This window comes from Gorilla gorilla, chromosome 1, assembly GCF_029281585.2.
Source record: "Gorilla gorilla gorilla isolate KB3781 chromosome 1, NHGRI_mGorGor1-v2.1_pri, whole genome shotgun sequence".
NCBI classification, from domain to species: domain Eukaryota; kingdom Metazoa; phylum Chordata; class Mammalia; order Primates; family Hominidae; genus Gorilla; species Gorilla gorilla.
The window spans coordinates 73877040-74021218 of NC_073224.2; the positions used below are offsets into that span (position 1 = coordinate 73877040).

The following is a 144179-nucleotide window of genomic DNA, read 5'->3' on the forward strand; positions in this document are numbered from 1 at the left end:
TAGCTAGGACTTCCAGTTATGTTGAATAACAATGGTGAAAGTGGCATCCTTGTCTTGTTCTAGATCTTAGAGGAAAGTCCTTTCCCTTTCAGTATGATACTAGCTGTGGGTCTGTCATATATGGATTTTATTGTATTGAGGTATGTCCTTCTATACCCAGTTTTTTGAGGGTTTTATTGAAATCATGAAGGGATGGTTGTTTTTTTTTTTATTATACTTTAAGTTCTAGGGTACATTTGCACAACGTGCAGGTTTGTTACATATGTATACATGTGCCATGTTGGTGTGCTGAACCCACTAACTAGTCATTTACATTAGGTATATCTCCTAATGCTATCCCTCCCCCCTCCCCTCACCCCACGGGACGGTTGAATTTTAACAAATGCTTTTTCAGCATTAATGGAAATTATCATGTTTTTTGTCCTTCATCTCGTTGATATGATTTATCACATTGGTTGATTTGCGTATGTTGGACCATTCTTCAGCTGAAGGAAGGAGTCTTTCTAGAAGCCACAAGCTGTGCTTTCTGGTTTTGGGGGAGGGGTGATGTAAACACTCCATTGGCTGCCCCAGCTGGTGTCTTACTAGGTTGTGTGTACCTGAAGTGAACTGGCTCAGAGCCCAGCACAGCACCAGGACTTGTCCAGGAATTGCAGTCCTTGTGGCCTAGACTGCCTTTCATTTAGGACCCCAGAGCACTTTGGTCTGCAGTGGCAGGGCTTGCCAGAAGTCAGGTTCCAACCACTGGGAAGGACAATTCATCTCTGGCTATAAATATCTAGGTGTCTAGGTATCAATATACCTAGCTATCTCTGGCTAGGTATAAATGTTTCCTCCATGGGCGTGGGCTAAATTCTTCTTTGCACTGTGATAGAGTAGCATTGAGTTCCAACGCAGTCTCACAATCTGTTCCCCCACTGCCAGGCACACAGATTCTGTCTGCGCCATGTGGCCGCTGCCAGGGCATAGAGAAGGGGTGATGTAGGCCAGTCAAGACTGTCTTTCCTACCTTCCTCCGTGCCTCTTTCCTCAATATACCTCTTTCCAGGTACTGTGATCGCTCACCTGATTTTTGGTTCTTACAAAGGTTTTTGTGTGGATAGTTTTCAGTCTGGTGTTCTTGCAGGGAGATGATCACTGGAGGCTTTTACTCAGCCATCTTGCTCCACCTCTCCTCAACATCTTTTCTTAGAAGCTAAATTATCACTAAAATAGTCTCAGAAATTCAGGTAACCTCAGTTAACTTTGAGATTCAATATTAAATTTTCCCCACATGGTCCAGAAATATTTTATACTACATGTAATAAAACAGTTGGCAAATATGAAAGTTACACAAATACAACTTTAAAAAACTTCCCTTTTTGTCTTCTGGACAGTAATTCAAGTCTAAGTCTTTCTGGTAAATACAGTAGAATTCAGGAGCCGTTTTCCCAGTCAAAACCAAAATTCACATCAGTTCCAAATTAGAATTTCCATTTTTGGTTTTCTTTACTATCCTCCTGTCCCAATTCTGTTTCCAGATTCAGAAAGAGGGAAATTGGTATTCAAATACATGCTTGGCTAAAGTTAATGTCTTCTTTTTTGTTGTCTGGGCTGACCCCTAAGTTGGCACAACTATTCATATTCTGATCTGTTCCTATGGCATCGGTGACATTCAGGGGTCTGGAGTGTAGCTTCACAGCACAGAAGATCCCACCAAATTGTAGCTGCTTACTTGAGGACACTGTACCTACACATTCTGTTAACACAGGGAGGTCTGCAGCATGGCTTCCTGAAATTGGCACATCAGCTTTTTCTTCCAGTTAACTTTCAAGCTGTCAACCACGGACCAAACACGTGCACATCAGGCCACTCTTTCCTGTCTGAACTTCTAGAAGGGCTGACTCAATTGTCACTGCCAACTCTTTTTTTTTTTATTTTTATTTTTATTTTTTATTTTTTATTGATCATTCTTGGGTGTTTCTTGCAGAGGGGGATTTGGCAGGGTCACAGGACAATAGTGGAGGGAAGGTCAGCAGATAAACAAGTGAAGAAAGTTCTCTGGTTTTCCTAGGCAGAGGACCTTGCGGCCCTCCGCAGTGTTTGTGTCCCTGGGTACTTGAGATTAGGGAGTGGTGATGACTCTTAATGAGCATGCTGCCTTCAAGCATCTGGTTAACAAAGCACATCTTGCACCGCCCTTAATCCATTCAACCCTGAGTGGATACAGCACATGTTTCAGAGAGCACAGGGTTGGGGGTAAGGTCACAGATCAACAGGATCCCAAGGCAGAAGAATTTTTCTTAGTACAGAACAAAATGAAGTCTCCCATGTCTACCTCTTTCTACACAGACACGGCAACCATCCGATTTCTCAATCTTTTCCCCACCTTTCCCCCCTTTCCATTCCACAAAACCGCCATTGTCTTCATGGCCCGTTCTCAATGAGCTGTTGGGTACACCTCCCAGACGGGGTGGTGGCCGGGCAGAGGGGCTCCTCACTTCCCAGTAGGGGCGGCCGGGCAGAGGCGCCCCTCACCTCCCGGACGGGGTGGCTGGCCGGGCGGGGGGCTGACCCCCCCACCTCCCTCCCGGACGGGGCGGCTGGCCGGGCGGGGGGCTGACCCCCCACCTCCCTCCCGGACGGAGCGGCTGGCCGGGCAGAGGGGCTCCTCACTTCCCAGTAGGGGCGGCCGGGCAGAGGTGCCCCTCACCTCCCGGACGGGGCGGCTGGCTGGGCGGGGTGCTGACCCCCCCACCTCCCTCCCGGACGGGGCGGCTGGCCGGGCGGGGGGCTGACCCCCCCACCTCCCTCCCGGACGGGGCAGCTGGCTGGCCGGGCAGAGGGGCTCCTCACTTCCCAGTAGGGGCGGCCGGGCAGAGGCGCCCCTCACTTCCCCGACGGGGCGGCTGGCCGGGCGGGGGGCTGACACCCCCACCTCCCTCCCAGACGGGGTGGCTGGCCGGGCGGTGGGCTGACCCCCCCACCTCCCTCCTGGACGGGGCGGCTGGCCGGGCAGAGGGGCTCCTCACTTCCCAGTAGGGGCGGCCGGGCAGAGGCGCCCCTCACCTCCCGGACGGGGCGGCTGGCCGGGCAGGGGGCTGACCCCCCCACCTCCCTCCCGGACGGGGCGGCTGGCCGGGCAGAGGGGCTCCTCACTTCCCAGTAGGGGCGGCCGGGCAGAGGCGCCCCTCACCTCCCGGACGGGGCGGCTGGCCGGGCAGGGGGCTGACCCCCCCACCTCCCTCCCGGACGGGGCGGCTGGCCGGGCAGAGGGGCTCCTCACTTCCCAGTAGGGGCGGCCGGGCAGAGGCGCCCCTCACCTCCCGGACGGGGCGGCTGGCCGGGCGGGGGGCTGACCCCCCCACCTCCCTCCCGGACGGGGCGGCTGGCCGGGCGGGGGCTGACCCCCCCCACCTCCCTCCCGGACGGGGCGGCTGGCCGGGCGGGGGGCTGACCCCTCCACCTCCCTCCCGGACGGAGCGGCTGGCCGGGCAGAGGGGCTCCTCACTTCCCAGTAGGGGCGGCCAGGCAGAGGCGCCCCTCACCTCCCGGACAGGGCGGCTGGCCGGGCAGTGGGCTGACCCCCCCACCTCCCTCCCAGACGGGGCGGCTGGCTGGGCAGAGGGGTTCCTCACTTCCCAGTAGGGGCGGCCGGGCAGAGGCGCCCCTCACCTCCCGGACGGGGCGGCTGGCCGGGCAGAGGGGCTCCTCACTTCCCAGTAGGAGCGGCCGGGCAGAGGCGCCCCTCACCTCCCGGACGGGGCGGCTGGCCGGGCGGGGGGCTGACCCCCCCACCTCCCTCCCGGACGAGGTGGCTGCCGGGCGGAGACGCTCCTCACTTCCCAGACGGGGCGGCTGCTGGGCGGAGGGGCTCCTCACTTCTCAGACGGGGCAGCTGCTGGGCGGAGGGGCTGCTCACTTCTCAGACGGGGCGGTTGCCAGGCAGAGGGTCTCCTCACTTCTCAGACGGGGCGGCCGGGCAGAGACGCTCCTCACATCCCGGACGGGGCGGCAGGGCAGAGGTGCTCCCCACATCTCAGACGATGGGCGGCCGGGCAGAGACGCTCCTCACTTCCCAGATGTGATGGCGGCCGGGAAGAGGCGCTCCTCACTTCCTAGATGGGATGGCGGCCGGGCAGAGACGCTCCTCACTTTCCAGACTGGGCAGCCAGGCAGAGGGGCTCCTCACATCCCAGACGATGGGCGGCCAGGCGGAGACGCTCCTTGCTTCCCAGACGGGGGGGCGGCCGGGCAGATGCTGCAATCTCGGCACTTTGGGAGGCCAAGGCAGGCGGCTGGGAGGTGGTTGTAGCGAGCCGAGATCACGCCACTGCACTCCAGCCTGGGCGCCATTGAGCACTGAGTTAACGAGACTCCGTCTGCAATCTCGGCACCTCGGGAGGCCGAGGCTGGCAGATCACTCGCGGTTAGGAGCTGGAGACCAGCCCGGCCGACACAGCAAAACCCCGTCTCCACCAAAAAAATACGAAAACCAGTCAGGCGTGGCGGCGCGCGCCTGCAATCGCAGGCACTCAGCAGGCTGAGGCAGGAGAATCAGGCAGGGAGGTTGCAGTGAGCTGAGATGGCAGCAGTACCATCCAGCTTCGGCTCGGCATCAGAGCGAGACCGTGGAAAGAGAGGGAGAGGGAGAGGGAGAGGGAGAAGGAGAGGGAGAAGGAGAGGGAGCAGCATTTTTTCTTTAGGCAGGGATGTCCTATACGTTGCAAGGTGTTAAAACTTCTCGTCACTGCCAACTCTTATTACCCCAAACCCCGGCATATATGTGCTGAGAAGGGGTGGTAAGCAGAAACCTTTCTACATTATTTTTTCCTCGAATTCTCTCCCATTTCCTGAATGGGAACAGTGTGTATTCAAGCTCTCATTTTGGAAGAACTTTCAGTCATTGCACACTTGCTGTGACATTCTTTAACTATTGTCTTTGTTCTAAGCAAAATGTAGAGATAGCTAAGAAAGGAAATGAAGGCGGGCTGTGGTGGCTCATGCCTGTAATCCCAGCACTTTGGGAGGCCGAGGCAGGTGAATTGCCTGAGGTCAAGAGTTCAAGATCAGCCTGGGCAGGTGAAAACCCGTTTCTACAAAAAATACAAAAATTAGCTGGGTGTGGTGGTGGCAGGGGCCTGTGGTCCCAGCTATCCACTGCTTAGGAGACTGAGGTGGGAAGATTGTTTGAACCTGGGAGGTAGAGGTTGCAAGTGAGCTGAGATTGTGCCACTACACTCCAGCCTGGGTGACCCTGCCTCAGAAAAGAAATTAAACAGTGGTTGATGTCTCAAGGTATTAATGTCACAAAATACTCTGTAGCCTTCTGCTCTTTCAAGTCTCATCTAAGAAAAGGAATGATTTCTGGACCTTATAATGGATTCTTTGGTAACTGGATTCCCACTTACAGCTATGACAAGTACAAATGGCACTGAACTTTTCCTTTCATGTAAGCAACTAGTGAAACAGCTGCTTCCAGACATTAGGTAACAGGCAATGCAGAACTGTGATCCCCAATAAGGAAAACAAATGAGACAAGTCCATGGCTATGTGAAAGCACTTTCTGGGTCATGGCAGAGGGAGAAAGTACCAAGCAGAGCACTGCAGTTAAGAGACAAACTGGAGTTTAGGGAGGACAGCTGGAATATGTGGGGCACAAGACAGCGGGGAGCTACACATGGAGCTCCTCAGGTCTTCACCTGAACATGGTAACGTCAGAACTGTGCCTTAGTGCTTCTTTCAACCTTCAGAGAATGCACTTTGACAATTTTTGGCCATTTATCAATTTACATTTCTAATTGAATTTGTTGGAGGGATGAGTACCATTCAAATGAACCATTACTGATTTTATACCTTTTATGGGAGTTTTCACAACTTGCAAAGGGAGAGAAAGCTCATGATCCATCGATGGTGCTAGTTCAGTTTGGCTAGCTACAGCTGTACAGCAGAAATGAAGGTAGAGCCTCAGTGAGTGGCTAAGAAGGGAGTTTAGCCTCTACCCTGACGGCAGTTAAGAACCATTAGTTTAAGTCAGGAGAGGGGGTATGAAACTAGATTTGTTTGGGAATGTTTACTGTAGCTGTAGTGGAGATCAGATTGAGGCAGGCCTGTAGGCAGGATCAGTTAAAAGTTGCTGTGGCACTGTATGTCCAAACTAAGACTGAATAGAACAGAGGCAACTTATCTATAAAAGTATATTGAAAGATATTTTGAGCTGACTAGAGGTGGTGGCTTAAGCAATTAAGCAGCTGAAACTCCAAAGAGCAGAGCAGACAACATAGTACTGTCAGGACATAGGGTAGGCTGGGAGGGGAAGGTCAGTTTGAAAGGCACTGAGATTTTTTTCTGTGGGATATTTAAGCAGAGACGCATGTTCAGTGTGCAGTTGTTTACATGGCTCAGAAAGGAAATCTCGGTTGGAGACAGACTTGTGAGTCTGCAAATAGGTGCCATCAGCTTAACAATAATTGCTGAAGGTGATCTAAAACATGTATGCAGGATAAAGGACTTTGAAAAGGAAACCAAGACAAAAATATGCCCAAGATCATCCACATGGTTGAGAACAGAATTAAGACAAACCCAGTTCTGTGTAATCCAGTACCTTTGCCCACTCCACTGTATCTTGCTCAAATGAGAAATGTGAAAATTCACTGGAAACTGTAATGTGCTATAAATGTATGAATATCTCTATTAAAACAAAGTAGCTTAACAAAAACATTTTGCAACACAGTAAGGTAGGTAAATGTGTCACATCAGTGAAGCTTCATTTACCTTTTATTCAAGAGTTCTATGGATTGATTATATTGCTTTTAATTGTCATCATGGAAACTAACTTAGAAAAGAAAATGCTGGCCTTGGTCTTATTCAAAGACAGAATATGGGAGGAAGCCAAATGTTCAACCCTAGGTCAAAAGTTTTATTCAGGTTTATGTGGCTTGTGCACTTGCCAGTATTTACTTCAAAAGGTAACAATTCAATTCCAAGATGATTTATTCTATTACAAGTAGTATCAGTATACTTTTGAAACAGGGTACAACTTCTCTGACATTTAAAATGAACAGATGTAACTGGCATTGTAAAATTTTCTAACATATGAGGTCAACAAACAAACTACATGGCAAGTATTTGGTGTAATACTTTATTTTCTATTGTATTAAACGAAAGCCAGGAAAATACCAAGTTATTTAAAGGCAAATCTTTACTCCTTAAAGAAAAAATACAAACTGTGGTATTTTTAAGAGATCGTTATATTTTACATAATATAAACAAAATCACTAATGCATCTATATGCTTGGTTTCCTTAAACTACAATGAACCACAGAATGGGTGAAAATGCATTTACTTTTTGGTGGCAAATAAACATACTGGAAAAAACACGTAACACATAGCATGCCTTTTTTTCCTTACTGTCTACACACAGGAACTGACATAACCAAGTTTTAATAGCCGCCACCTCCTCTTCCCTGTCCAAAGTAGCCAGTTCCATAGGCCCCCCTACCACCTCCTCGCTGGAATCCCCCAGATCCTCTGTAGCCTCCACTAGGCCCTCTGTAGTCTCCTCCAGAGTTGCCTCTAAAGCCACCTCGGGAAACTCCTCTATAGCCTCCACCAACACCTGCACCATATCCTGCCCGAAAGGAGTTGGCGCTGCCACCATAGCCTCCGCTACCATAGCCTCCACTGCTATAGCCACCGCCATAGCCTCCACCACTGTAACTAGAACCTCCCCTTCTATATCCGCTTCCATTGTCGTATCGGGCCATCTTGGGAGGACGTGGACCATCTCCATACCTAGGAAAAGCACAAAACCATCACTTTAGCAAAGCATTCTTATTATTTCCCAACGACTCACCAAATGTACACATTTAGTTATATTTGAAAATTTAATACATAAAGGGAATGAAGCCAAATGCACAAATAGAAATTGAAATAAAATTGATCTGCTATTCTAAAACAGTCATCAATTGTATCCATCTGTTTTTCTGAAGTTCTTTCTGGTTCAATCTCAAAGGTTTTGAATTTTGGCAGTATGTCATTAGAACTTTAAGACAGTCCTCTTACTCAGTTCAATAACATAAGTGTTCCAAGAAGGCAAGCATTAGGAGAGGGTTCCTGGAGCTGCCAATAAACTATTTGGTCTTTATCACCAGATGTTTTCCTGCAATAATTCTGAAATATGATTTTGAAAAATATCCTTGGTAATACCTACATCTGTTTCATGCGGCAAATAAGGAAAATAAAGCTAATAAAAAATTGCAGAAATCAAGATGGACTGTCAACAACTTCAATTAAACATATCCCCAATCTGCTTATTACTCCTGTGCAGCTTTTCTTCGAGAATAACACTACCAATTCAGCAGCTAAGTCAGAAATATGGCTGTGTGGCTGGGTGCAGTGGTTCAGGTTTGTAATCCCAGCACTTTGGGAGGCTGAGGTGGGTGGATCACCTGACGTCAGGAGTTAGAGACTAGCCTGGGCAACATGGCAAAACCCTGTTTCTACTAAAAATACAAAAATTAGCTGGGCGTGGCAGTGTGTGCCTGTAATCCCAGCTGCTCGGGGGGCTGAGGCAGGAGGATCGCTTGAACCCAGAAGGCAGAGGTTGCAGTGAGCCAAGATGGCGCCACTGCACTCCAGCCTGGGCAACAGAGCAAAACCGCCTCTCAAAAAAAAAAAATAAATAAATAAAATAAAAATAAAATAAAATAAAAAATAAATGACTGTAATCTGTCTTCCTTCTTTCACTACACTATTCCATTTTAGTCCATCACCAATTCCTATTGATTCTACCACAAATCTGTCTAATCCAGTCACATCTCCCCATTGCAATTCTATCCACTACTGTAATTTCAGCCACCACATATTCATACATCCTAAACTCTCTTGCATATATCCCTTTCTTTCTAGTTTCCGGACTGTTATCCTTCATAGAAACAGATTATATACACAGAGGCTCCTTGCTTACCAGCCCTCCTACCAAAAATAATCTCTCTTCTCCTAAACACCCATGAATACTTCATTTGTTATCTGCCTATGACGGTTATTGAATTATTCTACGCATTTAACCACCTAGGAGGGCCACAGAATAGCATAGTAAGAGCACTGTTTCAGGAGCCATGTCTGGGTTTGAACCTGGTTCTATCAGTTATTAGCTGTATGACCTTGGGTCTTATCTGTGCCTGGTTTCCTTGTTTATATTAAAGAGGATGAGGATAACAATCTACCCATCTTACAGATAGATCAAATGCCAATACATCATTTTTGATGAGGAATTAGAGGTCATTTTTGGATAACTGGAAGAATTTTAGTACATTAGTATATTACAGTATTACTAAAACACTTAAGGTTTTGGGGTGTGATTGTGGTATTGTGGCCATGTTCTTAAAAGACATGAAGTGTATTGACGTAAAATGTGGTAATGCCTGCTACTTCATCACAAATATTAAGCAAATACAAAATGCTGAAAATTAGTGAACCTAAATAAAGACTATATGGCTATACATTGTATCACTCTTCTGCCTTTTTGGTAAGTATCAAGTATTTGTAAATAAAAATTAGTGGGCAAAGAAAAAATTTTAAAACCTGAAGCAAATAAAAATTTTAAGAATTAAGATAAATTTCTCATTTCTTTAAGATATCCATGCTCTAGTTGTTTAAGATAAACAAAAACACATATACATTTGATAAAGAAGCAATTTAACATCTCATCAATATTTTTCTTTAGAGATGCCAAAACAGTACCATGGAAAAAGGGCTATCTGGGCTGTGTCACTTCCCTGTCATGTGACCCACTCTGAACTATGTATGTGTATGTGTAAGATCCTCTTCTAACACTACCAACATGCACTGAGGCAGTAGACCGATTACTAACAAAAAAGTAAATGACATTCTTTGTTCTGAGTATGTTAGAACTCAGAACATCAAACTCAGAACATCAAACTCACTATCTATAGCTCTATCTATATCTAGAATTTTACTTAAGTAATAGGGCTTCTATCACTAACTTTACGAATTCTAGGCCTACATAAGATCTCTCCCCTCTACTTGGTTCAGTAAGAAGTTAATATGGTACTCACCGTGTACTGCCAATCATAAGGTTGATACCAGCAGCTGAGGGTCTAGAGATCTGACGGATCATGTTCAGCATACGTTCATTTACGGGGTCCAACTGGCTGATGATAGCAGGTTGTTTGGTTACTTCGACAACCAAAGCCTCCATGGCTGCCCGGAGACCAGTGATACAGGCAGCAGCTTCATGAGATATTTGCAGTTTAATCCTAAAGTGGTGAAATACATTAAAAATAAGAGAGGGAGTATATGTAGAAAAAGACCATTATCTCTCAACTTCACACATGGCACATTATAGAATAAATTTAACTTCTTAAGCATTAATATTAAAAAAAAAACTACTTATAATGGCCCCAAACTTAGGCAAACACAGATACGAAGAGTAGTTATAATCAGCACTAGCTTCTTAAAATTCACTGCTAGCTATAAGCAGGAGTCTTAAGCCAAAAAGTCTATCAAGCCAAATAAAATATAATAAAAATATATGCAATATATAATAAACAAAAAACAAAGTCCAGCAATATGGATCATTCAGACTTTTTTTTTGAGACAGAGTCTTGCTCTGTTGCCCTGGCTGGAGTGCAGTGGCGTGATAGCTCATTGCAACCTCCAACTCCCAGGTTCAAGTGATTCTCCTGCCTCAGCCTCCAGAATAGCTGGGACTACAGGTGTGCACTACCACACGGGGCTAATTTTTTTGGATTTTTCGTAGAGACAGGTTTCACCATGTTGTCCAGGCTGATCTTGAACTTCCTGAGCCCAAGTGATGTGCCGCACCCAGCCAGATCATCCAGACTTTAAAATAATGAATTTAAGAGACCCAGAATGCTGGCATTTTCTAGGTTTTCAAGAATATGATGGCTGAGCCTACTGGCTGTCCATTAAGCTCTATTCCATTTTTGCCCAGTGCTTACCACTAGTTTTGAATCAATATACAGAGTATGTGAAAGGGTACTCAAGCTTCACTTAATCTGATTCCATAGTGGTGGTGTGCCTAGTGGTAGACATGGCTCAAATTCCTAATGCATTTGCTTCTACTGGTATCAATTTAAGATTAAGTATATAGTATATAATTAAGTTAGATATAATTAGTATATAATTAAGTTAGATATAATTAGTATATAATTAAGTTAGATATAATTAGTATATAATTAAGTTAGATTAGCAGCTGAATTCCATCATATTGTAATTCTAAGAATTCAGTTTGGAGTTCACATCTGAAAATCCATACCAGTCATCTACAAGCACAATCTGCCCATCAGATTGGACTTTCTTGGAGGCAAAGAGAAGCAACTGCAGGGGGGTGACTAAAGTCATGCCTTTAGCAGAGATGGCTCGAGTTCGAATCTGCAAATGGAGAAAGAGACAATACAAAATGGTTGACATTCCAACTTCCAAATACCGCTATATACTGTGCTTTGAAAATCAAAATTCATGTTCCTAATGATTGTAAAGACAATTTCAACTTTCAATGTAAACTTTTCTAGTCTTTACTTACCTTTTCACCAAATACAAAGAAGGGAGATGGGTACTTCATGTCTTGGCTACTAAAAGGACAATTAACAGATGATTTGTGGATAAGTGCATTACGCCCTTCAGTGGTGAGAATCTTCCTCTTTTCCTTATGATAGCATACATTGGGGTACACACCAAAGGCCAGGAGGGAGATAACAACATCCAAATTATTATCTGGTCCAGTGTTAGTAAACACTTGTGTCAACAAACAATCTGTTAAGAGGAGCACAGTGAAAACAAAAATCAGTTAACTGGCTGATCTTCACATTACATGCAAACTATTTAAGATAATTCAGAGAACTGACTCTTCCTCACTCTTTTCACATAACCTGTCTGTAAAACTTTCTCTTCTCAGAATCCTTACACCCAGATTAAGTTCAAGGAGTAATGTTACTGAGTTTCCACAATAAGAAAACGAAAACGTCTCTATTCTCTTATAGACTCAACCATAAATAAGCTTGGGGTGATTACTTTTTTTTTTTTTTTGAGACGAGTCTCGCTCTGTCGCCCAGGCTGGAGTGCAGTGGCGCCATCTCTGCTCACTGCAAGCTCTGCCTCCCGGGTTCATGCCACTCTCCTGCCTCAGCCTCCCGAGTAGCTGGGACTACAGGTGCCTGCCACCACGCCCGGCTAATTTTCTGTAGTTTTAGTAGAGACGGGTTTCACCGTGTTAGCCAGGATGGTCTCGATCTCCTGACCTCGTGATCCACCTGACTCGGCCTCCCAAAGCGCTGGGATTACAGGTGTGAGCCACTGCGCCCGGCCGGGGTGATTACTTTTTAAAGTCCCCCAATCAACTATCTACTCTGAGAATAAGAGCTTGACTGATAGGACCACAAAGTATTTATCTGCTACTCTTAAATAGCTGTTAGTTGTAGAGAAGATGGAGATAATCTAAGAGGACACCTACTGGAATGAAGGCTGATGTTTTTACCCAGTCTACACTTTGAGTACTTAGTTACTGACTGGAAAGCATGACAGTCAACCGCTGAAAGCACAGACATATTTTGTTCTAGACAAACGAGTTCTAGTCTTATAGCCTCCTAATTGGATGAATTAAAGACAATTTATACCTTGGTGCCTGTTTCATTACCTGTAAAATGCATCTCAAGATTCTAGCACATGAAGTTTTCCCTTTCTTATAATTTTGAGGAAAAACTAAAATTTTGGCTGGCTTATGACAGAAGAGAACCACTCACTACTTTTTTTAGTTATTCCAATCACAGCCTTTAAAAATTTACCATCTTGCCCAACTACCTTCTGTCTCTCAACAGTCTTATTTCTGGTTATGCATTCCAGTTCTCAATGTTTTAGGAAATAATTCTATATTTTAACCTAGTTGGAAAAGAAAAGTACTACAGCTCATCAAGAAACCTGGGTTGGTTTTTTTCTATGTTAGATGTCATAAAGGCCTTTAATCATCTGTACACCGAAAATATAAATTAAAGTCATTTAAAATTTAATGTGGTAGAATTTACTTCAAGTCTAAATACTAATAAATTACTTTGCAAACCACTATAAGGTTATCAGCAAAGTACTCATTCTGGGAACTAGACCAGTGTTCACGAGAACTAAGAAATAGTCGGGAATATATAAAAATCATAGGGTCTAAAATTTGAAACTAAAATACATTTTGCTGTCAATTTGCATGTACTATGTAAATGTCACTTTAAAGATATCTTAAGAATTGAAGAAGTCTTACCTTCTGGAAACCCAGAATTAATCAAAATCTCTTTGAGCTGAACTTTGGCTTCCCAGGTCATTCTTAGTGTAGCCATATTAAGTCTTTTGTGCTCACAAAAACGTATCTCTGCTTCTTCTCCACCCATTCTAAAATAAATTGGCATGAGAAATCATTCTCTAAGACCAGAGAACTAAATACAAATGAGAAACTACAGACAGCTCACCCAAATCTTACTCATACCTAGCATCATCCCAGGCTTGGAATACTGATAAAAGGGCTACGTGATCAGAAAATCTGTTTCCAGCAAAATTTCGATGGATATAGCCCAGCCGCTTTCCTTCATTGATGAAAGGCTCTGGAAAGCAGGTAGCAGCAGCAATGGTACAGATAGCATCTCCCACGCTGAAATACACAAAGACAGTTAAATCCAGACTAGATCACAATGTTGTTGCCAGCAGCTCAGGTAGGACTGTCGACTGTGGGTTGCAGTCTTTATGGCTATGATTCTACTTTTATTTGCAATGAAATTGGCTTAACAAAGAACTTTATAGCTGCTCTCTTCAGAATCAGAAAGAAAAAAATGCTCTGATGCTCTAATGGCCACATATTTATCATAAATTATGACCAAGTATATTTTTCCTTTTATATTCTCTCTTCCCCATCATACCAAATCTCTTAATCTTCAACATTTTCTGATAAAATAAACCTCTTTTCCTGACACTGCTCTTTCAAGACCAACTATTAATAACAAGGGACCCTCCCACCCTGGCCTCCCAAAGTGCTAGGATTCAAGGTGTGAGCCACATTGCCTGGCCTGCTTGCTTTTAACTTTTGAGAAATCAGTGCCCTTTTCCCCATGTTGGGCCCAGATATCCATCTACTGGAACTGTTCATTTTTTTAGTGTTACACTGCTCTCAATATCTAGGTATGTTACTTCCCTGAAGAACATTTAGGATTTTTTTTCGTCTATCTGAGCCAATACTGCTTTTACAGGGAGGAGAAGATTCTGAAATTATTCTGCCACTTAACGAAGAGAAATAAAACAAAGCACTTACTAGAAAATACACCCCATTATCATCATTTTGCCAAAACGAGGCTCAATGGGGAGTTTAGCCAGGATTCGTCCCAAAGGAGTCAACTCATCATTGGCATCTAATGCATCAAGCTCTGTGGGGAGATAGTTCTTTGTGAGCAGAAACAAATGAACACTAATTTTAGGCAGATAAAACATTACTCTAAATTAAGGTTAAGACAGTTTAGAGTTCCTCTTTTGTCAAGCCAATTGCTAATACCATGTCTATAGCCAACAATTCTCTGTACTCAAAAATAGAACAAAATCAAAATCTGGAGCACCCAACATAAAGAAGGTACTACAACTAAATCCTGTAGGTTATAAAAACAAATACAATTCATATGAAGTCTATAAATACAGTATTAACTATAATAGCAGCGTAAGTTTCTACATGCCATAAGAAGTCTGACACCCAGCTGTTAATGTTTTAAAAAAAATAAAATCTAGAGAAAATTCTGAAGTTACATAGTAGATAAATGCTAGATTCAAAATTCAAATTCAGATCTAGCTCCAATGCCCTTAATCTTCACTGTACCTCTAACAAGTTTAGCAAGAAAACATAAATGTTCCAGGCTGGACACAGTGGCTCCTGCCTGTAATCCCAGCACTTTGGGAGGATGAGGTGAGTGGATCACTTGAGGTCGGGAGTTTCAGAAGAGCCTGGCCAACATGGTGAAACCCTGTCTTAGTAAAATATAAAAATTAGCCGGGTGTGGTGGTGTATGCCTGTAGTCTCAGCTACTCGGGAGGCTGAGGCAGAAGAATGGCTTGAACCTGGGAGGTGGAGGTTGCAGTGAGCTGAGATCACGCCACTGCACTCCAGCCTGGGCAATGGAGCGAGATTCCGTCACAAAAAACCAAAAAAGTTCTAAGAGATTCATATGAAATACTGTGGGTATCATGAGTAAGTTATGTTCTGATCTTTAGTACATAGTTAAGAGATGCCTTTTAAAGTTTTCTTTTCTTTTTTAAAGTAAGACTCACATTGTCCCTTTCTTCCTTCTCATTGCTCATTAGAACAGTGACTATACTAACTATCTAAGGTAAGACTGGAGGCCTTACTATTATTATCACAGCCCTGTTGACTACATCTTCATCTTGATTCATTTGTAAGTGTTATCTGCCAGAACAAGACAGATGGTACGATTAATATCTGTGTCAAGTAGGTTTGTATTTGTAAGTACCTCTAAGAGTGTGTTCTGCTTCAATCACAGCATCCAAAGGGGGAGGTTCAATTGCTTTGGCCAGAAATTGGCCAATTCCTCCTAGACGCAGAAGTTTTATGCTAAGAGCAATTTCATGCAATGGTGTTCGGAACATCTCTGGTGTCATGTGGGTTTCAAGTCTAAGAGAAAATAAGCATAAAATAACCATCCTCCTTGTGTATACACAGATGTTAATAAACTTTTTGCAGCAAGGTAATCAGGGATACAGAGCTGCCTTTTCCTCATCCTTTTATTTTACAATTACCATCGGACCTTTTATCATTCACTATACACACTGTTGACAAAATTTAATCTGGTTGCATAGTGGTTTCTGACTTATCCTCACAGCTTGATAGCCTTTTAGGCTAAGAAGAAAAATGAAAAAATTATCCAAAATCGCGAATGTTATTAGCTCCACCCATGGTCTCTTCAGGCCTTGCCTGTTGACAAACATGGATTAAAAACGACAACAAGACTTTTTGTAGGATGATAACTCATACTAACATTTCTCTACAACCTCCCCACCTTCCTAGTTCATATAATTTTAGTGCCACTAGAAAGGCTCTTATAGATGTAACTTTAAAATCCAAAACTTTTTGACTTCTGACATGACACTTAAAGGAAATGCTCATTAGAGCGTTTTGGATTTCATATTTTCAGATTAGGGATGCCCAACTGGTAAATACAATGCAAATATTACCAAGAAAAAAAATCCAAAACCACTTCTGGTCCCAAGCATTTCAGTTTTAAAAGAGATATCTGACCTGTATAAATTAACAACAGCAAACACTTATTGGGAAATCATGATGTGCCAGACACTGTTCAAAGTATTTTACATTATTAAATCATTAAATACTTATACCAACCCTATGGGTTAGGCATTATTTATCATATTCTTTTTACAACTGAGGAAACAAGAGAGGTTAAGTAACTTAATATTTTATAGAATGAGGGAAATGCAGGCCTAAGGAGTAACCACTTAGTGTTATACAATGTATTAGGCACAAATAATATTAAAATCTAGGTCTCTGTATTTCTAAATCTGGCTTATTCTCTGTAAATGATTTGTGATGAAGATTCTTACGAAACATTTACACCTGATTCCAACATGGCTGGCAAGACTTAGATCAGCTTATATTGGCAGGTTTACATAACTGCACACATCTGTCCCTACAGAGAACAGAACAAAAATCCGTTACTAAAGGTCAAGAATGGGTCTTACCTCTCAAAACGAGCTCGGCTGCACAGGTGAAAGCAGAATCCAGGCCGTACTCGGCCAGCTCGCCCTTTCCGTTGCTCAAGGTTTGTTTTTGATGCCCATACGGTAGCATAGTTGGTCATATTGTTGTGAGCAGTGAAGAGTTTCACTTTCTGCCTACATAGGAAAAAGTGGTTAATTCTAAGACTCATGTGTATTATCAATAACTATTATATATCCACTAAGTAGTGAATGCTTTCCACTATGTAGTTAAAGCCATACCTACTTGTGATGTCTATTCATGAATGGCACAAGTAAGAATCAGCAATCTGACTGCAAACTCCTAGTTGTCAACCTACTAAAAGGCAATGTAACATCCATCTGCCACTTATCAGCTGAACTGCCTTGGCCAAACTTTGCATGCCATTATCCACCTTATAGTTTTTTTGGTAAACATTAAATAAATTAACAAATGCAAAGCATTTAAATGGAATATGGCACATACATAAAAGAAAGTAATTATTTAAGTCATCTCTATTCCAAAGTTTAGTGTAACTTTTAGGATATCTATATCTAGTGATGCCTGTGTGGTCCATTTGAACCCCCAAGTAACCTCAGATTCCTTCAATGTTACATACAGAGACGGCTGCCACTAAATGACTGGGACTGGCACAGAATGCTATTCATCATTTCCTAAAATGGACGTTGGCAGCAAATTGTTTTCATTGTCAGGACAGACTAAGGAATTATAAAGAGAAGTCACGGGGTACAAGTTGGCCAGATATAACCAAGTTTCAACTTTTTTGTCCTTTCCATTTATCAATTACCATGTAATCCCTGTATCTACACAGAATGTCTCCTGGTATATTTTTCCAGGCTCATCTCATACCAAAATGAAGACCTTTAATCCTTAAAGGAGTGTCCTTCAAGGTAGGATATTTGTCATGTGCTAAACACTGGTCATCTTTATTCATCAAACAGCATGCTATAGTATGGCAGTGATCAATGGAAACACCCAATGGGAAATAAGTGAGACACCAGCAGCCAAGAGCAATGAGAGGTAATCATCAGTTACAGTTTCAAGCTTTGTCACTTTCTACCGTAACTGATTTGCAGTAATCAACAAACAATTACTCTTAATTATCAATTACCTATAATGCTATATAGATGCACAATAATTTTGGAGATTTAAGAACACAGGAGTTTAAAAATAAGGTGTTTTTGATTCTGTTAACTGGTAAGAAGTTTCCAGTTAGTAACACTGGAGCAGACAAATAGGTTTCCCAGTAACTTACTTGCAGGAGTCAATGACATAAACAACATCGTTTATGGTAATGCTTGTTTCAGCAATATTTGTGGACAAAATAACCTGTAAAGAAAGAAAAATTACACTCCAGAAAATATTCTTATTAGTTACTTGAAAGGACTGATTTGCTTATGTATGTAACAAACGACAAGAAAATTACAGAAGTCCTAAAAAGATCACCCAATAACTAATTAATGAACAATCTACTAAGGTCAGAAAGAGAAGACTCCTTTTTTCTTCCTCAATTTAGATGGGTTACAATTTTTTGGGTAGCTCTTTGAAAGCCTGTAACATTTGTTTAGTATCTATGTCACTTCCAATCCCATCACTGTAATGTTTAATATTTACCTTGGTTACTCCAACTGGTACTGGATCAAACACTTTGCGCTGTTCCTCTCGAGGAATCTGAGAATGCAGGGGTAGAATCTGATACCGATGGCTTCCTATATAACAATAAAGAACAATCAGGGACTAAAAACAGGAGCTGGTTTCAAACAGCTCTCCATTATACATATTTTTATTCGAAAGTAGAAACAACACAAAATTTTGTTTTCACATACTGGCTAAGGCACTAGCAAAAACATTCATTTTCACTCTCAAATATGTGAGAATTCAAAGACTCATACCAAAATGTGGATTCATTTCCAAATGCTTCTGCATAGTATAAATCAGATTCCAGCCAGGCAAAAAAACCAACACAGCTCCAGGAACATTAAGGGTTTCAATGTACTTAAGTAGAGCCTCGATAAGTTCAAAAGGAGTTTCCTTTTCATTCAACTGAGACATGCTCAACCTTGTTTCTGGACCATATTCATCACCACAGATCAAGTTGCAATTTGCCTGTAAAAAACAAGGAGACATATTTTTGGATTGTCTCAGTTACTCATGAGGTAAGTCTTCTAGATTTCTTCTAGTGACTCTAATTACTTGTAATGTCATTATTTATTCTAGTTGACTAGTCACACACTATAGAATACAGAAGAAATTTAATTTCCAAAAATGTAGAGCTTACATCAATATACTGAACTTTTCCACTAATTAGTATTTCTCACAGGATAGGACTAAAATTCAAACACAAACTTAAATTTGACTCAAAACTCTCATGGAGCCTTCTACTGAGTATATTTCTTTCTATTATTGAAATAATGTATTTTCCAAAAAGTTTACATTTGAATCAATGATAAAACAAGTTGAGAAACAGTTGTTGCAATTGGTCTTTTTCTAAATTTTCTAATCTGCTGTTCATTTACATCTTCAGATCTTTTGATTAAAAAGATATAATCTTAGGTTTTCTAGCAAATTCTGCATTGCTGGCTGTCTCAGTCTGTATTTCCAGATAATCCATTTTTATACTATTGTCGTCCAACTCTCAAGCACTACAAAGTCTTTTCTTTCCTGTTTCTCCTAGGAAATCCCTCATTGCTCCCTGATTTAATACTCTGTTCACCTGATAATGTCATCGCCAGTCTCCTGTAGCTAAAGCTATAGCTGCTGTTTCTTAAACTTTATTGTATATACAGATCACCTGAGGATCTTGTTAAACTGTAGATTCTGACTCAGTAGATCTAGGGTGGGGCACAGCATTCTGCCTTTCTACCAGTTTCCCAGATGCTGCAGCCTACTGAAAAACTTTGAGTAGCAAAACCTTGTACAACAGCATTGTCCCTAACCGTGTCTGGCCTTTAAACATCGCATTCTTTCTTCTTTTTCCTTTGATCTTTACGCCAGAGATAATTTAACTTGTGACAGAAAACAGCTTGTCACTGAACCTGGAATTTTTTTGCAGTAAAATACATCAATTAATCCAAAGTCAGACATTACAGTCAGTTTTTAAGAAAAGTTTGCTGTAATGCTAATACATTGCATGTTACATTAACTCATTTTTTTCTCTGCATTGACAATTTGCCCATAATGGAAATTCTTCATGAAATTCACTTACATCATCATCCTCACCACCATCATCATCCTTATCCTTCTTCTTCTTGTCTTTTGGTGGAGGAACAAAGTGGGTCATCTGAATGCAGTCTTCCAGAAAATATTCTGCCAGGGACAATCCAGTCAGGTTAAGTACTATCAACTTTCACAATGGAGCAGACCCAAATTCATTTGCTAATTCATAGTTCAAAACTACTTTAATACCCCTCTAGTCTGATTCTTCACAAATGCCAAAAAGTTCCAGTAGCAATAACCTTATTTTCCTAATCAAACTCAGTGTTTCCCTCTCTTAGACCTTGAAGGAGGGTGAGGTGTCTTTTATACATGTTCCCAGAGCCAGTTGGGGTATCCTCTGTGTATAACATTCAATCAAACATTTATCTATACACTTCCATTGTGTGGGAGTTATACATGGAAAGAAGTAACTTCAATACAATATACCACAGTCCATCCTTCCTCTATCAGTATGCACACACAAAATGGCTTCTGGTTAATCTGAAGAAGGATCTCAATGCAAGGACTGGAAGATCTGTTGATCAATTATGCCCGAGATTCTCAGATGGCCCCAGAATGTCTTTATAATCAAAACACCCTCTATATCCAAAAACTCCCGAAGTGCCAGTCTCATCACATCATATTAAGGGCATATCCTATCAATATGACTTACTCCTCATGATGTTAAAACTTGATCACCTGTGGTAGTGCCTGCCAAATTTCTCCACTGTAAAGTTACTCATTTTCCCTTCTTCCCACACTGTAGTCTTCAGAAGTTATTAAACACAGCCCACTCAGGGGTTAGGTAGTTTAGGCCCACTTGTTTGAAAAATGGGGAGACTATTTACATAAATTATTTGAAATTCTTTTGTAAGAGGCACTTGTCACTATTCTTTTTATTAAACCACTTATTTACATATCAGTATAGACACACAAATATTTTATATTTTGGTAATCTAATACCATGTTATTTTTTTTCCTCAAACTGTTCCAGCTTTGGCCATTGGGAACTCTTTCAGGTTGGCTCCTGTGTCCCTTTATCCCCATCGTTATGGGCTTCTTTTAGGCACCTCCTTACTTTAAGGGACAAGATGTTCCAGGCTCATTTTTGTATATTGTTTCATCCTAGAAGCAGCCATTTCTCCAGGAATATCTGGCTCCTTTAGTTGGAGAATGGCATTAAAAACAAAATCTGAATGTGGGGCATATCCCTATCTACTGGGTGTCACTGCTTCTACTCCCACTCAGCACAGAGCTAGAAAAAAATGTGTATGTATACTAACACATGTATCCACACCTATCTATAATTATTTCTATACCTATCCATTTGTATCTCCATTTAGCTAAACACAAGTTCATACTGATCTCGAGTATAATCCAGTACCATATGGTTTGTTCTAGCAATCCCACTTATCCTTAACTTCTCTTTCTAGTAGTAAGAAACTGAGCTCCCACCACTTGCCATCCATTTACTTGTATGTCATTTCCAGTACACATGTACAGCAGTTTCAGAATTAACCTGTACCCCAGTGAATTATACTGGCTTAGCATGCTGGCATAGCCATAACATCACTTTGTATCTATCTACACTGTTTCTCTCTTATTTTCATGCCCTCAATTAGAATGTGCCATAATTCTTTTTTTCCCCCCACAGCTACCAGATGACTATCCTAGAAAACTGTGGTAGCAACTCCTAAAGACAGTAAAGAAGGCTGGGCGCAGTGGCTCTAGACTGTAATCCCAGCACTTTGGGAGGCTGAGGCAGGCTGACTGCTTGAGTCCATGAGTTTGAGAGCAGCCTGGGCAACAGGGTGAGACCTTGTCTCTACAAAATATACAAAAATTAGCCAGGCGCAGTGTTGTGCGCCTGTAGTCCCAGGTACTCAGGAAGCTGAGATGGGAGGACTGGTTGAGCCTGGGAGCCAGAAGTTGCAGTGAGCCAAGACTGCACCACTACACTCCAGTCTGGGTGACAGAGTGAGACCTTGTCTTAGAAAAACAAAAAGATACTAAAGAACTCTCACTTATCAGAAATACATAACCTTGATACACTTCCCTTAATCTTAATTCAAAATCTAGTTGCTCAGGCTCTAAAAAGGATTCTTAATTTGATCCTGGCTGCTTAAACTTTTAATAGTAATTCCCATAATTACCTATACACCACAGTGATTTCCCTTTGACTATACTTTATAATTTTTAAAAGTTTGGCTTTATAAGTAAAGGCCTGGAAACTTACTGGATATGCAAACTACTCAAGTAGTAAATGAAACCTGGTCTCACTTCTCAGACTGTACTCACTACTGTATAAAATAACAGACGAGAAACTCCTCAAAAATGCTATGACACATTTGATACTATAATTTGTCCTGTATTTTAAGTATTCTTTAAATTGTAACTCCAATCTCCAGGATTAAGAAAATACAAACCCTACTGCACAAAAGATGTTCCTATACCACCCCCACAATATTACCTTGAACTGGGTAAGTCCTCCCATAAACTTCAATGATGGGGCAATTGAAGAAATATTCACAAAACATGCTGGTATCAATAGTAGCGGACATAAGAACAATGCGAACTTCAGGATAAGCCTGAACAACATCACGCAGTACTACCAAAAGGAAGTCAGTCTATTAAAAAACAAACACAAAATTTTTGAAATTACATTAAGTTTATATAACAAGCTATGCCCAAAAGAGTTATACAGCCGCAAAACATCAATTAAATTCAGTTTCTTAGATGACTCACAGAAATGCCAAGATAAAGGACCACAATGGATCTTTTATCAATTTTTAAGATAACAATAACAATTTTTAAGAACAGTTGTAGCCTAATAGTTGTGGAGATTAGAAATGAGTGCTACTGGCCAGGTCCAGTGGCTCACTCCTGTAATCCCAGTATTTTTGGAGGTCAAGGCGGGCAGATAATCTGAGGTTGGGAGTTCGAGACCAGCCTGACCAACATGGAGAAATCCTGTCTCTACTAAAAATACAAAATTAGCCCAGTGTGGTGGCACATGCCTGTAATCCCAGGTACTCAGGAGACCGAGGCAGGATAATCACTTGAACCCAGGAGGGAAAGGCTGCAGTGAGCCGAGCCACGTTGGCCAGGCTGGTCTCAAACTCCTGGCCTCAAGTGATCCACCCGCCTCGGCCGACTATATTTTTAAATTTTACTTACTTTATGGGAATGCATATTTTATGCTGTCTTGGGATTTCCTTTTACACATATAACAGCATTGCTAAGATTCATCCACACATTACTATACTCATCCTTTCTGATGACAGTTTACTGTCCCAGTGTATGAATATTATCAGTTAATTCACTTACTCTTACACATATCTGGCTTCTTTTCAAGATTTACTAATGTGAACATTTGCTACTATGAGCATTCTTGTTCAAGTCTAAACAGGAGTGCTAAACATATCCAAGTTTCTGTAGGTTAAGCGTGGGTATGGAATTGCCAAGCTATAGGGTAACTGCTGAACTTCGGGAGATTATGCTTAACTATTTTTCTAAGTGGTCCCATTATTTATATATCCCCATGAGCAGTGGATAAGTGATCCTGCTGATCCACATACTCTCCAACATTTTTAGTGTCACTTTTTATTAAATAAACGGATATAAAGCAGTGTCTTGTTGTGATCTAGATCTATACTTTCCTATTAGTCCCAATGAGATTGAGTATCTCCATGTTTATTAGCCAAATGTTTCCTCTTCTATAAAATGCCTGTATTTTTGATCATTTTTCTACTAAGTTGTTTACTTATCTTACTGATTTGTAGAAGTTGCTTATATATTCCTATACTAACATACTGGAATCTTCAAGCTTGTGGTTTTCCTTAAAGTAAGGAAATAACCTTTTGATTAAACAAATAACCTTTATTTTAATATAGAATAATATATTGATCTTTTATTTCAAGGCTAGTGCATTTCATGTTTTCAGCAATCCTTTCAGAAGGTCTAAGACTATGCTGCCCAATACAGTAGCATTAATCTGAATTGAGATGTACTCTGTATGTAAAACACACACCAAATTTTGAACACACCATAAGAAAAATAATGCAAAATATCTCAAATGTAACTTTTAAAATTAACTGCGTGTTGTAAATATTTTAGATATTCTGGGTTAAATATGTTTAATTTCACCTTCTCGCCTTTTTAAATGTGTTATTAGAAAAATTTAAATTATCTATGTGGCTTACATATTTCTTTTGGACAGCACTGTCTAGAAGATGCTTATTAATATTTTTATATTTTCTACTTCAGTGTTTGAAAAACTCATGTGTCAACATATTTTAAGTTCTCAATCTATATGGAGTTGATTTTTGTACTTAGTTATGAGGTAGGGAACTGATTTCAACTACTTTGAAATAACCATTAGTTTCCAGTTCCATTTACTTAATTGCTCATTCCCTTTCTCACTAATCTGACATGCCACCACTGTCTCCTAACAATGTTGCATGTAACATATAACATACAGTGTGCTTTTGTGCCCTGTCTTATCCCATCTGTCAACTCATGTACCTCACTGTCTCGATTATTTTAGCTTCAAATCAAGTCTTGTTATCTGTAAACCAAGACTCTCTATTCTGCTCTTCTTTAGAAATACTGGCTATTTGGGGCCATAAATCTATCTTTTTAAGTATTTATAATCACCTCATCAAGTTATATGGAAAACCTTGCTGGGATTTTAATTAGAATTGCATTCAAACTGTGGACCAACTTGAAAATAATTGATATGCTATTAAATCCTTCTATATATAAACGTGGTCTTTTCTTTTTCAGTGTTTTGTGATAAAACTTATTTTTCTTGGAGAGATCTTGCATGTTTTTGTTTATTCTTAGGTACTGAATACTCTGACTACTGCAATGGTATCTTTTTTGTTTTTCTAGTTATTTGTGTAAGTATAAAAAATGCAACTGCCTTCGGTATATTACCTTTTATCCAGCCATACTGTTAAATTCTATTATTTGTAGTAATTGGTCTGTAAGTGCACTTGGATTTTCTATGTAAGGTGACAGAACTAGGTAAGATTTATCTTGAAAGAGAACAAGAAAAGTTTCTGCAGGCTGGGCACAGTGGCTCATGCCTGTAAATCCCAGCACTTTGGGAGGCTGAGGCAGGCGGATCACCTGAGGTCAGGAGTTTGAGACCAGTTTGGCCAACATGGTGAAACCCTGTCTTTACTAAAAATACAAAAATTACCCAGGTGTGGTGGCAGGCGCCTACAATCCCAGCTACTCGTAGGAGAATCGCCTGAACTCGGGGGCGGAGGTTGCAGTGAGCTGAGATGCAGAAACTTCACTCTAGCCTGGGCGGAAGAGGGAAACTCCAAGACAAGACAAGACTGGACTGGACAAGACCAAACCAAACTGGACCAGACCAAACTGGACGACACTGGTCAGGACCAGATAAGACTGGTCAGGACTGGGCAAGACTGGACCAAACCAGACAAGACCTGTCAGGACCAGACAAGACCAGACCAAACCGCAGCAAACCGGATAAGACTGGTCAGGACTGGCCCAAACCAGATAGGACAAGATCTATCCGGACCAGATTAGGCCAGACAGGACTGGACAAGACTGGGCTGAACCAGATAAGACTGGTCAGGACCGGACCAGACTGGGCCGAACCGGATAAGACCGGTCAGGACTGGAGAAGACTGGACCAAACAATACCAGACAAGGTTTCACTGTGAATAGTACACAGACCTCAAGAGACCCATCCACCTCAGCCTCCCAAAGTGCTAGGATTACAGGCGTGAGCCACTGTGCCTGGCCCAGACTTACATCTTAAGTTGCTTAAGCTGACCAAAACTTACTGTTTTAGAAAAATACCAACGATAATCCATGACATTATTCCAGTGTTTGGAATAATTTAAACCCTAAGAACATTGCTACATTAACAAGCAAAGATAATATCAAAACATTTGTCAATTAAGTTAATTAGGAAAAACCTATAAAGTTTCCAAGAGATTATAAAGGACAAAAGAGCAAAAATTTTGCCCTACTGAAAAGTTACATGATTTATAGTCATGATAAACCATCCAAACCAGTCTTATTTGCTTTAGCTTAGTTCTGACAAAACTGAAGATGTTTAACAAAAACAGATATAAAAGTAAGAGGAGAAAATCTTTAAGAAATGCTTTGAGGCCAGGAAGGTGGATCACCTGAAGTTAGGAGTTTGAGACCAGCCTGGCCAACATGGTGAAATCCTATCTCTACTAAAAATACAAAAAATCAGCCAGGACTGGTGGCAGGCACCTGTAGTCCCAGCTACTTGGGAGGCTGAGGCAAGGCAAGGAGAATGGCTTAAACCCGGGAGGCAGAAGTTGCAGTGCGCCGAGATCGCGCCATTGCACTCTAGCCTAGGTAACAAGGGCAAGACTCCTCAAAAAAAAAAAAAAAAAAAAAAAGGAATTAAAATAAGTGTTAGATTATCATGAGATCTAAAATCCAAATCCTTTTATTAACCTTATTTTAAATTTTATTAAATAGCAAGTACATCAAATAATGTCACATTTCAAGCATAAGAGTTAAATTTTTTTTGACTGTTATGCTTGAAATTTGGAAATTCCCAATCCCTGGACACTACTAATTTTTGTCACCACAGATCAGATTTGCTTTTTTCTAAAATTTCATATGCATAAATTTATATGGTAGGTATGTCTCCTCTAGCTTATTTCTTTTAGAATAATGTTTTAAAATTTATCCATACTGATGGATGAATCAGTACTTTCTTTTTGTTGCTGAGTACTATTCAATTTTATGACTTATGATATTATGAAATATATATTTTGGTCTTTGACCCCCTTTCCTGGCATACAACTCCTAAAATACTTAGAAACTCTGAAGTGATGTCTTGTGTTTGCTAATGATTGACTGAACTTATGGCTGGTAACCCCTGGGTAACTTCAGGATGGGGGATGGGAGAAGAAAAAAGAAAAAGAAATAAAAAATAGAAATGCTTTGAGTTATGGTTGACAGTTTAAATAAGCATGCTGCCCATGCACTGAAACCTTTGAAAGTCACTATACTACTTAGCTTGGATATCATTTCATATCATTTAATTGCATAGCAAGTTGATTTTACACAGTTTTTTTGTCAAGGACCAAAAGAGGGAGGAGTTGGAAATAAATTCTAGTTTCTTCCTAATTTTTGGCATGATTCTCGTTAACATCTGAAAAGATGAGAGCTGAAAACATCTAAAAGGACTCTTAATTATAAACATTATAGGCTGGGCACAATGGCTCATGCCTGTAATCCCAGCATTTTGGGAGGCTAAGGCAGGTGGATCACCTGAGGTCAGGAGTTCGACACCAGCCTGACCATCATGATGAAACCCCGTCTTTACTGAAAATACAAAAATCAGTCGGGCATGGTGGTGGGCACCTGCAGTCCCAGCTACTCAGGAGGCTGAGGCAGGAGAATTGCTTGAACGTGGGAGGCGAAGGTTGCTGTGAGCTGAGATCGTGCCACTGCACTCCAGCCTGGGTGACAGAGCAAGACTCTGTCTCAAAAAAACAAAACAAAAAACGATTATAAAATCTATCATAAACTTCCAAATCAAAGAAAAACGAATCATAAAAATTCCATCAGCTATTTAGTCATAAACCATTAGTTCAATTGCTGAATTATGCCAGCTAATACTGATTACTGCAGTTATACTTTACAACATAGGCCTTCACCTCCAAAAGGCTTTCTGTAAAGTTTAAGAAAAAAAAAGATTGAATAATCTCGCTAAAAAAAGATTTTCAACATCTTAGTGACTGAAGTTCATGGTTTTGATAATGATAAAAATGGGGGAAGGGAAAACAAAGACATTCTACTGATTTCTCTTAGAAATAGCAGAATTAAGTACCTTACTGTACCTCTCAAGTTACTTACATTAATATCTCTTTCATGTATTTCATCTACAATTACATGACTGATTCCTCGAATGCCTGCTTCTAATTTTCTTAGGAGCACACCTTGAAAAGAAAAACAATCAATAAACTATAGAAAAGTTCAAAGTAGTAAATCTATGGACAATTATCTATATTTCAACTAAGAGACCCCACCATCATTTTAGAAAATAATCGCATGTACATTTAAACTATTAAAAAGTGATAGTGTACTATGAAATATAGTTTTTTTCACTGGTTTTATGATTTCATTTTCTCTAAGCTACAAGATCTAATGGGTATATCATACTTTCCATGAAGGAAAAAACTGCCAAAAGTTTTATTTAAACAAGAAATCTGAGACTGGCTCATTATTTCTTTCCAGTCATTCTGTTCTGCTATCAAGTTTTCTTCACAACCACAATATAAACCCCAAATGAAAAATCAAAATACATTACTGACCTACAGTACAAAACATTATACTGGCATGAGGACGAGGAAGTATAGACTCAAATCGAACGCTGTAGCCACAGCTTTTTCCAGGCTCTTCTCCTCTTTCAAATGCAACTCGCTCTGCCACAGAAACTGCACTGATTCTTCTGGGCTGAGACAGAAAAAAAGAAAAGTGACTTAACAACTACAAAGTTAGATACACTTGTTTATTAGCATTTTTGGATTATTGTAGTAAATCTGTCCTACTGCCAGTTGAATAATAAATGTACAAAAACAATAAATGTACAAAAAATACTATTTGATTCTACGGCAGACACTTCAAAAATGTTTTTCATTTTGCATATAAAATGATTCTATAATTTGTCATTGCCGCCAACTCCTAAAATAGTATTCAAAGTGATTTTCCAGTAGGAAACAGGGCACAGCATACGTAGGGGGGTTTGTTTTTGTAACTGATCGCCACACTAAAAACAGTTTTAAAAAATTATTTAACTGAGACCTATGGGAATCAGGAAGGTGAACAATTGCCTTCTTTGCCATATGTACTGTGACCACCTTCTGCTCACTTATTAACTCAGTAATCAAACATACAATGCACTTTTGCATCAGGTGCCAGAGAAAGGAAACTGAAATCACTGTTTTTGATGAGCTCACATAGCAGGAAAAACTGTGTGTATTGCTATTTCCAACAATCAATCTGCGAAACTCTAAGGGGAATGCTATAGATTAATGTTTAAGTGTTGGATCTTTTTATGAAAACTCTTCTGAAGTGTTCCATGTCTTCTAAGTACAAAAACGATCTTTACTTGGTGGATACTATGAGGACATGCCTAATGTATAGCTACAGAGGTACACGAAGATTTATATACTGCATGCTTTTAAGGTGCCTTGGATTTGATTCTGTCTATAAGTTCCTGATGACAGGCTAGATTTCAGTTCCTTGCTTGTGTATATACTATCACCTGGCTCATATTTATCCTGCCCATAAAGATAAAAAATTGAAAGCTACTTTGTTAAACACACTGTGTAGAATTTTGGTAGCTCTTACTGATTACTATCTTCTTTTTACTAAACAATCCTTTTAATAATCTTATTTAGCAATGGATAAGGATTTTTCCACCTATGTCACCATTTTCTTGAATTTCTCTGTATTTCATAGAAATTACCAAAGTTCTGAAGGTTCAACTCCTGTAAGTCAGATCAGCTGTTTAAATATCAACACATTATATATACACACACTTTCATCCAGAGATTTAATTAGTGAGAATAAAATGAGATACAGACACAGTGCTCTGCACCTCAGTTACCCTGAAAAATAGCGTTACATGAAAGTATGAGCTCTGTATCTGTCCATCAAGAGACTTCTACATACTTGAGTCAAGGAATGTGAAAATGTTATTTCACTAAAGGTGCAAAACATAACCAACAAGTTTTCTGCGTCCTTTCAAAAAGTTGCTTGTATTCTACAACCTATCGTCCCCCTTTTCTACTACTGTCTTCCCTATAGTTTTCCTTTTTTTCTTTTCTAACACTTCTACTAACAGCTGGCTTCTAGAAAGACTTAAAATATTAGGATATTTGACTCTTCTGAGGTGTGTTCACATGCTACTGGTACTCAAGAAATTGCTTTGTTACCTTAGGGTTATTTTCAAGTCTACGATCCTTGTGGTTTCCAGATTACTCCTAAACTGAATATGCGCAGGAGATGGTCAGTTTCCCAAGCAGTTATCTATTTTAGTTCTTAACTACCCACAAAACACAAACGTCTTAAATCCCAAGGAAGACATGACAGAGGTTTTAAATACTAATACAGGAGGTGCTAAGAAACCATGATCAGAAGCACTTTTTTGCTGAATTTCTCTAAGTACGACTAGAACATTAATATCATGACAACTATTTCAACAGCAAAGAAATAAATGACCCCGCAATCTCTTTCCCATATTTTATACGCTTCTCTGATTTACCAACTTCCAGTTTCCTCAACAGCCCTTGACTTAAACAAAAAACATTTAAAATACAAGTGTTTTTCATCCCTAGTTGATTTGACTAGAAATCTGTCATTTTTCTTGAGGGGAGTGTGGCAAAATGCATAAAAGTTAAAATAGGCATACCCTCTGACCCAACAATTCTATGTCTAGGAATTTAATCCAATTAATCAAAGGCGTATACAAGTATGTTCATCCCAGCACACATATCTTTAAGCCCGGTGTGGTAGCTAGCCAGTGAATTCCAACATTTTGGGAGGCCAAGGCAGGAGGAATGCTGGAGGCAACGAGTTCAAGACCAGCCTGGGCAACACAGTGAGACACCATCTCTACAAAAATAAACATCAGTTAGGTCAGGTGATAGAGGCCTCTAGTCCCAGCTACTCAGGAGTCTGAGGCTGGCGGGTTGCTCGGCCCAGGAGTTTGAAGCTGCAGTGAGCAATGATGGTGTGTCCCTGTAATCCCAACAGAGTAAGACCCTGTCTCTCAAGAAACAAGAAATTCCTCTCAGGTTCAAGCAATCCTCCCACCTCAGCCTCCAAAGTACCTGGGACTACCTTGGGGTGCCATCACACTTAATTAATTTTTGTATTTTTTTGTAGAGATGGAGTTTCGCCATGTTGCCCAGGCTGGTCTTTAACTCCTGCACTCAAATAATCCACCTGTCTTGAACTCTCAAAGTGCTGTAATTACAGGCGTGAGCCACCAAGCCTGGCCCGGATTTTGGATTTTTAAAAAATTATTCTATTCTTAAAATTTCCCCAAGGTGTATGTATTACTCTTGTAGTACACCAAAAGCAGTTAAAAAAAAAAAAATCTTCTAATTCTTAATTCTTAGCTCATTAGAAATATTCACAGGACAGGCATTTTGTGTGGGATAACAATGCCTAACGTGAGCGTATCAATGACTATTTAAACCTTTCTCAGACTGCACACCACTGTACAGCGTATGAAGATGCTCTACTTATCCCTTAAATAATCTTAACACTTTTCCCTTGATCTTCTGTGCTTCAATAATTATTTTATATATTCTGCCACAGTGAATAAATACAAGGCAAGGCTCATAGGTAAAACAAGTTCTATCTATACCTGCACGGCCAATTCTATTATAAGGAATATATACATATTCTATATTCCTCAAATATAAATAAGAATCAAGAACACAGAGACATCTAGAAATCATATTTGTGTAATATAACAGTAAAAACCATTGCAGCAAATATGCCTTATTTATGCTTCAGAATACTAGTAAAATCTTTTCCTGCTGCATTCTAGTAGATTAAAAACACAAGTTCAAAAAGGTTATTTTGCCTAAGGACACATAAATGACTTAAGACTTCAAATTTCCTTTACTCCCAATATAATCCTTTCTCCAATTATTTTACTTTTTAATATTTTAACTATGTTACACTTGGATTACTAAATATGTTAAAACAATAACCGACAAAAGTGAGACTAGTTAGAAAGTACCAGTGATGAAAGCAAAGGATAATATTTTTCCAACAGAAAGTTGGAAGAATAGTTCCAACTGTCCTCCAGATATGTGCTTTTAATTTTCACTGCATACATCTGCTTATCTCATTTTCTCTTTAGAATTTTACTCCTCTTGCCTGGAGTCCAGCCATAGTAGTACGTAATTTCAAGTGCTAACCTCTTCCCCACACTTCTGTCTGCTTTAACTGAAGTAGCTCTAATAATATGTACTAAGCAGTCTCTGAAATTACTACGTACCAGGTACTGGGTAACTAACACTTTCTATACCATAAGACGTTGGAGATCTCTCCCAAACTGTTATTTTGTAGTATTCTAGAATCCATACCTTTGATGTACACCTCTTGCCATTTACCCAGAACTACAGCAATTTCTTCCATCTTTCAAAACTGAAGTTCTAAAAGGTCCCAACTTTGCTTTTTCACATCTGAGCGTTAAATACACAGTAACGTGACTAAGCTGCCACAAAATGTCAAGATTCCTAATGCACTAGATACTACAAAATGTATCAGGCTCCACTATCTCTTATCTTCTAAGGTTCTGAATTTATTTTATATAAAGAACCGCTCTTATCCTGAAATGATGGTACTATGGGGTAAATACAGGATTGATAAAATTACATTAATATGCTTGATTTACATCCTACAATTACAATTCATCTCTTTCAAATAACTTTAAAGGTAGAAGACAACTATTTCCTACTTAAAATTTTCTGCATACAGCCCACAGGTTTTAAGTGGCTTGAGTATGGATAGACCGAAGGATAAAATTCAGTGAGTTTGGTTGAGAATTTACACTAAGGCTGATGTCATGGTTTGAGCTACTCATTCTGTTATACTCCAGTCCATAACTCTAAACTTGTGCTCTGTGAACTGAGATAATACACTTAAAATCAGGAACATAAAAAAACTTTCTAATACTTAACTGATGACTTCATGTGGTTTCCTATAGATGGCTACAAGTGCAAGATAATGGAAAAATGATTCAACAGTGGTATTACTACAAAAATAACTAATGCTATCTCAGACTGTGCCAAAAGAAGTACAGTATATTAAAAACAAAAATAACAAAAAACTGTATTATATAATAACCAATCAGCATGCTCAGGCCTACTTTTCATATTACAGGTAGGTGCTGATGAATTTGAGTGTGTTTAAATCTTAGACTTACTGTACCTTCATGGCTGAACTATAAATGTTTAGTTGAGACTTTCAAACTAAGTACATACTAGGAGACACAATATAGGTTTTTAAAATTTTGAAGACTTGTTACAGGTAAGAGGTATGAGACTGATTTTGGGACAAACGCTAGGACAAAAACATGCAAGCCACAGAATGTAGATGCAATATGAGTTATAAGTAATTCACCCCAAATCAGAAGACACAGGTTTGCTAATACATTTCCATGCCACTGAACATTTTAAAAGACAGTGAGACAAAGCACTTCTCACTTGGGCAGGAATTTTTACTCTATTTATGACATGCAGACAACTTGAGATTCCTGTCTTCACAGCTTGCTTGTTAAATTCTGCACTTCTTTCTGCTATATGCCACAACTGCTTTTGAGATTAGAAATGGATAGTGGTAGAAGGGAGAGGAAGGGAAGAGAAGAGCAGAGCAGAGCTGAGCTCAAGGCTTCTCTTCTGTAAAACTGCACTCTTGAACAATGTTCTTCCTGAAAGATGAGGTAAGAATTAAGAGAATATTTTATTGGAGTATGATGACATCTGGGGCTGCAGCCTTCACTGTAAGTCAAAAAATCCATAGCCAGTTTTAGGGGTGAGTCGGAAAATCAAAGAAAATTTTGTGAACAAGCTAGGAATCCTTTCCCAGAAAAATGTCAATTTATCATATTTTTTCAAGCCTAAGGTATCATCAGCCTTAGGATGCAACATGATTCCTTCACAGCAATTTTTTTTTCAGGAGAAAACTCAATTCTTACATAAAATATACAATTATACTAATTATACAATTATACAAATCTACTAATTATAAAAATGTATCTCAATTTCAGAAATGTTAAAAAGTTTCAGATATATGCTTTATACATGCAAATATAAATGAACATGCACACATTTCAAAGTTTGTAACTCTCCTCTGAAAACTGATTACGTTTCCCAGGTTAAGCAACATTAACCCATCGGGGAAAAAAATAATTTCTAAGTCAAGATGTAAGCCTACCTCAGAGGTAGTACCTGGCTATTTGCAATGCTCTCCCACAAAGTGCCAGAAGCACAGGGTAGAGCCAACGGAACTGTTTAACCTGAGAGCACTTAGAAGAGCTAATCAGTTCTTCCCTAAGTACTGGGACAAACATGCAGGTGCTGCTCATTGCTGGTAAGGTAATACAGTGTTAGTTAAAAGGAAGAATCCTAAAAGGCAGATTGCTTGGTTTTTTAATCCTAGTTCTACCACTTTCTGTGTTAACCTTGGGCATTTTACCTTCTTTGTGCGTTAATTTACTGAAAGGGAAATACTATGTGAAATAGTACTTACATCTTAGGGTCATTATGAACTTCGATTGAGTTTTTTCTAAAAAGCTACTGCTTAGAATAGAACATGGCATACAGTGAAAGTTAACCATTACCTGTCTGACTGGTTTTTATTCAATACCAAGGTGGTTAGACAGAGATGACCAAGATTTGGATGAACTTTAGGACAAAGAATTCTTAATCTCGACAGTCTGATTCTAGGCCCAGACTCTTTAGCCCAGATAAAAAGAATCCCTCACATGATCCAGTTTAGCTTACTAGTGTAGCATACTAGAGATTAGAAAAAGGCTACGTTCTTTTTATGTTTTTTTTTAAATTTAATTTCAAGGGCACAATGCTCTCTCAATCTTAAATAATTACAAAAATTAGTTAATCAAAGAAAGAATCAGAAAGTCTGCTCTCTAGTCATGGTTGGTTTACCACTTACCTGAGTTACTACGATGTTACACTCTGCTGCTCGGTCATTCTGGATAAAGTCATCTAGAATGAACTGGGGAACCTGTGTGGTTTTCCCACATCCAGTAGCCCCTCTAATAATGACAACCGAATTTTGACTGATTGCTTCCAGAATCTCACTTTCAAATTTCTTCACAGGCAGTAACTCTCTCTCCTGCAAGATCTGCATTAGAAAAGTCACACTTCAGTCAAATGTCTACCAACACATTAGAAGCAACTGTCTTGATCCTTTAAAAAACTTCCATCTCTACAGACTGGGCGCGGTGGCTCACGCCTGTAATCCCAGCACTTTGGGAGGCTGAGGATCATGAGGTCAGGAGTTTGAGACCAGCCTAGCCAACATGGTGAAACCCCATCTCTACTAAAAATACAAAAATTAGCCAGGTGTGGTGGGGCGTGCCTGTAATCCCACCTACTCGGGACGCTGAGGCAGGAGAATTGCTTGAACCAAGGAGGCGGAGGGTGCAGTGAGCCGAGACTGAGCTACTGTACTCCAGCCTGGGCAACTAAGCGAGACTTTGTCTCGAGAAAAAAACAAACAAAAAAACCAAACTTCCATCTCTATAAAAACTTACTCATTTCCATTGGCTTAGTGATGAAAATGTTTTTTTCAAAAAAGAATGTGTATATTTATATCTCTAATAGAACTACTTCTTTTCACTACACTTCTGAAGAATGTATCTTTTGATGTTGTCCAAAAACTAAATTTTCTCATTGTCCCTGAACGTCGCACATGCATTCTTTTTAACATTTTAATTTTTTATTTGGAAAACACTAAAACAAACAAAAAAACCAACAACAAAAGGAGTCACTGCCTTAAATCTCTCCACTTTTATTAAATTACATTAAGAAGTGAAATTCTCTCACAGGCCCTCAACTCATAGAAACTAACTTCAGGGGTAACTAGGATTAGCAGTTTGGTACGTATCTTTTGATATGCCCTCCTTAAAAGGGCAAAATGTACTGCTCATTGACTTTTTACCCATACCTAGAACATTCTGAAGCTCTGAGCACTACTTGTCTAAATAATTCAGACTTACTCCTTGCAAATCATGATCCTGTTCCAACTGGTACATCAATTCATTCTTGAGGTCCATGCTTATTTGCTCTGGAGTAGCCTGTAAAACAAAAAGCCAACATAGTCAAACAAAAGCACATAATTCAGCTTCAAAATAAATCCATTTTTTACCTAGACATACTAATCAAATATAGTCTCAAGAGTAAAACACAAGACTCTGATCTCAAAAACAATATTGCACTCACAAAAGCCAGAGGCCCCTCATCAATGTTGCTACTAGTCCAAGGATTCCAGTTGGATTGTGGAGGTGACCAAGGAACCACACCCACTTGGTTTTGTCGCTGAGATGGTTCAAACTGAGCCAGTTTGCCAATGTTGAGTGCAACTGGCACAGAAGGATCTTCAGGCTATTAAAAAATAAGAAAAACAAACAAAAAAATATGATTTGCTTGTCTACGGAGAGTTCTACGTAAATGTGAACTAAATAGCTTTATGCTTACCGGGGGCAAAATCTCAAGATTTAGCTCTTGAATGATGTTTTGCAGCTGATGCTCTAAATCTTGAGAGAGGTTTACTTTGTAAGGCTCCACCTATGGAAAAAGGATCACACATTAACAACACTACTCAAATCTACTATAATGGGGCTAAGACTATACAGTCAACACTAGGTCTACAATATTCCTAAACCAATAGTCAGTTCCCTTTTGTGAGAGAATTACTTCAATGATTATTTACTCACTGCCTATTATGAACATCACGCCAGACACAGAGATGATTAGCAGGGCCATTTTCATTTCCTGAGGTAAGATTCTTAAAATTAAACTTCTTTAGCCAAACACTAAACAAGAGCTAAATTGAATCTCACACTATCTCAGAAGTCTATTAAATCTAAAGACTCACTGTCTCTCCTTCCTTCTTCTTTGTAAGTCCGGAGTAAGCTTCAACCACTCCAAGATGGTACAGTTGTCTGACAAGTGACAGGGCACAGGACTGTGCTGCCAATTTCTTATTCGATCCATGTTCTCGTGCAAAAATCCCTATAATGTAAGGTCAGGATTATCAGACAGAAAGAAATCATCTGAGTAAAGAAACATCTTATCACAAGAAACTATGGGCTTACGAACACAAGAAGCCCTAAAATACAGGGTATGCCATGGCTTCTAGTTCCTTTTTATTCTATTAATATCTGCTAAACAAAAGAAATTGCCAAACAGCTTATCAACTAAAAATAACCAACAGTTTTGATTACTGGCTGATACTAGGATTCATACAAATCAATATTATGAAAGCAAATAACCTATTTCAACAAAGTTGTCACTGTTAATATCAGACATTAAAATGGGGAAGAAAACACAGTTTGAAAAGACAAAGAGTAAAAAATAAACCAGTAAAAGTAATTGGTTCCAGAGTGGTTACCTAGACCAGGATTTGGGAAACTTTTTCTATAAAGGGTCAATTAATAAATATTTTAGGCTTTACAGGCCATATAGTATCTTGTCACAACTACTCAACTCTGCCTTTAATGTGTGAAAGCAGTCACTGACAACAGAGTTTGATAAACCACAGGCCTGGGAATGGCTTTACGTTTTTCAAGAGTTGTAAAAATAAAATGAGAATAACAATGTGTGACCTGTAAAGTCTAAAATATGAGTGTAGCTATGTTACAATAAAACAGTTCTTATAAAAACAGGCAGTACGTTGGATCTGGCCAGAGGGCTATAGTTTGCTGACCTCAGCATTAAACTAAAGCTAAGTTACTCATATCCTTATAGAAAATATTAACAGAAAGTTTCCTCTCCTCCAGTATCATTCATCTTTAGGAGAGATGAATATAAAGCAAAGGGGTACAAAGGTATCTTTCTGCCTAACTAGCCAAATTAACCTCGATAAGGTAAGTGAGCTGACAGAAGTTAGCCTGCCTTTATCCTCTCTCCCTTAGTATTATCCATCCACTCAAAATAACTCATTGTATATATAAAAATGAAAAAATGTTTAAGATCGGGCACAGTGGCTCACGCCTGTAATCCCAGCACTTTGGGAGGCTGAGCCAGGCAGATCACTAGGTCAGGAGATAGAGACCATTTGCCTAACATGGTGAAACCCTGTCTCCACTAAAAACAAAAAATAATCAGCCGGGCGTGGTGGCAGGCACCTGTAGTTCCAGCTACTGGGGAGGCTGAGGCAGCAGAATGGCGTGAACCTGGGAGGCGGAGCTTGCAGTGAGCCGAGATCACGCCACTGCACTCCAGCCTGGGCGACAGAGCAAGACTCCGTCTCAAAAAACAAAAAAGGCTTAAAATTATTTGACACTGGCGGACTCCTAATCATCCCACTGTGTCTTACCTTTGAAAGATTACACTAACATGGTCTGTCTTCACATGCAAACTGGGAGACTTTGCCTCTAATTTATATAATTACTAATATTCTAAAATATACCCTAGATGCTATCTTACATTATGTGCTCTTTCAAATAATACAGCTTCTGTATACGTGACTCAAGACTTAAAATGTGAAGATTCCTTCTCTATACAAAGACTTGGAATATTGGGGAAACAGTAACACTTACTTCTGCCCAGCTGCTTGATATAAATGGTCATTTCTGCAATAAAGCTCCTGTAACAACATACACAAGCAAGGTTAGAAATTTCACTGTTAGAAACCAGCAAATCCAGGTCTCCCAAGTCAGGCAGGCTTTCCAACTGCTTAGGCAAATCACAGAAAAAAAAAATTACCAACATTTATTTCTGCCCAACCCTAGAACAAATGAAGTATATAAACTTCAAATAATATACAACATGGCATAAGACAACTATAATCAAAGTTGATGAGCCAATTGTTCATGAAAGGAAAACGTTAAGGTATTAGATTTTACATTTACTTACTCTTATTCCAAAGGCTGGAGTCTCAAGAGCTAGAACACATTCAATGAAAAGGAATTTTCCACTTAGCTTGGAGCCAAGAAATAAAGTAGGCCCCAAATGTTTTACATTATGGTTATAATTATTTTAAGATTCCTTTGCATAGGCCACCTATTAATGACTGCGATCTATTAAGCTAATATACGCAAACTCACACATGCACATACACTTTGTGCATATCAATGGCTCCTAAGGCAGAGTTCTCACATCTGCCTGCAGTTGGAAGCAGCCCTGGATGACAAAAAACTTAGCCTATTTTTATCACATTTATTTAAGTCAGGTCCTGGAGAACAAAACACATGTTGTAACATTATATTTAAAACTGCTAGCAGAGTCTAAAAAATGAATTTAGGTTTTAGCAAGGGAAAAACTGCCCTCTGATAACTATGCATTCTGGTCCTTTCACTGCTCAGATACATTCTAACCTAGACTTGGTGGTGTGGATAAAAGGCTGGGTGAGGCTTAAGAAAAAAATAAATGTTAGACTCCTTCCTATACCTCGTGTGAACTGACCTTCAGGCACAGCGGCTTCAGGGGTCAAAGGCCACTGGCTTTCAGGGGAACAACATCCACCCTTTCATTAATGACATCGATGCCAGTATGTTTCTCAGCCAGGCTTAAAGTCAGCACTCAATCTCATTCTCCTCCACCTAGGGGGAACAGCGACACCAGAAATCAGTTTACAATAGTTTCCCATGTGATTGCTTAGTTCAGCCTAAGCAGCAGCACATGTGTGTATGAACACAGACCTCTGGTGTTGCTGTCTGTTATGCCTTTAAATAAAAGGACATACAAAGAGCAATGCTGTCCTGGCTCCCCCAACTGTCTGTGCCTCCCACATTGTCTTTTCCTGAATTCTTCACTGCTTTGTATCAGAAATCTATGATAAGATACTGATAACAAAAAATGTCTGCAACGATGAGCTTCAGGCACACTTCGGTATCTCATTGTTCTTAAAGTCACCAAGTGCTACCAAGCCCAATGCGTTCAGAAAGACAAAATATGAAAGAAAACAAATCATCAACAAATGTATCACTCCTTTGCAACCTGACGGTTTTAAAAAGGCTGACACCAGAAATATCTGAGAATTCAGGATTGAACAAAACAGTGGGAGGAAGGGGGAACCATGCTCTAAATATCATTTTGATCAGTGACAAAATTTTGTATTAATATTAATTATTTCAGGGTCGCTAGATGCATCCAATGGAGAACACTTTGATTTTTGAGAAAAATATTTTTAATGTATTTGGATAATTTATTTCATAAGTACGGACAGCAAACGGAATCATTCAAAAAGGTTTCCATTACAACCTCCCCTCCGTTCTAATAAAAATACATCGCTCCCCAGAAAAGTCTAATCCATATGAGCCTTCCTGGGAGTAATAATTACTACACCCTGGAATGCTCTCAGGAAGAACAGCAAGCAGGCTGAGAAACATACTGTTAAAATGACCTCCCTTTATATTGTTTTATACATTTAACAGGAAAAAAGTACACCCCACATACAAAGACCAAGGCTGTTCCTTTTCGACCTTACGATAAGCCCTTAAATTTCACTAGGACTCCTAGGAAAGCTGGCAGTTTTCAAGGCTTAAGTGAAATGTGGATGTAGATGCAATACAATCTAATTCTGGGACTCAAAACTTAAGTATCCAACCTGACCCATTAAAGAAATAGTAACTGCCTCTAACATACCAAGCTGAAAAAAAAATCACCACCTTTGGCTGGCTTTTAAATCAACTAGGGACAAACCAGCAATTGTGGTCATGACTTTTGCCTTTCAGATTCAAATGAGCATCTTAAATGTCTAGCATGTCAAAAAGATTTACGCTGAACTTCTCACACAGCTAAAATTAACTCATGTGAAAACCATGGAAACTGCACAAATCAATAATTATTCTTGTGCAAATTAACGTTATCTTTTAACAATTCACTTCTAATCCACACAATTAACCAGACAACGTACAAAAATAGATTATATTCAACAGTGAATATCCAAAACCACTTTAACTTACTACAGAAGGAAAAGAATGAAACAAGCAAACCTGTTGTGATCAGGACCCACTTGGGTGTACTTATATTCTCCTTGGATCTTTTCTTTCTGAAAATATTGGTTTAGACGAGCTTTAGCATTTTCCAAGGTCCAGTTTCCATGAAGCCCAGCATTTAAATCCACTTCTTCTGATTCTAGAGTCTGTAGAATCAATGATAATTAAATTTGGCTGTGTTAAGTTTAGGTATACAAACTTAAGGCACAGAAATTTTTAATACTGTCTTTGTACTATCCTTTATAATGCAAAAGCTGTTTCTGATAGTTTATAATCCTAGTCAAAAACTGAACCAAAATTACTTTTTATTGCATCTAAAGGCCCTATTATATAAACAAGCTATTAGTTAATACATTGCATTTAAATTCTTCCTAAAAAAAAAATGACAACTTCTTTGTGCTTGTTTTAACACTCTGAATACATGAAGTGGAAAAATAAGCTATACTACTAAAGACTTTTTTTACTCTAAGTGCTCATAAAATAAGGTCCCCTGAGATAATTACATTTCCTATAAAGCTGAAGAGGAGATCTTTTTATTACTACCAAGAAAAAAATACTGTTATTTTCCTCCATAGGCAATGTGAATAACAAGAGTAAATGGGTAGTTTAGCTTTATGATGACTTGTGCTAATAAGTAGTCTCAAATAACCTCTTAAAAGATGCACCCAATTATTAACTTGTGAATATCCTAATCCTAAGCCTTGCTGTTAACTAAGTCCCAAATCACATTCTCAGAGATGTAACCTAGGGTACTGGCCTTACCGCTTGCACTTCTTGTTCTTCCTTTCTTGAGTAGTAATCCTTCAAGTTGGCTCCTCGGTCCCAGGTGGGCCCAGGAACACCATAGCCAGAGGCCCCTACCTCAGAATTATTTTCTGTTAAAAGAAAAAAAATTCTCTTAATGAGTCATAACTGTAGAAAAATCCTAAATACATTAAAGAATTATCCTAATTTATGGCCGGGCATGGAGGCTCGCATCTGTAATCCCAGCACTTCCGGACGCTGAGGTGGGTATCACTTGTGGTCAGGAGTTTGAGACCAGCCTGGTCAACATAGTGAAACCCCGTCTCTACTAAAAATGCAAAAATTAGCCGGGCATGGTGGCGTATGCCTGTAATCCCAGCTACTAGAGAGGCTGAGGTGAGAGAATCACTTGAACCTGGCAGGTGGAGGTTGCAGTGAGCCAAGATTGCACCACTGCACTCCAGTCTGGGTGACAGAGCAAGACTCTGCCTCAAAAAAAAAAAAAAAAAAAGAACTATCCTAATTTATATTTTGGCCCTCCATGTTTAGAAATTCATGGTTTCAATTTGGAAAGAAGCCTGAAAAGTCCATGGCTTACTTGAAAAGTGTTACATCACTGAAGTATAGGTTCCAACTATAAATTCTGAGGCTAATATGCAGGGGGGAAGCTATCTTAGTGTTGAATTACAGGAAGTGGCTGATAATTTAGCCTATATTATCAATACAGCTTTGTTTTAAACTTGTTACATATGTAACAACAGATTAAATGATAAAACCATTTCTTTGATAAATATGACTCTGAAGAGATAGCTACCTGCTAGGACTAGTGATGGAAATAAGGTAACTATTGATGAAAACGCCAAATAAGTAAAAATAGCAGCTAGCACTGACTATTAACTCTAAGTTTATTACATGCATTTAAAAAAGTTTATCCCTCAAAGCAATCATATGAAGTAGATACTACTGCTATTCAATAAACAGTAGATATGAGACTTAAGCAATATGACCCAAATCCTAATCTACCGTATGGTAGACATCCCAATAAAAGCTGTGACTATACAGTAAGTCCTCAATTAATGTCGCTGCTAGGTTCTTGGAAACAAAGACTATAAGCAATGTTGTAAGATAATAACATTGAAGGAAACCAAGTTATTCAAGGACCTACTGTAAGTCATTCTGCAATGGCCTGGATCCACAGGGTAAACAAACAAGTCAACAATATATTTAGTAAGAATAAGGAACAAGAAAAGGCAATTCATAAGATTCTTTCACCAAATATTCTAGCCTGTGGAAAACCTATTTATTCAGAGAAAAATTTAGTAAAAGCCAATGACAGCAAACAACTATGCTGTACCACATGTTCTAAGAAAAAAATAAATGATCTGGTAATATGTGCAAATTTATGAAGGCCTTGGGTTGTCTCTTAACATCAAGAGTTTACTGCAGTTCTTTCTAGCCAAAACAAGAAACAGAGATGGTGATCAAGATTGTGTATATCTTATTCTCCACCACGTGCATGGATTCAAGTCCCTTACCTGCTTTGAGAGCCAGATGTGGAGGAAGAGGTCCTCCCATGGTTGTTGGTAAATCTCCTTCAGCATTTGCTGTAGTGTCAGGAGTATCAGTAAGTGGGGGCGGAGATGCTACCTGCAAAAGAAAAAGTCAAGGCAGTTGTCAGTGCTTTTGCCTTCACGGGGACTAGTAAATTCTTTTAATACTTAAAAGGACCCATGTGTCATACCTCCTTTCTTTGTAATATTACCATCTTTGTTTAGAGGTTAAGTCTCCAGAGCAGTGCATCTCAAAATGTCTGCAATGAAGAACTGGTTGTTTCCCCTAATCCACTGGGAACAACCTGTCACAATACTGTATTTCTAAATGTTTACTCATTTCTCTACTTACCTCCTCACAAACTGTAACATTTTGAGTAACACTGCTCTGGGGCTCATTTTTAGTACAGTGTTTACTACCTTAACACCTTTTAAAGCAGTCAAGAACGTATTTTTCTACTCTATTTCTTAAGTATTTTATTGGTCATTAGTGTTTAATTTTTTCAAAAGCCTTTATTAAGATGATCACGGAGTAGATATTTTTCTCTTATAAGATCATTAATACTACATATTAAGAAAGTTTAATTACAGGGTTTTGCCTCAGATGTGCTGTTACATAAAATATATTGGTTTTCTAAACTAAGGAAAATTCTGAATTCTTAAACCCATCTAACCACATGGGTTTTAGGATGAAGAACTGAGATCTATACAACCTTTTCCTTAACTAGATGGGATGAACTATTTCTGTTTGCAAAGAACATTTAAAAATTTGACTTATTTTTACTTTCTAATTCAGCAATTTCTGATTTTATCGCTATTAATTTCTCCTGTTTCATTCTGAGATGAAAGCTAATTCATTCAAAAACCTGTTTTTTGTGCAATAGTATAACCAATATTATTTTGAATAAATGATTGTTCCTCTGACCACTCCAGAGTTTTGCCAGACACTGTTATCTAAATAGTCTATGATCATAATTTAAAATTTTCACTTAGATCTAAATTCAAATTTCCAATGGTCTATTAGGGTTTTTTGGGCGCTTTGTTACTTTTTCACATTACCACTTTGCTTCTGCCAATATATATAGCAACATGTCTAATGTTGTGTTATTAGTACATTGTGAATTTTTTTCTTTTCTGCTTTCCTCTAGAGAGCTTATACCTTGAAGGATAGTGTTCCTCCAAGGTTGGGGTTATGGAAACAAAGTAGAACCTATTCAAGGGTCAGCCCTAATAACCAAGGCACAGGAAAAATTCAGTGGGCAGTCCTGGCACCACAATGCTAACTTGTCCTCCTCTTTCTACCACCTTGCCACTCCAGGACCTCAAATTCCTCTCCACCTCACTCTCTATCTACACCAACCTAAAAGAAAATTCCTAACCTATGAGAATTGAGGTGTCTGATGTAACTTCTATTTTCCAGTGATGGGGAGGATTTCCTTTTTTAACATTTCAAAATCAATTAAAATAGGTGAGGTATAAGAGTATTGAAAGTGTCACAGTGCATAATCTTGGCTCTGCCTGAGGAAGAGTCAGCAATATGAGAAAATACTTTTTCAAGTAGGTTATAAAATAGTATACACAATATATATTTTATCACATTAAAATATACATGTAACTATCTAAACAAAAATACACAGATTTTAGCAACATTGGCAATGCTATAGTCCATTTATTTCTTTTTCTATTCTCACAATCTGTTCCCATTTAAAAACTTTTTTTTTTTTTTTGAGACAGGGTCTCACTGCATCACCCAGGCTGGAGTGCAATGACAGATCACTGCAGCCCCAACCTGTTGGGCTCAAGTGATGATCCTCCCACTTCAGCCTCTTGAGTAGATGGGACTACGGGCAGCCACCACCATTCCCACCTAATATTTCTATTTTATTTTTGTAGACATGGGGTCTATGTTGCTGAGGCTGGTCTTGAACTTCTGGACTCAAGAGATCCTCCTGCCTCTATCTCCCGAAGTGTTGGTATTACAGGTGTGAGCCACCACGCCATTTTTCTTTTTTTTGAGACAGGGTCTGGCTCTGTCACCAAGGCTGGATGATTTAGCCTAGGTAATAGTCAAGTACTGATGCATTCATTATAAAAAGACACAAGTATCTGACAGAATACTCAAGCTTGGAGTAGTATTATGTATGAATACTTAATACTTAAGGATATGGTTCCACACTCTACCAAGAGGAAGATTAAAAAAAATTAAGGAGCAGTCAGAGACAGAAAGATAATTAGAGAATCCAGTGCCAGAGAAGTCAGAAAAATTTTGATGGGTTGGAGGATGTGATCAATAAAGCTGAACGCTGATGAAATTAAAAAAAAGGGGGGGCGGGGGTACGTGTGTACACTTTACAATGAACCAGTTTTTTTGATATGGCAAAAAACACAAGTAAAAATAAAGTTATAATGGGCAAACTGAGAAAAAATATTTGTGACACATCACAGATAAGGAGTTAATATTGCTAATATATTAACAAACACAGAGGAAAAGACCAAGAATCCAATAAAAAAAAGGGAAGATATATGTAGAGGCAGTACACAGAAATATATATGTAAATGATCCTTAAAGCCAAAAGAGGTATGACTTCACTAATAATTTTAAAAAGCAAAGAATACTAAGGTATCTAAAACTAGTGGTGAGGTTACAGACCAACGTTTCTCAACATTAGCACCACTGACATTTCAACCAGGTAATTATTTGTTGCAGAAAGCTGTTCTGAATACCATAGTTTTTAACATCCTTGGCTTCTACCCACTAGACGCCATCAACACACCTCCTTCAAGTTCAAACATCTCCAGACATTACCAAATCAGGAAAATGTAAACATTAATCGGATATCTCATTATATTGACACTATTCTTAAATTTTTCTTTTAGGTTTGATTATAATACTTTTTTTTTAAAAAAGAATTATGTTTTAGTTAAAAATTGAAATATTAACAGATGAATAAGATGTCTGGGATGCTCCAAAATAATCTAAGAAAGGGGAGTAGTTAGAAATGAGTAAAATTGAAAGTGCTGCAGCCAGATGACGGAAACATGGAGTTTCACTATATTATTCTTTTATACACATCTACGATTGCCCACAGCAAAAAAATTTTAAAATATCCTCTACATGCTCACTTTTGGCAAATGCAATTTATGGCATGAAAGGGTAAGTTCCAGATGAAATAAGTGATTATGAAAAAGGATTTCCCTAGAATGAGGAGGTAAGATAAAGATGGTAGCTGGTAACAGTTTGGTTACGTATCCCTGCCCCAAATGTCATGTCAAATTTTAATCCTCAATGTTGGAGGTAGGGCCTGGTGAGAAGTAACTGGATCATGAGGTGGGTTTCTCATGCATGGTTTAGTACCACTTTCCTTGGTACTGCTATCCTAGCAACAGCGAGTGAGTTCTCATGAGATCTGGTCATTTGAAAGTGTGTGGCATCTTCCCCTTTACTTTCTCTTGCTCCTGCTATGTAGGCCATCCCTGCTTCCCCTTCACCTTCTGCCATCATTCTAAGTTTCCTGAGGCCTCTTCAGAAGTCAAGCAGATTCCAGTACCACACTTCCTGTAAAGCCTGCAGAACTATGAGCCAATTAAATCTCTTTTCTTTATAAATTATGCAGTCTCAGGTATTTTATAGCAATGCAAGAATGGACTAATAATACAGTGGGGTTAAAAGTAGAAATGGGTTGTTATAATTTTTTTTTTCCGAATTCATCCATTCATTTATTCAGTCAACCAAAAAACATTTAAGTATCTGCTATAGACCAGGAACCATTCTAAATGTTGGGGACACAGCAACGAACTAAAAACAAAAAAATCCCTGCCCTCACGAACTTACATTCTAATACAATGAAACAAAAATAAATTACGTTGGAACAAGGTTTCTCATCTTGGTGACATTTTAGGCTGGTTAATTCTTTGTTGTAGGAGGTTGTCAAGTGCATTGTAGGTCATTAGCAGCATCCCTGGCCTTCACCTTCTAGATGTCAGTGGCTGCCTCGAGTTACAACAACAAAAATATCTCCATACATCCCCAAACGTCCCTTGGGGGGACAAAATGGTCTCCAGTTGAGAAACACTGAGTTAAAAAGTAAGTGTTACGGAGAAAAATAAAGCACTGAAGGAGTTTAGGAAGTAACCTGAGGGTGACAATGTTTATAATGTTAAATAGGACAGCTGGGGAAGAGTCCTTCAGATATAGAAGTTTTGAGGCAGAAAGATGAGGGCTTATTTGAAGACCTATGAAGAAGTACAGCTACTGTAGCTGGAACAGAGGAAATAAGGAAGAAAGCAGGAAATCCACGGAGCATTTAATAGAAAACACCTGAGCCATGTTAAAACAATAATAAAAAAATCACCTAGGGGATTACTTCTGGTTGTAGCCAAGTACGTTCCTGTAAGACTGACCCTCCTGCAGGTAAAATAAACTTTAGGGGGAAAAAATACAAACACACACACAACACACCAGAACTATATGCAGGCAATAAAAAATGAATGAAAAAAGCAGGTAGATTCTTGAGAGAAGTTAAAATGGGGAAGCACGGAGTATCAAGGGTCTAATTCCAGTTTACTGTAGCTTTTAGCCTGAGAGAAGCCATCCCAGGCAGCTAAACCTCCAATGAAACCATCTTTTTGGCCTGAAGAATCAGAATTAGAGTTCAGGGAGAGCAAAGCTGCTAGAAAGTGAGGGAATGCTGGAAAGGAAACAGCCAGAGAGGAGGAGCCCCGAATTCTGTATATTGAAATCTCTGGCTAACCCTTGAAAACCACTCATGTACAGGGCAGATTCCAAGCTGCCCAGCAAAGGAGACCTGAAGGACTCTTCCATGGCTGTCCTAAATGATCAGAAAACTGAGGTGAGATCTGAGTTAACATCCAAAAGACAGCATTTGCAGTTTGAGTCCAGTCAAATTAAATGCCTGATTAAAAACAAAACAAAAAAACCAAATCAATGCTCTTTGGAGGAGTATAACATTATTCAGAGTCTCCACAGCATAATATTCCAATGCCCAGAATGCAATAAAAAATTATTTGATACACAAAGAGGAAAATGTGATCCAACCTCAAGAAAATATACCTATCAAGAGAATCCAACCCTGAGATGACTCAGATGTTAGTAGTAGTAGGCAAGGATTTTAAAGCAGCAATTAGAATTAAGCTTCATGACATAAAAGAAATCCATATTTATATTACAAACATACACTTATAACGAATGAAAAGAAATGCCACCAGAGAAAACATATACAGAAAAGAATAAGCTGGAGATTTTAAAAGTGAAAAAGGTAGTGTCTGAAATACACTGGGTGGGCTTAGCAAAATGGAAGGGACGGAAAAAACTATCAAAGAATCTGAAGATAATCAATAAAAATTATTCAATTTGAGGAACAGTGGAAAAAACGATAGGAAAAAAAAAAAGAAAGAGAGCCTCAGGGACCTGTGGATATCAAGTCTTAAATATAAACACCAAGAGGAAAGAACAAAAAATAAAACAAAAAAATATCTTAAATAATAGCTAAGTCTCTCAAAGTTGGTGAAATACATAAATCTATGGATTCAAGAATCTCAGCAAACCTTGAACAAGTTAGAACACACACATACAAAAAAACCCATGCCCGGTCACAACACAAAATACTAAAAACCAAAAATAACAGGAAAAGATCTTAAAAACAGAGACTACCACATTACATATGGGAGAGAGTGATTTGATTATAGCTGACTTCTTACAGAAAACAGGAAGTAGACAGTGTCATATTATCTTTAAAGCCTATCTGGTCTCTGGCTGGACTCAGTGGCTCACGCCTGTAATCCCAGCACTTTGGGAGGCCAAGGCGGGCAGATAACCTGAGGTTGGGAGTTGGAGACCAGCCTGACCAACATGTAGAAACCCCGTCTCTACTAAAAATACAAAATTAGCCGGGCATGGTGGCACATGCCAGTAATCCCAGATACTCCTGCCTGAGGCAGGAGAATCGCTTGAACCCGGAGGCAAAGGTGGCGGTGAGCCGAGATCATGCCACTGCACTCCAGCCTGGGCAATAAGAGCGAAACTCCATCTCAAAAAAAAAAAAAAAAAAAAAAAAAAAGTACATCTGGTCTTCAATCCCATTTCCCTGGCATAGAACTCCTAAATCCTTATAATCTCCTAAGTGGAGACTTTCTGTATGCTAACGAGTTGACTGCTGGCTGGCAGGCCCTAGGTAGCTTCAGTGTGGGGGGATGGTCACCAGAACCACTAAGGAAAGATTAGAGGGCTGAAACTTTCGGTCCCACCTCCCAGCCTCTGGGGAGGTGAGAAGGGCTGAAGGTCAAGTCACCAAAGGCCAACGATTTAATCAATACTGAATAATGAAGTTTCCATAAAAACCAAAGGACAGGGTTTGGAGAGCTTCCAAATGGCCGAACAGGTGGAGGTTCCTGAAGAATGGTGTTTGAGGCAGGGCATGGGAGCTCCCTGCCGCCTCCGCCATATCTTGCCCTACTTATTTCGCCAACTGTATTTTGTAGTATTCTTTATAATAAACTGGTAAATGTAGGTTTTCCTGAGTTTTGTGAGCCACACTAGCAAATTAACTGACCCCAAAGAGGCAGTCATGAAAACCATAACTTGAAGCTAGTTAGTCAGAAGTTCTAGAGGCCCAAACTTGCAAGTGGTGTCTGAAGGGGCTGGGGAGTCTTGTGGGACTGAGTCCTCACCCTGTGGGGTCTGACGCTATCTCCAGGTAGTGTCAGAGTTGAACTGGAGGATACCCTGCTAGTGTCTGCTGCAGAACTGATTGCTTGCTTGGGGTGTGTGGAAAAAGCCCCCCACCTCCACCCCACATTTAGTCACAGAAATCTTCTTTGTTGATTGTTGTGGTATGAGAGAAGAGGAAAACTGTTTTTTTTTTCCACTTACATACCAAGAGGGAAAAAAAAATCTGGTACCCCAGAATTCTACATCCAGTGAAAATATTCTTAAAGAAGGTAAAATAAAAATATTTTCAGAAAGAGAATAAGATAATTTGTCACTAGCAGATCTACAAGACCATAGAGAAGGGCCTAAAAGATAAAGAATAGAGGGAGACGTCAAACATGTAAAAGATATTTGCAAAACTGTTTTCTCAACCAGAAGGCATTTTTAAGATGATCTTGCCCAATCCCTTCATTTTACAGATAGGCAAACCAATGAAATTAAAGACTGTAAGATACTATAATTACCCAGCAGTTAATCTACCGGAAAGTAAGTCTATCGAGTTCTTAGTCAAAGGAATGGAAGGAAATAAGATTTCTTTCATAACGAGTCAGAATACTGTCATAAACAAGGCAGAATACAAAAATTCAGTAACAGGACCCTGTTAAAACTGGCATAGACAGGCTGGGCACAGTGGCTCACGCCTGTAATCCCAGCACTTTGGGAGGCTGAAGGGGGCGGATCACTTGAGGTCAGGAGTTCAAGACAAGCCTGGCCAACATGGTGAAAATCTGTCTCTACTAAAAACACAAAAATTAGCTGGGCGTGGGCCAGGCGCGGTAGCTCCCGCCTATAATCCCAGCACTTTGGGAGGTCGAGGTCAGGAGTTCGAGACCAGCCTGGCAAAAATGGTAAAATCCCGTCTCTATTAAAAATACAAAATTTAGCTGGGCATGTTGGCAGGTGCCTGTAATCCCAGCTACTTAGGAGACTGAGGCAGGAGAACTGCTTGAACCCAAGAGCCTGAGGTTGCAGTAAGCACTGCACTCCACCCTAGGTAACAGAGCAAGACTCCGTCATAAAAAACAAAACAAACAAAAAAAACCTTATTTCTTAAAAACTACTAGAGCCCAGTGTAGCGGCACACACCCACAGTCCCAGCTACTGGGGAAGAGCTGAAGTGGGAGGATGGCTTGAGGCCAAGAGTTTGATGGAGGCCCAAAAAGAAAAAAGGCAGAAAAACAAAACAAAAATCCCCAAAAACAACCTACTAGACAGAGGTATTTGTTGCATACTTACATAATATAATTAAGATAATCATGATATAAAAAACACAAAAATACTCCATTGCATAAAATACTATTTTGTTATATAAGGACATGTCAGCCAGGTGCAGTGGCCCATGCCTGTGATCCCAGCACTTTGGAAGACGGAAGTGGGTGGATGGATCACTTGAGGTCAGGAGTTCAAGACCAGCCTGGCCAAATGGTGAAACCCCATCTCTACTAAAAACACAAAAAATAGCTGGGCATCATGGAGCGTGCCTGTAATCCCAGCTACTCGGAGGCTGAGGCAGGAGAATCGCTTGAACCCAGGAGGCGGAGGCTGCAGTGAGCCGAGATCACTCCAGCCTGGGCGACAGTGCAAGACTCTGCCTCAAAACACAAACAACTTGCCAGAAGTGGTGGCACGCACCTGTAGTCCAGCTACTAAGGGGGTTAAGGATGAAGGACTGCTTGAGCCCAAGAGTTTGAGGCTGCAGTGAGCTATGGTTGTGTCACTGCATTCTAGCTTGGGTAACAGAGCAAGACCTCATTGCTTATGGGGCGGGGGGAGTGTCAATGGGAGCAAACATGTCTAAAATATTACTGATTTTTCTATTTTATTTAAAGTATTATCATTGGTAATGAATGGAACATAACAGACTCTGAAATTTCTGGTGTATAAATACATGAAATAAAACCATAAGACAAAGATTAATGGAATTTCTCAAGCCCCTAAGACAGGTATATAATAAGGATGCAATCCACATCTTCAGAAATTTTGTCCAGTGCTGAGAGAAAACAAGATGCCAAATTTCATTACGAAACACGATATATCTAAAAACAGTGAAAAATTACTATCTTGAGTCTCTTACGCATATTGAGTTTGTACAACTTTACAACATACATCTCAAGTGCTTCGCCATAGGTACTTACCCCAAAAGCTGGAACTTCTTCACTCTTTATTTCATTTATTCGAACCAAATAGTTAACAAAGTCTCTGGCAGCATTGCTTTGTGCATCTTTTTTATTGGTGGAATTTCCCATGCCAGTGTAATTATACCCTTCCACCTGAACCTTTAAAAAAAAAAAAAGTTCTAAGAGACTGACCTGGGTAATTCTGAGATTTTAAAAAGTCATAATTCAGTAGTCCATTAAGAGACAACAAACAGCTAACTTCAGGAAATATACTCTATAAATACACTGAAAATCATACACCTAAGAGAATGCATGAGCTACTGAAAAAGCTTATATTGTGTTGTATCCAAAAATAATGTAAGTGGCTCAGATTTTTTTTTCTCATATAACAGAAGGTTCACATTAAAATCTGATTCTGTAATATCCATGAACAAGCTCTCCATTTGTATTTAAGCACTTTGATTTCAAGCAATCAAGAATTGCTCTGCTTTCTAAACGTGCTTATAAAACTGCAAACAGTTGATCCAACTTTTCCCATCCCCACTACTGGTACTGAGGAAGCTGAGGAAGATATAGGCTCTAATTAGAATAATTTACCTGTCAGATTGTTTTAAAAGTAATGCTGACTTGAAAATGATTTACAATAGCAGTCAAGTCACAATAAAGAACTGTTGTTTCCTAATGTGCAACACATTAACATCTCCAAACAGAAAACATTTTTCTTTTAACCCCAAAATGAACCTCATAAATCACATAAACGCAAACTGTATTCTTCAGTACCTCACACATGAATTTCTGCCTGTTTTTGTTCCCCACTGCTCTAATTTCATAGGATGGGGTCATCTTCCTTTTGCCACACCAGGCATACAGAAAATTTTTAACGTCACCCATGATTCAAGCGTCTTCTTCAGATCTAAGAAAACAAAAGTCAGTTAAAAACAGCATTTATAATAGCAAAAACTGGGAGGAACCAATTATCTGGATTACTGAATCTGGGTTAAACATAGGCTATTCTATCATGTTGCTATTAAGACTCCCCATAAATTTTAACGACATAATTGGAACGTTTATATGTTGTAAGAAAAAGGATACAAAACGGTATGATTTGAACTTCATGAAAAGTACATATACATGATCAAGACTGGAAAGAAATACCCCCTAAAATGGTTATCTTTGGGGACTAAGAGTGATTTTTATCTTTTCTTACAAAGTAGTTTATATAAGGCCCTATATTCTACAACGGGCACCTTATATATTTAACTCAGTTCATCCTCACAACAATGGCACACAGATATGGTGGGTACTATCATTGTCTTTTCAGGAAGTAAGAAACTAAGATTTAAAAAAGTAACTTCCAAGTCACCCACCGTGGAGGCCTAAATTCAAATCCAAACTACTATATATTAAGAAACAGTTATCATTTGCATATAAATTCAATGTTTTATTCTCATTCTGATTATGACCACTAGCACATTGTCCCCAAAGTTGTAGGCCATGTATTAATAATATAATAAAGTTCAAATACATTAAGCACTCAGTACTGAAGACAGTAACCTATTAACTTAAATGTTCTATACCAAATCTCTCCTTTTGGCCTTTTTATTAAAATTTGAGGATATTAAAGTTTTCTTGAAGTGCAACAAGTCTATAAAATACCACAAGATATGGAGCCTAACAGTCTAAATGCTGAGTCTAAACTGTAAGCAAGATATGAGACCACATTTATAACCAGAGAAAATAAAATGCTATGAATTTAGTTTGCTGTGAGAAGAAATCCCATTACCAGCATTAAACCGTCTGCTTCACGTTTCACGTCTGATGCATTTTGTCAGCACCTAAGTCTAACGTCATCAAACTGCACCCCTAGCATAAATTTGTTACGTCTGAGTGGCCACAGTCTAACTCTGGTCATCCATTTGGCGAAGGGAATGTCCTATTAACAAAAAAGCCGTGGAAAGCTGAAAATGTTTATCTGGAAATTCCACCTCGTGAATAATTAAACAACAAGCCCTCATGGTGAATGAGTAATATGAAATATGAAGGACTATACTATCAAACTCCTGTCTCCCTAGTCTCTTACAACCCCATAATGTTCAATACCAACTACATGCTATCGATGCCCAAATACATATAAAGTTTAGTCTTTTCTCTCTTTTTTTTTGATACCGAGTCTCGTTCTGTCGCTCAGGCTGGAGTGCAGGGGCGAGATCTTGGCTCACTGCAACCTCCGCCTCCCAGGTTCAAGCGATTCTCCTGCCTCAGCCTCCCGAGTAGCTGGGACAACAGGCGCCCGCCACCACGCCCAGCTAATTTTTTGTATTTTTAGTAGACACGGGGTTTCACCGTGTTGGCCAGGATGGTCTTGATCTCCTGACCTCTTGATCGGCCCGCCTCAACCTCCCAAAGTGCTGGATTACAGGCGTCAGCCACCGCGCCCGCCCGTCGTTTCTCTTTAAAGTCCAAAATTAAGTTCATCCAACTGTGGCACTAACTCACCCATTTGCATGCTAACTTGGCATCTCAGTCAAAACAGAATTTTAAATTTCCCCTCAAATCTGTTCCAACACCCTACCCCTACATTTCGGTTTCCATAAACGGTACGACATCCACCAAGTTACTCCTGGCACAAGTTGAGAGTCGTCCACTCCCTGAAGATTCTCCATAGCTATCCCTTGTAGAACCCTTAATGTGTGTCAAACAATATCCATAATAGATCATCTAAATGGAACTATTTTACTTAATCCTTAGTAATCTTGTACAGGTAAGATCACTATCCCTTTAGAGAAGGGGAAACTGAGACAAAGAATATCTTGCTTCAGGAAGACAGAGCTCCTAATTATAAGAGCAAGAATTCGGGCGGGCGCGGAGGCTCACGCCTGTAATCCCAGCACTTTGGTAGGCCAAGGCGGGCGGATCACGAGGTCAAGAGATCGAGACCATCCTGGCCAACATGATGAAACCCCGTCTCTACTAAAAACACAAAAATTAGCTGGGCGTGGTGGCGCGCGCCTGTAGTCCCAGCTACTTCGGAGGCTGAGGCAGGAGAATCACTTGAACCCGGGAGACGGACGTTGCTGTGAGCCGCCATCGCGCCACTGCACTCCAGTCTGGCGACAGAGCGAGACTCTTGCCAAAAAAAAAAAAAAAAGGCGCAAGAATTCCAGAAAACGTAGCCTGACTCCAGATCTACTACCTTCCACCACTACGCATTTCTGCTTCAAAATACGTCCCCTATCCATTCGTTTCTCCCCAGCTCTCCTGCCACCACTACTGCACACCCGGGCTAGTGAAATATTGTCCTACATGGTTTTTGTTTCCACTCTTGCCACTCTAAAACCCATTCTCCTTTGAAGGCCTTCTCGCCACACTCCAGTCACATGGCCTGCTTTCAGCTCCCGCCCAGTTTCTGCCCTTAAGCGATAACTAATCCCTTCCGCTTCGGCAGGCTCTGCTTTTCCTTCGCGTTGGCCGAGGTTATCAGCTCAAAGCCTCCCTCCTTCGAGACGCCTTACCTCGCTATACTAGCCAAAGGCGCTCTCCCTTTACATTCTTCAATTTCTTTTTGCTCTACCCACAAGGCCTGCACGACGGCGCCAGTTATTCGTGGCTTGAATGAATGACTGAAGGGCCCTAGCCCAGTGGCGCCCCGGCGGCAACCACCACAGGCGAAGCACCCCCTTCCCTCAGCCGCCGCGGTGCCCCGGCGTACGCAGGCCAGAGGAGGAAGCGGGCTTTGCCTGCTACAGGCAGCAGCGGGAAACGCTGGGCGGAGGGGAGGGGGCCACAGGCTGCCCGGACGGCGCAAGCGCATCGCGGCGAGGCGCGCACGCAACCCGCAATCCGGGGACCCGCGGGCGGCTCGTCCCTTCCCCCACCCCCAGCCGCCGCCGCCGCCCGCGCTTCGCAACAAAGCCGGCTGCGGAGCCATGGTCCACGCCGCCCGCCCGCGACCCCGCCGCCACGCACGGTAGCCGGAACGTCTCTCCCTTACCAGCCTTCGCTTCCTGGTGCCCAGCTCTTAGGACCGTGTGTGACTCTGGCCTTCTACCGAGACAACAGAGAAACGCACAGCAACTCGCATGGAGGAATCGGCGAAATGGCTCCGACCGCGGCGCTAGGGGGCGGGACTAGCGAGCGTACGCATGCGCAGAGCGCGTGCCGGGGCGGGGGATGGCGAGGGCGCGCCAATGGAGGGGGCGGGGCTCAGCCACCTCGCGGCGCGGAAGGGTTTCGTTGCTACGGAGATGGGCTGAGCCGGGCGGGCAGCGCGCCAGACCTGCTACTCTGGATAATCCACTCTCCTGGATAATCCACTACCCTGGATAATCGGCTGCCCGCTTTTGCGCATGTTAGGGAGTTGACGGCCTGTAGCATTCTGATGCAGCAAAATATTTCGCAGGGTCTGTCATAGGGATCTCCGGTGAGAGGAGGTTCCCTTCGAAGGCAGAACTGGAAACCTTGCTGCTAACTTGGTAGGGTTGTTGAGATAATTACATGAGATGGCATATGAAGGGCGGCTTAGTTCAATACCTGGCACGTAGTAGGTGTTCAGTGGGCGTAGTTACCGGATTGATTCAGATAGTCTGAACGCCAGTGTCTCTTGAAAGAAATAAACTGGCCGGGTGCGGTGCCTGTAATCCCTGCACTTTGGAAGGCGGAGGCGGGCGAATCACTTGGGGTCAGGAGTTTGAGACCAGCCTGGCCAGCGTGGTGAAACCCCGTTTCTACTAAAAAAAAAAAAAAAAAATACAAACATTAGCCGGGCATGGGGGCGGGCGCCTGCAATCCCAGCTGCTTGGGTGGCTGGGCGGGCTCCTGCAATCCCAGCTACTCGGGAGGCTGAGACAGGAGAATCGCTTGAACCCCGGGGTCGGGGGCGGCGGCGGCGGAGGCTGCAGTGGGCCGAGATCACGCCATTTTCTGGGCGAGAGAGCGAGACTCCGTCTCAAAAACAAACAAAAAACCATGAAAGAAATAAGCTCAGTGAAGGCGGGCATTCTGCCTGGCTAACGCAGGTCGCTCCTTGCCGTGCCTGGAACACTACTGTAAGTGCTCAGCAAACTACTTTAAGGTAGGAATAAAATCTGCAAGGTTGCTTTTGTTTAAATTGGATAACCTTTTGTGTTCCAAGTCTTTGGAGTAATTTTGTGTTCCAAGTCTTTGGAATAATTGTATCCTTAATTATTATACTAGTCACTGTTAAATTTTGAAACTCCAGTGCTTCCCATGAAGGTAATGATACAAAACATTTCCAGCTGGGATTGTTCCAGGGAATCCAGACTAATCAATTATCTGGGCTTATTATATCTATGGATCTTTATTTTTCACCTCTTTCCTTATGTTTTTCTTAATCCTTCTAGCTGATAGTGATCACTCCCTTTAAAACTGTCATTCTTAAAATCAGAACAACATAGTTTAGCATTTACTTATTATTTTCTTCATGTGATTGTTCTCCTTAATTAAGAATAAAATCATTGAAGGAAAGACCTTAATTTTTTTTTTTTTGTACGCTTCAGGGTGTTGAAAGCAGCAGGGGCCTAGAAGACATTAAACCGATACCACAGAAATACAAAGGATCATTAGAGACTATTATGAACAACTATATGCCAACAAATTGGAAACCAAATGGAAATGGATAAATTCCTGAACAGATACAACTTACCAAAATTGGACCAAGAAGAAATAGAAAACCTGAAAAGACCAACTATGAGTAATGAGATTAAATCAGTAATATAGTCTCCCATCAAAGTCCAGGCCCTGGTGGCTTCACTGCTGAATTCTACTGAACAGTTAAGGAAGAACTCATACCAGTTCTCAAACTCAACCTGTGAGGGCAGCATTACCCTGATACCAAAACTAGATATGGACACAAGAAAAAAAATCTATAGGCCAGTATCCCTGATGAACATAGATGCAAGAATCCTCAACAAGGCCAGGTGTGGTGGTTCATGCCTGTAATCCCAGCACTTTGGGAGGCCAAGTCAGGTGGATCACCTGAGGTCAGGAATTTGAGACCAGCCTGGCCAACATGGCAAAACCCTGTCTGTACTAAAAATACAAAAATTAGCCGGGCAAGGTGACGTGTGCCTGTAATCCTAGCTACTCGGGAGGCTGAGGCAGGAGAATTGCTTGAACCTGGAGGGAGGAGGGGCAGAAGTTGCAGCGAGCTCAGATCGTCCCACTGCACTCCAGCCTGGGTGACAGAGTGAGACTCCATCTCAAAATAAGTAAATAAATAAGTAAAGAGACTCAACTAGCATAAATGAATTGCAAGTGTTTTATAGTATATAATGAGCACAACAAAAGTATCAATATATTACATGGAAATATATTTTTCAAAGCTGGATCTTTAGCTTCCAAGGATTAAGGAGAATTTTGTTACTGAGTTGGTTCTTAATTTAGGCTCTGCACCTGAGACCTAGAGTCCCCTGGGATTTGGGTCCGAGGACTGGCATTACCTTTGTAGGTGGCTCTTGGCAACTAGCACTGTCTAAGATCTTAACATTTGCAAATGAAGCCTTAAAACATGTCCCAAAAGTATGGAAAGTGGGCCGATTTCAACACAACCATTACCTGTTCCTGGTAGCTGACCAACTAGGAGATTTCAGAGGTCAAGTGGGACAGAGCAGGGTAGAGAATTTTTTTTTAAGCTTTATTATAAAACAGGTAACTTTGTCCCTATCTTAAGAATTTGGAACTGAGGCTATAGGTCACTCAATGATCAAATAATGAAAGGTCTGCTTCAACTGGACTACTTAATATTTCACATTTACCTTTTTGACTAGAAATAACTGATGAAAGTTCACTTAGTTTGGTGGGAAATAAGAGATACAAAGATATCTTCTCCTCCAGGATGAGACTCCCAAAGGCAAATGTTCTCTGAGTACCACTGTCGCTCAAATTTAAGACCTTTGGAGTTCCTTTGAGCATGGTTCTGCCCTCATATTTCTGATCACTCCCTCTAGACTCCTACTCAACTTCTCTTCCTCTGTGTGCACTCCAATTGCAAGTCACACCCAGGTTCTGTTCTTAGCACTCTATATACCCTCTACCTGGAGAGTCTTATTCTTCTATATTCCAACCACCATCCATATGCTGATATGGACTGAATATTTGTATCTCCCCCAAATTTTTATGCTGAAGCCCTAATCCTCAATGTGATGGTATTTGGAGATGGTGCTTTTAGGATATAACTGGGTTTAGATGAGGTCATGACAGTAGAGCCCCCATGGTGGGATTAGTGCCCTTATAAGAGGACAAGACCAGAGCCTTCTCTCCTCTGATATAATTACCCACATAAATCTTGACATATTGAAGAGCTGGTTGATCTCTTAACGAAGGGGTCTCCAACTCCTGGGCTGCAGACCGGTACTGGTCCATGGCCTGTCAGGAACGGGGCTGCACAGCAGGAAGTGAGCGAAGGGCGAGCAAGCATTACCGCCTGAGCTCCGCTTCCTGTCACAGCAGCAGCAGCATTAGATTCTTATAGGAGTGTGAACCTTATTGTGAACTGCAGATGCAAGGGATCTAGGTTGCGTGCTCCTTATGAGAAAATGCCTGATGATCTGAGGTGGAACGGTTTCATCCTGACACCATCCCTCCCAGGCCCCTGGTCCGTGGAAAAATTGTCTTCCACGAAACCTGTCCCTGGTGCCAAATAGGTTGGGGACCGCTGGTTTAAAGGACTGATGACTCTTTTAATGCAATGAGTGACACAGATGAAGTATATAATCTGGATTCCAGCAGAAATGGTAGTCTAGATTTTGAGAATGAAGAAGAGAACCTATCTGATACTTTTAAAATTATTTTCTTGTTAATAATTACGGTCATTCAAAAGCCAATTTCTATTAGACTTCTTCCTTTTTTATTGCTTGTTGTACATATGTATAAGTGAATATTTGTCTTTTCTATAAGCAGTTGTAACATTGGAAGTCATTTTTCTGTCTCCATTGTACCAGTTCTTCTTGAACGATTTGTTAATCTACAAGTTCTATGGCTATATAGAAATCTATTCACATTCACAGGATTTTGCAACATGTTTTGCTCCATTTTTACAGTTACATTTGCTTTCTCTGTATTTATTCTACAGGAATTAATTTATTTTATAGTTTGGCTTGCTTCTCAGTTATGTAGTCTTGAAATGCCATATTCACATTTGCTTTTATGGTTCCCATATTAAGGTTCAGGGCTTTATTTACCCATGCATTTGTATATTTGAGCATTTTTGTTGCTTGCTTTATACAAGCTTTAACTGAGACTAATACATGTCTTTCTTTTCTTTTTGTAGAGACAGGGTCTTGTTATGTTGCCCAGGCTAGTCTCAAACACCTGGCCTCAACTGATCCTCCCACCTCAGCTTCTGAAAGTGCTGGGATTACAGGCATGAGCCACCACAAGAACAACACATTTCTATAAGGTTATGGGGTTTTACTTTTTTCCAGTGTTAATTAGTTTCACATATCTAGAATTTGTAATTTCTTATTGGATACTAGAATTACTGTATTTATTTACCTGAAAAAATTAATGTTTCCCTCTACAAACTACTTTAGAAAGATTTTCAATAAAGGTAAATGGGATGTAATAATCTATTAAGAAAAAATGACTCAGAGTGGAACCTGTAGCAAAATATAAATTTGCTGTATTTAAGAGTAATTGAAAGCAAAAGATTCCAAAAGCTTGAAAAAAATGGAGATGCCCTTAATAAACTTACCATTGAAAAATAACAGAAAATGTTGAATACAAAAAAAAATGTATTGCTGTGCTGCCAAGAAAGAAAATGCTTTAGAGGTAAACATAAATGAAGTGAATGAATGAATCCAGAGAGGCAAGAGAACCCTGACGTAAGCACCTACCCTGAAAGGGTCTGCTGATTTTTAATGAACTTGAGCTTCCTTTTAATAAAAGCTGCATTGGGGCTTAGGAGAAAGGAGACAAAAGAGACTGCCCAACATGCAGAGGCTGAGAGGAGACCTACACATAAACCAGAATGCCTTATATCTTCAGTGAAAAGTGAACAACAATAGCAACAATGAGAAACCAAACCAACCAGAAGAGGGGTATAATAAGGAAACTTGTCTATCAAAAACTAGATGCTAGGTAGAATAAAAAGACTCACTTCCTCTGATATCCAAAAAAATCTCAAGCCAATTATTTAAAGTGGTTATTAGTCAACAGAGATAAATCACTTAGAAGGATTAAAATTATATTCTCTTTGGTGGAATATTCTTCTATCCAGACCTCAAATAATTCCTATAAAATTCCACTGAACATAAGCTCGAGTTCAAAAAATCATAAAACAGGTGAGGATCTTAAGTACCTCTGATGAGTGGCAGGGTATAAGTGGCTCATGTGGGTGATCCCAACACTTTGGGAGGTTGAAGTGTGGGATCACTTGAAGCCAGGAGTTCAAAACCAGCCTGGCCAACATAGTGAGACCCTGTCTCTGTTTCTAAAACACAAATAAAGTCCAATGAGTTGAGTGCCAGCAGAAAAACAAAACTGACAGAATTATATATAAATGTTTTAGATACTAGAATTATCTGCTACTGAATAGAAATATACCTTTTCCTCGTTATTATGTTTAATTCACTCCTGAAAACCCTACTGCTAAGTGAAAAGCCACTAAATGAAAATAATATTTTAACTGGAAAATCATGATGCATTCTCTGTAAACCCAAGAAAACTAAACAATTTCAGACCAAAAAAATCAATTTTTCCAGAGACAAGGTTATATCAACAAGTTGAAATAATAAAGACAGTTTATTTACAAACTGTAATGTAATGAAGGCTTGTTGCAAACTTTCTTCTTTCTGTACCAATTTTTCAGTCTTTAAGGGGCCCATAGTTATTTTACACTCTAAATTTATAGCACTTAAAGTTACAGCACAGAAAAACACTGTGAGTTTAATGTTCCTATGACTTACAACACCTTACAAGAGCTGGCTCCTTTGCAGTCCCTTTAAATTAATCACTTCCTACTCTTTCTCCCTGGTGTCTGAGCTCTGATTCATTGGCTTCTGTTCAGTATTTCACACTCCAGACTCTCCCATGGCTCAGAACTGTCAAATATGTGGGTCCTACCACCTGGAATGCACCCTCTGCTACTCTTCACCTGACTGGTTTCTTTCCAACATTCTAACTTCAGATTAAGTCTAATGGACCCAGAGAAGCCCCCTCTCACTACCTTGTGGAAATTGGTCCCTCTTCTGCACTTCCATCCCCCACCACTTTCCTCTGGCCATATTGAAGGATCTTGAAAGACATACAGATAGGTACAGTTCTATATAGACAAATGAAAGAGCAAAAGGCAGAATATACTTAGTGTTTTAACTGAATGATTCTGAAGTTCTGCTCAAATTGGGAAGTCAAACCTGATTGAGGTTATTACCTTAGGAAAAGGACAGTACTAATTGGCCAATATTCAGGGGAGTTCAGATAGTAACTGCAACCTGAAGACCAGCTAGGCCTGTGATATGGTTTGGCTGTGTCCCTACCCAAATCTCATCTTGAATTGTAGTTTCCATAATCCCCATGTGCCATGGGAGGGACCTGATGGGAGTTAACTGAATCATGAGGGTGGTTACTCCCATGCTGCTGTTTTCGTGAGAGTGAGTTCTCACGAGAGCCGCTGGTTTTACAAGGGTGCCTTTTGCTCAGCACTTCTCCTTGCTGCCGCCATGTGAAGACGGATGTGTTTGCTTCCCCTTCTTCCATGATTGTAAAGTTTCCTGAGGCCTCCCCAGCCATGCTGAATGGTAAACCTCTTTCCTTATAAATTACCCAGTCTCAGATACATCTTTATTAGCAGCATGAGAATGAACTAATACAGGCTGTGAATATTATTTGCCACTCTAACATGCTTTAAATGTGTCCACTCATTCAAGCTGAGGGTGGATCACTTTGTTTCACCCTAGTCTGAGGATTCTCAAGAATGTAGTATGTGGTCATTATCCCACCTCCTTCTACCTGAGGTAGGATAACCTTAAAATGGTGCAAACTGGTCTTGGACTGTAGACCATACTGAGATGCTGATGCACTTGCCCGCTTGTGGGAACCCACTTCCCCATGACCTCAAAGATAACCTTGTTATGTGTGCTTGCTGATAGATGAGAAGGCTTGTCTCTCACACCAAAGGCTGGCATTTGTGACAATTTCTGTGCCTATAGGGCCTAACCCAACATCTGGCTCAAACGTGGGATGCTGATATTCATGAAGGGCATTCTAGCAGAATATATCAGAGAAAATATATCAGAAGTGAATGTGTGATTGATGTATAATCTCCTTAGGTGGTCCCTCTGGAATAGAACTTGAACACTCTCTGTAACTTGTCTCCAGATAAAGGTAACACATCCTGCTGGATATAGTTCTCTATGTATTTTGTTGAATCAATTCCATTACATTTACTAATTGTGTGATTAAGACTTAAGAAAATGCTTTAGGGTTTTCCTTCTAGTTGTGTAACTTAACATGCTAAAATGTATTATGTATCAAACAATTTCCTAAGAGTCACCAAGGGGAGACTCTTAGGAGAAACTACGATTTGGGTTTTTTTGTCCACCCAGATAGCCATTTCTCAGCCCCAGAAATAAAGTGTGAGGTAGTGCTCTGCCTCCACCTGGGGCTTAGCTCTGCTATTTGCATAATTTTGGTTCCAAGTTTCCCTCTTACTTCCACTGGAGGAAAGTGAGGGTTGAGTCAGCATGTGATAAGGAAATGGCTAAATGGCTTGGATGTGTTGTGTCCTCTACTTGATTTGACGGGTTTGTAGATCCCACTCCATTTCCTCTGTATGAAAAAGCCTTGGTGAGCCCAGGTGGGTACCTAAACTTGGGTTGCAGTCACTCTGCAAAGCCCCTCAACCCAGCCTTAGACATCAGCCTCCTAAGAGTTTGGATTTTCCGTGCCCTTCAGGTGATCTGAAAGAAGAAATTTCTCTCAAGTTGTGGCAAATACCCTTTCTAGGAAAGAATATACATTACTCCCACTGCCCCCCAACCCTACTTCCACCTCACCCCCATGACATTTTCCTACATCTTTCAATAAACCCAAGAGAGATGTTCTATTTTTTTTTGAGACGGAGTCTTGCTCTGTTGCCCAGGCTGGAGTGCAGTGGTGCGATCTCGGCTCACTGCAAGCTCCACTTCCCGGGTTCACGCCATTCTCCTGCCTCAGCCTCCCGAGTAGCTGGGACTACAGGCACCCGCCACCACGCCCGGCTAATTTTTTGTATTTTTAGTAGAGTCGGGGTTTCACTATGTTAGCCAGGATGGTCTTGATCTCCTGACCTCATGATCCACCCGCCTAGGCCTCCCAAAGTGCTGGGATTACAGGCGTGAGCCACCGCACCTGGCAAGAGAGATCTTAAGTAAAACCAGTTCCTAAAATCACTCCAGTCCCTCCAACCATCCCCATTGGACTGATCTCAGATTTCTATCTTGAAACAAAGAGGTTGGAAATCAGCTTTTACTACTGTGTTGAATGAAATATTTCACATGCCATTACTGTAGTTTTAATGTTAAAAACAATTTAGGAATAGATTATAAACAAAACGGTAAGTTCATAGTATTCCAAAATTTTACTTCTTAAGTGCACTATTAATAGCCTACTGCTATATGATATTCATTTCTTTTCTCTTCTTCTTCTTTTTTTTTTTTTTGAGACAGAGTCTCGCTCCGTCACCAGGCTGGAGTGCAATGGCGCGATCTTGGTTCACTGCAACCTCCGCTTCCCGGGCTCAAGCGATTCTCCTGCCTCAGCCTCCTGAGTAGCTGGGACTACAGGCGTGCGCCACTACACCCAGCTAATTTTTGTATTTTTAGTAGAGATGGGTTTCACCATGTTGGTCAGGCTGGTCTCGATCTCGTGATCTCGTGATCTGCCCGCCTCGGCCTCCCAAAGTGCTGGGATTACAGGCATGAGCCACCGCACCTGGCCATGATATTCATTTCTAAGCTACTGGATGTTAACAGAGCTAAACTCAGACCTGGTCATTTTAAAATCATATTTCTCTTTATGTTCACAAAAGCTCACTCACCATCTTAAAAATCCTCTAAGCATTGACTTCACAAAAGCAAAAATAGAAAAATAGTTCTTTGTTTATTGGATACCCAAGAATTAATTTTAAAATTTAAATTTGGCTTTAGTATCAGTAAGTAAGGATATCATATCCTCAGAACCAAAAACTAACAACTCATTTTCTTCTTTCAGGAAATTAAAAGCTACAAAGGCAAAAAGAGGGTTGAGGATATATGAATATAACAACTTTTAACTAGCTGACTAATTAAAGAGAGGATTAGCAAAGATAATTGAAGTCTACTTATAATTTCAAATTTGCATTTTGAAAAAGTTTTATTTTTAATTCAAAGAGATTAAAATAAGGAGCAAAACTGATATGAATTTCAAATACTCTTTCTCTGCCAATGATCAAAACAATTAGAGATGAAATGAAAACAAAATCTTAGGTAATTAACAGACTGGATAGTCAAGTTTAAAATCAGTGATGGTTAACTGTCAATATACTTTGATATCAGAAAGCTTATATCAAGGTTTGTTAGAAGGGAGATTAAACAGTTGTTGATACATTACACAGAAAGAAAAGAGTAAAAGGAGGTATGGAGAGAAAGTTGTGAGTCCTTTGGGTCCTCCCCAAATCTTCTATCACTAAACAAAAGTAACTAGTTGCAAGTGTGACAGGATAATAACATTAGCCCCTGGGCTCACTGCAGAAAGGAAGTCAGCCTTCGATTTCAATAATTCAGGGTCCTGCGGGAGAGACAGTCTTCTCAGTGGAGGAAGGGGAAGTTTGTGGTGCCCAGAGGAAGAGTCCTTTGGTTCTGTGAAACTTTGAGTTTTGAGTTTTCTGTATAGAAAAAAGTGGAGACTTAAATTCATCTTTGGGGAAGACTTTTTCCTTTGTTATGAGAAAGCTTCCCTTTACTTAGTTATAGGAACTGAAACAAGTCCTCACCTGACCCAGTGTTTTTGAAGAGCGAAAAGTGGTGACATCGAAATGAATTCAAAAGCATCCATTCTAGAGTTAGACTGAGCAGCCAAATGAGCTGGTGTATTTTGAGTTGTATATAGCTGAGACATGTTACAGATTGGTATTAAAGTGCCTGCCTAAATGCAGTAGCTCAGAGTTTTCCTAGATTCCAAATGAATGTTTATTAAAATGAAGACATATTATAGTGGTTTAAAATTAGACAACTTTAAAATAGGATTAGGAACCAGAGGCCGAGATAATGAGAGCTCCTAAAGACAGATGGAATTAATCAATTACAATTTTCCTCTTGATTCCATTTCATCCATATAAACAGAAATTTCTCCACAAAAAAATCTGTGAAATGAATGACTGAGAGTTGTGACTCCTAGAGTTTTTGCCCCTTCACAAAATAAGACTTTTTAAGGCTCACAAAAGGTACCTCAATGCTTGTTGATTGATGTGAGATTTCATTTGCTAGGAGAGTTTATTCAAGTTCATCTAAAATTCCCTGAGAAAAAAATGCACTATTTAAGGTAGATTATGTCTCAAGGTGCAAACCCTGATTTGATAGAGAGGCACTAGCTACCAGCTTCCAAGTTTCCATCCTTTAAATCAGTGAAAGAAAGGAAATCCAGGCTCTTCAGTTTAGCTTCAGCACTATCAGTAAACTCCCTGGAGGCTTTCTGCAGTGGAAGCCGGGGTGGGCCCATTGGAATCCCAGAGACCAGAGTCATGATGGCTTTGGTCTGTGACACTCCAAAACCTAGACGGGAAAAATAAATGAGGAAACATGACTGGTACCGTCTATCTCTCCACAAAAATCCCAAAGAAGGAGATCATATGCTAACAGCAACTACTACAACAGGGTAAGATTAAAACAAAAGATGGGAACATTTCTAGTCAATATGACAGATGAGCAATCATTCGAAATCCCTCTTCCTGCTTCAAACACAGAAACGCTGGAAAATTTTAAAAGTTGATCACAGTAAAAGAAAACGAAGACTCAAGGTTAATCTTAAACCCAAGAAGGAGAAGCCAAAAGTATCAGGAATAAAGAGGTCAGAAGGGTGAGGAGAAGCTGATGCCAAACAGCCCTTGAGGATAATCTGATTTAGGCATATACTATTGTTGATCAAAGGCGGTAGGATTTTATTGCCAGGATGAAATTTAGTTTAAGCTTATTTAGGAAGTCCCTGAGAAATGCAGTACTTAAGGTGGCTTATGACTCAACGCTGCTGTTTTCATGCTGGTGTTATACGGCTGGGATGGGAATGGAAAATGAAGCCTTAGATCTATGCATGGTGAGAAGCTGGAATTAAACTACCTATGTAAAACTGGTAGTCAGCCTTCTATAAAAAGCAATAGAAAAAAACCCAGCCCACTGGTCTGGGTTATGATAAAGAAGAAAGCTTGACTTCTACTAGGCTTGTGGATGGAAACAGATCTCATGAAAGAAATCTCAAGCCTGAGCCAAAGGTGAATGGTGGATCTCAATGTACGTCACACACTTAGTATAGGTACTATACTAAGAAATTAACCCAAAGACTGGTTAGAACTGGTGGAACTACAGTGTCCTAGCAGAGGCAAATGTAAACTCACTTGATAGGGCACCTTACAACCTAATGTTCAATGGGTTACCCGGAAAACAACAGTCTCTGAACATGAGCTCAAAGCTAAAAATTACAAAACCCATGAGGAAAAGCAGCAGCATGAGAACTAGCACATTCAAAAATGACAAAACTCACATCCTGAGAGTAGATGACAGAAAATTCTGAAAGAGACTTCTCAGAGATAAAAGAAGGAATAGAAGCCGTAGGCTAAGAGAAGTAAAGAACAGTAGAGTATAAAACAACAAGAAATACTGAAAAAAAAATATATATTTAGGGAAATCAAACAGTAAAAACATAGCTAAAGAAAGAATTAGTGATTTTCAAGGTAGATCTAAGGAAATAATCCAGAATACAGCATAGAAAGATATGTTAAATGTTTTTTAAAATTGAGATACAGATTGAGAAAATCCAAAATACAACTAATAGACTTTCAGAATGAGAGATCTGAGTAAATGTAGTCAAAACATTCTTTACAGATAACAGAGAATTTTTTCAGAACTAAAGAAAGACAAAGGCTTCAGATTGGAGAGGCAGATGGAAGATCAGGTACACTTAATATGTAAAAAGCATAACTAATAATTATCCATCATAATCCCCAATCCCCATCTTCTAAAATGTCTGTAATTTGTTTTCTTAGCTGGCTATTGCTTTCAGATTCAAGATAGAAGAACTAACTTTCTTTTGCTAAGTTAACTTAGTTGCAGTAAAAACTGAGCATTGGGAGGGAAAATATTAGCATGATTGAATATACAGTAGGTCTCCCTTGTCTGCAGTTTCACTTTCCATGGTTTCAGTTATCTGTGGTCAACTGCAGTCCAAAAATAATAAGGTATTTTGAGAGACAGACAGAGAGACTGACCATAGTCATATAACTTTTATTGCAGTATATTGTTATAATTGTTCTATTTTATTATTAGTTACTGTTTATCTCTTACTATGCCTAATTTATAAATTAAACTTTACCATAGGTATGCATGTACAGGAAAAAACATAGTATATATAGGGTTTGGTATTATCTGCAATTTCAGGCATCCACTGGTCATCTTGGAACATATCCCCCTGAGATAAGGGGGGACTACTACACACATCAAGCTTTTAGTTTGTCTAAAATTTTAACAGTTCAATACCTATTTTAATGTACTTTAGGAACATAATAATTATCACACCAAACCCACAGTTTTGTGAAACCATTGCTTAGAAAAATGGAACAATAATAGGTAGTTCATAGCACTGGCAGCACACAAATGTGCAAAAATCACGAAAGTGGAAAAACAAACAGAAACGTCCTTGAAGGAGTAAGAGAGTGTATTGAGAACCCTGCAAGAATGAGGGGCATAACACAGAAGAGGTGCTTGGGGGAGAGGGAGGAGTTGTCAGAATTATGCAGGACTCTGACAGGGAGCAGGGAGGTCTGCCAAAAATAAACTTAAAAATTTTCCTGCATTAACGCAGATTCAATTGGCCCAAGGGCCAATCTCTTGCAGAAGAGTGGATAGTGGCATTTGTCATTTGTTATAGAAGATTTAAGACACTCTGGAGCGGTTTCTCTACTCAAATTCATTGTATTTCTCCCCACGACTGCTCCCCAATTTTACTTTGTCATATTATCCAAACCTCCATCCATTTAGGCTTACTTGTGTTAATAAACTCTGTTTAAATTGTAAATACTCTTGGGAGAGCTGTCAGTCATTCACAATTTAGTAAAATCTGTATTTAGACTGCCTTCCTCCAAGCACTTAGGCTGAAATCAACCTCAATGCAGTAGTAGAATTTTAATGAGCTGAAGCAAGTAAAGGGAGGGAGTGCTGATGGTTTAGGAGAGAAAGAATGGAAAATGGGGTAGGCATGTGCTAAAATGGAGAAGGTTGCCAAAGATTTTCCAACTAGGTTTACTTCACAGTTTTATATGGTTGGCCCCGAGGGTTAATAAGGGAAACAGAACTCTGCTTGCAACAGACCATTAAAAGGTGTTCTTGTTGAACCCTCAGAGAAAGTGATGGTATTCCATTTTCTTTACAGTCTCCAGCAGCAGACAAAGCAGAAGATGGGTGGCACTTACCTAGTTTGACAACAAAGTTGATAAATCTCTGGATACAAAACTAGAAAAGAATAAATATATCTATAGTTAGTATTATTGAACTGTGTAAACAATGTAAATAATGTAGAAGTCAAATTACAGAAACCCTAAAAAGTCTGCACACCTTCATTTACTGAAGGTCTGTCAGAGTGGAGAAAAATAGCCAAGTGAAGATGGCTGGGATCCATCCAGGCTAAGGTAAGATCTTTTCATACATGTAGGCTTTACAAAATGGGCCCGTGCAGAAAAGAAGCTTCAATGATGGAATTCTACAAGAGAGTAAAGATGGGAATCACACCCCTTATCCATCTGGCTTACATAGGTAAACTTATCAGCTAGTGCAGTGGTTTTCAAATTCGGGTGCATATAAGCTCTGGGGCACCTTCCAGGATGCCTAAGGAGCACATGGCTATGGCTAAGATTTATGGGAATCAATTTCTAGATCCTCAACTTCCATAAGTGCTGTTTTCTAAAATTGATCAGCATAAGAATCTGCATGAAATGGAGGTGCAGGTTGTTCTTTTCTGTTTCCCCTTTCACAGTCTTTTCTACTTTTGAAAAAAAATAAAGACAGCCTTCTATATCATTGCCTTGGGATACAAATCAAAATGTCAGTATTGGTATTGATAAAGAGAGGGACAGCGATTCCTCTAATTAATAGGTAATAAGTCCTCTCAAAAATCAGAGATTTTTCAATGATTTCCTTTCTACACTGCTACTCAGGTTTCAGCTGAAAATCATTAAAGCATTCTGTGATTTTGGCATATGACTCAAAAAATGTTCAAAGAACTGGGTGACACTGCTATAACAAAATTCCTTCCATTATTATCTAACTTACATGAACACAGTTTTGTAGCACTTATTTCTCTAAAAACAAAAATAGTATTGATGCTGAACCTCAACTTATCCTAGCATTAAGTAATATTCATCCACAAATTCCAGACAAACTGATTTTTTAAAAAAGAGCCTCATGCATCTTTTAATTTTTATCTTATTATTATGTTTTTGAGACGGAGTCTCCCTCTGTCACCCAGGCTGGAGTGCGGTGGCATGATCTCGCCTCACTGCAAGCTCTGCCTCCCAGGTTCATGCCATTCTCCTGCCTCACCCTCCCAAGTAGCTGGGACTACAGGCGCCCGCACCACACCCGGCTAATTTTTTGTATTTTTAGTAGAGACGGGGTTTTGCCATGTTAGCCACGATGGTCTCGATCTCCTGACCTCATGATCCGCCCACCTCAGCCTCCCAAAGTGCTGGGATTACAGGCGTGAGCCACCGTGCCCGGCCTTAGAGCCTCATGCATCTTATTAAGAGATGCATTTTCAATAACATTTTACTTTATATTTAAAAGTATTTTTCAAAATGCTTAACATATTTGTTTTAATTGACTGTATACTAGAAATAAAATGTAGAATAAAATTTTAATACCCAGAGACTTACAAACATATATGTTCTACCCCATGAACAATATAGCACATTACATTTACTATCTTATATTTTGCTGCTTTTTTCCATTTAACATAGCATGTAGATCTTTCCAGGTCAGAATACATAAAGCTATCTTATTTTAAGAGCTATATATAATTCAATTGCATAATAAAATGTATTTAACCATTGTCTTATGGATGAATATTTGGGCTGTTTTTATCTTTTGCTGTTACAAACAAAGCTGCAAGGAATATCTTTGTACATGTGTAATTTCACTCATGTAAATATAACAGATGGCACTTAAGTACATTAAAGTGAATAAGATAAATTTAGCCCTAACTTTTTGTCTGCTTCTTCACTTGACTAAAAGCTCTTTAAGAGCAGAAACCACCTTTACTGAAATTATCTACTGAGTAAATAAGACTCACTCACACGTGCTTTCTTAAGAAGAAACAGAGAATGTGGTAAACTAAGTTCCTTACCAACATTGTTTTCAATGGGATGATTTATTTGAAACAGAGAGTGGTAAACTAAGTTCCTTACCAACATTGTTTTCAATGGGATGATTTATTTGAAACAGAGAGTGGTAAACTAAGTTCCTTACCAACATTGTTTTCAATGGGATGATTTATTTGAAACAGAGAGTGGTAAACTAAGTTCCTTACCAACATTGTTTTCAATGGGATGATTTATTTGAAACAGAGAGTGGTAAACTAAGTTCCTTACCAACATTGTTTTCAATGGGATGATTTATTTAGAGTGGGACTAAGAGGGGAAAAAAGACGGAGACTAGATTAACCAATAAGAGAAGTCATTGAATGGAAGGGTCAGCATTATAGCTGCTTCAGTCTACTCCATCTATGATTTCCCTGTTCTGCTCAGAACAGGTTAGAATTTTCAGAAATAACCTTTTCTAGGAAACTGGGCAGGGTGGGGAGAACCATCAATGCAAGGAGATGGCAGAGTCTGCACAATTCATTCTTCTCACCCTTATCTAAACCAAAGTCTTGTCGATGTTTAGTTTATTTGGCACAGCTTCCTAGATCCCTACCCTGCTCCTGTTCTTAGCTTCACTTGGTCTGAGGACAAAGGCGAATATTACATATGGTATTTAAACTTTAAGGAGGAAGTAGATTTATGATGGCTCAACTTTGAGGCCTACGGGTAGGGAATAATTAACCACTCTGGATTCTGCTTCTTCATGTTGTCTTTGGGTTGGGGCTGCAGGTCACTTCCTTTAACCCCCAGGATACTTTGTACTTCCGATCTGTAATCTCTGATTACCCTGATGGCAGCCTGTCCTATTCAGAAAGATCCCACAGCCAAGCTTTATTAGGACCAACCACTTGCTCCAATCTTGCTTCTGTCTTTTCATTCCCACTTATTTTCTTGGGATACTCCTCTCAACCACTTATACTATCCTGAAAATCCTCATGCCTCTCATACCCCAAAAGTCTTGCTCTCATGTCCACCCTACTTTCTTCCAATTCATTCCATTTACACTATAGAACCATGGGTTAGAACCAGATGTTAGCTGGGCATGGTGGCGCATGCCTGTAGTCCCAGCTACTCGGGAGGCTGAGGTGGGAGGACTGCTTGAGCCCAGGAGGATTCAAGGCTGCAGTGAGCTATGATCACATCACTGCACTCCAGCCTGGGCAACAGAGCAAGACCCTATCTCTAAATAAAAGAGAACCAGTTGTTGAGACCGTTCCACCCTTCACTGAGGCTCTTCTTTCCCTGATGGCTAGGCTGTCCTCCACGGAACATTCACAGCAGCCACTATGTCCTCTGGGGTCTTCCCTGCAACGTATCAGCTTCTGCTGGTTTTTCCTTCCTGTCTCAAATCCTGTATCTACTTTGGATTACCCACTAGGCTCTTATTTCCTTCCTGGTGGATGTTCCTAGTTCTCAGCACATTTCCAGGGTGGACAAGACTGACCTGCCCTGACTTTGAATGAAGCCTTCCCCATTTTAGTTTACCATCTTCATAGCTTCCTCATATTCTGTGATAACTCTGGTGTGATGTCCTCAAGGGGACAGCCTGTGGTCATTTTCCCAGAAATCTATGACCATTTTATTATAGTCACAAAAGTACTTTGAAGATAGAGTAAAAATAAGATCCTTTCTAGGAGGAAGAGAGGAGCCATCCCCTATGGGTCCTGTCCTGATTAGACATGTCGGGAACACAGACAATGGGGACAGCTTTGGTTTTAAACAAGAAAAAGTACAAAACAGAAGAAAGGTAAAGAAAGAAGTGGCTGGGCAATTTTAATGAGGGCAGGCATGGTAGAGAGAAGAAGAAGAATCCTCAAGTGGGGAAGAAAAAAGGCTGTGATTTATGGGAAGGGAAGAAAACATTTACCTGATAGTTCAGGGCTAAAGAGAAGTCCTTTTGTTCAAAAGCCTCCAACATCTGGTTTGTCTTTTTTCCCAGGTAGTTATAGGTACTGGCAAGACAATAACAAATACTGCAGGTTCAATAACTCAACAGGAAAGGTCCAGATCTTCAAATCCCTCTGCTGTTTAAAAGGGAAAAAATACACCTAGTCCTCCTAAAGTCTGTTTTTGGATCCTAATCTATTAGGGGACAAGACTGTCTTCAGTTCTGAGTTTTCCAGCAATACTGAGCAGTACTGCAGAGAAGGAAGACAGGCAAAAGGGGATAAAGGAAGAAAATCAGAAAAAAGATAAAAAAGATGGAGGTGTATTTGTTAGGAAGCAACTGAGGCCAGCTCTTGCCCTAGGGTACACACAGGTGCAATGCTAGACAAGAACTGTGGATAAAAGGTAGCATCTGAGGTGAGTCCTAAAAGCCTTATGCTGAAAAACTGGGTGGATGGAGCACCATGAAAATAGGGGCAAATCCCAACAAATTACCTATATTCCTTGCTAATGTGTATATTACTTAAAGACTAGTTTCTAGATAGTAATATTAATAATGATGATAATAAAATGAGGGATCATTTACTAAGTGCCTATTATATTATAGGTGCTTGACATAAATCATGTCTAATCCTTGTAAAACCCTGCAAGGTAGGCCTGGTTTTTATTTTGATTAAAGAAGGGCTTCAGAGTTTCCATGAAAGCTTTCCATTGCTTCATGTTGTCTTCTATAACAATTCAACAAAAATGAAGGCGAGAATTTGATCTGACAAAATATTTTTGTGGACTTAAAAAACTCTCCAACTCTACCTATAAAGATAAATATGTTAAATAAGTCACTGAATTCTTAGAGAAACCAGCAAGGTAGAAGGTTATAGAAACTCATAATAAGGATATTTCCCCAAGTTCTTTAAATTCAAATGGCTTCTCTCGTAGTAAGTCGGTATCAGAAAATGTATTTATCTTGATGTACCACTAATAGAAATGTTGTTGGACTTGTATATATAGAACTGGGGTCAACAGCAAGGGATTCCAGGAATGTGAAGCTCATGTTATCTTGTGGCAATACAGCAAGGAAGAACAATGTCTGAGGAGTTTCAGAATACTAACATTTGAATCCCAATGGTCTTAGGTGTATCCCTGGTTAGACAGAAAGGTGATTATAACTAGGGAGAAACGAAGTCTAACCAAATGTACTTTGCTTATAGATTACGTTGACAGAATTAAAATGCCTAGTATGGAGGACAAAAAGCAGGAGCCAAAAAAGTAAGAATTTCCAGGCGGAAAAAGGTTTAATGGTGATATGGTTTGGATCTATGTCCCTGCCCAAATCTCAGGTTGAAATGTAATCCCCAGTGCTGGAGGTGGTGCTGGTGGGAGGTGATTGGATTACAGGGACAGTTTCTCATGGTTTAACACATCCTCCTTTGTGCTGTTGTCGCGATAGTGAGTTCTCGTGAGATCCAGTTATTTAAAAGCGTGTGGCACCTCACTTCCTCTCCCTCCTGCTCTGGCCATGTAAGATGTGCCTGCTTAGCCTTCCGCCATGATTGAAAGTTTCCTTCAGAAGCCAAGCACACGCTGCCATGCTTCCTGTACAGCCTGCAGAACTGTGAGCCAATTAAACTTCTTTTCTTATAAATTTCTCAGATATTTCTTTATAGCGATGTGAGAATGAATTAATACATATGGTCAACAAATACACATTCAAATTTCCTCAGTAGAAAGACCCCTGTAGTTACAATGGCTGTCATAGGCCATCTTGGCTTGGTGAACAAGCCATTTGTATTATTCAACTCAGTCACTCTTCCTCACAGCCAGGCTCACCAAGACATGTTATAAATGTTATTTTGCTCCCCTGGTACATTTCAGTTAATGCAAACATTTCATTCAATCTGCTTGGAAGCATATTCTTATGAATCAGGTTAACATGTGCAGTGGACATGCTAATTGAATTGCCTGTCTTTTGCTAAGTAGGCATTGGGCCACATGCTTCTGGTTGGACCTGACATGGACACTTGCCTAGGTAGTGCTATCTAATGATGTCCCGAGATGCCACGCTTGGGCAGCCATGACTGGCCATGTGCATGCTGAAGCAGAGAAAGCCCATCTGGATACAGAGAGAGAGAAGAGAAATAAAGAGATGTGCAGAAAGATGTGGAGGTGAGTCTCTCCAAAAAACCACATATGGAAGATAATCTGCCTTCGCTATTGAGATTCTGCAGTTCTTGGCTTTCATCTTCTCTGAGGCCTGGTTGTACATCCTCCTCTTAGGTTCTATGTGATTTCCCAGTATTTTATAATAACATATCTTCTTGTACATAAGCTAGTTCAAATGGGTTTCTGTTACTAGTAACCAAATAAGTTCTGACAAAGATAGAACTCACAAAGTGTCAGTCCATCCTTGAGACACTGGTCACCAGGGTCTATAGCACTAAGGTCCAGCTCCTGCTAAGGTGTAGGCCCTGTGCATGTGCTCAATTCATGTGGTCATGTGTCTCACCCATAACTGCAACAGATGCTTCTAAACAATGACTGAATTTCTCTTTTTCTTTTTTTTTTTTTGAGATGGAGTCTCACTCTGTCACCCAGGCTGGAGTACAGTGGCTTGATCTTGGCTCACTGCCACCTCTGTCTCCTGGGTTCAGGTGATTCTCATGCCTCAGCCTCCCGAGTAGCTGGGATTACAGGTGCCTGCCACCATGCCTGGCTAATTTTTTTTTTTTTTTTTTTTTGAGATGGAGTTTCGCTCTTGTTGCCCGGGCTAGAGTGCAGTGGTGCGATCTCAGCTCACTGTAACCTCTGCCTTCCGGTTTCAAGCGATTCTCCTGCCTCAGCCTCCCAAGTAGCTGGGATTACAGGCGCCCGCCACCATGCCCGGCTAATTTTTGTATTTTTAGTAGAGACAGGGTTTCACCAAGCTGGTCTCGAACTGCTGATCTCGTGATCCACCCGCCTTGGCCTCCCAAAGTGTTGGGATTACAGGCGTGAGCCACCGTGCCCGGCCCATTTCTTTAAATTTTTAGTAGAGATGGGGTTTCACCATGTTGGCCAGGCTGGTTTTGAACTCCTGACCTCAAGTGATCTGCCCACCTTGGCCTCCCAAAGTGCTGGGATTACAGGCTGAGCCACCATGCCCAGTCCAATGACTGAATTTCTAACAAACAGCTAAGCAGTATTTAATTCCCTTTCACTGGAAGAATGTGGAAAAGAAAGGAAACTTCTATTAGAAAGGATACACATGCAAGAAATACGGCTACTTTGGTGATGAATGCCTTTATGGGGGACTTTATAACCACTGGGAAAAATGAGTCATGCTTACCTGCCCACTGCACCAGTTGCTCCCATCACCAGAGCACTCAACAGTTGCTAATCAGAAACAAAAAATATTCACTTTTATAAAAAAGAGAAAGAGAAGAGATGCTACTATATAACTACACAAATTGTTTTGGAGGGAACTGACCTGCTGCAACATGCTAGGGGGTGACTTACCTCATCCACCCCAAAAAGGAAAGCAAACTGTTGCTGGCGATTCTGATCAACACATTGCCCGAAGTCTAAGAGATCTGTATCACTGAATTTCAGCCCTTGGAAGGTGGGGATCTTATTCAGAATCCCATCCAACAACTCCTCAGCACGAACTGCTCAAAATAATAAGTGCCTCATTAATCTGCACATCTCTAGGAAATAACATCTCATATAGTGTCATGCATCTGCAGTGAGCTGCCACATGCTGCTGTCAGCCAGAACTGACTGCAGACTAGGCATAATCACTGGTCCCTGACTAGCAGCTCCTATGTGCTTGTCCAATTATAATGCTAAACTTCCCATTCCTTGAAGGCAGTAGATGGATATTTGTGAAGTGTAAATATATATTTGGTCTCAGTCCCTGGTTCCTGAGACGAAGTACCCAAAACCTTGTAGACAGGGGTGCTAGGAGAATATTTTATTCTAATACTTGGTCTTTGACCCTGATTCCTGACACAGAGCTCCCAAGACCTTTCTAATTTCCTGAGAGATAGAAGCATCTGACACAAATCTCCTAAATCCCTTGGAATCTCCAAAGTGATATGTATATTTCTGTATGCTATGAAGTTTACTGATGGCTAGATCGCCTAGATTGCCTCAGGATGAGGGCTGGTTGCCAGGGGAACCAACCATGTACTTAGAGGGGTGGAACTTTCAGTCACACCCTTGGCCTCTGGGGAGGAAAGCCGGGCTAAAGATTGAGCTGATCACCCATGGCCAATGAGGTACTCAATCATGCCTATATAATGAAGCCTCCATAAAAACTTAAAAGGACAGGGCTTCTGGGTTGCTGAATACGTGAAGGTGCCTGGAGGATGGCTTGTTCAGAGAGGGCATGAAACTCCATGCCCCTTCTCACATATCTTACCCTATGCATCTCTTCTTCTCTGGTTGTTTATCTGTTTCCTTTGTAATAAATGGGCAATAGTAAGTAAAGTGTTTGAGTTCTGTGAACTGCTGTAGCACATTAATTGAACCCAAGGAGGAGGTAATTGGAACCCTGATTTATAGCCAGCTGGTGGGAAGTACAGGCCACAATCTGGGACTTGAGGCTGGCACTGAAGTGGGGCCATCCTGTGGGACTAAGCCCTTAACCTGTGGGATCCAATGCTAACTCCAGTAGACAGAGTCAGAACTGAATCCAATTAGAGGACACCCAGTTCGTCTCTGATGAAGAATTGGTTGTTGGTGGGCAGAAATGCCCACACACATTTTGGTGGCCAGAGGTAAAATGTTTTGCGTTGAGTTTGCTAAGTATGAGAGTAGAGAATAGGAAAAGCAGTTTTGTTTTGTTTTTTTCCTCAGAATGTTTATAAAGTACAGCCTCCATTTTTCCTCTTATGGAATTTAGAAAAGAGTGGGATTTTAAAAATAATCTAAGAAATTTCAGCTAATTGTAAAACTCTTCTCTGGGAGAAATACAGTAATAATAAAAGAAAAGCTAGAAGAGAAGTCAGAAGAGATCAGAGGACTTTCCTATGTGCTACAAGCACTAAGAATACAACAGGTTCAAGGTAGACACACTCCTGTCCTAGTGAGGCTTACAGACTCATGTCTTCTCAATAAGAAGAAGGGGTGTGTGTGTGATAGAGATGAAAGGTATGTGCTACAAGTGCCCAGAGATCAAATTTCCTTTCATACCTAACAACTTCCATTATACACGGCAGTGTGAATGATTGATAAGGGCTGGGACATTAGAGTGACATTTAGAAACAACTGGAACTGCCCAGTCAGTGGTGTGCTTTTGGGGCATGGGGTAGGGTGGGATGGAGTGGGTTTCTTAGCATAATAGGGTAAGATGTGAGAGTTGGAAGGAAAGAAAGATCAACAGAAGCAGTACTTACTCTTTACCCCTGTCAAGGCAGGAATGTGATAGTAATAAAATGGCAGGGCAGGGGCGGCAGCAGCCACTTCCTTTAGGAAATTAATCAGGATATCTGAAAGAACAGTAGGAACAGTCATGGTGTGAACAGGTATAAAACAGTGGCTTTCCTGGTAAAAAAGAGAATCATCTGATGAAACACAACCATGTTTCTCAGAAGCTTCAAATTCTCAACCACTTTTACTATCCCTGCTACTGCTACTGCAATGCTTTTGCAACTCACTTCCTTCAAGTTTTATTTTCCTTTCTGTAGAAAGCCCAAAATAAGACGATTATTCTCCTACCATACTAAACTCTATTAAAAAATTGATGAAAACCTTCCCATATATTAAGAGATGATCATGAAAAACATAAGTCCATCATGTGAGACTCTTGTCGTCTTACCCCAAAAAGGCTAAGTGTGAACAGTAAGCAACAGAGACTACTATAGGATAATAATAAGATTTTAATTGAGAAAATCCTGTAACAAAAAGAAAAACAATATCTGCTTCAAGAGGGAAATTATAGCAGTAGTGGCACATTTTGCAAGAATTCCAGCAAAATTTGGTACTTTTCCCTTTGGGGAGAAATCCAGATACATCAAAAGAGAGCACACTCTGGTTTGCTGAGGAAGTGGGGTTTCCTGCATCATCTCATGTGAGCTTCGCCTGCAACACTACTGCAGATGATAGGTCCAGCAGCACTCCTCCTGCTTTGGATGTCACTGGGTAATAGGAGAATTTTATGTACTTAATACTGTTACGATGTGTATTCAAGTCTATGATAATATTTCTGACAAATTATTATGCATATATTCATTATTTTTCCTTTTAGTAAACATATTCACGTAAAAATTTGTAAAGCCATGTGAAAAAATTTTTAAATGTTGGGCTGGACACAGTGGCTCATGCCTGTAATCCCAGTACTTTGGGAGGCTGAGGCAGGAGGATCAAGGCCAAGAATTCAAGATCATCCTGGGCAACATACCAACATCTTGTCCCTACAAAATTTTTTTAAAAATTAGCTTGGCATGGTGGCATGCACCTGTAAGTCCCAGCTACTTGGGAGGCCAATGGAGGAGGGTTGCTTGAGCCCAGGAGTTTGAGGCTGCAGTGAGCTATGATCATGCCACTGTACTCCAGCCTGGGCAACAGAGCAAGACCTCATCTCAAAAAATAATTTAAAAAATTTTTAAAACTTTAAAAACGTTCATTTTAAACTCGCAATTTATAAATATTAAATTGCTTACCTAAATGAACTATTTTCTATGTATCAATAATAGCTGATATTTCATGATGATTTAGACCTATTCTGCATTTAATTACGGATTTATTTAATCATGTAGGCAAATAATGTCTGTTTTTATCCTTCTAAAATTTATACTTCTTTTTTTGCTAATCAAAAAGGATTAAAAAGACTTGGTATACTTAGACACCATAAATAGTTTCTGCAGAGAAGACAGTAGAGAAAGAGAAAGCAATACTTCGGTATTCTAGAAGGCAATGAATATTTCTGTGAAATCTCTTAAAATTCATCATTCACTCAACCTTGAATAGGATGTGTAGTCTCAAAATGCCCATCACTTATATTCTTCTAAGAAAAATGGTCCCATGCTTTGCCATGTGACTGACACCCTATGCAACTCACTGGTCTAGGAGCAGACACTTGACCCAAACAGGCATCTACAGATCAACCAGGCTCAGTGGATGACCCAATCAGATCAATTACTGGGCAAAAGAACTGAAGTACTTTAATGCAGTCTCTTTTATGGATCCAGGGAGAGCAAATATTTCAGAGAACCACTGTACCATTGCGACTTCAAGCCTCCAATCTATAGTGCTTTACTTTCACAAATTAAATATAACCATTTTGAATGGAGGCAAGAAGAAGTGGACCATGTGAGGTGCCATGCATTCAGACCTATCTACTTACCTTTGGTCCATGGCTTGAGGAAGAACGGTGCAATGACAGCGATGCCATCAGCTCCTATTTCTGCTGCATGTTGGGCCTTTAAAGGAAGAAAGAAGACCATATTGGAGCAAGTGATTTACTATAGTCACCTATAGCTTAGATACTAAGATCAGTAACAAGCTCTTCAAATTTGCTAACTGATGTACCACTGGAAAGTGGGAAAATTAACCAAATTTAATGAATGTCATTGCCAGGAAAATCCCAGGTCGCAAAGTAGAGCTCCCCGATGAAGGTTAGCTGTGCACTTAATCTTATACTTCATATTTTGTCGGTACAAAAAACCTTGCTAAGGAGACGTAAGTGGTTCATTCTGATAAGTTATAACAGTTAATCGAGACATCTGCTCATGTAATTTCTGTTCTGTTCAGCCCATTGATGATACTGTCTTTTCTGTCCAATGACAAGACAGTCATATTGTAAAATTTATATTAGATTGGGAATGCAGTTGAGACATGCTGAAAAGGAAAAGATTATATACATCACAGAAGATACTCTGCACCATGTTTCTGATATTTTCTCAAATTCCTCCAGAAAAAAGTAACATTTCCTCTTGCTGGACCCTTATAACACTATGTATCTATTTCAAATAAAGTACCTAAACCTACCAGGTTCTAAGGCAGTTGTGTATGGTGACTGTCCTCCAACTAGAGTGTAAGTCCCTCAGGGCAGGGCTCAGATGTTGCTTACCCTTGAGTCCAGGTCAATCATGGTGCTGGGCACATAGCAAGGAACCAGTAGATACTTGTTGTTTCAGAACGTGCCCCACTATCTAAAAAGGGAAAAGGGCCTTCCTTCTGAGACTTTGACTTGTAATATCTATATCTAATAGATGTGATTATCTTTCTGCAGAAGTAAACTAGAATAGTTAAAAGGAGAAGACTGGGATATAGCCCAATTAAGGCACTGGGAATAATTTCATTAACACAGGATTAGAATGTGACATATTTAAATCATTTGCTTACTACTCTGTTTAGAAAAAGAGTAGATTAACCTTAGCTGAAAGCAAGGAAAGAGGAAACACCTAAGAGAGTTGATGGCAGTGTCCATTCAAGCATCATCCAATAAAGAGCTATGGCTAAGCAGATGCCAATGTTATTATCTCTTTGGCAAGACTACCCCTATACCAGGAGATTATCCCTATTCCAGAGGATTATTCATTCCAAGATTACCTCTATACTATTCGGGTGTTCAGTCCAATGGATGATACTGTCATTCATGTCATTACATGATAATATTTTAAAATTTGTATCATACATTGGAAAAGCAGCAATTGAAAAGAGAGAAAAAAGAAAAATATACCCTACACCACACTGCCTTAGTTGAAAAACCTTTTGTAAGAGAAGCAAATCAAATGTAAGAGGAATAAATCAAGTCTCTAAATTCTGATTCCACACTTATTATGGCTAATGATAGATATTCCTTTGCATCTTGCCTAAAGCACTAAGTTGCAATTTTTTGCAAATATATTATACATCCCATTTCTAAATCTAAATAGCCAAAACAATCAAACAAAACCCATTAAGAAGAAGCTGGGCCAGAAAAAGTCATTGTAATCTTTAGAGGTAGAATATCTAAGTTCTGGAAATTTGGTTAATTTATAGCAGTCCAGGTACAGGGCCTTCTGATAAACAATTTTAAACATCTTTGTGCTTTTCGTTTTTTTTTTGTTTTTTTTTTTTCTGAGATGGAGTCTCGCTCTGTTGCCCAGACTGGAGTGCAGTGGCACGATCTTGGCTCACTGCAACCTCCGCCTCCTGGGTTCAAGTAATTCTCCTGCCTCAGCCTCCTGAGTAGCTGGGATTACAGGCGCCCACCACCATGCCTGGCTAATTTTTGTATTTTTTAGTAGAGACAAGGTTTCACCATATTGGTCAGGCTGGTCTCAAACTCCTGAACTCGTGATCTGCCTGCCTCGGCCTCCCGAAGTGTGTGCCTTCTTTTCTTAACCAATTCACCCAGGCCTCAGAAACACCACACCACCTGCTTTTCTGCCAGGAACTTTAACCCCTTCCTCTCTTGCCTCTGCTCCACTTAACCTGCTAATCTCTAAAGTGGGAGCAATCCAATTGTCTCTGTTCTTGTTCCTATATTCTGGCTAAAGAGTGTACCCAGAAAAAAAAAATTCCACAACTGTGCTGAAGGGTGGTATGACAAATTTATAACTTACAACTTAAGTTGGTCTTCAGCACCACCAAGCAATCCTTTTGTGTTTTAGCTCCCTCCTTTCTCCAATGCAGAATTCACATTTGCCATTCTTCAAGCCTTTACTCTATCCTTTGTCCCTCTGTGCCCTGCAGATGGCACTGCCTTCTACTTCCCAGAGAAAACTGAAATTGGCTCAGTTCTGCTCCTTACCTGCAAACTCAGCTACAGCTGCATCCATCCTTACTCTCCTTGGAGGAAGGTGCTTCCATCTCCTATCCTACAGTCATCATCACCTGGAGCTACAACCTTTTCTTTATGGCTCAATGCCTGCTTCTATGCAGTGAGCCCCTGAGATCCCACACCTTATTTTTTCAGGCACACCATCTACTACATAGCAAATATAGTACTGATTTTAACTGCAGCATAAAAATGGAGGCCCCTTGAATGGTCTCTCCCAGATGGAACTGCATACATACCAGTTCCTGTGACTCCTTCAAGCTCAGTGCTCCTACGTGAATTATCACCTGATCCAGCCTGCAAAAGAAAAAACACTGCTGCATCGCTTAGAGTTTAGAGGCATGCAGAAGGGCTGCACTATCCTGGTTTGGGCTGGTTTTAGCAGTTATCTGATGCCTTATTAATCTCACTTATTAAGTTCTATAGCAATATATTTAATCTACCTAAAGGGGCTTATGGTAATCTTTTTAACCTAGGTCATTGATATCAAAGTCTTGTCATGTTACTGAGAGGTTGGTTGTGATTTGACTGTGCCTAGGATGATTCTGATTTCACAGCAGAGAATATTCAGCCCCCAAAGGAGGTATTTAAAGGCAAGGTTAAAATGGTATTCATTTCTTCCTTTCTGTAGGAATACAGCCATTTCTGCAATGACTTCATTTAGAGCCAGTGGGAAGGTGGTATGTTTATACAGTATCATGGAGGTTTCATGTTACCAACAGCAGAAATATATGCTGAAAATCGTTAAGTGTGTACAGAAATGGGATTCATCTCTCATTAAGTTAGAGGCAGAGGATCACAAAGATAATTTAGTCCAAGCCCATTATCTTAAATTGGAGTCTGTAGAAATTCGTCTTATATACATGCTTACAAAAAACACTTCTAAGTTGTGATAAAACACACAAAATTTAAAAATCAATTATAGGTTAGGTGCAGTGGCTCATATCTATAATCCCAGCAGTTTGGGAGGCTGAGGTGGGCAGATTGCGTGAGCTCAGGAGTTCAAGACCAGCCTGGGCAACATGGCAAAACCCCATCTCTACCCAAAATACAAAAAATTAGCCAAGTGTGGTGGTGTGTGCCTGTAGTCCCAGCTACTTGGGGGCTGAGATGGGAGAATAGCTTGAACCCAGGAGGCGGAAGCTGCAGTGAGCCAAGGTCACACCACTGCACCCCAGGCTGGGCAACAGAGCAAGACCATGTTTCAAAAAATAATTAAAAATAAAAATAAATAATAAATTCTAATGGAAAGAAATGACCTAGTTTAATCATGTTTAGAATCAATTTATGTGTCAGATATTACATATGATTTTTGTAAGTAAATGATATTGCATATATTTACATAAAAGTGCTTTGCATAGATCTGGCACTGGCTAATATTTGTTGACTTAGATCAAATGTAAATTTAAAAAAAATCAAGATGCCAATGGTGAATCAAGCACTAGGGAAGAAATCTAATTGAGAGGTGGTACAACATAGCTGTTAAGAACTTGTATCCCAGAGTTAGAGTCTTGAGCTTGAATCCTGACTGTTATGAACCAGCTGTGAACTCCTCAGAAAGGCACTTAACACCTTTACACCTCAATTTCCTGGAATAATTCAGATAATAACGTTACCTGTCTCACAGGGCTATTGTAAGGATTATGTGAGTTCATGCAGGTAAAACACAGCATGGTACATGGCACAGTAAATGCTTAATAAATATTAGCAGTTATTACTGTTAAGCCTTAAGAATAGAGACTTAAAGAAAAAAAAACAAGTTTGGGAGGAAAAAAAGAGAAAAAAGAATAGAGCCTTTTAATGCTGCAAAAATACAGAAAACAGTAAAGATAAAGAATCATTAGGGATTTTAAAAAATGTCTAGGGAATAGAATTTAAGGTTCAACCAAGCAGAACTTGAAAAGCAATAATTGATTAATCAATACATGAGTACTTATTTTGGTTAAGCATTGTTTTAGATGCTGTATTTGGTGGTATCGCATAAATGAAGATAGGTATGATACTGGGATATTTTCGGTTGGAGAGAAAAATAAAGAGTTTCCTCAAAGAGTAAAACCAGGAACTAGTCCTGTGAGAAGTGAATTCACTATAAAAAGCAATTTCCTATTTTGCAAATCTCCTCAGAATTTGGCCAAAAGGGGATATTTGTTCTGATACCCCGATGTTCATTTTTGGGGGTATACCATGTTCCCATCTGGGGAGAGAGAGGCCACAGTGAGACTGGTCATCTCAAAGTGGGATTAATAATGTTCAGCTGTGAATGCAGTCATCCCAGTGAATCTTCTGAAGGACCTTGAATAACACATGCCCTCATGAGACAGAGACACCACATTCCTGTTTAGGCCCAATCACAGAGTCCTCCAGGGGTTCTTGGCTAGCTATGTCTTAGGTAAAACAGGACCTAGCTGAGAAGTGACATGATCAGGTTTGTATTTTTAAAGGATAATAGAAGACTTCTGAATGGAGAAAGGAGGGCTGACTGACCTGTTGAACTCTCACCAGCAGTTTTATTGCACGATCCCTCCCTTCACTACCCCTTTCTCTTGGTTTAGGTGAAGCCAATCATCCATTTGCTCTTCCTCTTTCTCCTGGGCTGCTAGGCACAGCTACCACTGTTGGAAATTTAAAATACACATTTCCTAGTAATCTCCCAATCCAGGAGGAGGCTCCAACGAGCCTTCTGGCTGTCATGACTCATTTCTCTGGAGTGGCTACTCCAAATCTTGACTATTCCTGTCAAGTTCTAAATTCTACCCAACTCCTTGTTCTGGGCAGATGTCCTAGAGTCCCAGAGACCAAAGATGAAGAAGCTTTCACACACAGACTCCCTTATCCTTCCTTCTCTCCACCTGTGTGTGGGGCTATATCACCATTTGCTTTCCTCCTAGCTTCTCAGCTTTTTTTTTTTTTGTTTTTTTTTTTTAAGATGGAGTCTCACTCTGTCGCCCAGGCTAGAGTGCAGTGGTGCAATCTCAGCTCACTGCAACCTCCACCTCCAGGGTACAAGTGATTCTCCTGCCTCAGCCTCCTGATTAGCTGGGATTACAGGTAACTGACACCATGTCCGGCTATTTTTTTTGTATTTTTAGTAGAGACGGGGTTTTGTCAGGTTGGCCAGGTTGGTCTCAAACTTCTGACCTCAGGTGATCTGCCTACCTTGGCCTCCCAAAGTGCTGGGATTACAGGTGTGAGCCACTGTGCCAGGCCTTCAGCTGTCTTCTAAAGCTACTCTGTCTACTTTGGGTTGTGTGGATGGTCCCCAACTTATGATGGTTTGACCTTAAAATGGGGTGAAAGCATCATTACACTCCCTGACTTATGACAGGGTTATGTCTTTAAAACCCAATGTAAATTGTAAGTTGAATGAATTTCTGATCAATCCATCAGGATGTAATGCTGTCATCAGTGGAGGAGCATCTGTATGTCAAACCCCTAGCCAAATCCCCCTATCCAAGACCTTCCATCAAAGGTATCAATTCACCACTTTTTTTTTTTTTTTTTTTTTTTTAAGACAGGGTTTTGCTCTGTCACCCAGGCTGGACTACAGTAGTGTGATTTTGGCTCACTGCAACCTCTGTCACCCTGGGCTCAAGTGATCCTCCTGCCTCAGCCTCCCAAGTGGCTGGGACCACAGGGGCATACCACTATGCCTGGCTAATTATTATTTTTATTTTTTATAGAGACAGGGTCTCTGTATGTTGTCCAGGCTGGTCCTGATCTCCTGGGCTTAAGCAATCTGCCTGCCTTGGTCTCCCAAAGTGCTGGGATTACAGGCATGAGCCACTGCCCCCCAGCCAAGGTTTACCAGTCTTTTCTGTATCTTTAATCTCTTCTTCCATGGCAGTGTCCTTTCAGCATAGAAACACGCTCAACATTTTTCCACTTAACAAAACTACCCTTCTTTCAATCTTGCCTATTCCTTCCTTTCTAATGTATGACTCCATCTCTCCTTCCCTTTGCCAGAAAACTTTTTGTGAGGATCAGCTGCACTTACCGCTCCTACTTGCAGATGTCTGCTGCATTCTATAACTCAACTGCAGTCTGGCTTCTCTACAATAACCTGACTGGCCCTGCTCTTTCAGAGGTCATCAGTGACTTCCTATGATGTGTCAAACCTAGTGGTCTTCTCAGTCTTTCGTGTGCTGACTTTCATGGCATCTAATAGTTATTATAACAAACATTATAATGAACATAGCATCTACTGCATCTAAATAGTTACAATGAATTCTTACATTAGTGTGAATGTGTTATGTGAACTGTGCCTGCCAGGCACTGTTCTAATCCTCACTACAACCTCATAAGTGAGGTATGATTATTACTTCTATTTTAGGGATGAAGCACACAGAAGTTAGGTGATGTGCCTGAGTTCCCAGAGCTAATAAGCAGAGCTGGGCCTCTAACTCAGGCAGTTGGGCTCTATGGCCCCTGCTACACTGACAGTCTCTGAAATCATTCTCTTCCCTGGCTGCAGTGACAGGACTCACTCCCAACTGGCCTCCTACCCTCTGAGGGCTTTCTGTCTCTGCCTACTTCCCTGTCCCTCATTTTTGGTACTGTTCTTTTTTTTTTTTTGAGATGGAGTCTCACTCTGTCACTCAGGCTGGAGTGCAGTGGCGTGATCTCGGCTCATTGCAAGCTCCACCTCCCAGGTTCACGCCATTCTCCTGCCTCAGCCTCCTGAGTAGCTGGGACTACAGGTGCTTGCCACCACGCCCGGCTAATTTTTTTTTTTTTTGTATTTTTAGTAGAGACGGGGTTTCATCCTGTTAGCCAGGATGGTCTCGATCTCCTGACCTCGTGATCTGCCCGCCTTGGCCTCCCAAAGTGCTGGGATTACAGGCGTGAGCCACCATGCCTGGCCAGTACTGTTCTTAATGTGTGCCCTTAGCCCTCCTGTTTTCACATTCTGCCCATGGTCCTTAATATTTTTGGACCCTAGATCTCACGAAATTAACTGAAAGCTGATGACTCACCAGAAAATGCTTCTGTGGATATGCACTCAAATTTGGCACATAATTTCAGAGTACTGGAGCTGCCCTGAAGCCATTAAGGATTCCCAAGGTCATCATGGGCTTCACACTGACAACTTCTGCTCACTTGGAACTTACCTCCAATCTTTTACCTCCACCTAAGACAACATCAATTACTCCCTTTTTGTTTATACATTCATCAGAAGGGTTGGGGTGTTAGTTTTCATGATCTAACACCCCTACCAGATGGTCAGCAACCTGAAGGCAGAGCCCTTACTTTATACTGCTGGTGCCTAGCACAGTACATAACATATAACAATGTAACAGACAAATCAATAAAACTTAGTTGGCCGGGTGTGGTGGCTTACACCTGTAATCCCAACACTTTGGGAGGCCAAGACCGGTGGATCACGAAATCAGGAGATCAAGACCATCCTGACTAACACAGTGAAACCCCATCTCTATTAAAAATACAAAAAATTAGCCAGGTGTGGTGGCATGCGCCTGTAGTCCCAGCTACTCGGGAGGCTGAGGCAGGAGAATTGCTTGAACCCCGGAGGCGGAGGTTGCAGCGAGCTGAGATCGCACTGCACTCCAGCCTGGGCGACAGAGCAAGACTCTTGTCTCAAGAAAAACAAAAACAAAAACAAAAAAACAAACTTAGTTAAACTGGAAGTGCTTATGGAACTGATACTATCCTGTTTGTTCAACCATGGCATGAATTGGGTGTTACAAAAATATATCACTGCATGGAAGTTTATGGGCTACAGAAAGTCCTCCAACAGCGCAAGAGGAAGCACCATAAAAGAGCGCATTGAGTTGGATGCACAGAGACCTGTCAGGAGAAGTGGGCCAATACAAGCATCAGGCGCTCATCCCAAGAAGGGAAGGGGTGTGAGTTGCTCAGTGGAAGAGTCAAGTGACCAGCAGAGTCCGTCACCACCCTCCCCTCTTACCTTTCAGCCCAAAGACGGGTAACTGTGAGGGGACTGGCCTTGTAGATAGGTAAGAAGCAGTTTCCCAGTGGAACCTCTGGGTGGCAGGTGTGTCTAGCAGTTTGGCTGCCCTTCTGCACAGAAAGGGAAGGGGCTCTTCTCCAAGAAGCCAGGATCCCAGAGGCCCTGCTCATCTTCCCACCAGCTGACCTCAAGCCCCGGCTCTGACCAGAAAGCAGGGAGGGCGTATCCTCTGGGGAAGAGGCTCACTGAATACAGCTGTTGCCAAAGGGCATTTTTATCCTCATGCAGCCACTCACTTGTCCTTCCCTTTTGTCACCCACTCCTCTGCAACCTGGCGACGCTCTGAGACGCTCAGGGACAGGCCTTCTCCTGTTGTGCCATTCACTGTTCAAACAAAGAGTAAGTCAGCAGGACCAAGGAGCACCTCTGCTTCTCCAACCCCGAGTCTGAAAGTGCAGGGTCAGAAACCGCTGCACTGAGGATGGTCAGGAGGGGAAAATGCCATGTTTCCATTTTCACTTCAGACTCCATCTTTTTTCCACTTTCACCTTGTCAAAGGCAGTGGGAAGGTTAATTGTGACTTGTAATTATAAATCTGACCTTGATATTAGGGACAGTCAGCAAATATTTTAAATAAAGACAGAGATGACTGCCCACATTTTATGTCAATCTCCAAACACACTACCCAGTTTTATATCTGGGCTTGAATGGCAGGGAAATCAACACTATCTAGTACCAGGATGTCAAATAAGTGGGAGTTACTCATGCGGGTGCTTTTGTATACTACAGATCTCAAACTATCTCCATTTACAGTTTGACATGATGGTAGTGCTCTAGGACAACTCGTTTTTTAGATAAATATTTCATAAATAAGCACAAAGGATATTAATATTTCTTATACCAAGTGCTCTTACATATCCACTTACTCTCACAACAACCCAGCAAAGTAGAAATTATTTTTCTCATTTACAGATGAAAAGATAAAGTCTGAAACAGTAAATAATTTAAGTTTGAATCCAGAGTTGTGTGATTCCAAAACTCATCATCTTTCCTCTTTTCCTTCTACTACAATTTCTTTTTTATTTCATTTTTTTGAGACAGAATTTTGCTCTTGTCGCCCAGGCTGGAGGGCAGTGGCGCCATCTTGGCTCACTGCAACCTCTGCCTCCCAGGTTCAAGTGATTCTCCTGCCTCAGCCTCCTGAGTAACCGGGATAACAGGGACCCACCACCATGCCCAGCTAAGTTTTTGTATTTTTAGTAGAGATGGGGTTTTGCCATGTTGGGCAGGCTGGTCTTGAACTCCTGACCTCAGGTGATCTGCCCGCCTCAGCCTCCCAAAGTGCTGGGATTACTGGTGTGAGCCACCACACCTGGCCTACTACAATCATTTCTTAATGGATCACAGAAAGATGCCTATGGCAGTAGGATACATTACTGAGGTCTCATGCATATGGTGGCACTCTGAATCTCTAAGCACTGAGCACTGGGTTGGAAGAAGGGAGGTTGGGGAGGCAGGGGAGGGAAGTCGGAAAGTATTTTTAACCACTTCTTTGAGGTCTTGACTTCAAGTATACTCTGGTCATAGGGATATTCCTGCTTTTTCCTCATACCCAGGGGAGATCTGCTGCCCTTTGTTGAGTAAGAATCTGCCTTCTCCACTATGGCTCAGTGCTGTAGAGGGACATTGAGTGGTTTTGTAATCAGGTCTCAGTTTTGACCTGTGGCCCAGGACACTTTTTCCACACAAGTTTTAATCTGCTCTGATTATTAATACCAGGTACCTCTGGCTCTGGAGGGGCTCCTGTTGGTAGAGCAGTAGGTCAGGACCAAGGTGTAGTGTTCTCAGAATAAAAATGCATCCAAGGGTCCGAGAGCCCAGAACACTAAGCAAGGGACAGCTCAATCGCAGGTAAGTATAGCTGTCAGGCTTAAAATGTTCAAGATCTAATTTTTTAAACTTTCACTTCTATGAAATAAAAGGGGATAACTACTAGTCCTGTGATTTCTTTGTGTGCTACACTTAGAGTCTTTCTTCCATTCACAATTTGAAAGGCCAGGAGAAGACAGAATAAAGCCCATTCTTAAGAGAGAGAAGAGGCTGGGCGCAGTGGCTCACACCTGTAATCCCAGAATTTTGGGAGGCTGGGGCAGGCAGATCACCTGAGGTCAGGAGTTCGAGACCAGCCTGTCCAATATGGCAAGACCCTGTCTCTACTAAAAATACAAAAATTAGCCAGGTGTCGTGGTGTGCGCCTATAGTCCGGCTACCCAGGAGGCTGAGGCAGGAGAATTGCTTGAACCCGGGAGGTAGAGGTTGCAGTGAGCTGATGGTGCCACTGCATTCCAGCCCGGGGGAGACAGAGCAAGACTCCATCTCAATAAATAAATAAACAAAAGAGAGAAGAGGGTTTAGTTGTTACTTAAGAGGGTTTAGTTGTTACTCTACCACTTCTTGGCTGAATGGCCTGGGGCAACCTAGAGTACATCTGAGTCATATATTTTCATCTCCAAATGGGGATAAAAAATAATACCTTATGTGTTGGCACACTATCAAATGAGGTAATCTCTTGAGGTGCTTTGTAGGTCTAAGATTGGTGGGCCTACAAATTCACAAATTTTAGTTAGCTTAGCCAGGCTCCATCATAACCTGTGACACCATGACTGTGTGACCTCTTGGCTGGTAACCAGGTAAGATATACCTTCTAAAGACTGAGCTGGAGACATGCAGAGACATCCCCAAAGTTGACTTACCAAAAATGTTCTTCACTCCCTGTTCTTTCACAAGATAATCCACATACTGACCAATTACTGAAAAGTTGATTTCTCTAGAAGGCGTGGAAAAAAAGGCATATTTAGTCTTTTTCAGATTATTATTCAACAAATCCTCAGGTATATAAACTGCTCCCTCTTGCTAATAGTTATTAAAAATCCACTCAATTTGTGAAATTCTTAGCCTGCTGTAAATAATGCCTGAGTTTTTTTCCCCCTCTGAATCTGGTGATTTCTTCACTCAGCCATGTATGCCTCACTTCTATGAGCAAAACACTGTTAGTTATCAACAGAGGCTTTATATTTACACCTCATGACAAGCAGTATTTAAAAAGTAGTTACCGAACTATCTTTTGCCCAACACTCTCTCTTTAAAGTCCATATGGCCACACATCTTTTGCCCTTTTGGGGGAAGATTGATGGTTGCAGACATGGTTAAATGAGAACTTAACATTTGCCATTTGATCCCAAGTACTGGGATTACAAGTATGAGCCATCATGCCTGGCCTGTCCCTTCTTGCGTTTTCCCACCCTACTCTTAGGGTACTTAGGTCTATTTTCATCGCTGGAGGCCATTATCCATGATCAGTTATTAGGAAGTCATTACAGAGGATGGAAACATTCATTTCTTAGGCTCACAGGATAGGAAAAGTCAATCTTAATATTATAAGAATTTTAGCACTTAATATTTGGGACAAACATGGAGTCTTAAACCCATCTGTATTTGCTGGTTTTATATTGAACAAGGTTAGCAGTTAGAAAGGAACTTTGTCATCACTTTGCCTCTCAAAGGCGGAACAGCAGCATCAGCATCTGGGGGACATTATTAGACACATGGAATCCCAAGCCCCACACAGTCCGGCCCAGTTAGAATCTGAATTTTAACAAGATCGCAGTGTGATCTGCATGCACTTGGCAATTTGAGGCACACTAACCTTGTAAGGATCTGATGCTTAAGGTTAAGATCTCTTAAAATCATATTGATTTCAAAATCTAGAAACTGACTCCTCACAAGTTGTATTAGGCAACCTGTCCTCAATCAAAATGCAGGAGGGGAATGATGGGCAATGAAGAGTGAAATTCAAAGGAAAATGGTGCAGCAAGCCTGCGTTAAATGGTTACACTGTGCCCATGGTTACCCTGCCAAGAACACAGAGTGCTAGCTGGCTGCCACTGCACTTTTGTCTGTAGGGCCAGAGAATCCTAATTGAAGTTTGGCCTTATTAACATTCTTTTCACCTTTACCTACGGTAATTCCTTAAACAACAAAAACAAAAAAAAAAATCTGATGCATCTAGGAAACAAAGGCATCAAAATGTATATGTCAAAAGGAATAAGAACAAAATGAGGAAAGATAGAGAACAGCTGACTCAGTTTAAAAGGAAAGCTATTAAATGCAAAGAATGCACAGGCAATCATGCCTATAACAAGCTCAGAGAAAAGATAGCAGGCCTGAGCCTGCCACTTGGGAAAAGGTGTGTTAATGCAATTATAAAGCCTATAAGGGGAGCGAACTCCCTCATTATGGCACATGCCTCCATATCCTAACACTGCTCCCTCCTGACCTCAGTCTGCACCTGGAACAGCCCAGGTGTTCAGCAAAGGCTGGGCAAAGGAGTGGTGACGTGGGAACTTAACAATGATGAAATCACCACAAGCTCTGCCTTTACAAGCAGGTTAGCACCACGCTTGCATAATATTTTGAAATTTCACTATTACATTAATTAAAGAAGATAGTATATGTGATTAAAATAGCAAAATATAATGAAGGTTATGACTGAGGCAAAAAGTAATTGTATGGGGGCTCAGAAGAGGACTGATAAATGACAGCTAGGGAGGCTGGAAAGAAGACATTGGATAAATAGGACAAAACCCTATGTCCTCCTTCCCTCTAACTTTTTTTTTTTGGAGACAAGGTCTCACTCTGTCGCCCAGGCTGGAGTGCAGTGGTGTAATCGTGGCTCACTGCAAGCCTTGACCTCCTGGGCTCAAGTGATTCTCTTGCCTCAGCCTCCCAAGTAGCTGGGACCACAGGTGCAGCTAACTTGAAAATTTTGGGTAGAGATGAGACCTCACTATGTTGCCCAGACTGGTCTCGAACTCCTGGGGTCAAGCAATCCTCCTGCCTTAGCCTCCCAAAGTGTTGGGATTACAAGTGTGAGCCACTGAGCCCGACCCCTCCAACATTCTTGAGAGAGACTGTTTGCTTGGTCCTATTCTAGTATCATCCTCTTTTTAGGGAGTTGGCTGCACCCTTAGGCAGGTCTAGGCCAGTATGTGAAACTGGAAGCTCCTTTTTTCTCCATGAACTTCACAGTTTTGATGGCCTCAGTGGATAGTGCTTCAACCTACCCTCACCTCTCTCCCTCAGGCCTTGCTGGGAGGCAGGCTATTCAGCTGACAATTTCACTCAGGGTTAGAGGTCTAATGGGTTTTGCATTATCTGTCCCTTCAAGAAAGGAGAAAGTAGGTTGCTGCTTCTTATAAAATGCCCCTAACCTACAAGAATGACACTAATGGCAGAATTTTGGGGGCAGTGGTCATCATCCAGAAAATGTTCTTGGACTTAAGTCCTTTTGGAACTACCAGACCTCTTTAGAGAGATCTAGGTTGAAAAGGGGCTAACTCTAAATATGTTTGACTTTGACGATATTGTATTTTTTCTTTAAAAAAATGAGTATTTGAAAAGCCAGAAAAATCTAACAATGTCAGGGCTGCTGGGCATGGTGGCTCATGCCTGTAATCTCAGCACTTTGGGAGGCTGAGGTGGGTGGGTCACTTGAGGTCAAGAGTTTGAGACCAGGCTGGCCAACATGGTGAAATCCCGTCTCTACTAAAAATGCAAAAATGAGCCAGGCGTATTGGTGGGCACTTGTAATCTCAGCCTGTAATAGGGATGCTGAGGCAGGATTGCTTGAACCCGGGAGGTGGAGGTTGCAGTGAGCCAAGATAGCACCACTGCACTCCAGCCTGGGTGACAGAGCGAGACTCGGTCTCAAAAAAAAAAAAAAAAAAGCCAGGGCTACATTTCCATACAGCTGGAAATTAGAAAAAGCAGCAGTAGGCCCTACTTTAGAGGACTGGATGCCCCCAGGTCCCTCAGGCATTTCAGATCCCTGCCTGACTCTGCAGGTGCAAGTTTGCAGCCTTGGGCTGGGATGCTCAGCAGCTCCAGGCACAAGTGGGGGTGAAATCATCCAGGGCTGCTACCACATTTGTTACATAGGTACCCAAAAGGCAGGGTTAGGATGAAAATAATTCTCCTTGAGGATTCTGTCCGTTTTTGTTTTTTTTTTTTGAGACAGGGTCTTGCTCTGTCACCCAGGCTGGAATACAGTGGCATAATCACGGCTCACTACAGCCTCAATCTCCCAGGCTCAAGTGATCCTCTGGCCTCTGCCTCCCCAGTAGCTAGGACTACAGGTGTGTGCCACAACGCCCAGCTAATTTTTGTATTTTTTGTAGAGACAGGGTTTTACCAGGTTGCCCAGGCTGGTCTCAAACTCCTGGGCTCAAGCAATCTGCCTGCCTCGGCCTCCCAAAGTGCTGGAATTACAGGTGTGAGCCATCATGCCCAGCCTGTCCCTTCACTTGTTTTCCCACCCTACTCTGATGGTACCTAGGTCTATTTTCATCACCAGAGGCCATTAACCATGATCGGTTACCAGGAAGTCACTAGAGAGAATGGAAACAATGAGATTGGATTATTCTTCTGCCCACCCACTGGGCATTTGGAGCTCAGTGCTCACAGAAGTGAGTTGACAGAAGTCAATTCACTTGAATAGGCTGCACGGCACCTTCTCTTCTTTCATGAGCCCCAAGAACACATCTAACAACTGGGCACATCAGGGGAGAGTGACCCAGAACCAAATTCCATGCTTGCTGTAGTCATTTTTATATTTAAACCCAGTTTAATGTCTTAATTTCAATTCCTGGGGTTTCAGATTCTTTGCATTGGGTTTTGATTCATGCCTTGGGGCTTTTTTTTTTTTTTTTTTGGAGACAAGGTCTTGCTATGTTGTCTAGGCTGGCCTCAAACTCCTGAATTCAAGTAATCCTCCCACTTCAGCCTCCCAAGTAGCTGGGACTACAGATGTGTGCCACTGTGCCCCATTAATTTTATTTAACTTTTTTTTTTAATTACAGGAGCTATATAGTTTACTTTAGAAAGTACATACAATAAAAAAAGAAAACCCACTCAGGATATCTCTGGAGATGCTTCCTCTTAGTTTGATATTTTTCTATTCACAAATACACATTATATTTTCTTGTATAAATATGGCCGTATTAGACACAGTTTTATACTTTTCATTCAGCATTCTAATTTTAACATCTTCCCACATTTTTAGATGGTCCATTACTATACCGGCTAAACAACATTCTATTTTATGGATGAGTATAATTACTTTTTCTAATTGTCTGTTCTAATTCCTTTTTCTAATTGTCTGTTTTTAGACATTTAGTTTGCCCAAACTACAGAAGCGGAAGAAAGTCTTCTGTTCTTTTTGCCACAAATTGAGGTCCAGAGTGGGTGGATTGTGAAACTGCAGGTAGACTCTACAACTCTTCTCTTAGGGTAAAAGGGTAATAGAATTTTTCTGAAGTGGCTTTTCAGGGAGAAATCCCTATTGCTGCTTGTTTCCTCTCCTGGTGCACGAACCACCATGAAAGACTTTTACTTCATCTGAGAAGACAGAATCCACAGGACAGGCTATTTTCATACCTGACATGATGTGGTATGCATATCAGAAAATCTGATTTTCCATTTTCTTTTGCCTTTTATACATATCTCTCAGCATTCAATCAGATAGCAGTTATATGTACTCTTGGCAAAACAGCCACTGGTTATTTTAAAATTCTTTCAGCAGGAAGGCAGGCAGGGACTAACCTGCCCACCCTGTTGGAGGTGGAAAATGTTCTGTTCTGGGAGTCTGGGTCCCCTCGTCTCCCAAAGACTGTTAAAAAGACAATAATCTATGCCAGTCTGACTCTAGCAGGCCAGGCTTTTTCTCACTGGGGTAACAGATTTGTTTTTACCAGAGGGTATTATGAAGATTCCCCAGGGTGATGCCAAGAACATTTGAGGGAAAAAACACAACTTTCTTCTTGACATTTTAGATCTGAAATGGACTTTCTGGTCTAATGACTGTGAGCCTGCCCAAAGAAAAAGTGAGTTCTTAGAACAAATAAGGAAAGCAAGTCTTGGCTGGCGCAGCGGCTCATGCCTGTAATCCCAGCACCTTGGGAGGCCGAGACGGGCGGATCACTTGAGGTCAGGAGTTTGAGACCAGCCTGGCCAACATGATGAAACCCCGTCTCTACTAAAAACACAAAAATTAGCCGGGCAGGGTGGTGCATGCCTCTAATCCCAGCTACCCGGGAGGCTGAGGCAGGAGAATCACTTGAGCTTGGGAGGGGGATGTTGCAGTGAGTCGAGATTGTGCCACTGCACTCCCGCCTGCGGCGAGACTTTGTCTCAAAAAAAAAAAAAAAAAAAGCAAGTCTTTCATTAGACTTACTAGTGTATAAAAAGGCAAGGGTTGGATAGGTAGAGAAATCCTACCTTTCTAGCTGTGTGGCTTGGGGCAGCTGGGCTAGCCTTTAGGATCTCCGTTTCTTCAACTGCCAGGACAGAGATACCTATGGCTCCCTCACATAGCTGTTGTCAAGATTAAGTGGGAACATGTAAATGAAAATGCCCGCATGATGACTGACATAGCATCAATCAGTGTTCGCTTCCTTCCCTTTTTCTCGACTATCAGCACTAGTAATTCCTGCAGTATATTCACTCATAACAAAAGCTACCACAACTATGCCACATGCTTAAGATATAAGATAAATAAGATAATTTCTCAGTTCTTGTATATTATCGGCATTCAATATCTATTGCACAGGGCTAAGCAGCTCAAAGCCTGCTGGAAGACATAGACAAGTAACAAAAAGTTATTGTAATAATAAACAAATAATTCTGATGCAATACAAAAAGGGTGCTATGGGATCACAGGGGAAGAGTATGGACAGGGTGCTATAGAAGGGTCATCTAACTCCTTTTAAGAGAATTGGGGAAGAATTTCTAAGGATGGTTTTGATAGATGAGTAGAAGTGTTCAAGTGGAGCAAGAAAGAAGAGGATGGTGGTAGAAAAAGGCAGAGGAAAGAGAATGAGTAAAGGCATGAAAGGCAGAAGAGGTATGGTGACAAAGAAATGAAGCAGGAAAGGTAAACTGTGAAGGACTTCCTATGCCATCCCAGGGAGTCTGGGCTTAATCTTTAGACCGGCTCATCTCAGACTTTAATGTGCTAAAGAATCATCTGGGACACTGTTAAAATGCAGGACTGATCTGTAGTATGATATGGCCCGAGATTGTGCATTTCTACCAAGTTCCCATGGTGGTGGAGCAACTGGTCCATGGGCCATATGATGGGTAGCAAGGCTTAGACAAAAGAGAGTCAAAAGATTCCTAAAGAGGAGAGTGACATGATCAGATTTATTTACTAGGAAGCTCACTGAGCTACAGTGTGGACGATGGACTGGAATTATAGGTACTTTATACATTCTTATTTAATGGTGATCCCCACAATATCCCCAATGACATGAGAGGACTGCAGACTCTTAAGAGTTGGAAAGGGTCATAGAGATAATGTGGTTGAACTTTCTTTGGAGAATATGAAAGAGCTTTTTTTTTTTTTTTTTTTTGAGACATATTCTCGCTCTGTTGCCCAGGCTGGAGTGCAGTGGAATGGTCTTGGCTCACTGCAACCTCTGCATCCCAGGTTCAAGTGATTCTCCTGCCTCAGCCTCCCGAGTAGCTGGAACTACAGGTGCGCGCCACCACGCCAGGCTAATTTTTGTATTTTTAGTAGAGAGGCGGTTTCACCATGTTGACCAGGATGGTCTCGATCTCTTGACCTCGTGATCCACCCACCTCGGCCTCCCAAAGTGCTAGGATCACAGGCATGAGCCACCGTGCCCGGCCAAGAGAGCTCTTAAAAGGTGACAAGATCTCCCCAGGGTCGGAGAGCTAACTAGTGGCAAAGCTTGGGATCCAGGACTCACATCATTTCACTAAGATCTACTTACCCATGTTCTTTCTGCCAGCTACCCTACTCCAGGACATCAACTTATATGCAGAAAGCTGAATTGTTACTGAGCTTTCATTGGAATTGAGAAGAAAAAAGGATACAGGGAAATAGTCCTTGTTCAGCCACTCAGAATTATGGAGGATATGTATATGTACATGCCAGGTTAGAAGAACTCCCACAATGGCAGGTCACCTGGCAGTATTTCCAGGTATTAGATTCCATGTGCCCCTTCCTTCCATCTCATGTCTTAGAAACATGCTAGAAGTGCAGATTCCCTTGTGGGTAAGTACATTAAAGCCTACGTGTTCTTGGTGGGTGTTCCAAAGCTACTTTATACCTACAGGAATGTTTGCTGAAGCAGGTGGTGGGAGAAAATGGAACTAACATGGCTCACATGCCTACTCTGTGCTATACACTGACCTACACTATTTAATTTATTTCTTAAAGAGCCTACACATAATGCATTCTTTTTTTTTTTTTTTTTTTTTTTGATTTCACACCTTAGGAAAGTAAGGTTCCTAGAAGAAAAACGCAGAATTGATGAGAAAATAGTAAAATGGATGCAGCAGGACCACAGATTTTTGGGAAATGGAAAAAGATCCAGAAAAAGTCATTTTAGTTATCTCTATCATGGGATCTGGCCTTCCAGGGAAACGGCAAAACAGGGAGGAAGAACCCACTGACATTGTCCGTGGGTCCCTGATGAACAAACAAGACTGTTTTAAGAAGCCACTTCCAGGATAAGAGGGGTCTTATTAAAAGGTTAAATGCAGTGTTAGGAGATTACAGGAAGGATCTCACTCTGTAACAGGAAGTAAATCCTGCCGATTCATGCAATCACATGTCTTCTGTTTGATCTGCGAACAAGTGACTGATGCATTGAGAAACAGCTGATGCCAAGTCTTTCTTAAAACTTGTGGAAAGGGGAAGTAACAGAAAAAAAATTATTATTAACCAGCTGAGTAATCTAAATGCCGTATCAGCAAGAATCTTATTTAGACCTAGTAAGGACGTGATTTTTCATGGATCTTAGAAGCCAGAAGTCTTGGACTCATTGGAGGGTCTCTAAGGTAGAACTGCAAAATGGCCAACTTTGAAGGAGAATACTAAAAGACATAAGAAATTTCATCTCCTTTAAAAGGGTAAGATGAACGTTTATAAATTCAGCAACAGAAGACCAAAAAGAAAGTCCCTTGTAAAAGGTGTATTAAATACATCTTCCTTTTGCCTTTGCCTTATGACATAAAGGCAGTTCAAACTTTTTGACCTAAGTGCGTATTGACCCTGTGCTAAGCACTGTTGTATGAATTATCTCATTTAATGCTTATAATTCATTATGTAGGTATGATTATTATTATAATATTACACAGAAAGAAAGGAGAAGCTTAAATAAGCCAGCATTCTAACTTTTTGGCAGCCTGACTCCTCTGACAGGTCAAAAACATATAGATCCAGGAGGTGGATGAACTCTCTTTTGTCAGGGGTGATGTTCAAGGAGTTATACACAGTGCACGGCTCCCTATGTCACAGGGCCTTTTTGTTATCTGATTTTTTAGCAGAAGGACTGCCACTGTATTCATCTGGAGGTCAAAATACTTGCTTGGGGTAATGATTAGTCAACAATGGACTGTTGTTACTTCCCTTCCCCTGCTGCCCAACATCTAGTCAATGTTGAAATGAGGCTGTAAACAGGAAAAAAGAGTCCATCTTGCAGATAACCTCCCACTTTCCTCAGGGTAGGACATTTTTATCAAGTCTATGAACAGCCTGAAGTGGAATCATGCTGACGTCCAGAGACAGCATCCTGAGAGGGCCTAGGTCAGTGCTTGATATCCAATTATGCTAAAATGGGATTCTCATCCAATGCTACTGGCCCTGTTTAGAAAGGCCAAGGCTATGGTGAAATCCAAGGAGAATTTGCTCTGTGGTGCTACAGACACTGGGAGAAAGGCAAGCTGCCATTTCTCACCTTCTCCCTTTCTGCAAGGTGATATAGTGCTTCTCTGACTTTGGGGTCAGAGATATAATGCCTCCTCAGACTTGGGGATCAGAGACAGTGCAGAGGGATGACAGACAGAAGCTGCCTTTTGGCAACAGTTCTACAGAGGTGCAGGGTCTTAAGTGACTGTTGTTACAAAGAACTTCTCTCCTTTTTGGTTGAATGAGAACTGATCCCCTCAAGGCCCCAAATGATAGTTACCCATTCTCAGTCATTGGCGTGATGGTTGCAGCCACAAGACCCTGAAGTTTCTTCTTTGGGAAGGCCATTGAGCTGCTGGTAGGTCTGGAAAACATACAATTAATTTCTCTCTTTCTTCAAGGAATGTCAATGATAAAACTCCCAGGCAAAGTCCATTTCTAGTTTAGAACTGTAAAATGTGCTTACAAGTACACAAACACACAGAGCAAGTACAAGATGGTAAAATTTTAGAGCTTAATTCTATTGAGGAGGAAACTTTAAGACAGGAGAGGGTAGACTTGAGAAAATACTACGTGGACAGTCTCCCATTTTATCTATACAGATGATGGAAGCAATCTAAAACCTCAAAGGATAGAGGTTAACAGCAGCAGACCCAAGAAAGAGCTTGAACCTAACTCAGGTAAGTAAAACATACAGTGAATTATAGTCATGCCTCAGTATACACAGAAGATCAGTTCCAGGACCTTCGTGTATACCAAAATCCATGCCTACTCAAGTCACACAGTCAGCCCCAGCCTGGCATACGAGAATTCTGCATCCTGCAAATACTGATTTTCTATCCGTATTTGGTTGAAAAAAATCTGCGTAAATGGACCTGCACACTTCAAACCCACGTAATTCAAGGGTCAACTGTACTATTACTTAAACTGAAATATGGTCATAAAAGGGGACATTTTCTCTTTCCATTGTCTTCATTCTTAGAATCTCACCTAAAACAAGCCTGTCTTAAGGTCTCATCATGATTTACATAACTACCTTCAGATTTACCTATCTTTTCATATCCTAATTTTGCCCAGTTTTGTCCAGTTTTCCTAGTTCTAGTTAACCATGTAGACTGCATATTCACCTCCCTCTTCCCCACTACAGCAGGCTCCCAGGACAGGGATGTTTCATTTGCCTTTGCTCTCTGCAGTGAGCCCTCTGCTTGACACCAGGTGTTCAATGCAAGAGCGAAGAATATGTGGGTGACTGAACGAGGTGTTCAGACTGTGACTGGATGATGGCTTCCACAGATGGGTAGCACACTGCTGGAAGAGTCCAACTCACACCACTCATTTGGGGCCAAAGGATCTCTCACCATCTGGCAGAGAGTGTACCTGCTCATAATCAGTGTAAAAGACTCTGGATGGGCCACAAAAAGCAACAGAGCAGACTGGTTAACAGCCTCGGTTCCACAGGCAGACCACCTGGTTCAACTCGCAGCTCTGACATTTGCTAGTTCTAGAAGCGTTATTGTTTTTTGAGCTATAAGACATAAAAAGCCACAAATGCAATTTCAGACCACAAATTTAATGTCTAACAATTGAAAATGAAAATAAAATATAATCAGATAGTATTTGATGACAATTCTACAAAAGATAGTGGTCTTGTAGCAAATAAAGTGATGTCTGTAGGTGACCAACAAGAAGGGTATGCTATAGTTCTGACATTACTGGCACATTCAAAAACGCAATGCCCACTATACTTAAATCTAACCCACATAATGTAGTACTTAGTTATGAGCTATCTTGTTTTGTTTGCTCTTCTAATTGTTCATCTTATCTTCCCAAATAGGAGAATAAACTTCTGAAGTACAGAGACCATATCTTCTATTTTTCTTCCCCAAGAGTCTTGGCTCAGGTAAGCCCTTGAGAAACACTGACTGTTTTCAGTAGAAAGACAACACGATACTTTCCTTGCAAACAGACATGTTCTCAGCAAGAGTTGCTCCTAAAATCAAGACCAAGTCCTGCATGTAGCTTTGCTCTGTATTTCCTAGTTCAAACATGAGACTAAAAGCAGATTGGAAGTTTAGAAACATGAATCCAATAACCTGGCCCATGGGAAAACACAAGATAAGAAATCATAAGATGTGGCTCTAATCACTCTTTGAGCTTCATGTGACCACCCTCAGTACAATAAGCAGGCCACTTAGCCTCTGAGCCTTAAAGGCCCATAACCTAAGCCATCTCCCCACTGGAGGGATGTTTAAGCATCAAAGGAGATTGATGCTATGCCTGCTGTATATCTTCACCTAGCACTCCCACAAGCATCTCAACTTAACATGCCCAAAGGGAACCTGCCATCTCCTTTGTTCCTTACTGTAGAGGGGTGAGAGGGCCAGCTCTGGAGTCAGACCTCATGGATCTGCATCGTGGCTCCACCACTTACCAGGTAGGTGACCTTGAGCCCATTAAGTAACCTCTTTCTGCTTCAGTTTCCCCTTCTGTAAATGAGGATAATAGTAATTATATTTCATAGGGTTGAGAGAATTAAATGAACTAATTCATGTAAAGTGATTAACAACAATGCTAGGCACATAGTGAGTACGTGTTCAGTGCTCTCCATGAAGTCTTGCCTGATGTGTACAGGACAGTAGAAAATACTATCATGCCCTTACCAGCATCATCTTCCCAGTCATCTTTGCTCTGCTGGTGCCTCCTTTCCAACACTCACTACTCTTGTCTATTTAGGGACTAAGTCATTTCAATTCTGTTATCTTCTTCCCCTGCTATTCCTCCTTTCCTCCTTTCGCCTTTATAATTTTTCCCTTCGTTACCTCTTATCTAGACAAATAGGCAAAACCCCAGGTCCACAGGGCCCAAGAAGGTTCAAGTGATAAGAGCCCTGAGAGCTTGAGTCAGCATTAAACACCTCCTAAATCCAACACTACTAGGCTGTTCAGGCTAAATAAAACTCCGTAGTCTTGTGCTCTTGCCTGCATTTATTTGATACTAAGGACGGTAACACTGATGTTCTTAGAATCATCAGAAGCTCAAATTGGCAGTTTTATATGTCTTTGATGGAAAGAAATAAAATTAATTACCACAAATGTAGTTTGATTAGTTCAAAAATTCAAAACAAGGGGCCGTTGGGAGTGTAGGATAGGGGTTAGGAATCACTGTCCTAATCCCTCTTCTCTTCTTCAATCCACACCAGCTGTCAGATTAATCTTCCAGTAACACCAGCATTTCTGGTCTTGTCTTTGTCCTGTTTAGAAAATGCCAGTAGGCTAAAGACCCAGCTCCCTGGGGTCTGGGTCTCTACTGAAATCTTCGTGCCTGCACTGTACTTGCCCAGCTGAACAAACTGTTTGCTGTTCCTCCTACCTACCTTTCACTGTCTGTCTGCTTGCCTTTGTTTCTGTGGTTCTCTCACTTCAATCTCTTCGGTCTGATCAACTTTTAAAGCTCACTTTATCCATTCCAGCAGGTATAGCTTAAAAACAAAAACAAACAAAAACAAAAAAAACCTCTCATTTTAAAAACCAGGGGATTTCCTGATACCCCAGCCGAAAATAATTTCTTAAACCTCAGAATTCCCCCAAACAGTGGCTTTTCATTAAAAACCTTACATCAGAGTTATTAAGCAGGGTGGTTCTGGCTCCTCTCCTAGACTGTCTGCCATCTGGGGGCAATGGCAGCTTGGAAAATTTCTTTGCACAGATAACTACACTACGTAAAAGTTTGCTGCCTTTGCAAACTTTGAAACGCCTACAGGAAGAAATGGGATAAAAATGACTTTGGCCGGGCGCGGTGGCTCAAGCCTGTAATCCCAGCACTTTGGGAGGCCGAGGCGGGCGGATCACCTGAGGTCAGGAGTTCGAGACCAGCCTGGCCAACATGGCCAAACCCCGTCTCTACTAAAAATACAAAATTAGCCGGGCGTGGTGGCGGGCGCCTGTAGTCCCAGCTACTCGGGAGGCTGAGGCAGGAGAATGGCGTGAACCTGGGAGGTGGAGCTTGCAGTGAGCCGAGATAGCGCCACTGCAGTCCGGCCTGGGCGACAAGAGCGAGACTCCGTCTCAAAAACAACAACAACAACAAAAAAAGACTTTAACAGAGAATGATCAGTATTTTTAAGATTCAAGTTTTTAATAAACTTGGGAATGTTATGCTTTGAAGCATAACAGATAATTATCAATATTTTTAAGATTCAAGTTTTAGATAAACTTGGGAATGTTATGCTTTGAAGTTTTCAGAGCTAGTAGCTAAAGCGAATAGCTCAAATGTTCTCCAGCCTAAGGCTTAATGTGAATTTAGATTATTACTGAAACATTGGGAGGGGGTATTACTCTTGAAATCTTATACCTCCATCCACAGATAAGAACACTTAGTGCAAAGAATTAAAGCTGCCTAAGTCAAATTCTTTTTAAAATGGCAAAGTTGTTTTTCTAAGAGACAGAAAGTGGGGGCAGAATGTACCTCTGGGCAGAGAATATCTTGAGGGACAGGTACTCGGAGAAGAGGAGATACAAATAGGGATTTTTAAAAAAGCAGAAAACCACCAATTTCTCCTCAAGTGAAGGGGGGATGTATCAGGTTTAACTTTAAGCTCTCTTCTGCTCAATTGCTAACTCTATTTTGAGGAAAGGACCTTTGGAGACCCGGCAGATATGCTGTCTGCAAACAATCCGGGGGAGTAAGTTCTTCTGCCCCCGTCTGTCCCTACACTTTTCGCATTCACACCTTCCCCAGATCCGTTTCCCAGCGTATCTGCCTTCCCTCTTTCCTCCGGGTCCGTCAACGTCTCACCCACCCGCAAGTCAGGCCCCAGCGCCCCTCCGCCCGAACGCCCAGGTCGTCGGGCCGTCTGCGTCCGTCTGTCCTAGCCCGTGCCGTCGCGGGCCGCGCTCACCCAGGCCTCCGCTCTTGCCAGTGCCGCCACTCCGCCCGGTAGCCGCCGCCGCGCTTTATATCCGCTGCCGCCCGGCTCGGGCCCACGTGCCGCCACGCCAGGGAGCCTGGGGGTTGTAGTTCTGCGCCGCCGCCCGCGAGGCGCGCCCGGAACCGCTGGCCCGGAAACCCCGAAACGTTTTGCACACTGGAGTCTGCTCTTCCCCGGGTGTCACCTGAACCACATGGGCTGAAGTGACTCCGGCGCAGCGCCCCGGCTCCCCGAGGATCGGAAGCATCCGAACTGGCGGCCGGGTGCCGGAGAGCACGCGGCTCACCCGCGTCACGCCGAGTGCAAACCTCCCCCTGCCTCGTCTGCACGCCAGTCCTTCCCGCGTGCGGGCACCTCCTGGTCTCTGCTGCGTCTTAATTTTCCTTCTCTTGCGCAGGGCTCTGCAATCCTCGCTATCTCGTGGTTCTGCGTTGTGAGGTTTGGGCTGCTGTTTCCGAGGCGTACGGAGAATCCCAACTGCCCATCGGCGTTCAGGTCTCTTCGGGTTGACGCCGCTGTACCAGCCCTGCAGACTCTCGTGTTAAAGAGAGATGAGCGAATTTTAAAGTGAATTATCTACTCATACAGGAGCTTTCCTGGCTTCTTTTGGAGAACATTTGAAAGAGTTTTGAAAGGGAAAATTATTTTTAACCCAACCGCCTCTACTTTCAGGAGTATTAGGAGTCTTATTCTAGGATCATGTACTGTGTGAATAAATCAGGAACAGAGCCAGAGACAAGTCCTCAGTTTTCTCTTGCTGATGTGATTCCACCTCAATTTTCTATAAAAGGCGATGGCTGATGCTTATTATTACATTTAGAGAAACTAAATTGTTCAAAGGGCTTTCCAGTTTGCAAAGTGCTTTTAAATGTATTCTAATAGTTCTTCCATTGCACAGAGCACCAGAGATAATAGCTAATAAGTACTGTGTTCAGTGCTTACTCAGCCTGCACCGTTCTAGCCATTTTAACATTTAATTCATAAAATAACCCCATTGGTGGGTCCTGTTTTATAAATGTATATATTACAGATGAGCAAGGATCATTCCATTTTACAGATCAGAAACAGAAACAGATCAGAAACATTTTACAGATCAGTAATTTGCCAAAAGCCATAGAGCTGTTAAGCTGTGGTTTGATTTCTTTTTTTTTTATTTTTTTATTTTTTTAATTTTTTTATTGATCATTCTTGGGTGTTTCTCGCAGAGGGGGATTTGGCAGGGTCATAGGACAATAGTGGAGGGAAGGTCAGCAGATAAACAAGTGAACAAAGGTCTCTGGTTTTCCTAGGCAGAGGACCCTGCGGCCTTCCGCAGTGTTTGTGTCCCTGAGTACTTAAGATTAGGGAGTGGTGATGACTCTTAACGAGCATGCTGCCTTCAAGCATCTGTTTAACAAAGCACATCTTGCACCGCCCTTAATCCATTTAACCCTGAGTGGACACAGCACATGTTTCAGAGAGCACAGGGTTGGGGGTAAGGTCGCAGATCAACAGGATCCCAAGGCAGAATAATTTTTCTTGGTACAGAACAAAATGAAAAGTCTCCCATGTCTACTTCTCTCCACACGGACCGGGCAACCATCCGATTTCTCAATCTTTTCCCCACCCTTCCCGCCTTTCTATTCCACAAAACCGCCATTGTCATCATGGCCCGTCTCCAATGAGCCGCTGGGCACACCTCCCAGACGGGGTCGTGGCCGGGCAGAGGGGCTCCTCACTTCCCAGTAGGGGCGGCCGGGCAGAGGAGCCCCTCATCTCCCGGACGGGGCGGCTGGCCGGGCAGGGGGCTGGCCCCCCCACCTCCCTCCTGGACGGGGCGACTGGCCGGGCAGAGGGGCTCCTCACTTCCCAGTAGGGGCGGCTGGGCAGAGGAGCCCCTCACCTCCTGGACGGGGCGGCTGGCCGGGCGGGGGGCTGACCCCCCCACCCCCCTCCCGGGCGGGGCGGCTTGCCGGGCGGGGAGCTGACCCCCCCACCTCCCTCCCGGATGGGGTGGCTGGCTGGGCGGGGGGCTCACCCCCACCTCCCTCCCAGACGGGGTGGCTGCTGGGCGGAGACGTTCCTCACTTCCCAGACGGGGTGGTTGCCGGACGGAGGGGCTCCTCACTTCTCAGACAGGGCGGCTGCCGGGCAGAGGGGCTCCTCACTTCTCAGATGGGGCGGTTGCCAGGCAGAGGGTCTCCTCACTTCTCAGACGGGGCGGCCAGGCAGAGACGCTCCTCACCTCCCAGACGGGGTTGCGGCCCAGCAGAGACGCTCCTCACATCCCAGACAGGGCGGCAGGGCAGAGGTGCTCCCCACATCTCAGACGATGGGCGGCCGGGCAGAGATGCTCCTCACTTCCTAGATGGGATGGCGGCCGGGCAGAGGCTGTAATCTCGGCTCTTTGGGAGGCCAAGGCAGGCGGCTGGGAGGTGGTTGTAGCGAGCTGAGATCACGCCACTGCACTCCAGCCTGGGCACCATTGAGCACTGAGTGAACGAGACTCCGTCTGCAATCCCGGCACCTCGGGAGGCCGAGGCTGGCGGATCACTCGCGGTTAGGAGCTGGAGACCAGCCCGGCCGACACAGCGAAACCCCGTCTCCACCAAAAAAATACGAAAACCAGTCAGGCGTGGCGGCGCGCGCCTGCAATGGCAGGCACTCGGCAGGCTGAGGCAGGAGAATCAGGCAGGGAGGTTGCAGTGAGCCGAGATGGCAGCAGTACAGTCCAGCTTCGGCTCGGCATCAGAGGGAGACCGTGGAAAGGGCAGAGGGAGAGGGAGAGGGAGAGGGAGAGGGAGCGGGAGCGGGAGCAGCTGTGGTTTGATCTCAAGTAGTCCAGAAGCTTGTGCTTTTAACACTATGTTATCCTACAGGAAAAAAAAATAAATACAAAAAGAAAAGAAAAAGAAAAACCCTTAGTTACATGAAGCAAGTTCTCCTAAGGCTGCAGCATGGCTTTTTGTTTTGGTTTGGTTTTTGTAATATTAACAAGAATATTATATCCTAATGGTACAATGAAAGTTTTTTTTTTTTTTGGAAAGTCACAGTTTAATAAGTGCAAAATTAAGTATGTCAATACCCAAAAGGTATAGGTCATTAGGCTTAACATTGTCAACCAACAAACCAATATTCTAAATGCATGAACTACTTTTTGTATAAATATGGTAGTGCAAAGTAATTCCTTATAATAATTTGTTAGTGTCTACCAAGAAGCAGATGCTAAGATGGGATTAGATGTCCAAGAAACTTATTGGGGGAGGGATTTGGAGCAGACAGGAGCAGCCTGCGGACTGATGTAGGGCTGACATCCGTGGAACAAAAGATGGAAGAAAGGAGCATGGAGTAGGGAGAGTCTCACTGCATTCTTACAGTATCCACTCTGTGCCCTTATGAAACTCAGAGCCTATACTGTGAAGTGTTGGGGAGACATTGTTCTTTTAAAATATGGTAAATGCAGTGATAGACTGTACAGAGATATTACAGGAACACTGAGCTCTAATCTGGGCTGAAGGGGGTGGTGTGTGTGTGTGTGTGTGTGTGTGTGTGTGAAGAGGCAGGAGGGTGTTCCAGAAACGTCTTACTGGGGAAGGTCACAGCCAAGCTAAATATCAGACAATGAGTAGGGCTTAGAAGAAGAGAGGCAGCAAAAGGCTCAGTGCTGAACTGCAGGCCTCTAACCCCCTTCTGATAAGCGGCAGCCTCTGTGAGATTTCTTCTATTATTATGTAGTATTATTTAATCATTAATTTTCTTGCTTTTGTTTCTTGCCCCCAACTCCACTGCAAGGTGTTCAAGGCAGGCATCATGTCCTATTCCTTTGTTTTTCCCACAGTGCAGGACATAGTGCCTATCCAAGTGCAGGCCAAGAGGGTGAGATTTGCAAATATTACTACCATCAACTCTCCTTTGTTTAAAACAAATGTATGTCAGGGTTTTGTATCAGATTTTGTTTGCTACAATTCAAATTTGAAACCCACTGGTGCAGAGGAAAGAGCTTGGGAGATATGGTGCAATGAACTTGGTCAGAACAGTCATATGTTCTATCCTTGGAGCTGGAGGTGATGCCCCCATCACAGGCTCCTTAACTGACTGTGGGTGAGGGGTGGTCCCCCAGAAAGTTTCCCCTTATCTTCTGGTAAGGCTATACTAACCTGAAAAGAGAAAATGGATTTTCAACAACTGAAACACTGCTAAATTGCAGAACACTTATGAAGGAAGGAGACCTAAGTTGGATCTTGAAGTGTTGTTACCCATTGTGTTCCAGTAAAAGGTCTGTCCACAGGTGGACAAGAGTCTGTTCCATTCACTGTGAAGAATGCGTAACCGGGTATGAGAGTCACTTCTGGAAATTCTGGCTTGTATGGGTGTGTCAATGGGGCTGATGGAAAAGGTAGGGTTTATTTTTTCATCAGAGTCCAGAGGTCTTCAGAGAAGGGAACAGGCCACGAATAGAAGTTGAACTGATTGCTGGCCCTGAGACAAAAACCCTTGTCCTTTAGGGTTTATCTTCTGAGCGTGAGTGCTAACTAGGAGAGGGACATCTCTTGAGAAGGGAAAAGTCCTGTGCATAAGCTTGGTTTCAGAAGACCCTTTGGGATCCCAGGAGGGGGCAGCATAGTGCGGCCATGCTCAGCTGTCTTTTGGCTTAGCCCTTCAGTGAATGCTTACTGGGTTCTTAAGGAGAAAGAGCTACAAGGAAAAAAATGAGTTGAACACAAGAGATATACTTCCATATTCGGCATTCTTAAACCTAAGATCTGTGACTCCAGATTTTTAAGTAACAACTTTATTGACATATATTTCACTATGATACAATTCATTTAAGTGTATAATAGTTCAGTAGTTTAGTCTATTCACAGAATTGTGCAACTTGTGTCACCATTTTAGAACATTTTCATCACTCCCTCCAAGAAAACCCTAGCCATTTTTCTATTTCACTCATAGTCACTCATTTTTCTATTTCCCCCTCCCCACCCCCAGCCATAAGCAGCCACCAATCTCTTTCTTTCTTTCTTCTTACTTTTTTTTTTGGTTGCCCAGGCTGGAGTGCAATGATGCAATCTTGGCTCACCACAACCTCTGGCTCCCAGGTTCAAGTGATTCTCCTGCCTCAGCCTCTGGAGTAGCTGGGATTACAGGCATGTGCCACCATGCCAGGCTAATTTTGTATTTTTGGTAGAGGTGGGGTATCTCCATGTTGGTCAGGCTGGTCTCAAACTCCCAACCTCAGGTGATCCGCCCGCCTCAGCCTCCCAAAGTGTTAGGATTACAGGTGTGAGCCACTGTGCCTGGCTGCCACTAATCTATTTCTATAGATTTGCCCGTTCTGGACATTTCATATAAATGGAATTATATGGTGTGTGTGTGTGTGTGTGTGTGTGTTTTGAGACAGGCTCTCGCTCTGTTACCTAGGCTAGAGTGCAGTGACATGACCACAGCTCACTGTACCTTTGACCTCCCAGGCTCAAGCTATCCTCCCACCTCAACCTCCTAAGTAGCTGGGACTATAATCGTGTGCTGCATCTGGCTAATTTTCTGTTTATTTTTTGTAGATACAAGGTCTCACTATGTTACCCAGGCTGGTCTCAGACCCCTGAGCCCAAGAGATTGCCTGCCTTGACCTCCCAAAGTGTGGGATTACAGGCATGAGCCACTTCACCCAGCCATGCTATGTGGTCTTTTGTGTCTGGCTTCTTTCATTTAGCATACATAACATTTTCAAGATTTATTCATATTGTGGATTGAGTTAGTATTTCATTCCTTTTTATGTCCATTGTGTGGCTATACCACATTTTATTTATCTTTTCCATTGTGACAAGGATGCTTTTCATCTGGCTGACTTCTACTCAGATGCAACCTTCCTAAAAGGGACCTCACTCAGCTCTTCCCAATGTAGGTGACAACCTCTCCTCATAACACCCAGTGCTTTCCCTTCTGATCACAACTTCTTGGTGTGGATGTGGTCTATCTGTTCTGTTTCATGTGACACATATAGTGCCAATACTGCATAAATGGTTGAAATAGTATGGCATGCAGAATGGATGTTGATAACAGAGAGCTATGTGCTGGCTCTGTGGCCTGAACATAGACTTTATCACTGATGGGAGCAGGGTGCCTCCCTGTTGACTAGGGTTAAGGCAACAGTAGGAACCCTCCTGGCCAAGAGGGCTGGTATCAAACAGAGAGTAAGGACTGGACAAAGAGCACTGTAATGCCTCTTTGTGACCAAGCAGGATGGATTCCTGGCATAGATTAAATCTAGGGAACATTGTCTTGTTGCTGAGTTTGTGACTTCCTCGTCCTGAATCGTATCTCTAGGCCAATGTGGCCAGTGGGTTACATACACTCTTTTGTCACCATCTAAAAATGGAGAAAACTTTAGAAAATATGGGCCTAGTTTGACCATTAGCAAGGAGAACACTGAAGGTGCCATGAGTTGTAAACAGAAGAGAAAGTTACGAATATTAATTTTGCCTACAGGGCTTCTTTGACAATATTCAAATAATTACAGAGGCAAAACTTCCTTTTGAAGGATGTGCAACCTGTTTTAGCTATTGCCTACAAGGACATTAGACCTTTGGGAAGCACAAAAGTGAGTTACATTCTGCTTGTGACAGTATTGTAAAAGCTTCCCCGGAGATCCTAAGGAGTAATGAGCATGTTTTCTAAAAACATTCCAAAGCTCAGCAGCCACTTATATTATGAATAAGGTAAAAACCCACCGCTAGGTGACAGTCTATCAGCAGAAATTGCTCCTTTATGACTCTTTCTAGACTGAAAATTTCTGGGGACATCAGGGAACAACAAAAGTATTAGATAATAGTTTTCTGCTCCCATTCTGTGTACTCCTCCTGTGCAGTTTACTCCCTCAGTTTTAAATGTTCTTCTTCAATCTCTGCCTCTCTCTCATTTATATTAAAATAATGAAAATATGTTGTATAGAAACAGAAATGGGACATGGAAAATTAACACTTGCCTCCTGTCCCATACTGGTTTTGTTTTTGTTTTTGTTTTTTTTGTTTTTGACATAATCTTGCTGAGTGCAGTGTCGTGATCTCCGCTCACTGCAACCTCCACCTCCCGGGTTCAAGTGATTTCCTTGCCTCAGCCTCCCAAGTAGCTGGGACTACAGGAGGGCACCACCACCATGCCCGGCTAATTTTTTTTGTATTTTAGTAGAGATGGGATTTCACCATGTTGGCCAAGATGGTCTCAATCTCCTGACCTCGTCGTGATCCTCCCACCTCGGCCTCCCAAGGTGCTGGGATTATAGTCATGAGCCACCATGCCCGGTTGGTTCTTTGGGTTTTTAAAATAAACATACCTGTAAGAAGAGTACACCTAGTGCTCTTGACTTTTCAATGTGTAGAATATACTGTAAAATCCAGTTCAAGTTTAGTTTATAAGTATTTTCTCTCTCATGAATAAAACTCTATGTTTCCTTCAGCATTTGAGGTAAAAATGGGACAATTAGGAGAAATAAATTTTAGGTCTTTTACGAAGAACTTCACTTTATATCTCTTTTGAATGAAGGAAAAACTCCCTGGAAAAAGTTCAGAGTGTGAAATTTGAAATTTAACTTGGTGCCACCCGAGGCTGGTTTGATTCTCCGTAACTGCTGTATTTAGGCACTAAGAGTCAGGGCTCTAGGAAGCTTAGATCCCTCCTGGGCAAATGTGACTGATCTTGTCCCTCCTTTTCCCTTTTGTCCAAGCCTGCAGGGCGCTGTTAGCCTGGACTAGCACACTCAGATTCCATCTTTCAGAGTGGTTTCCCCAGTTGCCATTGGCCTGGTTCACTGGTGCCTAATGAAAAGCTCCAAGAGGTTATTCCAAAGTCTCTCGTGTTACTCCTGTGCTCCATATCTCAGTTTTAGGTATTCTGTTATCTCTGTAACCTAAATTCTGTTATTTCTGAAAGAAAAACATACAATGTATATTCATGCATTTAAAGATAGACCAAGTAGGCACAAAAAAAGGCAAAATGTGGAATGCTTTTTATTCAGTTCTTCCATTTGTATGAAAAGGAAAAAATAGGTGTGTGTAGGGATATACTTGTATATGTGCACATATTTCTAGAAGGATACCAGTGATGTTCAAAATATTTAACAACTGGTTCAGCACTGACACACAGGGATGGATGCTGGTTTTAGAGCTCTAGGGATCCTGGAGTTCCCCTAACATTTATGCTTTCACCCTGTAATGACGGTCAAGACTCTGGGGGGCAGCACTCCAAGACCATGCCAGGCAGCCACCAACTGCTTCTCTGAGGGGGCTGAGGCAGGAGGGACTTATTTTTCAATGTGCCCTTTAGTGCTGTTTGAAAGGTTATTTTTTGTTTGAATTCTATTTATGTGCACATAGGTAGATTTTCATTTTGTTTAGCTTAGGAGATAAGTCTTATTTTTAGAATTTGTTGGCGGACATTTCTGTCTAGTTATTTGCCTCCAGCCTGTCTCCAGCCTCAGGGCCATTTCGTTTAGTTCCGTTTTGCTGACTCCTCCACTGAGAGCTCTCCTTAAGCTTCTTAAGCCCCTCTGTTTGAGGGGAAGGGAAGGCCTGGCTGAACTCCCTCTCATCATCTCTCAGTTGCCCCCAACCCCAACACTGGTGTCTGAGTCTCCTTTTATTACTTATCTTGGGCCTCTTGTCTTTCCACCTACCAGACCTCAATTCCATTATTAACCAGTATAGGCATCACTCTGCTTAATCTTGTGATCAGAAAATAAGTGCTTTTTTTTTTGGTGTTCCCACAACTTTTGTGCATATGGAGAATTAGGTTTCCTATACACACCAGCCCTAATGAGAATAGTTATTATATTAGTGATAATACTCACATGGCATTGGCTTGAGCCTCCACCTGCCTAATGCAGACACACTGCTCCCTTCCAACTTCCCATTATTAGTGGGAGGCACGATATAGTGATCCCTGCAATGTGCTTCCTCTCTTGCCTGTTCTTCCACTTTGAGCTTCTTGTTGACCCCCCTGCCACGAGGCCACTGGGGGGCAGTGTCTCGGCTCAGTCAAAGTTGCTTTCTTCCTGTGCCCCAAGGCCATCAACCACACTGTTCCTAAGTTGTGGAGAGAAGCCTCTTCTCTTCCACTTTGCCTCACATTTTTTCACCTGGGCCCCAAAAGAGCATGACAAGTGTTCATTGTCTCACTTGAGCCCCTTCCCTCTCTACCTGCAGATTCTGTCTCTGTAGAGGTCAAGCATGAGTCTATGGAGCAAGTACAGGGAACCAAAGTCACCCCATACCCATCCCAAGGCTGTCCTTTCCCACTCTCCTTTCTCCACCCTAAGATACCACGAGACCATTTTCCAGCAGTCCTCTTCCCTTCAGGCTAATCAGCACCTACAGCCAGGTCAACTGCTCCCTTAGATTTACCAGACCAAGTTGACTCTTTGTGGTGGTCACTACTGGGCTCAAGCTGATAGCCTGGCCATGCATATTCTGTTAATGCTTATCTCACTGTGTGGCAATTGTCTGCAGACATGTCTGCTTCCCCTGTTAGACTGTGGCTTCCTTGAATGCGAGCTCCTAACTGTGTGGTGTTCATTTTTGTATCTCCAGCATGCAGTCCCCTGTCTGTTACACAGCTGACCTTGATAAATATTTTTGAAAGAATAAATGAACACAGCCCAATTAGTATAGATATGCAGAAAGAAACAGCCCATCTTTGCCAAAAGGATATTCAGGCAATACATGCAGAGGGAGAGAAGCTCTTCTTAAAGAGGACCCACTTTCTTATAGAGCAGCCACTCATAGTTCTCTAGACTCCTTGGACCCTCAGGGTTAGAGAAGACCCAGGGTTAGAACAGCACTTTTGGGGGAGGTTTCATTGACCTTGTTTTGAAACAATAACATGTTGAACAGCCAGGTGACTAGTTAACATTTTATTGTGTACCTGCCAGTTGAAAAAAACAAGGTCAAAAACACAAAAGGATAGAACATGGCAAAACATACTGATTAGACAGGGGAAAGCAGATGACACACAGGGACAGGACATTTTATTTGTATCATTCCAAATTCAGAGAAATATAATTAACTTAATGCTCGATTCACCTAAGTTTTCATAGCAGAAGTGAACGTGACAGATTGAGGCACAAATTTGTTGATGCTGAATATTGGGCATTTCTTCTCTTATTATTTACTAGACATAATCTGATGTCATGTGATAGACCACAATATGTAAATGACTTCAGTCAGGAAAAAAGATGACTTATGTAAGTCTATCTGACTTCATTCTCTACACATACTGAGAAGCAAACCCATTAATCACAGCCTAGGCAGAAACTCTTCAAGTAGTGTGTGAAACAAACAGAGGTATTAATTATGGTAATAATAATACTTAACGCTTCCTTAAAGGCATGATAGTTACAGAAATTGGGAAAAATAAGAATACTCCAGCAGGCTTACAGACACTCAGTGGCAATATCACAAATAATCATAATCACAATAATTTCAGAAATGAGGAAGCAGAGAGAGGGTGAGAGGTGTTAAACAATTTGTTGAACATCACACAGCTGGTAAGGAGTCTCTCTAATTCCAAAGCATGACTTCTTTCCTGTACACAGCAGTGCCTCCCCAATTAGAGAATGTTATAGTGTAAAATTATCAGAGGAAAAATGTGGTTTCCGGTGATTTTTAAAACGGTATTGTCTGGTCACTTGTTCTTGTTTCCCTGTTCTGCATAACAGTTATGCACCCCATAAGGACGTTTTGGTCAATAATGGGCCATATATATGGTAGTGGTCCTGTAAGATTTTAATGGACTTGGAAAATCCCCATTGCCTAGTAACGTAGCTGTTGTCACATAGCACACTCCCGTGGGTGTGGTGATGCTGGTGTAAACAAACCTACCACACTGCCAGCCTTATGAAAGTATAGTACATACAATTATGTACAGTACATAATACTTCATAATAATAATAAACAAGTGTTCCTTATGTGTTTACTATACTTTTAATTGTTATTTTAGAGGGTACTGCTTCTAATTATATTTTTAAAACTTAACTGTAAAAGCACCTCAGGCAGGTCCTTTCACAGGTATTCCAGAAGAAGCATTGTCATCATAGGAGATGACAGCTGCATGTGTGTTATTGCCGCTGAAGACCTTCCAGTGGGACAAGATGTGGAAGAGGAAGACAGTGATATTGATGATCCTAACCTGTGCAGGCCTAGGCCAAGGTGTGTATTTGTGACTTAGTTTTTAACAAAAATGTTTAAAAAGTAAAATAAATAAATAAATAAATAAATAAATAAATAAATAAATAAAATACAAAAATGCTTATAGAATAAGGATATAAAGAAAGAAAATATTTTTGTATGACTATACAATGTTTGTAAGTGAAGTGCTATTTCAAAGGCATCAAAAAGTTTTTAAAGATTAGAAGTTCATAAAGGAAAAAAGTTACAGTTAGCTAAGTTTATCATTGTTGAAATATTTTCTAAAATTATGAAGTACAGCCTACGTGTACAATGTTTATAAGGTCTGCAGTGGTGTACAGTATTGTTATAGGCCTTCACATTCACTCACCACTCACTCACTGGCTCACCCAGAGCAACTTTCAGTCCTGCAATCTCCATTCATTGTAAGTATTCTATGCAAGTGTACTATTTTAAATCTTTTGTATTGTATTTTTACTATACCTTTTGTATGTTTAGATAAACAAATACCATTGTGTTATAATCACCCACAGTATTCAGTACGGTAGCATGCTATACAGGTTTGTAGCCTAGGAGCAACAGGCTATATACCATATAGCCCAGATGTGCAGTAGGCTACAGTGTCTACATTTTTGTAGGCACACTCTATGATGGTCACACAACAATGAAACTGCCTAATGACGTGTTTTTCAGAATGTATCCCTGTTGTAAGTTATGTGTGACTATATACAGAAAAATTTAAGTGGAGAGAACCAAATGACTTACTAGGCAACAAAGCAGGTTGGACAGATGGACAGTGGGTGGAATGACCATGGTGCCTGAATCTTCTGTTACCCAGTACCTTATCAATTAATATTTCCTACTCTGCCTTCCAGATAACTCAGCCTACTTAAAGCCCACCAGAAAGTCAGTGAACAAATCTCCCAACCCACTCACCCACCATCAACCCATAAACTCACCAGCATGTATTGAAGGCCTACCTTGTTGTGCCTGGCACAGTGTTTGGTGCCATGTGGAATGGCAAATTAGGACCAGACAGCGTCCCTGACACCCTGGTGCTTGTAATCTAGTTGGAGAGATATGATAAAAATAAATGACACAATTACAGAATCTGACAGAATGTAATAAAGTGCTAAACTGTGTGGTACAGACAATTAGAGAACAAGACAGTATATAATAAAGTGCTAATTGTGTGGTACAGACAATAAGTATAATAGGAGTTCAGTGAAGGGATAGATGAGTGTGGGCTGCAGTCTTCAGGGAAGGCTTCTCATCATGTCAGTGCTGCCGTGTTTATCCAGTGCATGACGGGAAATGGAATATGAAATAGAAGATGGATTATGAGCAGAATAATGGTGCTGAACTGTGGTATCTCTTCTCAGGCTGGATGAACACAGAAAGAGAAAGAGTCCTTTGAAAGGTAGCATTCTCCATTAAAAAAAATCAAATAGAGAAATATTTTATTTTCTTTATTAGTTGTGTCATAGAAAATTTCTACAGAAACTTAAAATCATATTTTAAATTGAATAATGTTTTAAATGTACCAGGAAGCTCACTGTTTAAAGGAGCCATGTTGTAAATCCTTTTCATAAATGAAAAATACTTTTGCATTATTGATGATCACTTAGTTTATACAAAATTCCTCAAAGCTGATAGTAAATAGGTACTCTGATACACTACTGGTGGGATTGATGAACCTTTTACAAGGTAACTTGGCAACGTGTGCCTAAAATTTTGACAATGTGCATATTGTTCAACCAATCAGTTTCACTTCTGGGAATTTATCCTAAGGACATGAAAATCATAGCCAACTGCAAGAATAACTTTACTACAATGATAATTATCACGGAGTTAGGAGAAACTGGGAACAATCTAAATGCCCCCAAAGAGAGGACTGATGAAATAAACACATATTTATAAAATGGAATGTATAGTCACTGAAGTGGTACTGTAGAAAAATATGTAATGTTGTGGGAAATGTTCACAATATATAGATAAATGAAAAAAGCAAATTTGAAAACTTGAAGAGTATGATTACATTTTGTTAAAATGTGTTTTATGCATAAAACATGTTTTATTCACAGAAACATATTTGAGTGGTGAGGTGATACGTGATTTCCATTTCTTTATGCTTTTGCGAAATTTCCAAATGTTTTCCAAGTTACATGGTTTATTTTGTAATAAGACATATATTAAAATTCTACGGTTGTCTGATTTAATTTGCTTTGAAAGTTGGGATAGTCATAATTTAGACTGCCATCTCGTGATTTTTCTTTGAGTGGCGTAGACCTAGAGGGAGTAATCCTAGGAGGTGATTAGAGCCAAAGGTCTTGTGGGACAAGTAAGTTCTGGGACCAGAGACAAACACGAGAAGTGTTATTCCTTTTTCTTTTGAATTATAAATGATTTCTATTAGCAAAATGTACACCTTCTTTTCTTAAACTCATATTCATGTGGGAGCTGTTTGGGAGGGACACACACTCTTTAAGGCTTATACAACGTGAATTTTTAGCAGCAGAGCCTGCCAGAGTGGGTGGAAAGCCCAGGGCATGGATTAATTTTTAAGACGTCTAGAATACTAAAAATAAAAATAAGAAAAATGTAGAAATAAGTGTAGATGTGCTGAAACAGAGTTTCAAAAACTGTGATGATTTTAAATGTTTACCTTGAACAAACTGATACCTTAATACACACTATATAAGAACAGAAAGTAAAACTTCATTGTGACATTATGTCAAAGGCTTGAATTTGAGATCTTTGGTGCATGCAGGGTCAAGGCCAAATTAGGCTCTGCCTGGAAACCATGTAGAGGATGTGGAATTATTGAAAAAAATCAGAAAATATGCAGAGAGGATTTTGGAATTTCTGGTCCAGGGGATTTTCCATGTCTAAAGTGAAAACAAAATAGTTTTCTTCTGTTCCAAGAACTTTATTTAGAACTGTTTTAAAAGGGGCCTTTCTCTGAAACATTTCAATACAAAACCACATTATTTTCTCATCCTATGACTCCATGTCTTCCATTCCCTAGGTTTTGACTAATTTAAGGTCTTAAAATAGACGTTTCAACCCTTTTTAGTTAATAATTTTCTATTTTAACCTCATCATCTAGCCTTTCATCTATGACTTGGCCCGGTAAAACGTAGCAAGTCAGAATTTTACTTCCTTCCTGTGCCCAAAAAATATAAAGAAAATCCTTGAATACCCAGGTTTTTGGGAAGTCCAACCTTAGCCAAAACTGGGACCTGTTTGCCTTTCTTTGGAGAACCCGTCCTGTAGAAAGAATGAGCTGGGCGGCATCCCTGAAGTACAAGTCAGGAGGACTTGTTCCTGGACATTCCCTTGTCTCCAACTAACTTGGGTGAATTCACCACTCTGTGCTTCATTTTTTTTTTTTTCATGGCATAGTACAATGCTCACGTGGAGGATGAGGGCAGATGTGAAGTAATTAAAATATTTCTGACAACATGGCAGACTAGCTGACACGGAGAAACCTTCCCTCCACCACTGTCACATAGAAAATCTAGATAATATGTGGCAGCAATTTAAAATATACAACCATGTTTGTTTGTTTGTTTGTTTTTTATTTTTTATTATTTAAGATGAAGTCTCACTGTGTCACTCAGGCTGGAGTGCAGTGGTGCAATCTCAGCTCACCGCAACCTCTGCCTCCTAGGCTCAAGCAATCTTCCCACCTCAGCCTCCCAAATAGGTGGGGCCACAGGTGCATGCCACCATGCCTGGCTAATTTTTTGTATTTTTGGTAGAGATGGGGTTTCACCATGTTGCCCAGGCTAGTCTCAAACTCCTGAGGTCAAGAGATCTGCCCACCTTGCTTCCCAAATTGCAGGGATTACAGGCGTGAGCCACCACACCCGTCCATTACAACCAGCACTGAAAAAAGTAAGGGAAATCTTCTAGTTCTCAATGTGAAAAGAAAACTCAGAGCCAGAGTAATAACTGTGGCTGATGTTGCTAGAACGGCACATAGGTCCCAGGATCTGGGGTCTTGGGTGTGGAGGCCCATCTGGAGATAGGACATGGGACCTCAGGCCAAGTTTAGGCAGGACACTATGACTAGAATTGTCGGATTTAGCAAATTAAAATACAAGATGGCTGGTTAAATTTGAATTTCAGATAAACAATGAATCATTTTTTAGGGTAAGTATGTTCTACAAGTTTAAAGGAACATATTTATGGTAAAAAAAAAAAAAAGGTTGTTTATCTGGAATTCAAATTTAACTGGGCTTCCTGTATTTTATGTGGTAGTCCTGTGACAGAGTCTTGTCAATAATCTCTGGAGCCTAGGAGAAGGGGTGTCTCATCTGTGAGGAAGGGACTATGGAAAATACTGACAATTGTTATGAAGAGGAGGAAGGAAACTTGTAGTTGGTCTATGGCTGTGGGTGGGAAAAATGTGTTTCCCAGGCATTTACCATGAGTAGATGTAGGATTTGGGAGATACAGAAATCTCATTCTAAGAAATTACCATGAAATCTGGTCCAGGACAATTGAATCCTTAGAATTTCACCAGAAACAAAGTGCCATGTTGGGCTGTTTCTACGATTTAGGTACACAGGTGTATGGTCAGATAACAAGCTCTGCTAAAGATGAACTCTTAATACAAAACTAAGAACAAAATGAATCACCCTGAAGGGAAACCTGAAGATAAAATAAATAGAGAAATCACAATCCAAGAACTGGGTTAATTTAAAAACTCTGAATGAGACTATGAAATAAGTATTGTCTTGATGTGTTTGGGCTGCTATGACACAATACCGCAGACTGGGTGGCTTACAAACAACAGACATTTATTTCTCACAGTTCTGGAGGCTGGAAGTCCAAGATCAAGTGGCCCACAGATTTGGTTTCTGATGAGGGCACTCTTCCTGGTTCATAGAGGACAGTCTTCTTGCTATGTACTCTCATGGCCGAAAGGGTGAGGGAGCGCGCTGGGCTCTCTTTTATAAAGACATGAATCTACCAAAGGCTCCACCTCCAATGCCATCATTTTGGGGATTAGGATTTCAACATATGATTTTTTTTTGGGGGGGGGGAATATAAACATTTGGCCTAATGCAAGTATCTCTTAAATGTCAGAGACATAAAGGAAGGAATAAAACAGAAGACTATTTTGTCATTAGAAAAGACCAGGTTTATTTGTAAAAGAACCAAATAGAAAGTGTAGAGATTAAGAATATATTTGTTGACATTAACAACTCAAAGGGACATGTTAAATAGCAGATTAGACTTCTGAAGAAAACAAGTAAACTGAAAGAAAGAACTAAGGCAATCACCCAAAATGCAGCACAGAGAAATAATGAGATAGAAAAATATGACATAAAGAGGAGAAATTGAAGTAAGAAGGAGGTCACGTGCATTTATGTATTCACACATGTATTGTTTTGTTCTACCCAACTGGTGGGCTGGAGTCACCCCAAAAGCAGTGCCGGGGAGTTCTCACAAGAGAGTGCCCCAAACCATCCTGAGATAGGGCTCATTGGGATTCCAAAGAAAGGAGCACTAAATGCTAAGGTGACCAGTCCAAAGCATTTATCAGGGGGAACTTGTGTACAGAGTGGGCTGCAGCAATCCTTCCCATGAACAGCGAGAGGAAAGGGATGTTCTACTTAGGTATGTCAGCAGCAAGGGGGTCAGGGTATGGAGTTTATATGAAGGTTTAAGGAATTTGGCTCAGGTTCAGGACCAGTTTCTTTCTAGTAAGCCTAGATACCTTTAACAATACCTGGGAATGTTCAAGGCCCTGCTTAGGGTTAAAATCCGCTGGGAAAAAACTGCAACTGGCCAGGTCACATAGCAGTCAAGGCACTCTGTGGATTTTGGTTAGGACCCAGAAATAAAAGTGAAGGTAGGGGTTGGGAGTGTGTACCAGGGGACCGTACACATCTGTATTGAGGAAGGCATAAGGAAAGGAGAGAGCAAAGCAAGCAGGGATACAACTGCTAAGACATAGTAGACATTGTTTTTTTTAAAAAGGATAGACCCCAAAATATACAGCCTTAAAAGAGATAGAAATTTATTTCTTTCCCATGTAACAGTCCAGATGTCAAGGGCTGATAGAGTGGCTCTGTTACTCTCAATTTGCGGCTTCTATTTTAGGATCCCACATGGCTACTTTAGCTGTGTCCCTCAGGTCTGCATCCCAGGCAGGTGCAGGAGCAGGGTAGTTTGCAAGGAAGGCAGAAGGGACATACATGCCCATCTTTTAAAGATACTATCCAGAAAACACACATCATTCAAGAATGAGGCAAAAATAAAGGCATTTTCTGATAAATAATTCAAAATAGACCCTGGCTGAAAGAATTATTAAAAGATGTACTTCAGTAAGATGGAAATTGAATACAGAGAGGTGCGACATGCAAGAAATAATGGTAATCTCTTCTCTGTCTAATATTCTTGAACACAAATGCACTTAAAAATTAGTTTCAAAATACATAAAGCAAAATGTGATAGGATTATGATGATGAGAGGTGTCATAGAAAGCACATTAGATTACATAGCAAAAGATTTGGGTTGTGGACTCCACTTGATACTTTATTATTCAGAGCTTTAGGTTAGACTAGATCTTTCTATAATTTATACTAACTTTAAAACAACTCAAGCACAACTCATTAGTTTTATGACCTTATGGTATACTCTTTTTGCATCAGAATATGGGCTTGAGATTATGACAGTCCAGGTACAAATCTTTTCCCTGTCATTGACTGACTTTGTCATCTTGAGCAATTTAACCTTTAAGACATAAGTTTCCACATTTATAGGAAATATAACTGTATTAATCAAAGTTCTTGGCTCCAAACAACAGACGCTGATTCTTGTTGAATCAATAGAAAAGCATTTTATTTAAAAATATTGGGTGGATCACGGGACTGTTGAGTGAACTGGAAAACTGGGCTTGAGAATAAGCCTTGAGGAATAATATCCCAAACTAAACAACAGATTTAATGGGAAAATGCTGCTGTTCCACAGCTATTGCTTTTATGTCCAAAATACCCTATTGTAAACTCTGGGAAACAGCCACCACAAAAAAATACCAGATACCTCTGCGTCCCCTTCACCAGCAAATTTGCAAAGATACAAGGTCCTTTTTCTGCAGAGCCTTTTTCTTCTTATTGCTTCCTTCTGAATCAAAAACATTTAAAAAAATAAATTAGTGTCATTTTATTTTTTATTTATTTTATTTTTTATTTTTATTCTTGAGTCTCACTCTGTTGCCCACGCTGGACTGCAGTAGCACAATCTCAGCTCACTGCAACCTCTGCCTCCCAGGTTCAAGCAATTCTCCTGCCTCAGCCTCCCGAGTAGCTGGGATTACAGGCGCCCGCCACCATCCCTGGCTACTTTTTGTATTTTTAGTGGAGACAGGGTTTTACCATGTTGGCCAGGCTGGCCTCAAACTCCTGAACTCAAGTTTTCTGCCTGCCTCGGCCTCCCAAAGTGCTGGGATTACAGGCATGAGCCACTGCAGCTGGCCTTGAATCAAAATCTTATAATGATATGGTGTCCTTGATTGACACCAAGTAATTCATATCCTTGAATCCTAGCTGCAAGGGCAGCTGGAAATTTGCATTGTGAATCCTATATAACAACTCATAATTTGGATATGTCTCCAAATATAGAGAAAAGACTCAAAAGATGATAGGCTCCCATGGGTAGAATAGATGCTTACTATAATAGTAATAATAATATCTACTCTTCTGAATTTAAACTTCCTCGTGTGTTTGGAGAATGTACCATTTTTTGTCTTGTTAGATGAAGGATTTTCATTTCACAGCAGAAGCCCAAAAAATACAAGGTGCCGGTTCACTTGAAATCTCGCCAGTTAGTGCATGTACAGGAGACCTAAGCCCGGTTAAGCAGATGTTCTTGTTTTGAGTTTTATGACTGTAAGAGTGATGCAAAGAAGTAGAGACAATTCGACCATCATTCTAGTGGCAGCATTATCGATGGCTATAACAGTCAACATCTAATGTCCAGGAACAATAATGACAGCAGGGTCCAGATTCCAGTAGCTCTTCTTATCATGTGAGTGTCTTCTTCCTTGTCTGAAAATGGGTATGCCTTGCCTTGGGGGGTGTGTATAACGATTAAGTGAGGATTGCGTATAAGAAAGGCCTCTGAGAAACATCAAGCACCTTACACACACAGGCATTATTCTCTTCCCCTATCACAAGCACCAGCCTTGAAAACCTAGCATAATGTTTGGAGTTCCAGAAGAAAAGGAACAATCCATTTAAACGATAAAAAGAACAAATAAAATATGCATGAGGAAACAATATGACCATAATGTATTGAAAAGTTATAAGTGCAGTATTACTTTAACTCATTGGGATAGAAGACAACCAAGAATGCATTTTTATTCCATCCCGATCACCTATTTGACAAGCTAGTTGTTCCACCATTATATTATCCTCAATATGCAATCAAGATATTTGAATTTCTGCTATAATATGACTTTTGAATATATTCATTTGAGACTACAGATAAGGCTGATTCAAAATTCTCTGGCATATTACAGTTATTCTTAGTTTAAAAAACAAGGCTGGGCATGGTGGCTCACACCTGTAATCCCAGCACTTTGGGAGGCCGAGGTGGGTGGATCACCTGAGGTCAGGAGTTCGAGAGCAGCCTGGCCAACATGCTGAAACCCCGTCTCTACCAAAAATAATAATAAAAAAAAAATTAGTCAGGCATGGTGGTGGGCACCTGTAGTCCCAGCTACTCGGGAGGCTGAGGCAGGAGAATCGCTTGAACCCAGGAGGCGGAGGTTGCAGTGAGCTGAGATCGCACCACTGCACTCCAGTCTGGGCAATAGAGTGAGACTTCGTCTCAAAAAAAATAAATAAATAAAAAACAAAAAAAAACCCCAAAAACCCTCAAGATACTTCATTGTCAGATCTCCATGTGGTAGGAATGTGCAGTTGATATACTAAGATTTTTTGGCTTTTTGTTTTTTCTCCCTCCTCATGGTGTATCTTTTCAGTGTTTCCCATCTAGTACTTATGTGTATGGTCAAACTTTCATTTTTGTGGCATTTGTGGTGGAGAGTGATGGCTGGAAGAATCTTGAGTCCTGTGGACCTCAGTCAGAGTTGTGCTCATAAGCAAGCTCCTGGAGACAGAGAAGAAAAGACACCCTGATTTGTAGCATTTGTCAATTACCATGAGGTAAACACTTCTACCAGGGCCAATTTCAAGGAGTTGGGAAGAGACGTGTGCAGTCAGCTCTTGCTAGGTGGGGATAGCAGCTCCAGCAGTGCACCACAGGCGGTTTGCATTTTTAACACTTGAGCCTAACATAAGAAAGTTCCTCACAGGCTGTAAGTCACACTGTGTGGGTTTACATAGTGCCTCCCAAAAGCAGATTCCTAAGCAAATTCCTAGTAAGTTTTGTCTCATGAAAGCCTCCAATCCTGTTGCCCACCCTCACTTCTTAAGAACCTGCTAATTTAAATCAAAAGGAGGCAGAGACATCCCTTTCAGCCCTCAAGTGGAGAAGATGGAAAGACCTTGTTCAGAGTGGGAACCCTTTCTGTGAATTACTGTGTGAAGGGGCCTTTCTAACAACACGGGATAAATTTTTACATTCATAGTGTGCTTCACAGTTTTCTTTGTTTCAGTCTCCATTTTATTTTATTTTATTTTATTATTTTTTTTTTGAGATGGAGTTTCACTGTTGTTGCCCATGCTGGAGTGCAATGGCATGATCTTGGCTCACTGCAACCTCTGCCTCCCGGGTTCAAGTGATTCTCCTGCCTCAGCCTCCCGAGTAGCTGGGATTACAGGCATGTGCCAGCACACCTGGCTAATTTTGTATTTTTAGTAGAGACGGGTTTTCTCCATGTTGGTCAGGCTGGTCTTGAACTCCTGACCTCAGGTGATCTGCCCGGCTCAGCCTCCCAAAGTGCTGGGATTACAGACATGAGCCACCACATCAGGCTGGGTCTCCATTTTAAAGAGGAGAAAGTGCGCTCATCAAATGGAAGAACTGAGACTTGATTGTTCAGATTCCAAATCTGGTGGCTTCCCTGCTGCTCCATGCTGCCTTTCCAAGGTGGCTAGAGCCTTCCCTGACTCTCCCTCCTGCAATTCAACTCAGACAGGATGTTTTCTTTTCACTGCCAGTAAGCTTCTTATTTCATCATCCTTTCTTACTTTCACAAGGGGAAGTTCCTTTGGCCTTCAATGAACTTGCTATTTTCAGTGTCTCTTTGGATCACTTTCTTGCCAAAACCCTTCTGTGATTGCAGATTGACCGTGACTAGCCACTGGGAGATCTCTTCTGGGAGCTGCGACATGTCCCATATCCCAGCAATGCTGAGGGGATGCACTGCTGGAGAGCTGCCTAAGGAAACTCTAAGAGTCCACTCTATAGATGACACATGCTGGGCCAAGACACTGCTGTCCCAGCAAGGATATTTATCCACTCTATTAACAGGGCTAATAATGAATTTTTATGATACCAGTGATTATTGTACAGTCTCTGAGATAACTGAAAACCTTACCTCGTTTGGCTTTAGAAGCAGCCACAGAAATAGCCATTGCTCGACAGTTTCATACAAGGAGGGGGAAATACTGACTTCATGAGAAGCTTGAAAAGCTTAAATGACATTTAATTAATGATTTCATACATTAACCAAATATTTGTTGTGCATCTGCTATGTTCACAGCTCCGTTGTAAGGCTTGAAAACTCTAAAGGTAAGATGGGCTGGGTGTGGTGGCTCATGCCTGTAATCCCAGCACTGTGGGAGGCCGAGGAGGGCAGGTCATCCGAGGTCAGGAGTTCCAGACCAGCTTGGCCAACACGGTGAAACCCCATTTCTACTAAAAATACAAAAATTAGCCAGGCGTGGTGGCATGCGCCTGTAGTCTCAGCTACTCAGGAGGCTGAGGCAGGAGAATCGCTTGAACCTAGGAGGTGGAGTTTGCAGTGAGCCAAGATTACACAACTGCACTCCAGCCTGGGCGACAGAGTGAGACCCTACCTGAAAAAAAAAAAGGTAAAATGACTGCCTTTGTATTTCTTACAGTTCTGAGTAGTGGCAAGGGAGACATACACACTAACCTTTATAACTGAATGTGATACATATTACAGTAGAGACGAGTACAAGCATGGAGAAGGAGGTGCATAACCCTGCCCAGGGGTATGAACAAACCTTCAGGTTTCTGTGAAACTGGTGCTAGGACTTGAAAGACAATAATGACACAACTTATGTAATGCTCACTATGTGCCAGAAGTGCCCTATTCTATGCATTTTCCGAATATTAAGCTATTTATTTTTTTCTGAAGCCCCACAAGGTTGGTGTAACCATCATCCCTATAGGAAACTGATTAACAGGGAAGTTAAATAACTTTGCCCATTGTCACTCAGTCTGGGAAATATGGAGCTGGGATTTGAATTCAGCTACTAATCTCTGCACTATACAACTATGACTCACTGGGATTAAGGGGCTGGGTGAAATGGGAGGTGTGGAGGACATTCCATGCTCAGGGAACTGTGTAAAGATCTGAGAAAATATGGCATGTTTGTGGCTTTTGTTCTGAATTTCAGTGGGAAGGCAACATAGAGGGACTGATGATAAATACATGCTTCATTTTTCTTTCATCATAGGAGTTTTTCTAGAGAATATTTGGAAAATGATTTATCAACACAATTTCTTGAAATTGGAGCGTTTTCAAATGGCTGCTGTCCAGCTGGTCATCCTGTTGAGTTGTTGGCTGAGGGTTATTTTATTTGTTTTTTTGTTTGTTTGTTTGTTTTTGACATGGAGTCTTGCACTTTGGCCAAGGCTGGAGTGCAGTGGCGTGATCCCGGCTCACTGCAACTTCCGCCTCCCGGGTTCAAGCAATTCTCCTGTCTCAGCCTCCTGAGTAGCTGGGATTACAGGCGTCCGCCACCATGCCCAGCTTATTTTTTGTATTTTTATTAGAGACAGGGTTTCACTATGTTGGCCAGGCTGGTCTTGAACTCGTGACCTTGTGATCCACCCACCTCAGCCTCCCAAAGGCTGAGGGTTATTTTAAATATATCCCCAGAAGAAAGACAACAAATTTATTGATTTTCCATGATTCCCAGAATTGACTTATTCTAATGCTACCTGAGGCCAAAAGTGAAAGATTGAGTGCCACAGAAAACAGCATTTCCCGAATAATTTTTTTTAGGTATAACCATAACCTATATTCTTCATCATGGTCAAAGTTTTTGCTAATGTTGACTATTGGTCACCAAGTGGGACAGTAGACATGACTCCATGTAGCACCTTGCTAATGCCTCAGGGTATGTGAGAAGTACCTGAATGTATGTGTCTTTTTTTTTTTTGAGATGGAGTCTTGCTCTGTTGCCCAGGCTGGAGTACAGTGGCATGCGATCTTGGCTCACTGCAACCTCCACTTCCCAGGTTCAAGTGATTCTCCTGCCTCAACCTTCTGAGTAGCTGGGATTACAGATGTGCATCACCACGCCCAGCTAATTTTTGTATTTTTTAGTAGAGATGGGGTTTTGCCATGTTGGCCAGGCTGGTCTCGAACTCCGGACCTCAGGTGATCTGCCCGCCTTGGCCTCCCAAAGTGTTGGGATTACAGGTGTGAGCCACTGTGCTTGGCCTGAATATATGTGTCTTAATAGCAAAAACAAGGTGTGGCAAAATTTGGTCCGGAACAGCACCTAAATATAGAATAATCTGGTCATTTTCTTGTGTAATCTTCTGCTCTTGATGGACCAGAGGGTAAGACAATCATTCATTCATTCATTCACTCAGCATTTTCTAAGTGCTTACTATAATAAAATCTACTAATAACAGTTAACGTTTAATAGAAAGCCTACAATGTGACAGGCACTGTGCTAAACACCTTAAAATGAACACAACTACTCCTCACTAACCCCCTGAAGTAAGAGTAACATTATCCCCAGATAAGAAAACAGGGGGATTAGGAAACTTGCTCCATGTCACATAACTGGCAGAGCTTAGTTTCCATCCCAGACAGTCTTAGCTAAGAACCTGTGCTCTCAACCACTGTGCCATGTCATTTCCCTATGTCCAAGGTTCTGAAGTAGGCCTGGTTAGGAATGCAAATAACAAACTGTAATTACAAACTGTAATTAAGTCAGAATGGAACAGACATAGAGAACTGGTTCTTAGGTGTTTGCCCACTGAAACATGTACCAGCTGATATGCTTGCATGAGATGCATTCTCTGTGGCAACACTAGCACTGTCATTGATCCACCCTTTCCCCTCCACTTTTTGCCCTAGGAAAGCATACTGAAATGCATGTAATACATGTGAGTAAGAGTGACAATATTGTAGGAATGACATTGAATCAGTACTCATTTATGAAAGTGATGTATCCTTTGCACATTTTTGTATAAGATGATAGTGGGTATAAGTCTTAGTACACAAACGAAGGCATTCAAGAAATACAACTTTTTTTTTGCTTTTATAAATCAACTTCATTTTGGCTCTGGATACCCAGCCTTTTGAGCTGGCAGGAAATTTAGTCTCTGCCATTCTGGGCTGATCTCCCTCATGCCCTGTGAACGTGTGCCAAGATCTGGGTCTTAACGCAGGGCCAACATATTGTATTGGACAATTATCTACATTGGTTCCACTGAGACTGCTGTGGTCTTTCACTTTCCCTTTGGCTCTTGGAACCCTGAAACCTATAAAACTGGGAGCCCTGGGCCCAGAATCCAGGTGCCCAGCTTCCCAAGGCTGCACATGGCCTTTCTTCCAAGGCACCTTAGATCTCTCTTCCCCATAACCTAAGGCTTTTCTTTTTCTAGAAGGAAATCCCTTGCTCACCTTCCATCTGAGGCACTTTCCTGTCAGCAGGCCCTATTCTCCTCAATGGGTTTTGCTCTTTGAAAAAAAGAAAGCCATGAGGTAAAAAGTATCTTTTTTGTTCTCTTTCTTGCTGCAAACCTTTTGCAAGACAAGTAAGTAAAAATCTGCTTGAATTAGGAGAGGAAAATAGTAACAAAAACAATAATAACTGGTCTTTAGAGTAGAGTTTACCTGGAAACAGATGTCCTTTTCTTATTAGCCTTCTCTCCCTCTCCTTCTTTACAAAATATAAGTAACTTTTTTCTTAATTATAAAAGTTGCCATTGAACGGTTTAACAGTAAACATAACCGCAGTTTGGTAATTATTTTTTCAGACGTTTCCCCCTGTGTGTATATATTTAACAATATTCAAGAAACATTTGTAGAATGTTTACTGTGCCTTGTAAGCTTCAATAAGGAGGCTGATTGTATTTGAGGTATCAGCCCATTGGAGAGTTTGCAGGGCAATCACCTGATCATCTTTATATGTTTGAAAGATCACAATGGCGGTCCCATGAAGAATGGATTGTAAGGACAAGAGGCTCTTACAGTGTCCACAGAAAAGATGCTGGTGCTGGGGGTAGGGTGAGAGTCATGAAGGTGGAGCGATAAGCAGGGATTCTGGATCTGGTTGGGAAGGCAAGCAGGCAGGACTGGCTGGAAACTGGATATGGAGGTAATGGGCAGTGAGGAACTGAAGATGATTTCCAGATTTGGGGCTTGAGCAGCTTTGTGGACCTGGGTGCCATCTACAAGAAGGGGGGAAAGGCTAGCAGGAGGGCAGTATCTTTTACTTCTTAAAATGCTTCTCTAGAAGGGCACTTCCTAATTTCCAGGACCTCTTGGAGTCTAGAGTAGTGAATCTAGGGGGTGAATCCTGACCATGGGAGGCACAGATGATACAATAGGCTGCAGGAAAAACAAAACTTCTATTTAATCTTGTTTTTCTCATCCTTTATAATTTATATTTCTGTATATGCCTTACAATATGCATATTATTACAGAGTTTTGTATATATATACACACACGTATACCATTTATAAATAAATAAGAATGACTGAATAAAGGAATGAATAAACTGAGAATGTGGCAGACAAACAGCTGTTCACCAAAATCTGTTCTTCATTTCGGAATATACAGTTTTAGCTGGCAAGCTGCTGCCCAGCCCAAGGCAACTTTTTCCAGATTGCTTGCATGTGGGTGTGACCAGTTCTCTAGTTATTCCCAATGGGAGGTGAATGGAAGTTATAAATGTCAGTTTTGGACCAAGGCTTTTGAGAAGCAGGCATGCTTCTTTTACACTCTTTCCCCTTCTGCTGGCTTACATGCAGAAAACGAACAGGCCCTGGGAATGTCGGAGGCCTGAGATAGACGGAGACTTCATCCCTGAAACATTGCTGGGAGGGGACTGCCAACTTACCAGGAGCATTCACTTCATGCAATTTTATCAGCAAGAGATAAACTGCTGAGTATTTCAGTCATTATACACATTTGGGTCTCTTCGTTACCACAGCCTAGCATATAGGGAGCATGCTTAACATTTTTCTATTGGCTTGGAGCATGTGCAAAATATATGGAGGCCACTGGTCTAAGCACTTGCCAAATGCAGATGAAATAGGATTGCTTGTTTTGTCAGATCCAGGGGACAGAAGCTCATTATTTCAAAGCCATCCCCTCATGTAATCAAAAGCTATAAGGATCATAGGTGGTGTTTAAGACAGCTGAGTTTTATGTTTGCAAAACTGAAAAATAGTGAAATTTTTAGGAAGATTCACAAACTTAGATTACCATTAATTAAAAAAAATGACAAGCCTTAGTGGTAACCCAAGGGTTGTCTTAGAAAATGTGGAAATATTTGATGAATGTTATTAAAGAGCAGTGAAATCCAGCAATTGTTTGGCACAGAGTTTGCTCAAATTTGCAACTACTTTAATGTCCCCAGACTTTAGCTTAAATTGTCTTTTTTCAAGGCTCAAGGACTTTCAAGATCCAAGTGTTTTCCAGTTACCTTTGCAAATGAAGTAAGAGTTCACTGCATTCCTCTGACCCTCCTCCCTGGGGTTTAGATGGTGAAACTCAGAAAGGCTTCCTTCATGCATTCAGCTTAGAGAAAGAATAGAATGATACATCAAGGCAATATTTCTGAAAGCTGAGATCAACAGACTGTGATTAAAGTCAGCTTGCAGTTATATTGGCTGAGAATGTCATGCCAGCTGCTCGTAAACCCCACAAGATGATGGATGTCTTACTGTTATCCTTACTGCTCTCCAGAATTTATTAGCAGAAAGAAAAATGGGGAAAGGTTATAACTCTCAGAGGTCCAAAATTCTCTTTGCAACAGTGAATAGTGAAGGCTTGGGTGTCAGTTATAAATGAATCACTGGGCATTTGTGTGGCACAGGGAGGAGTGTCAGAACCTCAGCACTCTAATCAAGAGCGGCAGGAGCACCTGCATAGAGGGTCAAGTGAGGTGTTAAGAGGGCTCGTGTTGCAGGTGCATTCATCATTCTACCCTGAGAAATTTAGCTAGTTGCTGTCGAGAAAAAACTCTGTTAACAATAGGGAAACGAAATTCCATGGCCCTCATTCACTGTTGGGGAATTAATGGTTATAGGGAAGGGAAATCCTGCTTGGGTTCAGGAGTGAGGTGTGGGAGTTCTAGCATCATGGAACTGGTGAAGGACTATGTGACTGGGGATCTGGGAGCAGCTGCTTTGGGAGGCAGAAAGATAGATTTGGATCCCTCATCTTGGGTCTTGATGCTAATTTCCTTCCTTTCTCCTGCCCTCTCCTTTCTCCTACTGAGCTAAGAATAAAAACTCTGGAACCTGCTGTTTTATTTTTTTCACTCAAGAAACTGATTAATGAAAGCTGCTGGGTTTAATAAATGGCTGTCTATTTCAGCTTAGAAAACACTATTTTGGGGAGTGGAAAAATAATGGCAATCATTCACCTTGTGGAGAGCTGCATTAGTTTGCAAGTTGTTAAAGGAATAGACTTCGGTATTAAAGAAGCTTTGGTTAGGATACGTGTTCCTCCACCTGGGATACGACATTTAATAGCTGTGTGACCTTGAGTGGTTACTTCACATTGTATGATCCTTAGTCCTCTCACCCAGGAAATGGTGATTAATGGTACATGCCTCTGAAGTTTGCTGTGGAAATTGAGGAAGAGACTTGTAATAGTAAATGTTGGATAAATGTGAACACTCTACATGACCTATTTATTTTCTACTTTCATATTTTCAAAAGGAAGATAGAGAATGTATTTGCTTATGGGTACATTGCTTTTGAGCTCTTGCTCATGGTTAAATTTCCTGCTGAGTATTTTCTGAACTCCAACTCATCATTATTGAATCTGGACAGTTAACATCACCCCTATTCATTTCTGTCTGGAGCACTCCCCTCTCTTTCTTGTCTTAGGAAGTTAAAAATGAACTGATGTGGCTAGAAAGATTCCAAAGGGGGAAAAATGAACTGATAATGTGGGGAAGTTTGCTTTAATTTCCTGAAGAGAAGCTTTGGAATAATACTCTGAATACTTATTATTTGTTGAACCTGGTCAATGTTAGGCATCCCATGCAGATTTTCTAAAGGTGCCATCTTTGTCTTAGGACTATGTAATCAAAATGAGCAAGGTAATCCCAGATGCACAAGTCAGCTTTGTGTTCATGGATGAGGTGCACTATTAGCCTAGATATTGTATTCGATTGCATGAGCACCTCATTCAAGCACTGTCCCACTTTAACCTCTTGCAGCCTGACTACTCTCTGTATCTGGAAAATGGAAAAACCAGCCAGAGTTTAATCCAGAAAACAAACTACTCCAGGTATTTTAGATACAAGGGAGAATTGTCTGGAGATTAAGTTCTTAGGAAATTGCTGGAAGGGTTAAAAGGAATGGGCTCAAGGCTGGCTAGAGCTAAGAATGGCTCCTGGAATATGATAGAACTGAATTACAAGGGAAATGACTACCCGAACCCCAATTAGGAAGGGCAAAGACTGGAACAATTGACTTTAAGGACACAAAGGCATAGCTGTGATTGAGAGATCAGAAAAACAGCATCTGATCTGTTTGGGGGACCAAACCGTGTGGACAGTGGAATGTGGAGTCTGGTGATCTTCATAGCCCAACTACTCCTCAACACTCACAAAGGCAGAGTCTAAATACTGATACACAAAAATCTTCCCTGCCAGCAGAAAACAGCAAACAGCAGAAAGACAGCTTCTGCCCACTTCCACGTTCTACATTTCTGATGAGTGCGTCTAATTGACAGAACCTAACTCATATCCAGTCTCCTAACTAGATTCCAGAAAATGTTGTGTTTATTTATTTTACTTCCAGCCTCTGCAGCATTGGAAAGCACCCTGGAAACGTAACCATGGGACCAGCTCAAACTGATTAACCATTGCTTTAGTTTTTACAGGTGACAAAGGACCAAAATTGCCTGGGTATGCACAATAGAAAGGGCTTTGGCCTTCTAATTTAACACCACCAATGCAGACCAGCTGCATTGGCATCATCTGGAACTAGTTAGAAAGGCCATAAAAGCTGGAGCTACTCCCAGATTGGAGAGACAGTTATGAGTGTTGCCTCCTATCTCCCTGCCAGTTGACTGGAAATAAAGTGTTTTCTTTTCTCCAAAGCTGGCGCCATAGTATTGTTATCTATGTGCATTGGGCAGTGAGCCCATTGCTCGGTAACAATAGGTGAGGATGGATGTTGAGCCACAGTCAACCAATTCCTGCACACTGTCCTGCCTGAGTCCCATTATTGTGTGTTCATCTGTCTCTAATTCAACCACATGAATTCAGCAGAACCAAACCAGTTCACTAAGGTAGAGAGAGAGAGAGATTTAAATATGGGAGCAATTTTGTTGAACATTCAACTCAAGGAATGAGCATCAGATCTGAAGTGAGTATGAGCCAGAAGACATGAACTTCTTATTTCCTCAGGTGATGTCAGTACTGAGGTACCTCTCACAATATGAGTCTATATAGTCTGAATAAGTGAATAGAGTGATTAAAAAGCCATATCTAGGGTCTCCACTCCTGAGGGGGGTAATGAGAGAGGAGAAAGGAAGAAACCAGACAGGCAGGCAGTTAGGGTGGGTCCTTAGTTGAATTATTTCAAAGAAAAGAACAGCCTGCAGGCATAGATAAGGGAACTTGCACGGGGGGACTTGCCTGAGACATGCTCCCAGCCACACAAATAAGAAAGGCTACACAGGGGACTTGCCCAGACATGCCCACAATGGAAAGTTACATCCCCTAACACATGTACAGTAAGGGGAACAAAGCAATATGGAGTAGCTCAAGCTAAGGGCCTGCATATGCACTAGGAGGACAGGGTGGAGCTACCAGAAATTCACACCTTATGCAAATGAGATGTTCGGTCCTTCTTGGTTTCTTATAAAAGCCTTTGCATTCAACTCTGAAAATGGCAACCCTCTTTCTGGTCTTCTCTCTGCAGCAGAGAGCTTTCTTCCTTCACTTATTAAACTTTTGCTCCAACCTCAAAAAAAAAAAAAAGAAACAGCCATATCTTGGTCAAAATCTGGCCCCTAACAGAAGGCCAAATCCCTTTGTGTTTATAAGATAAAATGATAAACACAAAGAATACTCTAGGGAAGTAATTTTTTAAAAAAACCTGTTTATAGATTTTTGCGTTCCTGGCTGAAAGTTGAGGCCCTTCCTCCTCACCCTCCCATGAGACCTAGCTTCATTGTATTTCACTGAGAATTCAGTGATAATCAATTCAAATGAGCAGTCACGTGAAAGGATGTTGTCAACTGTAAAGTCCTACATATGTCAGGTGTTATTATCACACATAGTGCTTTACATGTAATGGGTACTTTCAACGTTCTTTGTTAATTTCCCCCTCTCTTCAGGCAATATAGACATATGTATTATATATATATATTTTTTTTTCTGAACTATTTGACAAGTTTTAGAAATCATGTCCCTTTGTCCTTAAATACTTCTGTATAAATTTTCTAAGAAGAATATTAACTCAGAATATTGACCATTGATATACTACTATTTAATCTACAGACCTTATTATTCACATTTTGCTAATTTTCTCCGTAAGTTTTTTTTATACCAGTGCTTTTTTTCCATCCAGGATTCAATCCAGAATTATGCATATCATTGGGTTTTCTGCACTTTCTTTGATTTTCAGGACCTTGACATTTTTGAAGAAATCAGGCCAATTCTTTATAAAAAAGAATTGACTCTATACAAGAGTCACTGAAATTGGGTTTTGTCTGATGTTTCCTCATCATTACATAATTAGAGTCAGGTTATGTGATTTTGGCAGGAATAGTAAATAAACAGTTAACATTTCTTGAGCTAAATAAGAAGCAACCCAAGGTGGATTCACTAAGCAGTAGTTTGAAGGTCACTGGACAGAGTCAGCCAGTGTGGAAGCCGAAAGACTAGACCAACTTCTGCCGTTAACCAGGTAATATTGAGTAACAATAATAAAAAGGATGGTGATGATCATCGTAATAATAATGACTTTATTTAGCAGCATCGAAAGTGCTTTTATATGCATTATCTTATATAAATCTTTCAATTGCCTCATGAAGTAGAAATGATTCTTACTTTATGGATGATAAAATTGAGGCTCGGAGAGATCACATAGGTGGAAAGTGGCAGAGCCAGAGGCCAAATCCAGGTCTCAAAATCAGACTCTGAAGCTTTTCTTTTTAAACCAATATGCTGGAACAGAAGTCACAGCACCTTCTTGGGAATTCATCTCTAAAAGGAGAGGAGTGAATAAAACAAACATGTAAGGCAGCACTTCTCAGTATTTTGGACTTCACAAAGCAATAAAAATAATTTTTAAAATTGGAAAACAGACACAGGACTTGTAATACTTTACATTGCCAAGTAAGGATATTAAAATACAAAAATAAATTTTTTATCTAGCATCAGTACTGTTTCATAAAAGAAAGGACATTTTAATATAAAAATATAGGAAAGTAATAATCTCAAAAAAAGAACATTCTTTGAAATTGGATGTATTAGTTTTGTAACATACTCGGTACATTGTCATTAATTTTCCCACTTCACTGGGGCCTCGTTAAAGATCTGACCTGAGCAGCCCTGATCTGTGGCCTGGCATCGGGAGAACACTGTTTTATGGTGTCTTCCTGCTCTAGTGTCCAGCAGGTTTATTCTAAATGACAAAAGTACGTGAGCAGGGAGAGGAGTGGTGAACAATGGTACCTCCCCAGGGTCTCTTTTCTTGCTTCTCTGCTTCTTAGCCCTCACTTTTAAGGGATAAGAAAGAGTTGGCGGGAGAGCAAATACAACATAATGATTTGGGTATAGTAGGAATGGAATAGCATCTGTTCGTGGCTGAGGGCCTAGGGTAGAAAGTTCCAGAAAGCAGCTTCTGTCAGTTAAGTTAGGCACCCATTCTGACACAGTGGTGTTTTTTTTTTTTTTTTTGGTGACGATTTGTATTTATTTATTTATTTATTTATTTGAGACAGAGTCTGGCTCTGTTGCCCAAGCTGGAGTACAGTGGTGCGATCTTGGCTCACTGCAACCTCCGCCTCCTGGGTTCAAGTGATTCTCCTGCCTCAGCCTCCCCAGTAGCTGGGACTACAGGTGCACGCCACCATGCCCAGCTGATTTTTGTACTTTTAGTAGAGATGGGGTTTCACTGTGTTGGCCAGGCTGGTCTCAAACTCCTGACCTCAAGCGATCCACCTGCCTTGGCCTCCCAAACTGCTGAGACTGCAGGTGCGATCGACTGCACCCAGCCAGGTGATTTCTATTAATGCATTAAGTAACCAGGTCTTGAAGTGGTTCTAATAACTCCCATAATTTCAAAGTAGTAATAATTATAAACAATATTTTGCAATATTATCTGTATTGTGATGTTAAAATACTTGTGATTATTATAGGTAACAAAGTCACAGGTACTGTTACCACTACTGAAGTGTGAAGCCTACAGTCATAATTGAAGAAAAGGCACAATTTCAGTTAGAGGTCAGTGAAATCAAGATGTAATTTTTTTCCCATCTGAGTTCATAGATTCCCTGACTTCTTTTTGTTTTTTTTGAGATAGCGTCTCACTCTGTCGCTCACGCTGGAGGGCAGTGGGGTGATCTCTGCTCACTGCAACCTCCGACTCCCTGGTTTAGGTGATTCTCCTGCCTCAGCCTCCTGAGTAGCTGGGATTACAGGCATGCACCACCACACCCAGCTAATTTTTGTATTTTTAGTAGAGATGGGGTTTCACCATGTTGGCCAGGATGGTCTCGATCTCCTGGCCTTGTGATCTGCCCACCTCGGCCTCCCAAAGTGCTGGGATTACAGGTGTGAGCCACCACACCTGGCCGATTCCCTGACTTCTATCCATGGGTCCCTTGGAGGGGAATGGAGGGTGGGGTGTAGGAGGAATCTGAGGACCCCAGATTAAAACCCCTATTTTACAAAATGTATTTTTATAAATTTAGAGGGTACAAGTGCAGCTTTGTTACATGGTATATTGCATAGTGGTAAAATCTGGCCTTTTAGTGTACCCATCCCCTGAATAGTTTACATTGTACACAATATGTAGTTTTTTACTCCTTGCCCTCCTCCCAGCCTTCTCATCTTTTGGAGTCTCCATGTCTGTTATTCCACTCTGTGTGTCCACATGTACCCCTGTTTAAGTCTATATTCTCTGTCTATTTTTTAATCTTCCATTCGTGTCTTAATTTTATGATCCCTCAAATATCTAACTATGTATAAGAGTAAGCAATCTTTGTAGTATGGTTTTTACCCTCATGACCCAGGGTGACTATTCTCATCAAAGTCACCAATGTTCCCCCAGGTTCGAAGGACCTTTTCCCATTTTTATATTACTCCATCTCTCTGCAGCCTCAGACACCAAACCGTTCCCTCCTTGGAACTTTCTCCTTCCAGAGGTTCTGCAATATTCTTCTCCATGCCATGACACAGTGGTTTTAAGCCCTCATAATGGTGGGAGTTTTTTCAAAACACAGGGCTGGAGCTCTGTTCTCTGAGTATTCTGAGAAGGAAGGTTTGGGGTAGGGCCTAGGCATCTGTTTAATGCTACATAAGGAGTTCCAGTTTGTACCAATTGAGAATCACTGCCTTTGTTATTTATGAGTGCTGGATGTATGTTTTCCACTGATAACTATAATAATAATAATAATCATAGCCATAGACTTAGTAATGTTTTTCTCTCACACTGAGGTTTTTTGTTTTTTTTTTGAGGTGAAGTCTCGCTCTGTCGCTTAGGCCGGAGTGCAGTGGTGCCATCTCAGCTCACTGCAACCTCTGCCTCCCAGGTTCAAGTGACTCTCCTGCGTCAGCCTCCTAAGTAGCTGGGATTACAGGTGACTGCCACCATGCTCGGCTAATTTTTATATTTTTAGTAGAGATGGGGTTTCACCATGTTGGCCAGGCTGGTCTTGAACTCCTGACCTTAGGCAATCTGCCCACCTCGGCCTCCCAAAGTGCCGGGATTACGGGCGTGAGCCACTGTGCCCAGCCTCTCCCATTGAGTTTTAAAGCACAGCTCTCATTTAATCTTTTCTTGGCTTTATTTCCAACCTTAAAAATAAGAATAAAACAAAAACTCCACTTCCTTCAACAAGGAGATGTATATATTAATGAGGAAATGTCTGCAAAATTTTCGCAATATCTGGAATCAAATGTATTTTGTAGGAATAAAAACAATAATTTCTTTTCTTTTCTTTTTTTCTTTCTTTTCTTCTTTTTTTTTTTAATGAGGCATGGTCTCACTCTGTCACTCAGGCTGGAGTGCAGTGGTATGATCACAGCTCACTGCAGCCTCGACCTCCCAGGCTCAAGCAATCCTCCTACCTCAGCCTCCTAGGACTACAGGTGCGTGCAACCACATCTGGCTAATTTTTGTACTTTTCGTACAAAAATTTTCACAATGTTGCCCGGGCTGGTCCTGAACTCCTGGACTGAAGCAATCCACTGTCCTTGGCCTCCCAAAGTGCTGGGACTACAGGCATGAGCCACTGTGCCCAGCCAATAATAACTTCTTTATTTTGGAAGCAAACAGGGAGAAGGCAGAGGTAGATTCTAGGGGTGGTTTGTAAACTGCTGATTTATGGCCAATGATAAGCGATGTTAGTCTATGTGTGAGGATGTGAGACAAGCAGAAAGTGAGTGTTTGCAGGTGTGACTTTATAGCTAGGGGATATAGATAGCAGAGCATTGTCATAGAATCTTAAAGAAACATTGACTCAAAGCTGCAAGGAATCTTAGAGTTTTCCATCTTCATTCTTTATCCCCGTGATCACATCCATTCAGGGCCACATTATGACTTTCTTGGAACCCCAGCACTTCTGCTTTTGCTCCATGGGCCAAGATGGGTGGATCGCGAGGTCAGGAGATCAAGACCATCCTGGCTAACACAGTGAAACCTGGTCTGTACTAAAAATACAAAAAATTAGCTGGCATGGTGGAACATGCCTGTAGTTCCAGCTACTCAGGAGGCTGAGGCAGAACAATTGCTTGAACCCGGGAGGCGGAGCTTGCAGTGAGCTGAGATTGCGCCACTGCACTCCAACTTGGGCTACAGAGTGAGACTCCGTCTCAAGAAAAAAAAAAGTATCTAAAATTATATTTTATGACAGCATTGGCATAAAATCACCTGTAATCCAGGCTGGATTTATTATTACATATTCATTATTATATTTATGTTTCCTTTGGCTTAAAAAATTAAAAGTAAAACATTTTTATGGGCCCCTAAAAGCATCATGGGCCCCAGACACTTGCCTCCTATATCTAATGGAGGAGTCAGCCCTGCCTGAGAGAGGGAATACACTATCTTTTGAAACAGCCCATATATTTCCATTTAAAAACCATTTGAATTGATAGAAAGTTTATAATATGTATATGCACTTCTGTCATGTTTTTCTAGTTCTTTTCCCTAGAGACAGTCTCCTCCCTCTGTCTCATGTCCTATATACTAGATCCTGGCTATTCAAATTGTGGGTTGTGGACCAGAAACATTGGTATCACTTGGAGGCTGGTTAGACATGCAGAATCTCATGTCTCATCCTATACCTACAGAATCAGAATCTGCATTTTAACAAACTCCCTAAGTAATTCATGTTCACACAAAATTTTGAAGAAGCACTGTATTGGAGAGAATAATAATAGCCAACGTTTATTGAATACTACTCTGCCGGACATCATTTTAAGTGCTTTATGTGGATTGTCGAATTAATCCTTTCAACAACTTTATTTATTTTTCCCATCTTACAGATGAGTAAACTGAAACACAGAGAAGCCAAGTGACTGTCTTTATCCAGAGAAGAAGTGGTGTGCAGGAATTCGGACCAGACAGTGTGACTCCAGGATCTATGCTGTTTATCTCCATGCCAGTCTGCCCATTCTCCTGTGCCCTTCTCATTTGAGAAGTTGCTGCTTGCTGCCCAGCTTACAGTTCAGGTTGCCAGGGTGGGAGCAATATTTTTCATAGCACTTAGTCCAACCCTCTTGTTACAGCTGATTGGGTGACAGGTAGATAGATCCCTGATCAATGGTAGTCTATGGCTATTCTGCAATCTGTCACTCAGGTGGGCTCTCACTCTGTGGTATTTAAATGAAGCAACTTGGAAATAATTTGCTAGCTGTTAAGGAACAGGAAAAAGGGGATGGGTGGCCTGTAGATGAGTCATGTTTAGAGTGACTTGTCAGTAATAAAGGTATTAGTGCTTCGCTACTTGAGTGTCTAGAGTACCTTCAATTCAGATCCACTCTCCCACTCATTTATCTGGGATTCCCAAGCCTATTATGGCTCCACCTTTTGAATTTCCCTGGGAGTCCTTTTATTGTACCACAAGAAGCCCTACAACAATCTTGCTTTACTTGAGCTAGCTCAAGTGGGTTTCTGTTTGTTATCCTAAAAGCCAAACTACAAGAACACACATTCACATATTTAAAAGCACTTGTGCATCTCCCTGAGCTACCCCTTCTCCAAGGGAAGCATCCCCAGTTCTTTCCATCAATCCTCATGCCACGTGTTCACTCCCTGTCTTGCTTCTTTCCCTCTGGACCGTGCAGTTGTAGCCTTTGGAAACAGACTAATACGGAGGCTGGAATTGGAAGCCACTTTTATGGAACAATTTTATGGGTAAAGAGTGAGCCTGCCAGCCTCAAAATTTCTTTCTTAGCACCTGGCAAGACTCTTCCCTGGAGCCTTAAAATTGGTTCTGCTTATAAGAGGGCACGCTGTAACTGGAGTTATGACTAACAGCTGAGCGCAAGCCCCCTCCCAACTGCCCTCCACCCGCAAATGGGTAAGAGTAGGCCCCCTGAAGAAAAGCATCAGAAATTGGAGTGGGGAGTTTTTCCCAAGCCTGTTCTAGCTTGAAGGCATTTCAAAGGAGAAACCCTGATGGACTGTGTCTCCCCAACTCTGGGGAAGAAACTGCAAACTGGCAGGCAACCAGCTTGCAGCAACGGAGAGGAACTCCGGCCCATTCCCCCTTGTGGTTGTCGTGTTCAGGTCAGTACTAACTTTAGCCCTGCAGTCCTCAAATGGGGACAGTCCACTAGTGGATTAAATCCTCCTTAAATGATTAGAAGCTTTTAGCCAGAGATCAGAGGAAAGGAAATTATTTCATTTATTCTCTGCTGGTACACGATGACTTCCGGGGAAGCCATTCTCCAGTGTTTTGCAGAATAATAACACTTTCTATTCATATATCATTGATCTCCCAGGAGCTCAAAGTTCTCCACAAGCATCTTATCAGCTAATTTCACCTGAGGTGCTTGGGAAGGAGGGAGGAGGCAAGGACAACATTTGCTTTCTTTTTTTTTTTTAACCTTGAACTGCAGGGGTACATGTGCAGGTTTGTTACATGGGTAAACTTGTGTCATGGGGGTGTGTTGTAGATTATTTCATCACCCAGGTATTAAGCCTAGTACCCATTAGTTATTTTTCCTGATCCTGTCCTTCCTCCCACCCTCCACCCTCTGATAGGTCCCAGTGTGTGTTGTTTCCCTCTATGTTTCCACGTGTTCTCATCATTTAGCTCCCACTTACAGGTGAGAACATGCACCCAAACGAATATAAGTCATTCTATTATAAAGACACATGCACACGTATGTTCATTGTAGCGCTATTCACAATAGCAAAGACACAGAATCAACTTCAATGTCCATCAACAACAGACTAAATAAATAAAATGTGGTACATTAATACTATGGAATATATGCAGCCATAAAAAAGAATGAGATCAGGTTTTTTGCAGGGACTTGGATGGAGCTGGAGGCCATTATCCTTAGCAAACTAACATGGGAACAGAAAACCAAATACTGCATGTTCTCACTTCTAAGTGTTTGCTTTATTTTCTTCCTTGCGGTCATTCTTTTAGCTGAGACCTCTGCCCCTCAGAAAGAGAGGTGGGGGTAAGCAATGCTGAGGACTTTTTCATTATATAAATTGCCTTACAGTGTTGTCCCTCTACCGGCTTCTGCT

General features: G+C 41.2%; 2 protein-coding genes across 11 annotated transcripts; both read right to left on the bottom strand.

Annotated features, from left to right (window-relative positions):
- Positions 1-7106: 7106 nt before the first annotated feature.
- Positions 7107-55970, bottom strand: DHX9 (DExH-box helicase 9). 3 transcript variants are annotated; one of them, XM_031012699.3, is made up of 28 exons: positions 55833-55970; positions 52622-52754; positions 51860-52000; positions 42983-43094; positions 41466-41578; positions 40701-40849; positions 38304-38350; positions 36638-36774; positions 36238-36327; positions 35983-36144; positions 35760-35837; positions 34691-34882; positions 28306-28447; positions 27848-27930; positions 22431-22587; positions 19971-20071; positions 18658-18871; positions 18380-18474; positions 18021-18094; positions 16750-16902; positions 15507-15667; positions 14306-14417; positions 13490-13651; positions 13268-13395; positions 11549-11778; positions 11282-11397; positions 10059-10259; positions 7107-7773 (listed from the first exon to the last, which is right to left on the bottom strand). In XM_031012699.3, exons 2-28 carry the CDS (start codon positions 52730-52732, stop codon positions 7422-7424), a joined length of 3813 nt encoding a protein of 1270 aa, XP_030868559.1. In that variant the 5' UTR covers positions 52733-52754; positions 55833-55970; the 3' UTR covers positions 7107-7421. The 3 variants fall into 3 exon arrangements, with proteins under 3 accessions (XP_030868559.1, XP_055223089.1, XP_055223096.1); XM_055367114.2 differs by lacking the exon at positions 55833-55970 and adding an exon at positions 55354-55671; XM_055367121.1 differs by lacking the exons at positions 40701-40849; positions 41466-41578; positions 42983-43094; ... (1 more) ...; positions 52622-52754; positions 55833-55970 and adding an exon at positions 39169-39305.
- Positions 55971-64919: 8949 nt separating this feature from the next.
- On the bottom strand, positions 64920-106194 carry NPL (N-acetylneuraminate pyruvate lyase). Of its 8 annotated transcripts, XR_010135260.1 has the most exons (15): positions 105664-106119; positions 104140-104244; positions 103198-103252; positions 101047-101130; positions 91747-91820; positions 89290-89377; positions 83304-83361; positions 80644-80719; positions 78695-78787; positions 76815-76963; positions 76645-76691; positions 73303-73387; positions 69492-69531; positions 65808-66585; positions 65604-65699 (listed from the first exon to the last, which is right to left on the bottom strand). XR_010135260.1 is itself a non-coding variant. In XM_031002345.3 (14 exons), exons 4-14 carry the CDS (start codon positions 101112-101114, stop codon positions 66401-66403), a joined length of 963 nt encoding a protein of 320 aa, XP_030858205.1. In that variant the 5' UTR covers positions 101115-101130; positions 103198-103252; positions 104140-104244; positions 105664-106194; the 3' UTR covers positions 64920-66400. The 8 variants fall into 8 exon arrangements, 7 of the variants coding, with proteins under 7 accessions (XP_030858205.1, XP_030858203.1, XP_055223106.1 ...); XM_031002345.3 differs by having other exon boundaries at positions 64920-66585; positions 105664-106194; XM_031002343.3 differs by having other exon boundaries at positions 64920-66585; positions 105565-106119.
- Positions 106195-144179: the final 37985 nt, after the last annotated feature.

Coding starts and splice junctions, on each gene's coding strand:
- DHX9 (XM_031012699.3), bottom strand. CDS start 52,732: ATGGGTGACGTTAAAAATTTTCTGTATGCCTGGTGTGGCAAAAGGAAG. Junction 28,448..34,690: donor GTAACATCGTAGTAACTCAG/GTAAGTGGTAAA, acceptor TTTCTGTCTCAG/CCCAGAAGAATCAGTGCAGT. Junction 18,872..19,970: donor ATGGTGGTGAGGATGATGAT/GTAAGTGAATTT, acceptor TGTTTTTTACAG/GCAAATTGCAACTTGATCTG.
- NPL (XM_031002345.3), bottom strand. CDS start 101,114: ATGGCCTTCCCAAAGAAGAAACTTCAGGGTCTTGTGGCTGCAACCATC. Junction 91,821..101,046: donor ACGCCAATGACTGAGAATGG/GTAACTATCATT, acceptor CACGCCTTCTAG/AGAAATCAACTTTTCAGTAA. Junction 66,586..69,491: donor CAACTTTGTTGTCAAACTAG/GTAAGTGCCACC, acceptor TTTCCCGTCTAG/GTTTTGGAGTGTCACAGACC.